At 39.9% G+C, this 144,179-nt stretch overlaps 1 protein-coding gene across 1 annotated transcript; it reads left to right on the forward strand.

Annotated features, from left to right (window-relative positions):
- The first annotated feature begins 8,232 nt into the window (after positions 1–8,232).
- CHD1L (chromodomain helicase DNA binding protein 1 like) lies at positions 8,233–66,848 on the forward strand. The gene is made up of 23 exons (XM_043576019.1): positions 8,233–8,454; positions 19,738–19,850; positions 23,976–24,082; positions 24,628–24,742; positions 25,348–25,379; positions 28,290–28,371; positions 31,608–31,770; positions 33,419–33,574; positions 34,276–34,368; positions 35,705–35,801; positions 37,793–37,866; positions 39,484–39,594; positions 42,299–42,413; positions 43,041–43,194; positions 45,131–45,296; positions 49,097–49,245; positions 50,212–50,375; positions 50,911–51,119; positions 52,171–52,269; positions 62,772–62,842; positions 64,441–64,555; positions 65,297–65,405; positions 66,499–66,848. Exons 1-23 carry the CDS (start codon positions 8,322–8,324, stop codon positions 66,572–66,574), a joined length of 2,703 nt encoding a protein of 900 aa, XP_043431954.1. The 5' UTR covers positions 8,233–8,321; the 3' UTR covers positions 66,575–66,848.
- The last annotated feature ends 77,331 nt before the right edge of the window (positions 66,849–144,179 follow it).

A 144,179-nucleotide genomic window follows, 5' to 3' on the forward strand; every position in this document is an offset into this window, starting at 1 on the left:
CGGTTAAGTGCCTGACTTCAGCTCAGGTCATGATCTCTCAGTTTGGGAGTTTGAACCCTGTGTCAGGCCCTTTCTGTCAGCACAGAGCCTGCTTCAGATCCTCTGTCTCCCTGTCTCTGTCTCTCAAGAATAAATGTTTTAAAAAAAAGAAAAAGACAGGGGCGCCTGGGTGGCTCAGTCGGTTGAGCGTCTGACTTTGGCTCAGGTCATGATCTCACAGCTCGTGAGTTCGAGCCCAGAGTTAGGCTCTGGGCTTCTGCTTCTGTGTCTCCCTCTCTCCCTGCCCCTAACTCACTCGCATCCTGTCTCTGTCTGTCTCAAAAATAAATAAACATTAAAAAAAAATGAAAGGAAAAAGACAATATAATAGAAAAATAAACAAAGGATATAAATAGGCCATTCAAGAAAGAAGAGATTAAAAATGGCCCATTAGTTTATGAAATAATCTTCCATCAGATGTGTAACCAGAAATTTAGGCAATGATATAGCTGTTTTCCTCATCAGGTTGGAAAACAAAACAAAAAGACTGGTCATATTAGCTGGCATTAATAGTGAAAAATTTGAAATAACTTCTTATGTATAAAATATTATATGTTGATATATTAGAACAATCTGAGCCAGCACATTTAAAGCTTTGGCTCATGTACTAGATTACCTCATATCCACTTGCATTGCACTGGTCAAAGCAAATTAAACAGACTCAGCCTATTGGAAGGCACTAACGTCAAATGGATAAGGACATAGATGTCTAATCATTTTATAGGATGTCGATAGTCACATATAGGGAGAAAGGAAACAGTTGGGAACAGTAGGAGAGTCTACCAAAGCTGGCTGTCCACGTCCCCACCATTGAGTAGAGAGGCCACACTGTGTGTATGTGTGTGTTCTGTTTACTTTCAGAACCTGTATCTGTGGGCCACACTAATGAGAAAAACACAATGGAACATTTTTTGGTGGATTCCTCAAGCAAATGAGGTTATGATGGGACCTCAACAATGAGGGACAATTCCCAATTTCTTTGAGTCTCCATTGGTGAGATGCAGATACTTCAGCGATCACCAGGCTAATTCCTAACTTAAGTTTTTTGGTCCTTCACAATACCCTGGAGATTCAAATTTGTGTTTAGTTCCTTGTAAAAATTATTTCGTTTACTTTTCACAACATCATGGGGTAGTTGTTATTATCCTCATTATAAATTATTCTGTATCATAGACCTTGCAGAAGCACTCTCCGATTGTTAAAACTGTGATTATGAAGGTTTTTTTACATGCCAATTTTGAGCAGTTTTGGGGGATAGAAGTGGGAGAACTCCCTTGCATCAAAGTTCTAACAGTGCTTCAGGAATACAGATATGTGTGCTCATTTTTTAAACCTGAGACCCAGGCTTTATGTAGTCAGGGTGAGAAGAAAAGCTAGTAAAAACAAGATAAAAGGGTCCAGCCAGATGCCAGAGGCTGGATACTCCCCTGCCTACTTTTGGCTTCTGTAATCTTGTTTGCCTCCTGTCCACCAACTGCCCGGATAGCACCACTGATAAGGGCCCCTCCCCTTTTTCTTTTGTCTCTCAACCCCCTATAGTCCCAGCCATAAAAGGAGGCTGAGGCCAAGGTTCCAGGCTCAGCCTTTGGAGATGATTCCGCTGGGCCGACGCCAGTACGCACAATAAACAGTCTTTTCTGGTTCCCCGAGTGCATGTGGCTTGTCTCTTCCTGGGCACCAAGTATTTGCTGTAACAAGGGCATAGGATAGCTTTGGGCTCTGGTCAACCAGAGCAGGAGAGAATTCTTAGGATTGTAGCCTCTGGTAGCAAGATTACACCATTGAAAGATATTTAAAAAAAAATTTTTTTTTTCAACGTTTATTTATTTTTGGGACAGAGAGAGACAGAGCATGAATGGGGGAGGGGCAGAGAGAGAGGGAGACACAGAATTGGAAACAGGCTCCAGGCTCTGAGCCATCAGCCCAGAGCCTGACGCGGGGCTCGAACTCACGGACCGTGAGATCGTGACCCGGCTGAAGTGGGACGCTTAACCGACTGCACCACCCAGGCGCCCCGAAAGATATTTTAATTGTAGGCCGAGTCATGAGTAACATTTTGGCTTCACAGTTATTATGGAGACTTCTTTTCCTTCTGTGGAAATATGTCAACCAGTTAAATTCCAGAGTTGGGAAACTCAAAAGCTTTCTGTGATTAGCTGTGTGGATTGTAGAATTATACTGATGGGTGAGGAACACTGTGTGAAACTCCATGTGATTAATTTAAAAAAATGTTGTTACATTTTTATTTATTTTTTTATTTTAGAGAGAGAGAGAGAGAGAGAAAGAAAGAGAGAGAGCATATATGAGTGGGGGAGGGGGCAGAGGGAGAGAGAGATCCCATGACCCTGGGTTCAGGAGAGACACTCAATCTACTGAGTCACACAAGTGCCCTGCATGTAATTAATTTGATGGCGAGGCTTGGCAGTCAAAAGGCATTCAAATAAAAAGGGGAAAAAGAACCCCACAGCACTGTAAACCAAAATACCCGTGGACAAATTTTGACCTGGGGCCAGTTTACAACCTCTGTACTTTGTCCTCAGAGATTTACCTGATAATATTCCAGTGCTTTGCTAATACTGTATTCTTAATATGCTAACCAGGTTTGTTTCCTTTGTAACCTTTGAGATTAAAGAGCAGTCAATTTTCTAAAGTGGCTGGGCAAGAGTCCTGCAAACCAGATTTACCTAGTTGATATACTTAAATGTGTACTCTTTCTAGTACCTTTCCTCTGATTTTCTGGGTTTTAAATTTATTATATGTTATTTGATGCAAAAGATGTATAATAATATCAGGAATCTCCTTTCTTGGGAAAAAGAAAACTCTTCTCTTTCATCCCAGTAGAATGATTTTTCCACTTGAGGGCCATCACCTAAGCCTAACGTGAACCCAAAGATCTAAGTCCGTATACTTAAGAAGAGGTCTGTATGAATTTTCCTCCACGTGACAGCTTTTATTCAGACTCCATGACTGATTCACTGGATGCTGCCAGTGGGTATCCTGCTGTTACTCAACAGGGACATAGGGACAACAAACAACTTGTTTGCTAACCTGTGCTTGATCCTGCTTGTTTTTGTAGAGAGAGCAGATACTAAGGCCTATCACAGGCATGATCTGGTTACCATTAATCTCCCTGAGTTGCTATTGCAAGAGGATTTATCATCTCTGTGGAATAATAAAACAAAGAATTAATATGAAACCATGATTATGTAACCTGAGCAAAAAAGGAGTTGAGTTAGATTTTATTACGGCAGTTAGCATTGTCTTACTAAAAGATATTGGACCAAGTTGCCTAAACTTTCTGTGGCTTAGTTTGCCCATCTGGGAAATGTCTTCTCTGTGCCTCGTGTTTATAACAGTCATGGGTCCTGAACTTTAGAACTGTTCTATAGGCAACCCATTTAAACATTCAGCAATACTTGCTGAGTGCATACATGTGCCAGGCACTGTTCTAGGTACAAATTCAACATATCCTTTCTTTTTAGGGAGAGAGACAGAGAGTGCATGTGGGTGAGCAAGGGAGGGGCAGAGAGAGAAGGAAAGAGAATCTTAAGCAGGATCCATGTCCAACATGGAACCCGACACGGGGCTCCATCTCACAACTGCGAAATCACAACCTGAGCTGAAATCAAGAGTCAGACACTTAACAGACTGAGCCACCCAAGCACCCCCAAATTCAACATATCCTAAAAGCGAAATCCTTATCATCCCTTCCTCAAATTAGCTGCTATTTCCTGTGTTCTCTGTCTCAGTGCTGGCATCAACATCCTCCCCAGTTTTCCAAGGCAGAAGCCCCCAGAGTCAATGTCAACATTTCTTTCTTCCTCAGTGCTATATCCAATCAAGGACCGAGTCCCCTCAAGTGTACCCTCATCAATCTAAAGAATCTTTAGATTCTTTGCTAATCCTGCCTCCGTGCCTTTTCCCTGTGGTTTCTGTCATGAACACTCTTCTTCCTGACTCAGACAGCTGGCTTCTCATCATTCAGATCTTAGCTCAAATGCCATCCGCTTGGTGACCTGCTCTTTAATCCACCCTATTCACAGCTGCTTCTCAGCCCTTTTCTTAATCTCATTACCCTGGTTTGCTATCTTGTTAGCACCAATACTACCTGATAACTTACTTATACCCTCCCCCCTTTTTGTCTTTCTCCATCATTAGAATTTAGGCTCCATGTGTACAGAGACTTTTTTTCCACCTTGTTCACGCCTATTACAGACACTGCAGATATGGCCAGTATAATCATTCTCTATTCTTATTTAGCAAAAATCCAACCTTGGTAAAATCCAGTTCTCTATTCCCCACATGCACTCAACACACACTGGTTGACCACACCATGCTGGCTGGTCTCAGGACCATCAGCCTTGCTGCTGCTTGGCAACGCTACCATATTTCTCCAGTCAATTCACTATCCCACTTCCCAGACAACTATTTCACACATTTTCCTCTTGAAACCTCCCAAATCTCCTTCCCCTTCTTTAAGCTTGTCTGATGACCTTGTTTCTTATTGCACTTAAATAACAGAAAACAATCACAAGAGACCTTGCACATACTTTTCCCCACCAGACCTGTGTACTGTGCCTTTGTGTGTTCCGGCACACGAACGGTCTATGCTCATCCAGGTCGGCGCCTCCACTGTGCACTGGTTCCCACCTCCTCTCCCTCAAGGACATCACTCCTGCAAGATCAGTTTTTCTGTCTACTGGATCATTCCCATCAGCATTCAACATGTTCTAATATCACCCATCTGAAAACAAAACAACCCTCCCCTGGGCCCCATATCTCCTTTCAGTTACTACTCCCGTTTTTCTGGGAAAACCCTCTTACAGCAAAACTACTTGAAAGAGATGTGTGACATTCTGTCTCCGTTTTCTTTCCTCCTATTCTCTTTTCACTCCAATCAGGCTTTGGCTTCATAATATATAGAAATCATTCCTGGCAGTGCATCTGGGTGGCTTAGTCAGTTGGGTGTCCTCCTTTGGCTCAGGTCATGATCTGACGGTTCATGAGTTTGGGCCCCGGGTCGGGCTCTGCACTGACAGTGAGGAGCCCGCCTGGGATTCTCTCTCTCTCCCTCTGTCTGCCCCTTCTGTACTCTCTCTCAAAATAAAAAAAATACAAAAGCTTAAAAAAAAATCATTCTTGGCAAGGTCATTGATGACCACCATCTTGCCCAATCCAGTGTTTCTTTCTCTATCCTATCTTTATCCCACCTCTCAGTTGCATTTGACACAGATAATCACTTCCTTTTTCTTGAAATTCCTCTTTATTTGACTTCAGGGATACCATGCTTTTAGTTCTCCCATTATCTCATGGGCTGCTGCTTTTAGGCTCCTCTGCTGGTTCCTGCTCCTCTTCTCAACTTCTCAATATTAGTTATCCAAGGCTAAGTTTCTTTTATAATTCCAGTCATCCTCTAAGAGGTCCCAACTATACCAAGGTTTAAGATCCATCTGAAGGGGTGCCTGGGTGGCTCAGTCGGTTGAGCGTCCGGCTTCGGCTCAGGTCATGATCTCATGGTCTGTGAGTTCAAGCTCCGCATCGGGCTCTGTGCTGACAGCTCAGAGCCTGGAGCCTGTTTCAGATTCTGTGTCTTCCTCTCTCTCTGCTCCTCCCCTGTTCGTGCTCGGTCTCTGTCTCTCAGAAATAAATAAATAAACATTAAAAAAAAAAGATCCATCTGAAAATGATGACTTCTGTTTTAACACATTCAGTTCTATCCTCTCCTGTGAACTCCAGACTAATCTACCTGATTATTCAAAATCTCTACTTGGATATATCTCAGAGAAGTTCCATGCTACTGTGTCCAAAAATGAATTATTTTTTTTTAAATTGAAGTATAGTTGACATTAAAAAATGAATTCTTCTTGTTGCTCAAACCTCCTCACTCTGTCTTACCCCCTCCATAAGTGGAAACTCCATTCTACCATTTGCTCAGGCCAAATTCCTGAAATCATCCTTTATTCCTGGACTTTTCTCAGATGCTCAATCTGTGTACTTATGGACTCTACGTTTTCAATATATCTAGTATCTGACCATTACTCACCACTCCATTGCCACCACACTGGTCCAACAGTTATTATCTCTTGTCTCGAAATGGTCTCCTAACTGGTCTCCCTACTTCCGCTCTGCCCCCTTCTCTAGACCCCCTTTCATAGACTGTCTAGAGTAAAACTTTTATAGGTGTCATCTTACTAGCTGACATGGAGTTTCTCAGCTACCTTTCTTAGCTGTATTTTAGATGTCAGACTCAATCTACCAACAGAAATTTTAGCTGATAGCTAGGACCCTATTGCTGGTACTATGCTAAAACAAATGTATTTTAAGTTAAGAATAATAAATCTCTTTTGTTTGAGTGGCAGGTGGTTGATATTGCTGCTTTAGTGGATAAGTCTCCCCACAGAACCTGGAGCAGAGGAAAAAAGTCAAACATAGAGATTAGAATGTGAAAATCACTCATAAGCAACCACAAGGGGGCAGAAGCCCCTCCAGAGAAGCCAGGAAAGGATACAAATCTAAGTATCGTTTTGAGAAAACATCAAGTAGGAAATCAGTGTAGCCCCATTATGTGACTCTCTTTCATCTTAACATTGATAACTACCTGATTTTTATTTGCTTATTGTCTGTCTCTTCCTTTTAAAATATACACTTAATTTAAAATATAAGTTTAAAATGTTTTACTTAAATGTTCTGCAGGTGAGATTAGTGGCCTCTATCTCCAGTGCCAAGAGTGCTTGACACATGGTAGGTGCTCAATCAGTATTAGAGAATGACTCCACACAAAAGTTGCTACACGTAACAGTGGTTTGGGTTTTTATGAATAAATCAACCCGAAGTCATCTGTTTTGTGGCTCAGAACTAATTTCTCCCTTTTATTTTAAGGGTGGGTGATATGGGGGAGGGAGCGCAACTTTGATCTGAGTTTACAGAAGATAGAAGCACCAAGGTTAACCTAAATGGGACTAATTTGGGACTAATGGTAGCCTAATGACATTACCCAGAGAATAATGTGGTTCCTATTTAAGATTTCCTCATCTAAAGTGGGAACAATTCTAGTGCCTATTTATAGGGTTACTGAAATGGGTTAAATGAGAAACTAAATACTTGTAAAACCTTGAGGGCAGCACCTCTAACTGCATCATTAACTGCAGTTATTTGGTTATTATACTTTTGTATCGAGGGTACACTTTTTTTAAAAACACAGATGAAGACTTAGTTTTATTTTTTTTAATGTTTATTTATTTTTGAGAGAGACAGAGACAGAATGCTAGTGGGTTAGGGACAGAGAGAGAGGGAGACACAGAATACGAAGGAGGCTCCAGGCTCCGAGCTGTCAGCACAGAGCCCGAGGAGGGGTTCGAACTCATGAACTGTGAGATCATGACCTGAGCCGAAGTCGCAAGCTCAATCGACTGAGCCACCCAGGCGCCCGTAGGGGGTACACTTTTAATTATAAATTACTACATCACAAATCCACTCAAAGCTGATGTTGTCATGGTGACCCCTAATCTAACACGTTGCTTCAATTTGCTTCCCATAATTCACTTGAGAAATGGTAATGGTAATGACAATTTTCATGATTTTAATTTCCTACAGAGTTTCCTAACTTTGATCGACAGCCAACATGGAAGATTAAAAGGATTTCAGGGCTCAAACTAATTTATCCCTGGTGCAAACTGAAATGAGCACATTATCCTTTACATTCTTGCTGTGAGTCGCTGGAGGGCGAGGACCATGTAGTATTGAATTCTGTAATCCCAGAGCCCAGCAGTTATGCATGTACCTGGCGCAGAGTCAATGTTGGTAATAAAAGAATGGTGAGGGGCGCCTGGGTGGCTCAGTCGGTTAAGTGTCCGACTTCAGCTCAGGTCACGATCTCGCGGTCCGTGAGTTCGAGCCCCGCGTGGGGCTCTGGGCTGATGGCTCGGAGCCTGGAGCCTGCTTCTGATTCTGTGTCTCCCTCTCTCTCTGCCCCTCCCCCGTTCATGCTCTGTCTCTCTCTGTCTCAAAAAAAAAAAAAAAAAAAGAATGGTGAGCACTGTCTGAGCTTCCCAAGAGCATGCAGAGCACAACCGGAACAGGCAGAACTGAGCCTGAAGGTTAACTCCGAGCACTGCTCTGGCCACAACTCAGCGCAGGACGCGCCCTCTGGCGGCCGCTGCCCGCCGGGGTGGGGTGGTGAGCGTCGGGAAGGATGCGCGCGCGCCGTAGGGCGGAGCCTCTCTGGGCTGGATTGAGCGTGCGGGCGCGGGGCGCGGGGCGCGTGGCGGACCCTCCTGGGCGGGATGGAGCGTGCAGCAGCGGGGACGTGCAGTGGCCATATGCCCGGGTTCCTACTGGCCCTTCAGACCCGGAGCCGAGCTGAGGCGGCGCGGGCTCGGGTGCAGGAGCAGGACCTAAAGCAGTGGGGCCTGACAGGTCAGTGGCGCCGGGCCGACTTCCTCCGGGGCTTGCCAGCTCGTTGGGACTCGCCTCTGCCGGGCCGGGGACTCCGCGCCCGAGTGGACCTGCGGCTCCGCGGTTGGGCGGTCCTGTGGGTTCTTTCCCTGCTTCCCTTCCCGCCTGAAGTGGGCTGGGCACAGAGGAACCCGGCCTGGGGCCAGGCGGCCATTGCCCCCGCCTGCGCAGCCGAGGGTCGGCGGGCGGGCTCGCGATGAATGGGATTCCGTGCGGGGAAGTGAGGCCTGCCTGCCGCCCTGAGGCACTGGCCCCGGGGAGGAGGAACTCGGTGAGACCCCTGCCCCGAAGGTAAGACCTTTCTTTCTGAAGAAGCCGAGGCCGTCCTGGCGCACCAAGCATGTGGGTTTAAAGTTTCTGTTCTGGTGGGTTTGGAGGCCTGTCCTGATGAATTTCATTAGTTGCTCCTGTAAAACTACCAGAATTGGTTTCCTTGCTACAGCTTTCTTTTTCGTTTACAGTGTCCCTGCAGTTCTTTGATAATTCTCCGTTGGCCAGTTCTCCCCCAATGCTCTGTTTTAAAATAGAACATTGAGCAGCTCAACAAAGTTTAGCTCTTTACCTCAATAATTGTATTTTATTGATACTAATCCTTCCCTAGAATCTTTGAAGCTCGAAACTTGTCTACAGACAGCGAGTGTGGCGCCATCTCCTGTGGATGGAAAGACCCAGTCCCTAATTTTCCAGCCTGGCTACGCTTGACTCAACACCTAACCTCTCCAGTCCTCATTTTTAAAAATTATAAAATGGGGAACACAGTGTCTGCTTTTTAACTGTATTATAGAAACTTGGATTAATAATAACAGTGGTGTAGTCGTTCAATCATTTATTGAGTGCTACTGAGAGCCACATACTGTGAAGTGTTAGGTACAGAGATGAGCAGAACAAATACAAGGGCCCTCCCCTTCTAGAGTTTCTACACTGGGGACTGTGAGTGCTTCCAAAAGTACAAAAGAGTATTTATTGAACTCTTATTATGTACTAAATGCCAAGGAAGTGTGAGGTTTTGTTCGTTCTCCGAGTGAAACAGAACATGGCAGTTCAATGTGCAGCTTAGAAGAGAGGTGGGTAGAAGATGAATGGGTAGGATATAGACAGGAAAGAGAAAAGACCCCTCCTTTCCTGAGTCTCTAAGAATGTGTATCTCTGTGTCTATAAGGAGTATGTATCTAACCTAAGTAGGAATTTATGGACTGGTGTTAACATGGGTATTCTGACTGAAATTTACATGTTTGTGTATGTCTATTTCCATGTTTTTTTAAGGTAGGATGCTTTGATAACACTTGTGGGAGAAAGCTAGATTAAGTATGCACATTGATACTGAAGAAATGTCTACATGGATGTGTACTATTTTAGTAAAAACGAGAAGATAAGTGGTTGCACCTTTGCTTAGATGAGTTGGTGAATGAGGAAGGAAATAGGTGGAAACTTAGTGGTGGCAATGGATAAATTGGTAGTGGAGGGGAAGAAAATGATAGAAAACAGGTATAGTCACAAGAATAATCATTAAATATTTTAACTTGAAATTCCCATTTTCTTTTTTTTAAAAGTGTGTATGTGTGTGTGTTTAAAGTTGATTTATTTTGAGAGAAAGCACAGACATGAACGAGGGCTGGGCAGAGAATCCCAAGCAGGCTGTGCCGCTGTCACCACAGGGGCTTGATCCCACCATCCGTGAGATCCCGTGAGATACCGTGAGATCGTCACCTGAGCCGAGATCAAGAGTTGGACACCTAACCCGCTGAGCCATCCAGGCGCCCCTTAAAACTCCTATTTCTATTTACTAGAATTTTTATTCTATGAAATGTTTTTTGTGAGTTGGTTAAAAATCCTTAGTGATTTTTTCTTCTGATTACAGAAGTAGTACATATTCTCTATAAAACATTTAGAGTAATATTCTTTGCATAAAGAAAAAAAATTAATTGCCATAGTCTCATTACTGTTGATATGTTACCGATTTTCCTCCCAGTCCCTTGATCTGTGTGTGTACGTATTTTTTCTCCTTTTCTGAGGCAGGGTGTGGAGCAAGGGAGAGGAGCAAAAATGGGGTTTTGTGTGCATGTTTTTTGGAAACAACTTTTTTATTATCATTTAGTGTTTTTAGTCATTTGTCTTCTTCAATATCATATTTAGTGGGTACAGATCTTCCAACGAATGGATGGATGTGCCATAGTTTAGCCAGATAATACGTAGGTATTTAGGTTCTTACTTTTTTTGCTGTTATAAATACTAATAAATGTCTTTGTAACCAAGTATTTATTATGCTCCAATATTTTTAATTCTTCTGAGGCAGCATTTCTAGGCCAAAGAGTATGCAAAATTATTGCTCATTTTCCCACATTCTTACCAACACTGATATTTTCTGATTTGAGGAGTTAAAAATGGTGTTTTGTTATTTAATGTTTGTTTCCTAATATTGATGGATACTTGGATATTTGTCTTCTTTTTGTTCCTTGTCTGTTTATGCTCCTTGCCCATTTTTTAACTGTTTGTCTTTTGCTTTGTTGGATCTTTCTTGTATTAATATTAAATATTTGCCATATGTATTGGAAATATGTTTTCTAGCTTATTATTTGTCTTTTGATTTTGAAGTGTGTGTGTGTGTATATGTGTGTGTGTTTCATTGGTGAAGTTTAAAAATTCTTTGTAGTCAAATCTTTCAGCCTTTTTCTAAATGATTTTTGTCTTTAGTGTTCTGCTTAGACGGGGCTTTACTACTATGAATTTATCGTTGTTGGCTTAATATTTTTATTCTAGTACAGTTGTGATTTCTTTATATTTAAATTTTTATTTCCCCAGAAATTTATTAGGAAGGAACTTGACTATCTTTTTTTTTCCTTAAAATACAGAATTAATCACCCACTTTTTGAAAACTGATGAAACAAATATTTTGTTCAGCAGCATTCTTCCCAGTGAGACATTTTTAATTTATCTTCTTCCCCTGAATAGTGTGACAGATGTATCCCATACATTTCAGTGAATTTTGGAAACCCGAAATACATTGGATCATGAATGTTAGGACAACTTTGTTTTTGGAATATGCAGACCTATTCTTGCTTTTTTTTCCCCTGCTTTTCCACTACAGACACACCTGAGAGATATTGCAGGTTCATTTGGTTCCAGACCACTGCAATAAAGTGAATATTGCAATAAACCAGTCAAGTGAATTTTTTTGTTTCCTAGTGCATATACATGTTATGTTTATACTACACTGTAGTCTATTAAGTGTGTAATGACATGTAAAAAAAAAAATCCCCAAATGTACATACCTTAATTAAAAAATACTTTATTGCTGAAAAATGCTAACCATCATCTGAGCTTTCAAGTAAGTTGTAATCACTGATCACCTCACCATAACCAATACAATAATAACGAGAAAGTTTGAAATATTGTCAAATTACCAAAATGTGACACAGAGACACAAAGTGAGCAAATCCTGTTGGAACAATGGTGCTTATAGACTTGCTTGACTCAGGGTTGCCACAGACCTTTAATTTATAAAAAATAAACCAACTATAGCATCTGTGAAGGGCAGTAAAGTGAAGCACAATAAAACAAGGTATGCCTCCTGAGAGTTGGGAAGAGAATTCAAACAACTCTGTGATGGATATAGCTGATGGGCATTTCTTAATCCGAAGCCTGCCTTACCATGGCCTGGAGGCTATAAAGCAAAAGACTACATTTCTCAGACTTTGTAGTTCTATTGTGCATGATGACTGTGGAGAGATTTGGAAAGGGGATAGGAGAGAAGCCACGGCCTGGGAGGGATTTGGGTTTTCAACATTTCTCTTGGAGCCTCGTCCTAACTTTAGGATAGATTGTGGCCGAGGTGGGTAGGGTCCTGGAGCTGACAGTTGGAGTAATGGTCTTGTGAGATAATGGAAAATACATTTTTGTCTCTGCCTCCTGATTCCCAGAAGAGGGCTCCTGAAACTCTTGGGTGATAGGATTATCTTTTTTTCTAATGAAGTGACTCTGTATAGGTTTCTGGATGGCTCTTGGGTGGGGACTGGTCACAAGAAAGGCCAAGCCATAATTAGAAGCTTGGAATTGCCAGCTCCATCCCCCATTCTCTTGGGAAGGGAAAATGGCTGAAAATGAAGTTAATGATTGATGATGCATGCATGATGAAGCTTCCATTAAAAATCGCAAAAGTACAGGCTGGGAGCGGATAAAATAGAATTGTTTTTTTAATTTCTCCGATAGTTTGTTGTAAGTGTATAGAAATGCAACAGATTTCTGTGTGTTGATTTTTTTATCCTGCAACTGTACTGAATTAATTTATTTTAATAGTTCTTTGGTGGCATCTTTAGGGTTTTCTGTCTATAATATCATGTTATCTGCAAATAGTGACAGTTCTACTTCTTCCTTTCTGATTTGGATGCCTTTTTTTTCTTGCCTAATTACTGTGGCTAGGGCTTCCAATACTGTGTTGAATAAAAGTGACAAGAGTCACTTTGTCTTTGTCTTGTTCCTGATCTTAGAGGAAAAGCTTTTAGCTTTTCACCATTGAATATGTTTGCTGTGGGCTTGTCATATATGGCCTTTCTTATGTTGAGGTATATTCCCTCTATACCCACTTTGTGTTTCTGGGGAATCAGCTGTAATGTCTCCTCTTTTCATTTCTGATTGTATTTATTTGAATCCCTTTTTTTCCTTGGTGGGTCTAGCTTAAGGGTTGCCAATATTGTTTATCTCTTCAGAGAACCAGCTCTTAGTTTCATTGATATGTTTCTATTGTCTTTTTAGTCTGTATTTCATTTATTTCTGCTCTGATCTTTGTTACTTCCTTCCTTCTACTAACTTGAGCTTCATTTGTTCCTGTTTTTCTTGTTCCTTGAGGTGAGACGTTAGGTTATGTGAGATTTTTCTTGTTTCTTGAATTAGACATTTATCTCTATGAACTTCCCTCTTAGAACCACTCTTGCTGAATCTCATAAGTTTTTATATGTTGTTTTTTTACATTTTCATCTGTCTAAAGGTGTTGTTTCACTTTGCTTTGGATTTTTTTTCATTGACTCGTTATTCAGTAGCATGTTGTTTAATCACATTTGTGAATTTTCCAATTTTCTTCTTGTAATTGATTTCTAGTTTCATACCATTGTCATCAGAAAAGATGATATGGGGCACCTGGGTGGCTCAGTTGGTTAAGCGTCCGACTTCAGCTCAGGTCATGATCTCACAGTCCGTGAGTTCGAGCCCCGCGTCCGGCTCTGTGCTGACAGTTCAGAGCCTGGAGCCTGTTTCGGATTCTGTGTCTCCCTCTCTCTCTGACCTTCCCCCATTCATGCTCTGTCTCTCTCTGTCTCAAAAATAAACGTTAAAAAAAAAAAATCCACTTTAAAAAAAAGAAAAGATGATATTCAATCTTAATTTGAGACTTGTATTGTGGCCTAACATATGATTTATAATGGAGAATGTTCCATGTGCACTTGAGAAGACTGTGCATTCTGTTGCTTTTGGATGGAATGTTCTATATACATCTGTTAAGTCCATCTGATATAATGTGTCATTTAAAGCTTACTAATTTTTTGTCTGGATGACCTAACCATTAATGTAAATAGGGTTATTAGAATCTCTTACTGATACTGTATTACTGTCTTTTACTGTTATTGTATTTCTAACTACTATTACATTCTCCTTTTAGGCCTGTTAACATTTACTTTATATATGTAGGTATTCCTATTATGGGTACATAAATATTTACAAATGGCCTATCCTCTTGTTGGATTGACCCCTTTATCATTAGGTAATACCCTTCTCTGTCTATTATTACAGATTTTGTTTCAAAGTCTATTTTGTCTGATATAAGTATAGCTGCCCTCAATTTCTTTTGATTTCCATTTGCATGGAATATCTTTTTCCATCCCTTTACTTTCAGTTTGTTTATATCCTTCGGTCTGATGTGAGTCTCTTGTAGGCAGAATATAGATTGGTCTTGTTTTTTAAATCCATTTAGCCACTCTGTCTTTTGAGTGGAGAATTTAGTCTTTTAACATCTAAAGTGATTATTGGGGCGCCAGGGTGGCTCAGTTGGTTAAGTGTCCTGACTTTGGCTCAGGTCGTGATCTCACGGTTTGTGGGTCTGAGCCCCACATCAGGCTCTGTGCTGACAATGGGGAGCCTGCTCTGGCTCCTCTGTCTCCCTGTCTCTCTGCCTCTCCTCTACGTGTGCACATGTGCACTCTCTCTCAAAAATAAACGTTAAAAAACGTTTATTAATTATTGATAGGTATGTGCTTATCTCAATTTTGTTAATTGTCTTCTGGTGGTTTTGTATTTCCTTTGTTCCCTCCTCTCTCTTGTTCTTCCTTTGTGGTTTGATGACTTTCTGTAGCAGTATGCTTGGGTTCCTTTTTTGTTATCTGTTGTGTATCTATTACAGGTTTTTGTTTTGTGGTTACCATGAGGCTTACATATAACAATATATATTTATAACTGTGTTTTAAGCTGATAACAACTTAATTTTGAACTCATTGTAAAACTCTACATATTTACTCTTCCTGCACCAGTGTGTTTTATGCTTTTCATGTCACACTTTACAACTTTTTATCTTTTGGGTAACTTAATTGTAGTTACATTTATTTTTACTATTTTTGTCTTTTAACCTTCCTACTATTGTTATAAGTGATTAATCCTCTCCCTTTAGCATATATTTACCTTTACCAGTGATTTATACTTTTATATGTTTTTTTGTTACTAATTAGTGCCTTTCTTTTCAACCCAAAGAAGGCCTTTTAACATTTCTTGTAAGGCTGGTTTAGAGGTGATGAACTCCTTTGGCTTTGGTTGCCTGGAAAATTCTGTTTTTCTTCAATTCTGAGTGATAACCTTGCTGGGTAGAGTACTCTTGTTTGGAAATTTTTTTTCTTTCAGCACTTTGAATATATTGTGCTACTCCCTTCTGGCCTGCAAAGTTTCTACTGATAAATCTGCTGATTGTCTTATGAGAGTTCCTGCATACATGTCAAATTTTTTTCTCTTGCTGTCTTTAATATTTTCTTTTTGTCTTTAGCTCTTGACATTTTAATTATAATGTATTTGTTGTGGGTCTCTTTGGATTCATCTTATTTGGAACAATTTGGACTTCCATATTGGAAGTTTGTTTTGGATGTTTGTTTGTTTTTTTCCTTCCCTAGGTTAGGGAAGTTTCCAGCCATTATCCCTTCAAATGAGTTTTCTCCCTCCTTTTCTCCTTCGGGGACTTCTATCATGTGAATGTTAGTGTGCTTCATGTTGTCCCAGAGGTCCCTTTAAGCTATCTTCATTTTTAAAAAAATTTTTGTGCTATTCTGTTTGGGTCAGTTCCTCTATTCTGTCTTTAGGTTCACAGATCTTTTCTTTGCTTCATCTAGTCTGCCGTTGAACTCTGTTATTGGGTTTATTTTCTTTTCTGTGTTTTTTTTCTTTCTTTCAGTTATTGTGTTCTTCAGCTCTCTGAGTTCTGTTTGGAACTCATATTTTCTGTTTCTTTGTTGAAGTTCTCATGTAGTTCATCCATTCTTCTCCTGAATTTGATGAGTGCCTTTATGATGGTTACTTTGAAGTCTTTGTCAGGTAAATTACTTAACTCGATTTCCTTGAAATTTTTCCCCAAGGTTTATCTGTTTTTTGTTTGGAACATATTCATCCTCATTGTGCTTTTGACTCTCACTCTGTATTGGTTTCTTTTTTTGTTGTTTATTTACTTTTTAGAGAGAGAGAGCGCGAGAGCACGCAAGTGTACCCACACAAGCGGGAGAGGGGCTTAGAGAGGGAGACACAGAATCCAAAGCAGGCCCCAGGCTCAGAGCTGTCAGCACAGAGCCTGATGTGGTGCTCGAATTCACGAACCATGAGATCATGACCTGAGCCGATCGGATGCTTAACCCACTGAGCCACCCAGGAACCCAGGTTTCTATGTGTATGATGAAACAAACACCTCTCCCAGTCTTGAAGGGTTGGTTTTGTGTAGGTGATAAAGTAGGTGATAAAACTGACTTTCAACCCTGTTAAGCTCTTGGTTATCTCTTAGATCTTTGTGATTACCCAAGCAGCCTATTTTGTTTTTAATAGTTCCCATTAGTGGAAGGTGTGCCGAGACCAGTCAGTTTCCCAAAGGTGAGGATCTTAAGCATTTAGATTCAGGCTGATGGGAAGCCAGGCCCTTACAGCTTTTAAAGGATGTAAATAAATATATATAGTCGCATTGGACTGCAAGCAAAAGCCCCACTGCCTCTAAAGCCAGGCAATTGTAAGGTGACCCCTTAAAAAGTTGGTCAGTAGTGACAAAATTGGGGTTCCAGACAAGTGTATAAGCACCTTTCTGGGAGACACGGGCAAGCTGTGGCAAGAAGGCAGAGTGAGAGTGCAAAGCTGGCACCCTCTGGCCTACGTTCCCTGAGAACACCTCCGTAGCCTCTAGATCGTGAGAAAGCTGAAGCCTGCCTTAAGGCTGACGTTCCCGGACAGGTGTTTCAGTCTGGAGTCTGTTTGGTTCTCTGGGGGTGGCAGCATGCCGAGAACCATGTCTCTGGTTATTACAGACCTGTGGGACCCAGGAATGCAGGCCCCCCTAGCCACCAGAGCCAGGCAGTCACAGGTATCAATCACAAAAACCAGGGCACCAGATGTAACAAGTGGGCACCAGACATGGAAGAGCTCCCCTGCAGAGATTCTGGCACTCTGGAGTGTGGCAGAGGGACAGTGTGAAGATGGTGCCCTCCCTCCAAGGGCTCAGGAAAGGCTTATAATTAGCTCTTAGATGTGTGTTTAATTAGAAGCTAATAAGCCTCATTTATAGAAAGATTGAGCTCTTGGGTCTCTTGGCTCTTGCTGTGCCCTGGGGGTGGTAGCTGTTTAAGAACTCTTTCTTCATTTGTTAACGTCCTGTAAAGCCATGACTATAAGCCCTGCTGGTCACCAGAGCTAGGCAGTGTAGAGGTGTGCCCTGGCAGCAGCTGCAAAACTCAGGGCTCACCAGGGAAGGGTGTAATCTCCTTTCTGGAAGATACTGGTGAATTGGAATGAGGCTGAGGGAAAGTGCAAAGATGGCGTCCACCATCTTCCATTCCCGGAGAGTACCTCCGTAGGCCCCTGTAGGTGTACCAAACCAGAAGTTTGCCATTCAGTCCAAAGCTCATGGACAAGCAAATAGGCCTCTTTCTCAGAAAGACTGGGGGTGTGTTTTGTCTGCTCTCTGTTCAGTGCCCTGGGTGTGGTAGTCTGCCAAGAACAGAATTTCCCAATTGCTACTGTCCCATGGGACCCAGCAACACAAGCCCTCCTCACCTCCAGAGGCAGCAATCAAGGAGCAGCCCCTGGGTAGCATTTATAGAAACCAGGGCACCAGAGGTTAAAAACTAGGGCATCAAGTGTTTGTAGAAGCTCCCATCTGGGAGATACCGGTGTTCTGGAGCACACAGAGGGATAGTGTGAAGATGGCACCCACTGAAGAAAGAAAAAAAGGGGGGGTGGGAGAAGAAAAGGAAAAAGGGAAATGAAAAGAGAAAAAGAGATGGCATAGCAAGGCAGAGAGAGCGCAAGAAGATGGCGCCACCGGCTTCCACCCCTGGAGAGTGCCCAGCAGGCCCCAGCCCCCACACCAGTGCTTTACAGTTTGGAAGGGAGTCTTTTTCACATAAAGTCCGTGCTTTTCAGAGGGTTGCTTCTGTGTAGGTGAGTCTGTGTGTGGGTCCTTTTAGAGTTGTTCCTCAGTTTACTACAACCCTATGGATTTTTGTGGATGCCAGCCGCATTGGTTTTCAAAGCTACATGTTTTGGGTGCTTGTCTCTCAGGTGCTGGTATTGAGAGTTGGGTGCCCACTGTGGGCACCCCTTGGCCCTCTCCCGATTGTGGGTCCTGTCTTGGGGTGGGGTTTATGGTGAGATTGTGTTTCAGTTTTTCCTGCCCTCTGCAGTGTGGTTTCCCTCTCTTGCCCAAGGTGGAGAGGTCACTGCCAGTTTTTAAGTTTTTTTCAGAGGAAATGGTTCCATATATGGCTGTAGATTTGGTGTATCCATGGGAGGAAGTGAGTTCAGGATCTTCCTACGTTGCTGTATTTTTAAAACTTTTATTTTATTTTATTTTATTTTATTTTATCTTATTTTATTTTATCTTGTCTCTAATTTTGTTTATTTTTAATTTGAGTATAGTTGACATGCAATGTTACGTTAGTTTCAGGTGTACGACATAGCAATTCAGCATCTATATGTTATGCTATGCTCACCACAAATGTAGCCACTGTCTGTTACCACTTAATGCTATTAAAATATCATTGACTGTATTCCTATATTGTCTACAGCTGGAAGCCTGTATCTCCCACTCCCCTTCACCCATTTTGCCCATCCCTTCACCACCACCCCCACATTGCCATCTTGAACTGGAACCTCAGTTATCTGAATTTGCTAGCCTACAAATGGGGATAATACCTAGTGCATGACATTGTGGTAGATATTAAATGAGACAGTTTATGTAAAGTGTTCACTGCTCTTCCTGGTATTTAGGAAGTGCTTAATAAAAATAGCTTGTTCATTTTTTTTTTAATGTTCTACAATTATTATATACCATCTACTTTATTTTTAAAGGTTATTAGTTCAAACCAGAAAGTTATGTTCTTGTTAATAGTATGTTTGGGGTCTTCCCTTTCCCCTAGATATGGTTATTGTCTGAAATTGGATTTTTTTTTTCTTAAAGGAGAGAGAAATGTGGCTCCATGTGCATTTCAGATATCTTCTGCTGTCCTTGTGCACTGTTAAACATTCTGTATGCAACATCATTTCAGTTCTTAAGTGCTCCTCCTCTGTTGAAACAAAATTTAATCCTGTCCTGTCTTGAGTTTTCCCTTTAGCACAGATAGCAAATTTAAATGGTTGCAATTAAGCAGACAGACACATGTACCCTCCATGTGTTGTTGTTTGTAGTTATGTTGCATTAGTAATGCCTCTTTCCTAGAATGGACACTGGCATGAGAGCTAGGCACCATACAGGCCAGCTCCCAGGTTGACTTCCTCATCTGTCAAGTGCATCCCGTGACAGTGACAGGCTGTTTAGGCCTTCAAATGTAACAGTGACTGAGTCTGCTCAAAAAGCCATTTGGGGGGAAAAAAAAGTCATTTGGAAGTCAGCAAATGTTTACATTTCTATGACTTCCGAGCAAAGAATATAGCTATGGTGTTGTTTAGTTGAAGTCTTTAGGAGATAGCTTAGCTTGTGTGTGTGCTGAAATGTCTGCTCTTCAGACTTGCTGTATTTTTTATTTCTAGGAATTCATCTACGTTCTTATCAACTGGAGGGGGTCAACTGGCTAGCCCAGTGCTTCCATTGTCAGAATGGCTGCATCCTGGGAGATGAGATGGGCCTGGGTAAGACCTGCCAGGTATGTTACTGTGAGTGACCAGTGTTCATCTCCACTAAGATACCTCCTCACATCTCATTATTTTTAGCTGCTAGCTACTAGTAAGTGTTTTTATATTAGGAGGTGAAATGCCTGAACCTTTGTTAAGAGATCATGTCCTTGGTATTGACTTTTCTAGTTACGAGGATGGTTTTGAACTGTCACTATGCTTATCTAACCTTGACATTGGATTGCAATTAATGGGCAAGGTTTTTCTCTATGTAAATCAAATATACCTGTCCCAGGAATCAAATTGACTCTGCCCTCCTTTGTAGTAAATGCTTCTGTCTAGTTAACGGGATTACTTCTAACATTTCTCTCTTTTCCTTAACGGGTGGTAGAGCTACTTCTCATTTCTGTGCCATGCTAGGGAAGTTCAGAGGAAGTATCCTGTCTTCCAGAATGCCTGGGCCATGTAGTGGTAGGACCTAGTTTAGAGACCTGGAGAACGAGATGTGGCCTCCTTGCGCATTGATAAGCAGACGGTGTGTTGAGATCAATTATTGTGGTAGGGTGATCACCAGCACAGCCCTGTGTTGACAGATGTCAGTGGTAGGGTTGGATTGATTGAAAGTTCAGATACGGACATCCCTTTGGTTAGTCACACAAGGTTTACTCATCTATAGAATACCAAAGAAAGTCAGTGCAGTCAGGATATACAGCAGAGGCCACTTGATCAGAAACTATGGAAGTGTAAGTTTCCCCATACCAAAAAGGTTTTTGCCAGTAAACACACAGAATGAGTGAAGGTCTCATTGTCCTTTTAGAAGCTCAACTGGCCCCTGCAAGCCTGACCCTCCATACATAAACAGTCCAGTTGGAGCAGTTCAGCATATAGCCCTGCACATTGTGTGTGACTGTGTGGGAGACTACTTTATCTAAGCCAGGTGTAGCTCATTGATCTTGGCGCTCTTCAGAATACAAAATGACCTGTGAGTATGGTACCCTCAAGGACGTCATTTGTCACTCTCAGTTTTCTCAGGCAAATAAATTGGGTTCTAGTGCATTCCTGAACTGAGAGCTGTAGAACTAGAACAAAGGTAAGTTTTCTGGATGTCTCTGGGAGGCAGTCTTCTGAAGAGACACTTGGGTCGTGGGGCGTCTGGGTGGAATAGTCAGGTGGCAGACTTCGGCTCAGGTCATGATCTCATGGTCTGTGGGTTCAAGCCCCGCGTTGGTCTCTGTGCTGGCATCTCAGCCTGGAGCCTGCTTCTGATTCTGTGTCTCCCTCTCTCTCTGCCCCTTCCCTGCTTGCTCTCTGTCTCTCTCTCTCTCTCTCTCTCTCTCTCTCTCTCTCAAATAATAAACATTAAAAAAAAATTTAAAAAAAAAGAGAGACACTTGGGTCATGTACAGAGCCCCCCACCTGCAGTCTCCTTTGCTTCCTGCACTGAACCCCCTGACTTCATTCAGAGCCAGCAAATTCCACTTGTCCTTTGCCTTTCTCCAGAGTGTTCATATAGCTCTACTTGAAGTGCCCTAAAAACATTCTATCATCTTGCTAAAATTTTGTTTAGAATTTTCACATTTGTGTTCATGAAGGATATTTGTCTCTAGTTTCCTTTTCTTATAACGTCTTTGGTTTTAGCGTTGTGGTAAAAAAGATGGGCTCATAGAATGAACTGAGAAATATTCTGTCCTCTTGAGTTTTCTAAAAGAATTTGTGTAGAATTGGTATTGTTTCTTCTTTAAATGTTTGGTAGAATTCACTAATGAATCCAAATTTTGTAGATATATCTGGTTTATGGTAACAAAAGATAAGTTTTCTTTCAATAGTAACCTCCGTGAAAGCGGAACAGAATGATTTTCTTCTAGTAAGTACTTAATTTGGTGATTGCTCTGGCACAGTCTGGGCTGCGAAGCAATGGATAGTTAAAAAAGGAAATGATTTCCATTGTAAAATTAATGTTATCTCAGTTAAAAAGTAACTGCCACCCTCTAACCACAACACTCTAACCATAACTGTGGGCAGCAAGGTATCTGAAATGGCTGACATTATAGTGAGCATATCATTTGTTTGCTTGTTTGTTTTAAGTAGGCTCCACGCTGGTCATGGAGCCCAGTGCAGGGCCTGAAGTCATGACCCTGAGATCAAGACCTGAGCTGAGATCAAGAGTCTGACGCTTAACTGACTGAGCCACCCAGCAGCCCCAATAGTTTGTATTTTATTAATCTAACATTGTCATTGTAGTTACCCATTTGATTATATTCTTCACAGTCATTTTCTGCTGGCTACATAATACTTCATCAAGAGAATTCATAATTTACTTAAATATTCTGCAGATGAGGAATGACCAGTTCCCCTCCTTTTATGCTACTTAAATTAACCTTACTGTGAACATCCTTGGGCATATAACCTTTTCAGGATTTTGGATTATATCTTTAGGATAGATTTTCACAGAAATGGTTCAGCATTTGGGAATGGGCTCCTTAAACATTTTGCTTTATAAAAGCAAAAATGTATTTTCTCTGTATATCACAGCAGACATTTATTTATTTATTTATTTATTTATTTATTTATTTTTTAATAAACTTTTTTTTAAATTTTATTTTTTATTTTTTAAAATTTACATCCAAATTAGTTAGCATATAGTGCAACAATGATTTCAGGAGTGGATTCCTTAGTGCCCCTTACCCATTCAACCCATCCCCTCTCCCACAAACCCTCCAGTAACCCTCAGTTTGTTCTCCATATTCATGAGTCTCTTATGTTTTGTCCCCCTCCCTGTTTTTATACTATTTTTGCTTCCCTTCCCTTATGTTCATTTGTTTTGTATCTTAAAGTCCTCATATGAGTGAAGTCATATGATTTTTGTCTTTCTCTGACTAATTTCACTTAGCATAATACCCTCCACATAGTTGCAAATGGCAAGATTTCATTCTTTATGATTGCCGAGTAATACTCAATTGTATATGTATACCACATCTTCTTTATCCATTCATCCATCGATGGACATTTGGGCTCTTTCCATACTTTGGCTATTGTTAGTGCTGCTGTGTCCCTTCGAAACAGCACACCTGTATCCCATGGATTAATGCCTAGTAGTGCAATTGCTGGGTTGTAGGGTAGTTCTATTTTTAGTTTTTTGAGGAACCTCCATACTGTTTTCCAGAGTGGCTGCACCAGCTTGCATTCCCATAAAAGTTTTTTAAAAAATATTTATTTATTTTTGAGAGAGAGTGAGAGAGACACAGTGCAAGTTGGGGAGGGCCAGAGAGAGAGAGAGAGACACAGAATTTGAAGCAGGCTCCAGGCTTTGAGCTGTCAGCACAGAGCCCAACCCGGGGCTCAAACCCATGAACCTTGAGATCATGACCTGAGCCGAAGTTGGATGCTTAACCGACTAAGCCACCCAGGTGCCCCTATAGTAACCTTTTAAGAAACTTTTAAAGGCTGCGTGTACAGCCTTATCCTAAAATGTGCCTATTTGGCTTTACAAAGATTTTTGTTTTTTAGGCCTACTTAAGCTTATGAATTATTTATTGTTTGTTTTCCTCAGTAGAACATATGTTCCAAGAGAGCTAGGAGTTTTGTCTGTTTGGTTCAGTGTTATATTCCAGAACTTAAAACAGTGCTAGCAAATAGAAGGTGCTCTATAAATGCACATGGAAGGACGGCAAACATTAGGGAAAGGAGGGAGGGAGTTAGGAAGGAAGGCATCCTCCCTCAGGAGAGTGTGGCAAGCAGCGGAGGCCACCTCGTGGTAGGTCATCTTTAGTCACATCTTGGAAGTCCTTGCCTTAGGTTTTTGGAGTGTTCTTGATCTTGTGCATTATTTGTATTTTTTCATTTATTTCTGTTTGTCTTTCCTGATTTTTTCCCTTTGCATTGCAGGGTTAATTACATAAATACTGAGCTTCATTGCTTGTTAACTATTGATATAATTGAGTACCATGAATTTCTTTGGCAATTATATTTACGCTTAAAGGATTTCACTCTAGGATTGGATGACTCTCCCATTGTGTGGAAGATTGTACATTATTGTTTTGTACACCAAGTCTTCTGTAAGAGTTTGTGTTCCCTACAAGGTTGTGGGAACTTTGTGGTTGTTTCTCACGGAAAAGTAATAAATGTTATAAAAATTGCCTTCTTTTTGTGTATTCCAGACTATTGCTCTCTTCATTTACTTGGCAGGAAGATTAAATGATGAAGGACCATTTCTGATTCTTTGCCCCTTGTCTGTTTTGAGCAACTGGACAGAAGAGATGGAGAGGTACAGAGTAGATGTAGCTGAAATTTTGTTTTTTACATTGAGTATGATTTTTTTTTCTGGTGATAGTGAAATGTGATAAAGCAACATATTGTCCTAAGCAGTGATTTTATTTCTTCCAGAATACTCTGACCTGAGCAATAAAGGTAGAGACAGAATCTGATGGGGGGAGGATTAAGTGGGTGTTATTGTTACTCAGTAACAACACAGAACGGTGCTCAGTAAATTTTGCTGAACTAAAGGAGAAACTGTCTTTTTCACAGTGACATAGGAAGTAACCAACATGGAAAAAAATAGTTTTTTCTTTAGAATTAGCACAAGGCCCTTGTAGATGTTCATCTGATCCTTCCGTCTGTTCACACAGAAACTTACCTATAGGTTTACCTGTTACCATAGATAAGATTTCAGAGTTCAGGACTCTTTCTGGTTGCAGGACATCTTGAAGTCTGCATGTCAGTAATCCTTCCATGAAATGTAATTTTCTAGATATGCACACCCTTCCCTTTGGCTGTACATTGGTGTTCATCTGCCTGTTTTCTTGGATCCAGATTTGCTCCAGGGCTTTCCTGTGTAACATATGCAGGTGACAAGGAGGAGAGAGCCCACCTACAGCAAGACCTGAAACAAGAGTCACGTTTTCATGTGCTGCTAACTACCTATGAGGTTTGAATTTATTTCTATCAAGAACTCTTAACCTTGGGACCGTAGAGGTTGGAGAATCTACTGGAATTAGGTTTAATTTTTTTAGAGAGCATGCATTTTTCTGGGAGAGAAGTCTACTTTCATTAGATTGTCAGAGAGGGATTGTGACCAAAGGAAGTGAAGGACTACTGGGTTCCAAATTTGCTGAATGTCTCTTCTTTCCTGGTGCGGCAAGAGCAAAGGTGCCCCGGTGAAGGGGGTGGCATTTGAGCTGCCTGTTGGCCAGTGAATAGGAGGAAGGAGGAGGCAGGCAGGGGAGAGGGTTTTGTGGGCTGAGGGGTTGCCTGTTACTGCAGGATGAGAGTAGAGGGTACTCAGTTCCAGTCTCATTTGAAGTTTTTAGTCTTAAAGTGAAGGCAAGACCTTCCACTTACTCCTGCCTAGGTTTTGTTTTTCTTCAAGATAGTGCTACTTAGAAGTTATGCTCACAACTTTTTTTTACTTAGTGAATGATTAAGACTTAACTCTCCTAAAGTATAAAGATTTAGCTAACAAGAAACTAGTTTATTAATATCAGTTGTATTAATACTAGCCTTTATAATGTGTCTTTTTCCTTAATTTTTCAGATTTGCTTGAAAGATTCATCATTTCTAAAATCGTGAGTATGTTGCGGTACTTCAGAAACTGTTGAGTATATCATGAGAGTCACGTCTTTCCTTTACGTTTTAGTACTTTATGTTTCATGTCATGTCTGGCACATCTTCCTGGTATGTCTTCCATGAGTCTTACTTACAGATTGGTGTGGCGTAGAGTAGTCCTGCAGTCTAGCCCTTACTCATTAGCTGTGTGTCCCTGGGTTACTTAACCTTAGTGAACCTCAGCTTCTTTGTTGGTAAAAGGAGGATAATCTCTACTTTGGATGGCTGTTGTGAGGATTAAATAAGGTGTCTGTGACAGGTGGTTAATAAATACTAGATTCTTTGCAGATTGCGCAGATACCTTTTAGGACTGCTATTTAGAGATTTTACTGCAATATAGGAGGTGAATTATTTGAGCCTTTTCCTGGAAGTATCTTAAAGTAGCAGTCAGTGCTATGAAATTAACTTTTTAGGAAGGGAGTTTTAAATATACTTTTAATTAGTTAGCTTTCAGGCTTTCACATCAGCTCATGATGCATAGGAAGCTTAGATTTAATTCTTCCATACCACCTAATACCATGGGTGATATGTTGCAGTATAGGGTTGAGACTACAGTTACAAGGTAAATTCAACACTAGCTAGACTTTAGGTACATAAGAAAAGGTACATTGACATGGTTTCATTCCCCAAAGCATGCGTAGTTTTGATGTGGTTAGGTGGGGAGAAACTTCTGTTTTCAAAGTGCTTCAATATTTTAAATGTTCTCATCTAGCTTCTTCTGAGTTGGATTTCTGTTTTCATCTTATTTTGAGATACTGAAGGCCCAGTCATAGATTTCATGACTTCCAACCCATAAGTTTCCTTTAAGTAAGCATGTTATCTTACTCTTCTTAAGAAGAAAATAGGCTTGGGGTGCCTGAGTGGCTTAGTCGGTTGAGCGTCCAACTCTTGATTTCAGCTCAGGTCATGATCTCAAAGTTCGTGATTTCGAGCTCTGCATCGGACTCTATGCTGACGGTGCGGAGTCTGCTTGGGATTCTCTCTCTCTCCCCTCCTCTCTCTCTCCTTCCCCTGCACGCTCTGTCTCTAAATAAATAAATAAACTTTTTTTTTTTTTAAAGAAGAAAATAGGCTTCCCTCTCTTTTTCTTTTTTCTATAATTAGTATCTAACGTAATATTTGTTGAAGATCTCTTCTCTGGAAAGACACTGTTTGGGAGTTACCAGCAGTGCCAGGAAAGTAAACTGTAGAGCTCCCTAAGAGGACATAGACTCCAGTAGAGGGAGAGGCACTATACAGATATTCATAGTACAAGGCAGGATGTGGGAAGTCTCAAAAGGTGAGAAAATTGGGACATAAATGGTTTTGTTTTTTTTTTTAAGTTCATTCATTTTTGAGAGAGAGACAGAGTGTGAGCAGGGGAGGGGCAGAGAGAGAAGGGAGACACAGAATCTGAAGCAGGCTCCAGGCTCTAAGCTGTCAGCACAGAGCCCGACGCGGGGTTTGAACTCATGAACTGAGATCATGACCTGAGCTGAAGTCAGACACTTAATCAACTGAACTGAACCACCCAGGCACCCTGTTACATATATGTTTTTGATTACTTAAAGTATCCTAGGTGACCTTCATGAAAAGCCTAGTAGGCAAGTATAGATCTTCTGAATGAAGAAGCAAGAGATTAGGTAACTCAGCTGAGGCCACATTGCTAATAATGGCAAAGAGACATCCAAATGTACCACTTGGTGTTGTGGAGACTTTTTCTTTTAATTTTTTTTTTTTTAATGTTTATTTTTGAGAGAGAGCGTGAGTGGAGAAGGGGTAGAGAGAAAGAGGGAGACACAGAATCCGAAGCAGGCTCCAGCCTTTGAGCTGTGAGCACAGAGCCCAATGCAGGACTCAAACCCACGATCCATGATACCATGATCTGAGCCGAAGTCCGATGCTTAACTGACTGAGCCACCCAGGCGCCCCTCTTTAAAAAATTTTATTTATTTTGAGACAGAGCGAGTGGGGGAGGGATAGAGAGAGAGAATCAGAAGTAGGCTCTGTGTGCTGTCAGCATGGAGCCTAATATTGAGTTCAGTTTCATGAACCACGAGATCATGACCTGAGCTGAAATCAGGAGTGCAACACTAAACCGACTGGGCCAGTTAGGTGCCCCATGTGGAGACTTTTGAAGAGCATCTCAAAAAAAATAAACATCTTGAGGCGCCTGGGTGGCTCAGTCAGTTAATCCTCTGACTCTTGATTTTGGCTCAGGTCTTGAGAAACTGTTGTTGTAATTTACTATGCTACAAAATGTGCTTTGGAAGTAGCCACCAAAGACCTCCATACTAGTATATCCAACAGATGTATCTTCCTGGACGTCTGTAACATTTGATCTTATTCACTGCTTCCCCATTTTTTTAAATTACGCTTTTTAAGCTACTGTGACACCAGTTTCTCATAATTTTTCTTCTGGGTTTAAATCTCAGCTCCACTGCATTCTAGCTTTATGACCTTGACCTAGTTACCTAATCTTTCTGAGCTTTAGTCTCCTTGTTGGTAAAATGAGCACAGTAATGTCTACTCACCATATTCCTTTGGATTAAATAACAGACATAAAGCTCCAAGCACAGTGTCTGGCACATAGTTGGTGGTCATAAATGTTTCCTTTTGCTTTCTGTCTCCAGCTCCTTCTTTTCTGCCTTTATGCACAGGTCTTTCCTGTCTTGGGAAAAAAATTCCCTTAAATTTACTGCCTTATCCAGATGTTGTCTCATGTACATGGCAGGCTTTCAGATAAGAAAGAAACTTGAGTGTGTTTCTAATAGAATGGGCTTAATATTAGTCTTGCCAACAATAGTTATTTTTATGGTAAGACTTTTTGGCTATAAGATATATGTTGGAGTTTTTACACAAAACTGAAAGCTTGGATTTTTCTCTCACAGCTTCCCTTGGAGTGTTCTTGTTGTGGATGAAGCTCACAGGTTGAAAAACCAAAGCTCCTTGCTGCATAAGACACTTTCAGAGGTAAACTCACAGGATAGTCTTAGTTTTTGTATAATCTCCTTTTGAAAAATACTATTTTAGGCCTGTGTAGAGTTAGTTAAGTTGAAACATTTTTTTTTTTTCAGTCCCGATTTCTCTAGGGCTAAATAAACATTTCGTGAGTGACAGAGGTAGTACTTATATGGCCTCACTGCTCCTTCCTCTCATCTTTTACACAGGAAATAACGTGTACTGAAATCTGGTTATCAGGTAATAAGATGCTATCCCAGTAAAATACATTATAGTTTTAGAAATGTTTCAGCTCTCTTTTGATCTTCTTCAAAGGGGTAGTTCTTTAAAATTAATCTTATTATAACTCTTCTGTCTGCAATAGCAGTTATATCTGACATATTGTACCCTTCCCCCCATTTACCATCTTAAAAAATTTGACAGTTCACATGGAGTCATAAAGAGACCATTGCATGCCATTGACTATTAGCTGCAGTCTCTCTTGTCTTTGTCATACTTTTGAGTGTGACACCCTTGATCTCCTTCCCTTCTCTTGATCTTTGCCATCATTCTGGCACAGTGAGAAATGAGAAATGTCAGTGTAGCCCTAGCCTTGCCCTCTTTTCTGAGGAGCCAGTGGAACAGCTTGTAAGAAGTGCCTTTCTGTTTGCTGACCTCATAAAGGCTTATTCATGAGACCACATGTGTGAATTCCTGTGACCATCACTGAAGTTTGGTCCCTGTCCTATAACCAATCAGATAATAAGATTAGAGGTGACTTAGAGGAAAGTCTTAGGTCTGAATTCTGTATTTAATGGCTAAAAGTTGGAGTTTTTGATATTTTGATGAAGATATGGTCACTGTTATTGGTCCAGTCTCAGAGATTGCTATCCCCTGGTGGGGCTGACTCTGCTCTGTGTTTGCCTTCATTTTGGGACTCTTAACAGTATCTTTTTCCCAAAGGATTGTCATATTCTGGCACCTTACTCCATAAGACACTGCGTCATAAACTACCATGCCAGTTTACTAAAATATAATGGGAGAGGAGAAGCGGGTGTAGTAAAGGAACCCCAGGTTTGGAATGGGGAAACTAAGTTCTATTGCTGGCCCCAGAGCCTTTCCTTGTTCATAAGGAAACTAAGGCTCAGGGATTATGTGAGGAAATTTTGTGTGTCATCTAAGCATTCCTTTTTTTTTTTTTTTTTTTTTTTTTTTAAATTTTTTTTTTTTTCAACGTTTATTTATTTTTGGGACAGAGAGAGACAGAGCATGAACGGGGGAGGGGCAGAGAGAGAGGGAGACACAGAATCGGAAACAGGCTCCAGGCTCCGAGCCATCAGCCCAGAGCCCGACGCGGGGCTGGAACCCATGGAGTGCGAGATCGTGACCTGGCTGAAGTCGGCCCCTTAACCGACTGCGCCACCCAGGCGCCCCTAAGCATTCCTTTTTAGGTGAGGTTTGAATCGCAGACGACTTGTTGGTTGGAGAGAAATGCATTTATTGATAGGGCTGAGAGGTGGGCTAATACTGTTTTCAGCTTGTTTGTGAAAGTTGGAAGCAGTTTGTATTGAAACATAGGGAGTTGGTTCTACAATTTATGCTACGCCTCGTTTACATTTACGAAGTACATTCACAAAGTAAGTACGGTACCTCGACAGAGTAAGGCTGCTGTGGAAGATTATGTAGAAAAGTTTATAAAATACTGTATACAACGAGATCAGCTCCAGATTTTTTTCACCCAGTGATAAAATGGACACTACTTTGAATAAGTACGTGAGCTCATGTGACAGTCTAAGTTGACTGTAGTGACCGGCAGCCCTCATCTTTTTCGGTCACCCCAGCTCTTTGCTTGGTGAACACATATTATAAAAATTTGAGTTGGTTATTGGAAGCATTTATTTCTGACCAGTTCCCATACTTGAAGTACTATGAAAACATTGTCCTACAAGCAGAGCAGGCACGAGTGGATGGACATTGATTAGACAATTTAAAAAGAAAAAAAATAAAAGAGATTGCAAAAAAAAAAATAGTAATGACATTCTCAAATCAGTTTTAATTGCATTTCATTTGTTACCTTACTACAAAGCTGTATCATCTTATGACCCTTTCCCAAACCTAAATACAGAAACACAAGAATAAAAATAAAAGCCATTAGGGGCGCCTGGGTGGCTCAGTCAGTTGGGTGTGCTTATAGCTCAGAGCCTGGAGCCTGCTTCAGATTCTGTGTCTCCCTCTCTCTCTGCCCCTCCCCTGCTCATGCTCTGTCTCTATCTCAAAAATAAATAAAAAAACATTAAAAAATAAATAAAAGTCATTAATAGTTTACTCCCCTGCATACATTAACATTTGACATATCTGCTTCCATATCCTTTGCTGTGCATATGAACACCTAAACATATAAGTATGCATATTGTTATTCTAGAAATCAAAATATACTGTATTTTTGTATTTAATAAGTATGTCTATATACATAAGGGTATATATGTACATATACACACACTGTATTTCATTTTTTTAAATGAAATATATAAGATATGGCTTTCCAGTTTTGCTTCATTATTTAACTCAAATGGTATAAGTTCTTATAAATGTCAGTTTAGAGCTTGTCTTTTGCTTAACCTAGTATCTGTTACTGTTTTTCCTAACCTTTTATTTCATTATTCTCTTACTCTTGGTGTTCTCATCACCTGCTCAAAATTTAAAGACTTTCTTTCATTTATGCTGTATGAGGCTCAGAAACATCCAGAAGTCTTGATGTTTTGGATGTGATACACTTACGTTTTATAAAAGGACATTCTTTTAGTCTAGATCTTTTTGCTTCCTGCTTGTAGTGGTGGGCCTGATGCTATAGCTTTTTCAAACTCTTGAGTATATACCATGAGCTTCTGAAGTCTCAATAGACTCACCATGTGGGTAGTAACATACTGCTTGAATTCTCACAAAGATTGAACAATAATAATCATATTGAATATTCATGTAGTACTTCAGAGTTCACATAGTGATTTTACTCACCTCCTTGTAACAGTTTCTCCTTCCCAGGATTATTATCCCCTTCTTACAGTTGAAACTGAAGAGGTATTATTCCTACCATCAAACAGCTGGCATACAACTTGAACCTGAGTCCTCTGATTTCATGTCTTCATTGTCACCCCATTAAATCATGCCTCTCTCTGTAAAGGTTTTCATGGGTAACTCATGTAAAGGTTTTTATGGGTAACCTCTTGCTTTCCGAGGTTATGGATTTTTAATTTTTATTTTATGTATTTGAGTTCTCAGTAGTCTTCAGTCTCCTGTTGACCGGAACTCCCATCCAGAATAGCCTCCAAGAGCTCTACTCCCTCCTCAGTTTTGTGGAGCCTGATGTCTTTCCCAAGGAGCAGGTGGGAGATTTTGTTCAGCGTTACCAGGATATCGAGAAAGAGTCCGAGTCAGGCAAGTTCCCTTCCTACAAATCATGCCAAGAGGTCTGGGCCCAGAAACTGGCCTGGTGCATAATAGACACTGGTTATAGATAGAAAAGAAAGAGAATTGATAACCAGACGACACCTTCTAGGGAGAAAGAGCCACCCAAAACTAAGGTGGTGCTAGATCCCCTCATGTCATTCCCAGTTGTCTGCTATTCATGATTCTTATTTGTTTGTTACATGATTCTACAGTGGGGCTTCATGGGTCATTTTTGGAAGAAATGGAAAGTGTCTGCTGGTTTGCAGACTTTTTTTTTCCCCTCACCTGTCATTTCTATAATTTTGTAATCTGTTAACTTTCTATGCTATTACCTGAGGCAGAAAAGTATATGGGGTGCCAGAGTCCCGAACTGCTCTTCAGCATTCCACAGCACTGGTGTTTCTGTTCGCTGTGCACCAAAATCAGAAGTCTGGGATGGATGCATGGTGGGAGTGAAGCAGGAAGCATCCTTGTTTGTACAGCTGCCAGTTGCGGTCTGCCTCTTGCACCCTTGCCCCTCTGCCTCGTAGAATTCTCTGTCCCTGTAGTATTATCCCGGGACGAGTGTTCAACACCAATGCTAGGCAGGCCTGCCAGTGGGTGTGCATGTCCTGGGTGAGTAGGAGTTGGAAGGGCTTCTCACACCTTGCCCATCCTGCAAGCCTGCTCTCGTTGCCCCCATGTTTAGGGTCCAGATAAAACACACGACAGCCCGTCAAATATTACGTGGGACATACTCCTATTAAAAAAGTGTCTGTTGTTTATGTGGAGTTTATATTTCACTGCATTCTTGTATCTTGTTTGCTGTACCTGGCAACCCGACATGGAGTAGAATGCCAGCTCAGGCTAGTTTTTGAAGTTCATGACCCCTGGGGAAGGAGCAGGGGCGTTGAAGTGAAAAGAACTAAGTTTGAATGCAACATTAACATCCAGCTGTGTGACTTTGGATAAGTGTGCTTAATTTCGCAGAGCCTTGCTTAACGTAGCTATAAAAATGGGGACAATAGTCCTTGTCCTACACTTACTTCTAAACCCTTATGCTAGTCAATCAAATTAAGTGCAGAAGTATCCTGGAAACAGTACAACTCCATGCAAATGAGATTATTAATAAAAATCCAGTTCTTTGAGTGTTCCTAGTTCTTGAGTTGAGAGCCAGGAATAGTTTTAGAAGGAAATGGGAAAAAGAACCCGGTGAAGAAAGAAACACAGTTGATCCTTCAGTACAGGGGTAGGGTGCTGACTGCCCTCCCATGGTTGAAAATCTGCTATAACTTTTTGACTTCCCAAATTTAACTGCCAATAGCCTGCCGTTGACTGGATGCCTTACCGATAATGTAAATAGTTAAGACATATTTTGTGCATTACATGTGTTGTATGTTGTATTCGTACAATCAAGTGAGCCAGAGGAAAGAAATGTTAAGAAAATCCTAAGGAAGAGAAAATACATTTACAGTACCATAGTGTATTTGTTGGGGGGAAAAAAAAATCTACACTTAAGTCAACCTGCGTAGTTCAAACCCACGTTGTTCAAGGCTCACCTGTATTATGAAAAATGACAAGACTGGTCTAGCATGTGGAATTAGTATGAAAATTTTGTCCTACACTTCTTGTGTTGTTGGTTTCTTTCCTTACACAGCAAATGAACTACACAAGCTCTTGCAGCCATTTCTGCTGAGGCGAGTGAAAGCCGAAGTAGCTACAGAGCTTCCCAAGAAGACAGAGGTGGTGATATACCATGGCCTGTCAGCATTGCAAAAAAAATACTACAAGGCCATTCTGATGAAAGACCTAGGTAATCAGAGGGCACTTGATTGCTTAGAAACTCAGGATGTGATTTTCATGGAGGGGAATATTTTATTATCATGCATGCTTCGTATAGCAATATGGGATGGGATTTTGTATTCTGAATATCGTTCAGTCAGCTGCAGTGAAACTGTGCGGGGTATCTTTACTATAACGCAGACTTTACTGGTTGTTGCACTGGTGAAATTTCCTTTTCTTCCCCCACCCAATTGTCCATACTGTGTAGCAGTTAGTTAAGCAAACATTCTAGGTATGCCAGTCACACCTTTCATCTTTCCACCCTGTCACATATTTAACATATTGCACACCTTTTTTGTTGAATAAGATTCACTGGGAGGAGTTGGGAGTGGAAACGGAGTCTGCCGCTTTGCATTTTTTTTAGAGAGAGCATGCACGCATTGGGGAGAGGGACAGAGGGGGAGGGAGAGAAAATCTTAAGCATGCCCCATGGTCAGTGTAGAGCCCAATGTAGGCTTGATCCCATGACCCTGGGATCATGACACGAGCTGAAATCAAGAGTTGGATATTCAACTGACTGAGCCACTCAGGTGCCCCAATATGCTGCTAATTCTTAATGCAATTCAGTGAAATTTAGGAGGTTATAAATAAGGTTATTTATGGAAATGTAGAGTTTTTGAGTTTTTTTGTTTTTGTTCAAAAGTCCATTTCTCCCTGTGTATCTGTTTACAGCTGCATTTGAAAATGAGACAGCAAAGAAAGTTAAACTTCAGAATGTCTTGTCCCAGCTTCGGAAGTGTGTGGATCACCCGTATTTGTTTGATGGTGAGACAGTGCCCTTTTTTCTCACATTGCTTTTCATGAATATTTCTGTGGCCAACATCATAGCAAAATTCTTGAAAGAATTGCCCATATTTACTGTCTAGTGTTCTCCCCATTTTCTTTCTAATTTTTCTATGTTGGTGTAATTTAGTATACTGTTCATATTCAACTTTCTTCATTTGTCCCCTTAATGTCTTCCCCATGGCTTTGATTTTTCTTTTCAAATTCAAATCCAGCCACAGATCCTGAATTATATTTGGCTGTCTCCTTTGCTTTTTTTTTTTTTTTTTTTTTTTTTGCCTTTTTTGGTCTTTCATGAAATTTCAGTTTTGAAGAATCAAGGCCAGTTGTTTTATGGGTTGTCTCATCTGGATTTAAGGATCATGTCTTCGTGTTTAGATGTCCCGTTGTCTTAAACCCACTCCATGGCCAGCCTTTCATCATCACCATTGAACTTTGCAAGTTTACCAGTGATATCTTCAATGGTTGTCCCTTCGCATTTTAATTAACCTCTTAAAACCTTTGACACAGTTGATCACTTCTTTCTTGAAACACTTTCTTCCTTTGGCTTTTGGAATGCTTTCTATTACTTCTCCATTTGCCTGTATCCACTCCTTCTCAGCCTCCTTTGCTGCTTTCCCTGTACCTTAGAGATGTCTGCAAATTTCCCTCTAAATGCTGTTTTAGCTACACACCGCACATCTCAATATGTAGTATTTTCATTTTCATTCAGACTAGGGCTTTTTTGAGTCATTCTGACAGGTAGCCTTTGGGACGCTTCCAGGACTTTTGCGGCCGTGGGAGCACTAGAATGGGTAGGACCAATGTGGAGGGTTTGCTGCAGTTCTTTTAAGGGAGTGTTTGCCAGGTAGTACTATGAATTGCAGAGTCTTAATCAGGTGCATTTCAGAATCTTTTTTTAAGGCAGGGGGGCATTGGGAACTTGTAGATTTTGAAAGAAACCCTCTAAGTTATTCTGACTGCCATCCCCCAGCTTGAGAATTACTAGTTTATACATCTAAGCTGTATTTCTTGATTTGTTTTCTCAAGCGAGAGTCTCAAATTTTCAATTCTCTGGACTTTAGCATGTCCCTGTGCCTCTTTTTCCTAAAGAGTGGGCTTGTTCCTTGAATGGACATTTTTTGTCATATTGGGGGTATTGGCTCTGTGACTGATGTTAAGCAGCACTGAGATTATCATGCAAACACGTAATTATAAAATACCTCAAAGAGAGATGAGACTTGGGCCCATTATCAGAAGGAACTTGGCCTCTTGCTGTAGCCTTGCCTTTGGCTTCTCTACTCAAGGAGTCTGCCCTGACTGGGGACACATTTTTCAGGTGTGGAACCAGAGCCTTTTGAAATTGGAGACCACCTGATCGAGGCCAGTGGGAAACTTCATCTACTGGATAAGCTCCTGGCATTCCTGTATTCCAGGTAGGTGGTTGGTTCACATTTTTCTGCTCTGAGCTGGTGATTTTTAAAACCAGAATAATGAACAACTCATTGATTTCTTGAGACTAATTCCAGTTTTCCTTTTTTTTAAGACCCCGATTCTGGTTCCATCTTCTCGCCAGCTACACCCACAGCCATCCCCATCCCACCCCATGCCCTCCATAATCATCCTTCCTTTTCCTGAATTCCTATAGCACCTAGGATCCAAATCTAGCACTTGGCAATGCACTGCCTTAATCTGTTGTCTGGTTAATTGGTATTAATCTTATCACTCCAGCTATATTGTTTAGTTCCACAAAGAGATAACATCAAGCATTTCTTTTTTAATTACTTGCTGGTACCTTGCATTAATTGGCACCTAATGAAGGCTTAGTAAATCTTCACTTTGGTTAACCTGTGGCATTTGGTTCAGGGCAAACTTGGGGGATTCTTTCCCAGAGACATGAATTGGGTAGCAGAAGACTAAGTCACTTCTGGAGCCTCAAAATGTTCAGCTAAGTGTTCAGTAGGCTGGTGGCCAGCCTCTACCTAATCCTTCTGGTCTCCAGTAGGACAGAGGAGTCTAGAAAAAGCCCAACTTCCCAAGGGTTTCTAACTTGTCCCTATGGGACAACTGCCCCAAGTGGGCCTGAACTAACCTCAAAATCTCAGATTTGGCGAAATCACCCAACATTAGGAATGTGCAAATCAAATAATTGCATGTCTTATCGTATTTTATTGGCTGTGATATATCTACTATAAGTGTGTTTGAGGTAGAGGAGGACCCATAAACATCTTCTGTCCAACCTTTTCTTTTTTTTTTTTTTTTTTTTTTTTCAAATTTTTTTTTTTTCCAATGTTTATTTATTTTTGGGACAGAGAGAGACAGAGCATGAACAGGGGAGGGGCAGAGAGAGAGGGAGACACAGAATCGGAAACAGGCTCCAGGCTCTGAGCCAGCAGCCCAGAGCCCGACGCGGGGCTCGAACTCACGGACCGCGAGATCGTGACCTGGCTGAAGTCGGACGCTTAACCGACTGCGCCACCCAGGCGCCCCGTGTCCAACCTTTTCATTTCACAGGTGATAAAACAGGCCCAGAGTGGTCATGACTTGTCTAAAGTCACACAGCCAGCAAATGACAGAGATGGGATTAGAATTGAGGCCCTTGGCTTCAAGTTCAATGTCCTTTCCAAGTATTTGGGGCTAGAGTCTTGAAAGGGTTCTTCATAATTGTTCCTTTATGTGCATCGCAAGCTCAGATTAAATTAGTTTTCCTAATGAGACTCTTGTTTTGATAGTGCCGTATTTCTTTATGAAAACTTAAATAATACCTGATAACATAGGACTGTAGGCTCATCTTCATTCTTGACTTAATTCATTTTTCCTTTTCCTTTCCTCTCTTCTCCCTGCATGTAAATAAGTTTTTTTAATGTATTGTAGGGGATATGAGATGCCACCTGCCCCTTGCTTCTCTAAAGTGATACTTTGACGACTTTTCAACTAATATAGCTGGAGATGAGAGGCTAGTGATTTTATACTCCCCAAGTAGAGAATGGCTATGGATGGCTGACCCCAAGTTCTTTGGGGTTTCTGACTTGGGCTTTTGTGCATTTGAATTTTGCATTTTATTCTTCCTATATCTTTCTTTATTTTTCTGTTAAAAAGAAAGTGTATTTTTCTCTCCATTAGTAAATTGACATTCTAGAAAGAGGTTTCTTGGTTGTACTAGGACTTTCTATAGCCTCTAGTGCATTGACATTTGCTCCTGGGAATGTCCCCACTCCAGTTTGAGAACTTGTGCTCTGCAGGATATGAATGACTACATGTGGAGCTATTTATGTGGAACATTTAGCATGTCTGAGGAAGTCTCTGTAAATGATTATGATATTTATATTTCCCCTTTGGTAATTGTATTCTTTGGTAGGTTTCACCTGAGGGAAACTCACCTTAAATACCTAGAGTTGGCAGCCTTTCCTTTTCTCTTTATTGCCAGGGGCCATCGAGTTTTACTTTTCTCCCAAATGACCCAGATGTTGGATATTCTCCAAGACTACATGGACTACAGAGGTGACATCCCTTGGCCATTACGTTGCTTAAGCCTTTTTAGCAGTCCATCAGGTCCATGAAGAGTAATCTGGGGTGTGGGGATATTACAGAGGAAAGTAGTGAAAGAACATTAGCCTGAACCAAAGGAAGATTGAAAGTAAGGAGAGAGGTGTGTCACACAAGGATTGACAGCTGGGTAGAGACACATGAGCAGAAATAAACACACACATTCCCACTGGCGATGTGATTTAAAATTATGGGTACTGGAAGAAATGTGAGTTGCAGAAATGTTGAGTGATTTGAAAATGCTTGCTAAAAAAGAACTTTCAGTGTCTTGTAACATTCAACCCAACATTTGAGCATTTGTTCAGGAGCAGTAGAGAAGATGAAATTATAGAGATCCCACATATCAGCCAAGCGAAAGGAATTTTTTTTCTGTATAAACAATAGGGAATGTAAGTTATTACCTGGGTATCCTGTTTAATATATAATAAAATTATTGTGGAGGGCTTCTGGATGACTTAGTTAAGTGTCTGGCTCTTGATCTTGACTTAGATCATTATCTCACAGTTTGTGCATTCAAGCCCTGTGTCGGACTCTGCACTGATAGAGCCTGCTTGGGATTCTCTCTCTTCCTCTCTCTCTGCCCCTCCCCCACTTGCATGCTCGTGCTCACTCCAGCAGGATAAATAAACTTTGAAAGAAATGTATGTGGGATGATGGGAAAAGGCTGTAACATTGATTGTTCATGAGATCAGTGGTGAAGGAGTATCAGCTTCAGACCGTACAAATTTAAAACATGAATTCAGAGTAGGTCTCTCAGAGCCACTTGATGCCCTCCAAGTACTGTAGTATACCTGGTCCATTGGACACTTGTCAGGAAATGCCATAGGCATGTTGAGGAATCTCTAGATTCACAAACAGCGCTTGAGAGTAGGATTCCCCTTCTTGACAGGGTTCTGTGGTGATGGGTGGAGAATCTGTAGCTTCATTGAAGGGAAGCTGCTGGGCCATTGGGCAGGCTCACTGACCAACTCCCAAGTGCTTGTCTTACTGCTTGCATAAGTTAAGAACTCTGTCGAGGCACAATTGGAAACTGCCATGCAGCATGGTTCACAGTGTGCTTCAGGGTTGGTTGGGATAGTCAGAATTGACTGTTAACTCCACGACTGTCAGATACGTCAACCGCATGTATTTCAAAAATCCAGAGAGCTATGTTATGTTGAGTTCTTTTGTTTTTAAATGTTTTATTATTTATTTTTGAGAGAGAGACAGAGCATGAGCAGGAGAGGGGCAGAGAAAGAGCGAGACACAGAATCCAAAGCAGGCTCCAGCCTCTGAGCTGGCAGCACAGAGCCCACCGCGGGGCTCGAACTCACCGACTGTGAGATCATGACCTGAGCCAAAGTCAGATGCTTAACCGACTGAGCCATCCAGGCACCCCTATGTTGAATTCTTTTGTAAAACAATGAAATGTCCCCTAAATTTAGATTTTTCCCATGGGATTTGCTTGAAGTAGAGGTATACCTGTATACAGAAAGGGATAAAATTAGCATTTGCTTCTGAGCTGACAATGTTTTATTCCCCAAAGAGTATGTGAAAAGGGTTTATATTTCTGTTTTCTTTTTCTCTGTGAAGGGTACAGCTATGAGCGCGTGGATGGTTCTGTGAGAGGAGAAGAGAGACACCTGGCCATTAAGAACTTTGGACAGCAGCCTATTTTTATTTTTCTCCTGAGTACCAGGGCAGGTAGGCCACATAACCATTGACAAAAGCAGACAAATGAGGGGAGATATAGTACTTTTACATCCTGGCCATTAGCATGTTTTTCCTTAATTCTCTGAGAGGTGAGGTCATTAAGGAGGAGCGTAAAACAGGGGAATTGAGGGATTTGTTGTAAGTGTATCAGAGTACTGGGCTCCTAGCATGGAGTTCTTTTCCTGTCCAAGTTTTCTAAGCTGCCAAGTAAGGCTGAAACCAGGGGTTGTTGGAAAGTAACTTTAACCTGCTTTGACCACTGAGCTGGGTTGTCCTGTAAGATGTCTGTAATTCACATTCAGTAGAGACCGCTCTCCTTCCCAGGTATGAATTTGGGAAGTGAGATAACAACCTGTCTGCTAGTTATCCCTCCTCCTTACGTAGTCTGGAATAGTGCTGTCAAAGCTTAATCAAGTCTAGCTTTTTAAAAAGTTGTGATCCTAATGAAATTGCCACTTCTTTGGAATTCTTTTTAATGTGACTTAAGTCATAAATATTTTTATATGACATTTGTAGTGCTTTTATACACTCTTCAGTTGTTTGAAATCTGTTCATGGAGATGAAATTATTATTATGTCATGGAGCAAGCAGACCTTAGTGTTGAACTTCTAGAATCTTAGTTTCATTATCTTAGTTTTTGTAGACCTGAATCTTAATGGAATGGATGCAAGAACATTAGGGGGATGTGTGTCCTCTATTAAAGAGAGATCAACATCTTTCTAAAGAGACAGTTCTATCTTGAAAAGTATTTAAGTGTCTAGTACGGTGAGGGTGCATACAAGACGTGTTAAATAGAATCCCTGACCATAAGGAGATTTTCTCACCTGTGTGTATCTCATCTCTGTACTACAAAGACATAATCTGATTTGTTTGGCTTCACTTGCTTCCAGTGTCATAGACTGCACCCTGCATCAGCCATTTATTCATGTCCTCAGTTGTCTCTGGGGTGGTCTTAGGAGAAACTGGAAGGATCAGGGCAAATGCATCTTCAGTGTTGGGAAAACAGCTCTCCTTCTGCTTTAATGATTTTGTCATCTTCATATTGCGAGAGTGGCATCACGTTTGAAGGTCTAAAATTAGGAAGAAAGAGTAAGCTCCTTGGAGTACTAGAATCAGTCAAAACAGAGTAATCTTTTAAGAATGGAAGCAATCCTGGACATGAGCCTTTTCCAAACAATGATGATCACATTTGCTATCACTTTTTAGCTGTAAATTAGCAGGGTTATTTATTTAACAGGTTTCCCTCCAACTTTCAAATAGTTCTGTGATTGAATCATGTTGCCACCGGGTGGCAGTGGTAGCTCGTGAGATGTTCCAAACAAGAATGCAGAGTAGCTTATTGGTAAAACATCACCCCTTAATTTAATGAGGAAGCGCTGAACTCAGATGTTAACCCAAGAAGAAGAAAACTTGTATGGCTCACGCTGTGATGAAATAAGTGCCAGGGAGATTCTCTGGCGTAGTGGGTGAAAGCGAAGGCTCTGGAGCCAGACTGTGTGGGACTGACTCCTGCCTCTCTCACTTCCTGGCTGTGTGATCTCTGCTGAGTCCCTGGACTTCTCTGCTCTTCTGTCTATAAAATGAGGGTAATAATAGTAAACTACTCATAGGGGTGTTGTGAGGATTGAAGGAGTCAGTATACATAAAGCGCTTAGACCATTGCTTGGCACGTAGTAAGCACAGCACAAACGTAGCTGGCATTATTATAAGGTCTAATTTAGCATCTCTCAGTAATCAGTCTTTATTATGTCTTTATTCCAGCTTTAATTTTATATGAAGGCTTTAATTAGAATGTTCCTGCCTGACTTGTCTTGAGAGCCAGCATACAGTCGGTAGCCCATCTCAAAAGTTAGTCCTTAATTCAAGCTGTTGGAACGAGCCCTTTCAGGCTTGCTTGTCTCCGCAATGAGCTGTAACGACCCTGGCAAGAGGGAGTCCCTCTTGTACTTGTTTCCACATTAATCAAAGACAAAGCTGTAATTTGCTTTCATGGTTCTCTTAATTAATTCTCATCATCCAAGAAGCCTCCTCATCCCTTTTCCTACAATGCTGAAGAAAGATCAGAAAGTTGTCCCATGGAGTGTTCTTATCCTGTGACTGGTTTTGTTACCCACTCTTTGATTAATGTGGAAACAAATACAGAAAAGACTTTCTAAAGTTTTCTCCAGTCAGAGAGAGGTAGTTTCCTGCTCTGCTGAGGAGTGTAATGAATAAATGTCATCCCCTGCTCTCATTAGCTTGCATCAGGGATCTTGCTACCTTAGCTATAACCTGCAGTGGATATTAACTCCTCTCTTAGCAGTGTCCACAGCAGAAGACCCCTTGCATATTTAAAACTGTTTTCTTTTGAAAGAGTGTGTGTCCTCTTTCACAGACTATTCTAAACAGACCAAGATTTTTAAACGGAAGAGATGTAAATTGGCTTCCTGGGACTAACTTCAGTATGCACTTTTACTGTTTGTCCCTGCTCCCCTCATTCTGTTACTTTCAATAGTTAAGTTTTCCCAAGTCAGGCAATAGGCAGCAGTGTTAACCACTGCAAGGTCCTGGAGTTAGGGATGGGTGTTAGTTTGAAAGGTGAGGCCAATTGTTTTGTCTGATCTTAATTTACCATTCGTCCCCGTAGCCTTGCACCTTTATGGTCTAGCCCGTAGCCAGCTTGCTGCTGATCACATTCCTTTTGCATTGTTTTCAGGTGGAGTGGGCATGAACTTAACAGCTGCAGATACTGTTATTTTTGTTGACAGTGATTTCAATCCGCAGAACGACTTACAGGCAGCTGCCAGAGCTCACCGGATCGGCCAGAACAAGTGAGAGATTTCAGCATCATTGTTTTTCCACATCCCTGGCGCCTCAGCGGTTCTCGGTTGGGGAGGGAGGTGAACGACCTGGTGGGCCCAGTGACATCCCAGACTGGAGGGTGAGAGAGCACTGGGTTTTAGCCCAGCTTTGCTGCTGACTCGTTGAAGACTGCTGGCCAGCACACATTCTTCTTGCACACGTGATTTGTTAAAAACCACAGTCAAGCCATGAAATAGAAACCATGAACTTCTAAAGACGAGAAGGAACCTTTAGAAGTTATTTAACTCTTTTTTACCTGAGTTAAGGTCTGATTCAGTTTAAAAATGAAGTTCTGGCGTTGTAGAGTTAGGCTACAAAGATCATGGAGATCTGCCTGAGGTTTTCCTTCACTGTTCCCATCAGGAACCTCAGTTATGGCCCCTCCTCATCCCTTGACTCTCTTGGAAATCTTCAGTGAGTACCTCTGGGAGGCCAGATCTCTCTAACAGATGCTCATGTCCACAGTACAGTCTCCCTTTAGCTGTACCCTGAGCATGGCATTTGGGGTTTGTTTCCCTTTAGGTGTATTGACCTTGCATGCTGTGTTCATCTGTGCGGACCCTCACGGCACATTTGTCTCCTTTGACCCCGTACAGGTCTGTTAAAGTTATTCGGCTGATCAGCCGAGACACTGTGGAGGAAATAGTCTGTAGGAAAGCGGCCTCCAAACTCCAGCTCACCAGCACAGTCATAGAGGGAGGCCATTTTACTTTGGGGGCCCGGAAACCTGCAGCCGATGCTGACCTCCAGGTATAAGATCTTATTCTTCCTTTAAGAATGTGTCCTGTTGTCAGTATTTTCTTGTGGGTGAGAAAGCAGATGCAAAGAACTAGCTTTAAAACCCATTGTCCCCAGCTACACATTTGTTCCCAGGTCTGTTCCACACGTACCTGCCATACTGTCTACTGCATGCAAGCAAGGAGCTAAAAATGATTGTGATGAATAAAGGTAGCAGAATATGGAGTGACAGGGATGGGTTTTAGATCCCCTGACTTGGATTCACATCCAAGCCTTGACACTTACTGGCTGTGTGGCTTTGAGCAGATAGCTTGACCTCTCAGATCTACTTCAATTTGCATTTTCAAAAAATGAGAATATTGCAAGTTACCTCAGAGGAGTGTTAAAAATTAGGTAAAATAGAGAACTTGGCATAATAAATGATGGTTAATCTCATACCTTGTCTTAACCCCAGAGCTTTTGATCAGTGAGTGATCTTCATAGTCAGAGGATGGTAAATGAGATCAGGAATTCAGAATTGTTCCATAGGAGAAAATGGATGAAAGATGAGAGTTAATTGCTTGAGGAAGGGAATATTGGATAGGAAACAAATGCTGACTTACAGATTTTTCTCTTTTGGAATGGGGCTTCGAGTTACTCTACCGCAGCCCCTGGGTTAAAATTAGAACTCATGATATATCCTAGATTCTTCCATTTTGCCCAAAGGGATCATATTCACTGAAACAGTTGGAGAGACGCACTTCCGATAGTACTTAGCACAAAGTAAGCATTCAGTAAATGTTCACTGCATCTGTCTCACTGTAGAATAATGAAACTGCTTTCCCTCTTTCAGGACTTCAGAACTCTATACATTTTAGATTTAATAAACCACAACCGCATCTTTTATTACTGGGTTCTTTGTATTTTAAAACAAACAACGAAGAAAGTGCTTTCATCTGAGACCAGGTCACTGGGTTGTTACCTTCGTTTTTGGCAATCAAAGAGATAACTAGTAGAGTCCGAATGAGGAAGAGAGAAATCAGACATTAGAACCAGAATGTAACCTTCTGGTTTCCTGGAGCTGAGCAAGAATCCCAACAGAGCCCTGTCAAACAGCCAGTGTTGGGAACAGTTTACATTCCTACCAGTATTTGGCCTAGTATTTACTAGGCCATCTAGAGATAACTGACCCATTCTAAAAGGATAAGATACGAACTAGAAGTCAAGATGTGAATCTACGTTGATTTGGAATCTCAGAGTTAGTGCTTAAGGAGGTGCAAAGTTGGAAGTAGGAATTTAAAGCCAGGGAAGTGATCTGAACTGTTTGGATGGTTCTTGTGACCCTAGGGAATGGGTAGGCTCAATAGGTACCTTTGAGATAAGGGAAGAGAGGCAGGGTAATGCAGTTGTCAGAGGAGTATTGAGGAAGATTAGAATTGAGAAATGGCCTTCAGGTCTAGCCATCAGTTGTTACTGGTCTTCGTGAAGGTGAGTCGCATGGAGCGCTGTGGTAGGAAACCAGATTGCCAGAGGAGAGAAGTCAGTTGATGGTGGAGGGAAGGTACCCAGCGTAGCCTTCTTCCAAGTTTGTCAGTGGGAGAGAAGCTCACTGGGCCTCTGACTTCTCGCGTGGCTGCTGGAAGTGCCTGTGGCCTGTGAGAAAGACTCCTGAGAAGTGCCATAGATAACGCAGGATATTACTGTTCTTGAGAAAAAAAGAGGCTAATTTTTTTTTTGTCCTCAAGAGTTGTCAGAGTCATCGTCACTGATCAGTATTTATCACCTCTCTGCTTGGCCATCATCCAACCACTAAACGGCCCTGTTGGTGTCATTGTCGTGGGGAGAGTAGAACAGCTGGCCAGCAGGGAAGCAGCCTGCCCTGTGTCAGCAAGCCATTTAGCAAAACACTGACGTCCCAATGCCTGTTTTCATGAGAACCAACTGGACCTTTTCATTTTCTCCATTCAAGTTGAGTGAGATACTCAAATTTGGTTTGGATAAACTGCTGTCATCTGAGGGGAGTACCGTGGATGAGATAGACCTGGAGACGATCCTGGGAGAAACAAAAAACGGCCAGTGGATCTCTGACACCTTGCCTATGGCAGAAGAAGGAATCCAGGAGCAGGAGGAAGGCAGTAAGTGGGGGGTGAAAGTAGAGCAAATGGCACAGCTGCCTGATTTAGACGTGAGTGAGATAGGTCCTGATAGGAAGTCCTGGAGAGTGCTCCCTGGGGCATCTTTTCCTACCCAGCCCTATTCTCATTGTGGGCACACTGTTGAAGTCTTCCTTGGTCTAAGAACTCTTCCTAGACTGACTAGCAATTGCCTGTTCCCTTGTAGCCGAACTTTGAGCCCACTCAATGATATTAATGCTCGTGGTAGTATCTCAAGGATTTTAATTTGTACTTTTTCCTGCCTTCGTTGCAAGCATCTTCTCTTTTATTAGTAAATCTCACTGTCCTTATTATGGTTGCCCTCTCATAGTGAGTCCTCTTCTGAATAGTAGAATGATTTGGTTTTTACATGCTCGTTAATACTGGTTGAGCATTTATTCTGTGCTCAATCAGAAGTGTGTACCGTGTCCTGTGCTTAATACCTGTTTTTTCGTTTAATCTTCACCATACTTTAAGGTGTAGGTACTGCTATTTTTTTACTGAAACAGTACATGTAAATCATGAGATAATTTTTGTCTTTCCTGAATTTGGTCAACATTTGTCTTTTTTGTCCATTTCGGTTCTGAGTATTTGAAATTCTGACTTGAAGCGTTTTTTCACATAGGAGCTTTGTAAAGATATTCCCCGCTGTCTTACAGTCATTTTATTGTCTTGTACCAGTGGCAGCAAGAATTCAGTGTGGACGGGGGTGAGGTTTGAGGGTCTTACTCTAGACTTAATTCAAGAATACCTTAATTCAAGAGAGCTGTAGTTTCTTTACTAGATGATGCCTCCCTTTTTGGTAGGGAGCGAGATTGGCAGGGACTTCTGGTTTTGTGATTCTCTTGTTTCTGTAGGATCCCCACTTTTCATCACTTGCTTCCTTTCTTTGCCATAGAACTGCCAGGGGACGTCTCTCTCTCTCCCCTAGAAGCAGTGCCTTCCCAGATTGCTGACTGCATGCACTTTCTAGTCCCTTCCTTTTAGTTTCTTGGTAGCCAGTGCTCTGACCTGAGTCTGAAACGTGTTCTTACTGTTTTTCTATTTAGGTTGTGGCACTGTGTTCAGGGGGCTGTGTCTGACACTGCCTCTCTTCTGCGTCACTCTCAAGTCTGGTGTGGGCTCGGGAACTGGCTCCATTGGCGTTTGAATGTTCATTTCTCTACTTATCTGCAGATTGAAGTTTGTAATATTGTCAGACTCCCTAGTTTTATAAGCCATGGATTAGTGGTGGTTTTATAGGGTATACAGAGAGATTGGGATTTAGGCAACTAGCTTCATTCTATGGAATACAGCTCTTTGACTTTTCTCATTTTGTCTTTTAAGTTTCTTAATATTAGTATCCCATTTTTATTCTTCAGATACTCTTTCTTGTTTTCTGTTTTAACCTGTATCTTGTTCTCATTTCACAGATGTAATGTCCTCTCTTGAGATATTTATCATAGCTTTCGAAAAGTATTCTTTTTCTTTCTTTCCTCTCATTGCTGCCATTGCTGTTTTCAGAATTTGTTTTGGAACCTCTTGTTTTTGTCTTGAGTTTTCCTGAAATAGCTGGTGTCCTCTGGCTGTCTGAAAAACATGTACCGGTGAAGGGCCGAAGCTGACAGGCAGCCCCAAGCCGAGCAGGTGTATCTCGATCCTTATTCCAGCATTACTGGTTGGTGACCTGGCTTCTGTATTTGAAGTCTTTTCATTGGGCAACTTAGTTTTTCCAGATGAATCCTTTAGTATCTTTCTTGGGTTGGAATAAACCTGTTTGCTCAAATTGAAGAGACCACGGGAGTCAAAGGTTAACGGTGCTCCTGTTACTTGGTACACAGAACTTTCTCAAATCCCGTACTGTCCAGCACTCTGTCCTTATACATCCTAACCTTCGGAGGATTGACAGGGTCTCTAGTCTCATAATCACCCCTTGACTAGGCACCTGTGTTTGGCTTTCACGGTTGTTTTCTTAATCCTATCTGATTGCTTCAGCCACTTTCCGTTTTCCAAGAATTATTGAACTTTTCATTCACTGTTGTCTCCTGGCTTTTCAAAATCCCTTCAGTGCTATTTAGTGGTTTTAGGTGGGAGGCAAAATGGATGCATGTGACCTGATTTTGAAGTTCTGTTTGGATTACATTAGTGAAGCTTGCACCCATTTCTGTGCTCATTCTAGATTAATTTGAGATTACTTTCCTCATGTTACTAGGACAAAATAAAATTTTGTTGTTTTCCAGGAAGAATTCTATTCTTTAGTCAGTCCAGCTGCCAGAAAAGATTTTCCACTTGTATTAAAATTTGGAATCTTCTCTTTGATCAGTGAGTACAGTTTCTGTGGTAGATGTGCCACTGACAGGACACAGATGAGGGCCTAGGCCTGTGGTCTCCAACCCCCTCTTGGCTGAAGAGTGAAGACAGGGAGCACGATTAAAAATAATGTAAATGAATATGAAAGACCAGTAGTTAAAGCAGCTCCATCAAAAATAAATAAAAAATAGGGTTGCTTTATCTGGAATGCTAGGGTTTTTTTAAAAAACATATTTATAGGTTGAGAATTGCATGCAATATGAAGCTACATATGTTGATCATATTTGACACTTCTCAGCTCTTTATTTTTTTCCCACTTGTTGATAGAGCACCTCATTGAAAGCACCCTGCTGATTTAATTAGCAAATGCCAATTAGAATTACAGCTGGTTGGATTTGGGTACAAGTGTGAAGCAGTTGATCTCTTGAGAATGAAAATGTTTTGCTTTCATACTCTCTAGAGAAAACATACTTCTAGCTGATTTCATAATGCTGTGAAAATACATTCTTTGGTAATGTGTGCTATTAAATACGTTTCACTTTAGAATCATTATCTCATCTCTCTGTGGTTTGCTGGTCTTGGCTGGTCATGACCTCTCTTTATCACTGATTCATGATCTTGGCATATCACCCAACCTCTTTCAGCCTTTGTGTCCTCATCTGTAAAATGGTGCTGTTAGTGTCTGCTTTACTCTTTTAAATAGTTGAAGAATCAAATGTGATAATAGATGTGAAAGTGCTCTGACAGTACAAAATGCTATTCAAGATTACACTGTTGTCATTATTGTTATTACTGTAACCAGTATTTGCTGACTTGTTCACTCCATCCTTCCGCAGACACAGTAATGCACAGAAAAGAGCATGTTGGCTCTTGAGTCAAAATCCTGCCTTCATTTATTAACAGTGAGAACTGGAGTCCCATGATCCCTGTCTGAGCCTCATTTTTCCCTTTCTTCAGCAGGGTTAGTTATACCAAGATCGTGGGGAGGCTTCATAAAGATACTTTATGCGATATGAAAAGAATATTGTAAATCTAAGGGATTATTTTTGCGATTCTCCATTTTCTCATAATTTGCCACTTTTCTCCTCTTTTTCTGTAATATTAAAGGAACAAGTTGAGTATTAAATAGGTGTCCAATAAAAAAAGCATGTTTTCAGTTACCTTTTATTAAGTGATCTTAGTGACATCTATGCTGAAGAATAGTGTGGAATGAGTGACAGGGGATCCAAGACTCAACAGGGTGGAGGTATCCAGCAGAGACTTGCAGACCAGCCAGAGATGAACCAGAAGGGCAACAGCCATATCCTCTCCTTTAAAGAGTAAATGTATGAGATCCCCACCCATCAGTGTCCGTGGGATCCAAAATCACAAGCTAGTTTTAGCCCATTTAGAACACAGGTTGTTCTCTTGTTTGCCTTACTTATTGCTTTGAATGGAATTAATCCATTTTTCTTTAGTCTCTAACATTTCTGTTTTGTGTTTTATGTTCTTAGAAAACCATATGTACTTATTTGAAGGTAAAGATTATTCCAAGGAACCTAGTAAAGAAGACAGAAAATCTTTTGAGCAACTGGTGAACCTTCAGAAAACCCTTTTGGAGAAAACTACTCAAGAGGGCCGATTACTCCGAAATAAAGGCAGTGTAAGAACTGTTAATTTATGTAAAAGAATAAATTCTTCCAATTTCTAAGAGAACCAAAAATGATGCTGGGAGTGGTTTATTGAGAAATAAGTATATAAATATTTGTTGAAATGTAAGTATAATTAGGGGCCCCTAAGTGTCTGATTTCAGCTCAGGTCATGATCTTCGTGGTTCATGAGGTCGAGCCCCACATCGGGTTCTCTGCTGGCAGCACAGAGCCTGTTTTAGATCCTATATCCCCCCGCTCTTGCTGCTGCTTCCCCCCCTCAAAAATAAACATTAAAAAAAAAAGTTGGCATAAATAACATCAACAGGAACAGTGTGTTTTACCATTTAATGCAGGCAAAAGCAGCCCTGTGCATCTAAGCCACCCCAGAAGGGATACACTGTATCACACCAAAATACCGCACTCTACTCCTGATAATTTGACTCTGTGACTAAGAGAGGGTGGCAGTCAAGAATGATACATGTTATGTCCATGGTATTTGACACTTTGTACGTGCTCATTAAATGCTACCCACCATTAAGATAATCATAATGTTGAAAGACTCTGTTTAAGAAAGAATTCTATAATACATATGTAGGAGGATTTCCTTTAACAGTGGTTAAACCTAAAATGGCCTCCTGCAGGATATGCTTTGTATAAAAAAAAGTAACTTTTCTGAAGCACCTTATTCCTGTTGAAATTAATCAAAATGATGTACTGTTGTACTAGCTATGCCAGTGCTTTGGTTGAGTTTAGATCACAATATCCTGGTCACCAGGCCAAGTGAGATGTGTAATATGAACAGTAAATTGAAGTGTCTTGCCACGACCTCCCACTACACAAGGGGCACAGAGACGCAGCTTTATGAAATATTAGTAAGCGTGTTGCTTTCACACAGAATGAGTGTTAGGGATGAATGAAACTCAAGAAGGAATAGGCAGCCCCCAACCTTCCGGTTATGGATCTTGTTTGTCCTACAGGTTCTCCTCCCAGGCCTTACAGAGGGGTCTGCCAAAAGGAAGCGGATTCTGAGCCCAGAGGAAGTGGAGGACAGAAGGAAGAAGAGACAAGAGGCAGCAGCCAAGAGAAAGAGACTAGTGGAAGAGAAGAAGAGGAAAAAGGAAGAAGCAGAACATGAAAAAAAGTACATGTATATTATTTGACTGTATTCTAATAAAGCTGAGGGTCACATTTGATAAAGGAATCACTGTTGTATAGAGTCCACAGTTGAATACTTTAAGCTTGCAGAAAACTTCTATAGAACTGGTAGTTTCTATGGGTAATAGAATATTTTTTTTAAACATCAAATGTTAACCCTAACAGTTAGTGTGCTTTTGTGAAAAGTCCTGAGTGCCGAAGGCAGAGAAGATTCATTTAGTTGAAGCAAGAAAAGATTTTATTGTAGCTGCCTGACAAAGAGTAGTTCCCTTGAACGGTACCTTATTCTTAAAAACAGGGACATGCGGTGGCTGCTTGTTACTGAAGCATAGTCAGGAGGCAGCGAGGTAATCAGTAAGACTTCTTGTTGACTTACAAATAGGCAGAAAACTGCCATCACGGTGAGTGTCTAATTGCATTTCCACTGGGCACTTACTGTTTGTGAATAGCAGGATGAATTGCGCTCTAAGGGAAATTGTGAGAGGCCAGGTTAATTTCCTTTTCTCTCTGGCCTGTTGAAGGATGGCCTGGTGGGAGTCCAGCAATTACCAGTCCTTCTGCCTGCCTTCTGAGGACAGTGAACCGGAGGACCTAGAGGGCAGGGAAGATGAGGAGAGCTCTGCCCAGCTGGATTATGAGGATCCAGAGTCAACGGCCATCAAGTATGTTAGCGGTGATGTCACCCACCCGCAGGCTGGGGCGGAGGACGCGGTCATCGTTCACTGCGTCGGTAGGTAAATGTAGTACGGGCCCAGGATGGGTGCTTTAGTCTTTGTGGTGCTAAGAACTGGGGAGGAGGAGGCAGAAGCCTGACCTAGGAGTGATTGATGGGCATGGTGCAGTCGTGTGGTTAAGAAAGGTCAGATTTTCAAATCCAGAGACTTAAATTTGACTCTTGGTGGTGCTCTTATTTACCTGGTTGCATAGCCTAATCTCCCTGGGCCTCAGGTTCCTTATCTGTGTAATTGGATAATATCTTTCCTGTTCTTTGCACAAGGTTTTTAAGAGGGTAGAAGGAGGCAACATATACAGGACAACTCTAAGCGTGTCCCCTGCCCCCACCCCCATGACCTTGGCACATTTTACTCCTCTGCCTGGAAGGAACCCTCTTTCCACAGGTAGCCACAGCAAGCATTGGTCAAACGTCTGCATCTCAGAGGTCTCCTGAATGCCTCATATAAAACAGATCCCACTTCCAGGTCTCTATTGTTCTCTACTCCTTTTTCCTACCTTATTTTACTTTATTACATGTATCACCACCACATATTACGTATTTGTTTATATGATTATCTCATTGCACTAGAAAATAAAATTCATGGGAGCAGTGATTTTTTTTTTTTTTTTTTTTTTTTTTTTTTGGTCTTGTCCACTGCTGTAACCCTAGTGCCTGGAACAGTGTCTAACATGTAATACGTGCTAACAATGATTGAATGACTGTAAATGGAAAATAGTAACCAGCTATGGTAGCCGTAACTCAAAGAAGTCATTTAACCTTTCTCCTTCCTTACCTGTAAAATGGGAGTTGTATGCTGTTGTGTCCCCAGTGCTTCAGCTGTTTGTTATGTTACGTCTCCTCTCCATCTTTCCTATTAGGATGGCCAGGGATCTTCCATAAAACCTAATATATTTGAGAAGTCCCACCTCTGATATTCCTGGGAGACTAGGTAGTTGTCTCTTCCCTTTGAAAAATCATTCTTTTACAAATCTAGTGGGTGTACCTTTGTTTTTAAATTGTGGATTAGACTCTGCCTTCTATAAATGAAAATTTTTTCTTCTGATAGATGACTCTGGCCGCTGGGGCAGAGGTGGTTTATTCACGGCTTTGGAAACCCGATCCGCCGAGCCAAGAAAAATATATGAGCTGGCTGGGAAAATGAAAGGTAAGAAGCAAAACAGAGAGAAGGGGAAGGGATGGAATGAGAGTGGAGAGGACACTTAGGACAGGTATCACATGGGTTATGAAGCACTGGTTAAGGAGTTGGAAGAGCTGGTTGGAGTCTCATTAGCTAGTTTTTTTTTTTTATCATGCAAGCAGTTATGGGACTTTGAGGCGGTCCCTACTCTCCCTGTGCCTGTTTTCTCATTTATAATTTTGAATACTACTTATTCCATCAGCCTCATGGAAATGCAATGAGAATAGTGGGTGTGGAAGTATTCTGATACATCAGTCCCTGTGTGCATGTTATAGTATTGGCACGAAGAACATTTCATTGCTTACCTCCACTGTGGCCAACTCACCCCATGTTCATTAGGGAACATGCCCCAAAATGTCAGAGATCTGTGGGAGAGAAATCAGACACACCATTAAAATGCTAACAGGAGCTCGGGTTGGCTGTTGAAGAGGAGGAGGCTGTATTAGGAAGTTAGCATAGGCTGAGATCCAACATTCCCTAGAGACAGAAGGAAAGCTGCTGGTGGCCAGAGGAACTTGGGAGTGTCAGTATTCTCCCTTGGCATGGAGAAGGAGAAAGGGCATCTTCTTTTATGTGCAGAAATCACAAAGTAGTATGAGGAGTAAATTTATTATTGTAATTATTTCCTGGGGACTTGAGTGGCCAAGCGACCTTACCTTACCTTCAGATTCCTCAGAGATTGGCTTTTCCTAATTCTTCTGCCTGGTTCTCTAGGATGGAAAGGGATATAAGGACTTAGAGGGAACACTCTTTCTACTCAAACAGATCACTGGCAGAGGGTTTGATAGGTTAAAATAACTGAGCTCTAGATAGTGATTGGGCAGTTGGAAAAGCAGAGAATTCAGGAGAGGGCAGAGATAGAAATGAAGATTGAGGACTGCCTGTTTGGATTCTTGTTTGAAACTGTGAGGAAGGCAGGACGGGAAGATGAGAGGACAGGGAACAGAACGTGGAAAACACCTCCACTTAGGAACTGTAGCAACAAGGGGAGACAGAAGGAAGTGTCAACTAAGAGAACCTTGAGAATGGAATATTTTGAAGTATAAGGGAGGAGAGGGTGTCAAGAAGTGGTCTGCATGGTCAGGCGCTGAAGTGAGGGTGAAAACTGGGGAAAGGCCATCGGATTTGCCCCAAGCGTAGTCGCAGACCTTGGCCTACTTTGAGGAGAGTCTGAAGGCTGAACCTTGGTTACACAGAGTTAAAGTGTAAGTGGTCAGTAAGGAAACAGGGTTGAGAGTGTGCATTCTTTTCTGAAGACGGACTAAAACAGGGTAGAGCAGGGTAAAGGAAAGTGTGAGCTAGAATTATCGGGCAGGGCTGTGTAGAGGTAGTGAAAGTTCTCTTGGGCCTGGAAAAATGGGTTGAATTTTAGTGGGTGGAGGGAAATGGAAAAGGATCCCTGTGTCTCATGCTGTGTGGTATTTCCACAATTCCTGTCATTCCCAGTACGGGGTGTTGAATGACCCAGACAGTTACACAGTGAATGTTTTTAGGGCATGGTGTGTAGGCCAGGCAGGCAAGAGTAGCGGGTTGAGGCTGAGGAATAGAGGAGAGTTTGATTTTAAAGAGAGCGATCTGGACCACAGCAGGGAGACTGGACGTGGCTTGTCCAGGAAGATGCCATTCTAAGCCGGACCTTATCCAGTGGGTAATGGTTAGTCATTTGGGAGTTTTGTAGAGAAGAATGGCATAACACAGCCAGTATTTTAGAACAACTTAAAAGATTCGGGTGTGCGTGAAGTGTATAAAGCCATAGAATTATTTTAGCGCATTTTTTTAGAGCATTAGTTTGCTTTGATTTGGATGAGGTAGGAAAATGTACAGATAGATATAGTAGAGTGCAGTGTTGGAATGGTTTAAAACAAACATAAGCCTTCTGAAGGAATTTCAAGTACATAATGCTCTCCCCTTTCCATCCCCAAATGCCTCTGGGTTTGTATTCAGTTTCCGATGCCTGCAGGAGTACTTTGTAGGTAATACGTAAGGGACATTGACTTGGGAGATCATTTAGAAGTGAAGGGGATGACGTCAGCAACATTGACGGTATAAAACATTCCTCCTTTTTATCCCCCCCCCCCGCCCCCGGCCTTTTAATCAGTGAATTAGACATCCATACACAAACAAAAGCATGTGTTGGGTCTTTTGGGACCTAGCACCTTCCTTCGAAGGACCCGAGTGGAATCTTGCCCACCACCACCAACAGTAAGAGACAGACAAACCTCCATACAGGCTGTGGAGCCAGCACAACTGCCTAGATGCCTTTTGCCACTGTCAGGCAAAAATCAGATGAGTGCTGACCCGGGCAGGTACTCACGCATGAGACAGAACTTGCAGGAATCCAGCCTTCCTGCAGGAAGACTCCAGCACACCATTGGAGAAGGGAAGAAAAGAGAAAAAAACATGCGTTGATCACAGTGGAGGTGGTAAGAGAAATACTTCTGCTGCTGCTTCTCCCTCAAGGAAACCCTGAGTGGGCTGATTTATCTGGTGAAGGTGACCTGTCCTGTGGGGGGAACGGAGAGCAGGGAGAATGCTCCTGGCTGTCCCAGCCAAATGGAACACCGCTGGAGAAACCCATTTCTCTCCACCAGCACCCAGAGTACTAAGGTGGGAGCTCTGTGACTGGGAGGAAGCAGATCAGAACTTCAAACAGTGTCAGAGGGATTGGCTCAGGAGGAAGTTCACCCACAAATCTTGGAGTACCACACCCAAGGTTCTCCCTGCTGGGTCTGCAGCTTCCCCAAGACACTGAGTGCTAAACTCCACTTCCTCTCATTCTGCTGCTAGCTTTTTGTGCAAGCTCCCGAGTGTGTCTGTTAGAGTGAGCTCTGGTAGATCGGGAGCGCACTCAGAGCAGGCTCTGGTCGTTGGGCAAGGAAAAACCATAAACTCTAGCTATTGCTTTTCTAGAATGCTGTTTCCAATAGCCAGCCTGGTGAACTGTAACAACCAAAGGTAACACAAGGGCTTAAAAATTTGGCCCCAAGAGAGAGCAAGAAGAGTGGCAGGTATACCTCACAAACACAAGGAATATCTCAGATAGTAACAATACCACAGAACATAAAACTATCTGCTGAAAGCAGCGAACACAGAATTAAGGATGTATCTGCTACTTCAAATGCAAAAGCAGCAATGCATAACTCTGGGGAATGTAAAAAGTCTGGGAAATACGGCATCACAGCAAGAAAATGACAGTTCTCCAGCAAGTGAGCTCAAAGGCACAGAATATTGCAATCTAACTGACAGAATTTAGAATAGCAGTTATGAATAAACTCAGTTACAAGAAAACTCAAAGGCAATTCATTAAAGTCAGGAGCAAAACATACGAACAAAATGAATTCTGTTACAAAGAGATTGAGAATGTAAAAGAGAACCAGACAAATTCTGGAGCTGAAGAATTTGATGAATGAGGTATAGAATAACAATAGAGAGCAGCTGTGGAGGGCTGACCAGATAGAAGAAAGAATAAGTGACTTAGAGGATAGCAATTTAGAAATAACACAGAAGAGGTTAAAAAAAAAAAAAAGTGAAAAAAGTACATGAGCTATGGGATTGGATCAAAAAGACAACTATCAGAGGAAGGCAAATATCAGGGTAAGTGGGCTTCCAGAAAGAGAAGACAGGGAGAAGGGGGCAGAGAGTTTGTTTGTTTGTTTATTTATTTATTATTTTTTTTTTTTTTCAATATATGAAGTTTATTGTCAAATTGGTTTCCATAGAGAGTTTATTTTTTAAAAATGATACCTCAGGCAGCTGGGTGGCTCCACTGGTTGAGTGTCCGACTCTTGATTTTGGCTCAGGTCATGATCCTGGGGTTGTGGGATTGAGCCCTGCATCGGGCTCTGTGCTGGGCATGGAGCCTGCTTAAGATTTTCTCGCTCCTTCTGCCCCTCTCCCCCACTTGCTCTCTCTCTCAAATAAAATCAGTCAGTCAAACCTGAGAACTTTCCAAACCTGGGGAAAGACTTGGACATAGAAGTCCACTAAGCTAATAGATCACCCCATTATCTCAATGCAGAAAGACCTTCCCCAAGACACATTATAATGAAACTGAAAAATCCATGATAAAGGATCTAAAAGAAGCTGGGGGAGAAAGAAGGTATATAGCCTACAAAGGACCCTCATTAGGCTGTCAGCAGATTTCTCAGCAGAAACTACAGGCCAGGAGAGAGTGGACTGACATGTTCAGTGTGGAAAGATAAAGACTGCCAACCAAGGAAATTGTATTTGGCCACATTATCTTGCAGATAAGATAGCCCAGACAAAAGCTAAGGGGAGTTTACCACCACCAGCCTTGCCTTGCAAGATGCTGAAAGGAGTTCTTCAAGCAGAAATGAAAAGATAGTGATCTGTAACATGAAAACATATGGAAGTGCACAATATACTAGAAGAGGTGAAAAATAGAGTTAGATCACTAATCTATATTAGGATGGTGCTTTAACCACTCAATTCTAGTATAAAGGTTAAAGGAAAAGAGTAGTAAAAATAAGTATAGCTGCTATAAATTGTTAACAGATATACCACATAAAAAGAGGTAAATTGCGACATCAGTAATAGAACAAGAAGGAGTAGAAGGGAGAACCTCAATAGGTGATTGAGCACAAGTTACTGTCAGCTTAAGATGGATTGTTTTATCTGTAAGATGTTTTATGGTAACAACATTGCAAAAGCATAGAACGGATCCACAAGAGACAAAGAAAGGGGAAGTAGCATACCACCACAGAAAATAACCAGTTTACAAAGGTAGGCAGAAACAGGGGAAAAGAAACAATGGAAATACCTAGCAACTAGAAAGCAGTTAGTAACATGGCATTAGTAAGTACTTAACATAAGTTAGTTACTCTAAATGTAAGTGGATTGAATTCACCAAGCAAAAGGCACAGAGTGGCTGGATGGAAGAGACAAAAAACAGGGTACAGGTGTTTTTTGCCTACAAAAGACCAACTTGAACCTTAAAAACACACATAGACTCAAAGTGAAGGGATGGAAAGATACTCCATGCAAGTGGGAACCAAAGACAATGTGGGTAGTTGTTACTTACATCAGACGAAGTAGACTTTAAACCAAAATGGTAATAAGAGATAAGCAAGGACATTGTATAATGATAAAGGGCTCAATCCATCAAGAAGATATAACAGTATATGCACCCAACATCAGAGCACCTAAATATATTAAGCAAATATTAATAGATATGAAAGAAGAAATCGACAACAATGCAATAATAGTAGGGGATTTTAATATATCACTTTCAGCAATGCACAGGTTATCCAGACAGAAAAGCAACAAGGAAATGATAGACTTGGACCAAATATTACATCAAATTGGCCTAATAGACATCTATAGAAAATTTCATCGAACAGCAGCACAATACACATTTTTCTCAAGTACACATGGAACTTTTTTTTAAAAATTTTTTTTTCAACGTTTATTTATTTTTGGGACAGAGAGAGACAGAGCACGAACGGGGGAGGGGCAGAGAGAGAGGGAGACACAGAATCGGAAGCAGGCTCCAGGCTCTGAGCCATCAGCCCAGAGCCTGACGCGGGGCTCGAACTCCCGGACCGCGAGATCGTGACCTGGCTGAAGTCGGACGCTTAACCAACTGCGCCACCCAGGCGCCCCCACATGGAACATTTTTAAAAATAGATCATATGATAGAACACAAAACGAGTCATAGCAAAAGAAGACTGAATTTATACCAAGTGTCTTTCCAACCACAATGGTACGAAACTAGAACTCTTTCATTGAGGCAAGCTAGAAAATCTCCAGAGATGTGGAAACTGAATAGCACATAGCATACTCTTGAACAACCAATGGGTCAAAGAAGAAATCAAAAGGCAGACCAAAGAATATCTCAAAATAAATGGAAACAACATACCAAAAATGGATGCTGCAAAAGCAGTTCTGAGAGAAGTCTGTGGCAATAAATGCATATATTAAAAAATGAGATTTCAAATACCTCAAGAGACTAGAAAAAGAGCAAATTAAGCCTAAAGTTAGCAGAAAGAAGGAAATAATATATCTGAAATAAAATTAGAGACTAGAAAATCTATAGAAAAGATTAGTAACCCTTAAGAGCTGATTTTTTGAAAAATAAAATTGATAAACCTTTAGCAAGACTAAGAAAAGAGAGAAGACTGAAAGTCAGAAATGAGAAAATAACAACTGACACTGCAAAAAAAACGTTAAGATCATAAGTGACTACTATGAATGATTTTACACCAACAAATTAGATAATCCAGAAGAAGTGGATAAATTCATAGTCCCTACAACCTACTAAAACTGAACCAGGAAGAGATACAAAGACTGAACAGACTAATAATGAGTGAGGAGATTGACTCAGGTTTTAAAAACCTCCCAGGCTCAGATGACTTCATGGACAAATTCTGTCAAATATTTTAAGGAGAATTAATGCCAATCCTCAAACTCTTCCAGAAAAATTGAAGAGGATGGAACACTTCAAACACCTTCTGTGGGCCCAGTATTACCTTGACACCAAAGCCAGATAAGGACACTAGAAGAAAACTGTAGGCCAATATCCCTTATGAATATTGATGCAAAAATTCTCAAAAAAATATTAGCAAACCAAACTTAAGAACTCATTAAAAGGATTACACACCATGACCAAGTGGGATTTCTTCCTGGGATGCAGGGACGGTTCATCATAGGCAAATCAACAAATATGACACACCACATTAATAGAATGAAAGACAAAAATCATTGAACCTCTCAATAGATGAAGTAAAAGCATTTGGCAAAATACAACATCCTTTCATGATAAAAACCCTCAATAGAATAAGTACAGGACATAATAAAAGCCATATAATGCTACCTACAGTTAACTGTATTCAACTGAGAAAAATTAGAAGCTTTTCTTTTAAAATCAGGAGCAAGACAGGTGTGCGTGTTTCTCCTCCCTCTGATCCAACATAATACTGGCAGTTCTAGCTAGAGCGAATCAGGCAAGGCAAATTAATAGACATCCAAATCAGAAAGGAAGAAGTAAAATTGTCATTTGCAGATGGTGTGGTCTTATATATTGAAAACCACAAATTCTCAATATAATAGATTTAATCAGTTGGAAAAAAGAACTGTTGGATGTAATCCATGAATTCAGTAAAGTTGCAGGGTCTAAAAGCACACAGAAATCAGTTACTTCTTTATGTATTAGCAATGAAACATGAAAAAGAAATTAAAAAATTGTCCCATTCACCGTAACATCAAACATAGTAAAAGACCTAGGAATAAATTTAACCAAGGAAGTAAAAGATCTAGCCAATGAAAAATACAAGACTTTGTTTAAAGAAATTGAAGAAGACACAAACAATTGGAAAGCTATTCCACATTCACTGATCAGAAGAGTTAATATCATTAAAATGTCATGCTACCCAAAACCATCTCTAGATTTAATACAGTCCCTACCAAAATTCCAATGGCATTTTATACAGAAATAGAAATAGAAATAAATCCTGAAATTTGAGTGAAACCACAAAAGAGCTTGAATAGCCAAAGCAATCATCAGAAGAACAAAGCAGCAGGCATTATACCTCCTGATTTCAAACTGTACTACAAAGTGATACTAATTAAAACAGTATGGTAGAGGGGCGCCTGGGTGGCGCAGTCGGTTAAGCATCCGACTTCAGCCAGGTCACGATCTCGCGGTCTGTGAGTTCGAGCCCCGCGTCGGGCTCTGGGCTGATGGCTCAGAACCTGGAGCCTGTTTCTGATTCTGTGTCTCCCTCTCTCTCTGCCCTTCCCCCGTTCATGCTCTGTCTCTCTCTGTCCCAAAAATAAATAAACGTTGAAAAAAATAAAATAAAACAGTATGGTAGCAACATAAAAATAGATACCTAGACCAATGGAACAGAATACAGAGCCCAGAAATAAACCTCTACATATATGGCCAACTAATATTTAATAAGGGAGTCAAGAATATCCATTAAGGAAAATGTAGTCTCTTCAGCAAATGATGTTGGGAGAACTAGACAACCAGATGCAGGAAAGTAAAATTGGACCCTACCTTACTCAAAAAAATTACCTTAAAATGGCTCAAAGACAAGCATAAAACCTGATACCATAAAACTCCCGGAAGAAAACCTAGGAAAGAAGCTCCTTGAGATTGGAGAGGACACCAAAAGAACAAACAACAAAGGAAAAACCAACAGGTGAGATTACATCAAACTTAAAAGCTTCTGCACTTTCGAAGAGCCAACAGAATGGAAGGGCAACTTACAGAATGGGAGAGAATATTTGAAAATCATATATTGGATAAGGGGTTACTATTCAACATTTATAAAGAACTCAGACAACTCAACAGAAAAAATGATCAATCTGATTAAAAAGTGAACAGAGGAACTAAATAGATATTTTTCCAAAGAAGATGTACACATGGCCAACTGGGAATGGAAAAGATGCTCAACATGAGTAATCATCAGGGAAATGCAGATCAAAACTACAATGAGATATCACCTCACACCTGTTAGAATGACTGTCATTGAGAGACAGATAATGAGTATTGAGGATGTAGACAAAAGGGAACCCTCATGCACAATTGGTGGGAATGCAAACTGGTGCAGCCACTATGGAAAACAGTATAGAGGTTCCTCAAAAAATTACAATTAGAGCTATCATATGATCCAGCAATACCACTTTTGGGTATATAGTCAAAGGAAATGAAAACATATAACCCCATGTTTAATTTCAGCATTATTCAAAATAACCAAGATACAGAAACAGCTTAAGTGTCTATTTCCCTTATAGGTGGAATCTAAAACAAACTTATAAAAAAAAAAAAAAACTAGAGTGAAATGGTGGTTTACCAGGGGTTGGTGGAAACGGGAGAGATAATGTTTAAGGATATATACTTGCATTTAGTAGATAAATAAGTCCTGGAGATCTAATACACAGTACAGGGACTACAGACAGACAACAAAAAAACTCTATTACAAACTTTAAGATTGCTAAGAGAGTAGGTCTTAATTGTTCCCACCACTAGATGGAATGACGATTATGTGATGTGATTGAGGTGTTAACTAATGCAGCAGTGGCAATCGTATTGCAGTATAAATGTGTAAAATCAGTATGTTGTACACCTTAAGCTTACATGATGTTCTGCCAGTTACATCTCCATAGAAAAAGTAGCAAGTAAGTGTTGGTGAGGATGTGGAGAAGTTAGAACACTTGTGCGCTGTTAGTGGGAATGTAAAATGATGCAGCCATTATGGAAAACAGTATGGTGTTTCTTGAAAAAATTAAGAATAAAATTACCATCGGGCACCTGGGTGGCTCAATCGGTTAAGCATCCAACTTCGGCTCAGGTCATGATCTCATGGGTCGTGAGTTCGAGCCCCGCGTCAGGCTCTTTGCTGACAGTTCAAAGCCTAGAGCTTGCTTCAGATTCTGTGTGTCTCTCTCTTTCTCTCTCTGCCCCTTCCTGCTCGCAGTCTCTGTCTCTCTTAAAAATAAATAAACATTAAAAAAATTTTTTTAAAAGAATAAAATTACCATAAAATCTAGCAACGCCTCTTATAAAGAACTCAGGCAATAACTCAAACAGGTATCTGTATGCCCATGTTTATATCAGCATTATTCACTGTGACCTAGAGGTAGAAGTAACCCAAGTGTCTGATGGATGAATGGGTAAACAGTGTGGTATATACATACAGTGGGGTATTATTTAGCCTTGGAAACCAGGAAATTCTGACACATGCTTTACAGCATGGATGAATCCTGGGGACGTTATGCTAAATGAAGTAAGCCAGTCACAAAAGAAGGAGTATAGGGGTACCTGGCTGGCTCAAGTTGGTTGAGTGTTTGACTTTGGCTCATGATCTCCTGGTTCGTGAGTTTGAGCCCCGCATCTGGCTCTGTGCTGACAGCTCAGAGCCTGGAGCCTTCTTTGGATTCTGTGTCTCCCTCTCTCTCTGCCTCTTCCTCACTCGTGCTCTCTCAGTCTCCCAAAAATAAACATTAAAAAAACAAAAACCCAAAAGAATGAGTATTGGGTGGTTCTGCTTACATGCTGTAACTATAGTAGTCAGATTGACAAAGTAAGAGTGATGATTGTAGGGGAAAGGGAGAAATGAGGTTTCATGAGTATAGTGTCAGTTTTGCAAGGTGAAGAGAGCTGTGGAGATTGACGGCATAGCACTACTGAGCTGCTTGCTTAAAAATGGTTAAGATGGTAAATTTTACATGAGGTATATTTTACCATAATTAAACATTAAAAAAATAAAAGTTTTTGAGCAAAAAGGAAAAAATTCAGGAGTGCATCATGTGAGTACCTGGCTGAGGCAGTCACTGAGTGCCACTCTGAGTCACACTCTCAGGAGTGTGAGAAAAGGTGAGATTGAAGCCTGATTGGCTGTGGGAAAGGAAGGAACCAGGGGCATTCACAAGAGCCTCTCTTCAGAGGTCTCAGTCTGGAGTGAACCTCATATTCTGTCTGTTGCTCTTTTATTTTACCTCAGACTTGAATTTGGGAAGTGTCCTTTTATTTCCTATTGATGATAAAGAGTCAAGAAACAAAGGGCAAGATTTGGTAAGTAAAAAAACCACTTCTTTTATGAGAACTAAATTTTGGCTCACATCACCTCCTCTTGAAACCTCTCCTGTCCGCTGGCCTGTCCGTGTATTAGTTTGTGAGGGCTGCCATGACAAAATCCCACCAATAGGTGGCTTAGAAAACATAAATTAATTTCTTTACAATTCTGGAGGCTACCAGCAGGGCTGATTTCCTCTGAGGCCTTCTCCTTGGCTTAGGGACGGCTGCCTCTCTCTGTGTCCTCACATGGTCTTTCTTCTCTGCACGTGCATCCCTGGTGTCTCAGCATGTGTCCAGATTTCCTGTGAGCACAGCAGTGAGGCTGCATTAGGTACCACCCTAAAGGCCTCACTTTAACTTACTTGCTTCTTTAGAGGCCCTGTCTCCATATACAATCACATTCTAAAGTACTGAGGGTTGGGGCTTCAACAAAGGAATTCGAGAGGGCACAGTTTAGCCCATAACAAGCAGGTTGGGCCTCTGGCTCCACCGCACCCACTCCGTCCCCCCTTGCTTCTGTCCATCACAGCCCCTGGAACACTGTTCTCTAACTTGCTTGTTTCCTGCACCGACCTCAGGTGGGCTCCTTCCAAGGGTGTCGACCCAGTTTCTTTTTATCCTCAATACACGCAGTACCAACTCATAGGAAGTGCTCAGGAAACTCTTACTGAATAAGAAAACCTGACAGAACTCTGAGCATTTCATTGTTTATTGTGTGAAAAGTTGTGTAAAACACCGTGTTTAGTAGCCAGCTATGAGCAGAGGAGAGGAGCTGAGGCAGATTTCCTCTGCCTGTGTTAAAATTCTCCTTTTGCATCTTAAGTATCTCTCCTACTTGCCAGTCCTTTAGAATTCCTGTAAGAGATTTCATTTCCTGCACTTAACCTAGCTTTCTCAAGGGCCTGAATTCATATTCAAATTTAGAGCCAAATCTTACTGACTTAGAAAAGAAATTTAGAAACTGAGCTGAAAGAGAGGTGTATTTGCTTGAGGTTGGTTGCCCCTGTGGCTGACAACAGTCATTCGTTCAGTCATTTCTAAAATGCTAAAGAATGTGAACAACACCGTGGTTGTGCATAAATGCTCAGAATCCAGTGACTCAAGAAAACTGTTTACAACTGGTTATGATGTGACTATAGTGATGTCAGTCCCAGATATGCTCCCTTGGCCCTGTCTCCAGTCCTGTCCCGTCCTCCCCGCCCCCCCCCCCCCCCCCTTAGGTTAGGACACGGTGGGAGTTACTTGAACAGAGATGGAAGACACAGGAACCTGTAAAGTCCTTTCTGCTCCTGAGACTCTGAAAAATTCTCTTTGCCACTGAGAAAACTTAGGAAAGACAGCATGTTTTGGACCCTGGTTTTAACATACCTTTTAAAAGAAGAGGTGCTTGTGTATTAAGTTACCACAAAATAAAACAATTATGATGGAAGAGTAAGTCATGAATTTGGTAGGACAGGGTTGTTCAGCAGAGCATCCAGAACAGATGGAGACAAAGCCTGTCAGGGGAATGCTTGTGCCCCCTCCACAGCAGGGCACTTAGTTGACAGTGCAGCCGTCTCGTGTCATGTCAACCATGTGATGGCTGTTCCTCCTAGTTGGCCTTGATTGTGGCTCAGCACCGTGATCGCTCCAATGTCCTGTCTGGCATTAAGATGGCAGCCCTGGAAGAGGGCCTGAAGAAGATCTATTTAGCAGCAAAAAAAAAGAAAGGTAAGCTTTTCATCTGTGTTCAGGAGTAGGTGAATTTCTGTTTCCAGGCATGTGATAGGATTTTTTAAAAGGAGGTGAGAAATGTCAAGACCTCATTCACTATACATGGTAAAGGTGAAGCCCCCCCATAGGAGACCATGCAAGTAACCACCACATCATCTTGTATTTGAATAGCCCCCCTTCCTTTCCCAGATCATGTTTGTATCCGTTAGCTTTGTGGACCATCTGCCTCCGCTGGGTATTTGTATCACGATTTTGCTGATGAGGAAGCTGAGGACCAAAGATGTAGTGATCTGGTCAGATAGGATGTTGTTTATCCTAGCTTTTGGAGAGCTACACACAGTCCACATTAGCAGACCATTCTCTTCCAAAAGTCTGAGTCAAGTTTTGTTTCCAAACCCAGTCTGTCTCAGAGTTTGTTGAAATGATTGACTCTTAAAGAATCTGTTTATCTCCAACATGGGATCATGATTCTATTTCCATCGTACCTACTTATTTTCAGGGCCTGTAGGTCTTTGTGTTCGATAGAATTATTTAATTTTTCCCATTACAGTCCCTCCCCAGAATATCTTTGACATTGTACTTGTAGGCTTTGTGTGGGATACCCCCTGATTACACATGTTTTGTCCATTGGAAACCACCAAGTGACTCTGCGAGTAGTTTTCTCTTAATGTGTATTTTATACTGATTCAAATTTTGACGAATGAAGACATCATAATCTATGTTCTTTCTTTTTAACAGCAAGTGTTCATCTTCCACGCATTGGACATGCCACAAAAGATTTTAACTGGTATGGTACCGAGCGACTTATTCGGAAACACTTGGCTGCAAAAGGCATCCCAACTTACATGTATCCTTTTGCCATCTTAGTAGTGTGTTTCCTCAGCTGAGAGGAAAAAGTCTCGCATTTTCTGTTATGGCTATTTAATCTAAGGCCAAGCCTTCTGCTGCTACATTATTACTCTGCGCCTCACCAATGAGACAAGAATAAAGTACTTTGTAACTTGGGTATGGACGCTTGTATTCAAGCGTTTCTGGGTGCTGGCCACTAGATTGAAAGGTTTATGAAGGGGGGAATTTATTGAATAATTGCCATTTGATAACAGTGAATCTTTTCACATCAATTCTCTAGTTCATCAATTCTTTAGGCCTATAGACCAAGGCCTAATTTTAAGAAGTTAACTCTGATCACTAAAACGAACAATTAACCAAGCAAACAAATGAGTGAACTATTTTAGTTTTGAACCTATTCATTGTATTCTTAGGGCACAGTGTGGAATTCTTTTTGACCATTAGACTAGTATTTTCTTCTCATGATCTCCCTGCTGTATCAGTTAGCATTGTTTGAGTCCAAAAATCACTAGAAGCTGGATTGACCCCTAAGTGCTATCATCATACAGAAACTCCATCTTTTTACTTACTTACTGGAATTAATTCACTTCAGTGAATTTTTCAAGACACTTATTAAATCACTATAAAAACTTAGCAGAAAAGATCTGTTTTATATGCTTGTGTAACTCAAGCAGTATCAAGAGTTTTAATAACCAGATCACAATAGCAGTAGTAAGAACTAACAGTTTTGCAGGAATTTATGATATGGTGAGAGGAAATTAAGGAATGCTACTTCTGGAGTGATTATTTCAATAATTATTAAACTAGAGGGGCACCTGGGTGGCTCAGTCAGTTGAGTGTCCAACTTTGGCTCAGGTCATGATCTTGCGGTCAGTGAGTTCGAGCCCCGCGTTGGGCTCTGTGCTGACAGCTCAGAGCCTGGAGCCTGCTTTTGGATTCTGTGTCTCCCTCTCTCTCTGACCCTCCCCCGTTTATGCTCTTTCTCTGTCTCAAAAATAAATAAGCTTAAAAAAAAAAATTAGAGAATTCGTAGTTTTAGTAAAATTGATTTTAAAGTGATAAAATACATCTTCCTTGACTATCCTTATCAGATATTACTTTCCTAGAAGCAAAGCTGCAGTTTTTCATTCACAGTCCTTTTCTTCCTCAGGACAGCCAGTGCCTTAACAGTTGGCCAGCGTCAGGTCCAGCTATTTAGCAAGCAGTTGAGATTTTTGCCCAGAGCTACTGATTTAGAGCATTTCAAAAAAGGAGTCCAGACCTGGTGGGTCTCTGAGATACTGTGTGTTCTGATACCTTGTTTTGTTCTCCAGGATGTTACTCTGATTTGGTACCTGTAATACAGGGAGGCACAACTTAATCTGGAAAGTTCCCTGGCAGTTTGCCAGGGCTCCAGTGTGCATAGCTGTTTGCATAATAATAAATTTTCTATCTCTAATTATTCATTGCTCTCATTGTTTCATTGCTTTCTTTCTCCTCAGTCTAGTTTTCTTCCCTCCGACAGACTGATTTCTTTACAGAGGGCTAGGCTATGTGGATGAAGGAGAAATGACAAGCAATAGAACAGATTGGTCTGGGAGAAGGAAGTACCTTCAGCCAGTTCATGTTTTCGGAAGACAGGACTCAAGGGGCAGACATTTGAGAAGTGAGATTCCCGGTGCAGATGAGTGGAGTCCCCCTGCCCTTCTTTTCCACAGCTCAGTATCAAGATCGGGAGACAAAACATTGGCCTTGGAGGCCTGTCACTTGTGACTTGAGAGAAACCAGAGGATCACCGTTCCCTTTCCCACCAAATTGAGCTCAGCGAAATCAGGGAATTGTGGAAATGCACAAAGCTAGCACAGAATGAGTAGTGGTAATGGGGAGGGCAGGGCGCTGAGAACCACAAGAGAGGGAGTCTTGCGGGGAGACACTATATAAACTGTGGCTTTTTATGCTTTTGTATGTGAAATCTTGGTCTTGGCTGACTATCTTCAACAAGCCTGACTTCTGTTTTTAGGACCTCAATATCCTGAGGCCTGCAGAGACCTCTCCTGAAGCTTTAGCCCTAGGCCACTGATTCGGGGAACCCTGGCTAGTGGGGCATTCAGAGTCAGGACCATGACCTTCTAAGGAAGGTGGCGTCTTTAGCACCTGGGTTGTGCGGTTCTGTTGGACTGCCTCCCTGGCACCTTCACCCTTCAACAATTCAACATCTGTGTTGAAGACCTATTAGACCCTAAATTCATGAGTCCTTCATTTTTTTTCTCCTAAAACTTTCATTTTTACTGCCTCCTAACTCCCACTCTTCCTGCTAGGCCTTGACACATAGGTTATTATAACTTGAACCTCTTGACTGGGATCTTAAGTCTCTCCTATAATAGACATAGAGTTGGAACTCTTTAAAAAGGGAAAATAGTGAAACCTAAGCTAATGCACAGGTAAGTTGTCATGCCTTCAGAAGCAGCCTAGGTGCAAATCGGTGGGTATTAGCGAATGCAAAGAAAACTTGATTTGCGGAAGCTGTATGCTGTCCTGGTCATTTCTCATGGCAGAGCGCACCGGGCCAGGTGTGAATGTTTCTGAACGTCTGAGAGAAGCATTAGAGCAGGGAACTCCCCGTCAAAGAGAACACAGCTGACCTTTCAGGGACACAGTTGTTCTGGGGGGAGAGGTGCTTCATTTGCACCCTGCACTCTGTCCCCCAAGCTCCAGTCATATGAGCTTTTTCCTCTGGTTGCAGGCCCTGGACTGTGAACCTCTGTCTGATGAGAAGTTAGGCAAAACAACACTTAAGATTAGAAAACCCACATACTACATTCTCCTGTAAATAGGGGGTCACCTGTTCGTGGTCACCCCCTGCTTTGTCCACCTCAGCAATTCAGACTCCTCACCGCTGCCCTATATCTCCATACGGCCTTCCTTTTCTGTCATTCGGGCAGAGAAAAGCTACCTACTCTGTTCATCCCAAGGATTTTGTTCTCTTTCTTCCATAGCTTATGTGGTGTCTCTCCCGAGCAGGTGGGAGTCCCCAAATGTGGGGTGACCATCTGGCAGAACCTGATGGCACGGGCAGTGAATTCACCAGAGGCAGAACAAAGGGGATGGAAATTCATTGAATACACCACAAGGGGGTGGCAGGCAGGAGAACAAAGGAGAGGCTGTCTCCAGGAAGGCAGTGGGTGGGCTGTTTTTAAAGAGGGAAGGTGAGGAGGTATGGGGATGTATGGAATTTTTTGGTAACTGTACCTGGTTCCAGGTAAGTAGCTCATTGAGGTGGGTTGCCCAGTGGGCCTGTTTGTATTCAGCCAAGTGGTCGATGTGGGCCCTTTCTACATTCCATTGTTCAAGCCTGTTTGCCTAAAAGCAGCCTCTACACTTAACTTTGATGCCGTCTAGCCTGCCTGTTTGAGGATGCTAAGACAGAGCTATGAGGACAATACAAGATTTTATTCACTGATGAGCTTTTGTCAAAAAGTTTGTACCCTCAACATAAGTATAAAAACCCTGCTTATTGAGATAGCAAGGATCTTAAGTCTACTGAAATTTCCCATATGTACAACCTGATATTTTCTTATTTTTAATTTTTAAAAATTTACATCCAAATTAGCATATAGTGAAACAATGATTTCAGGGGTAGATTCCTTAGTGCCCCTTCCCCATTTAGCCCATCCCCCCTCCCACAGCTCCTCCAGCAACCCTCAGTTTGTTCTCCATATTTATGAGTCTCTTCTGTTTTGTCCCCCTCCCTGTTTTTATTTTTGTCTCCCTTCTCTTATGTTCATCTGTTTTGTCTCTTAAAGTCCTCATATGAGTGAAGTCATATGATTTTTGTCTTTCTCTAATTTCACTTAGCATAATACCCTCCAGTTCCATCCACGTAGTTGCAAATGGCAAGATTTCATTCTTTTTGATTGCCGAGTAATACTCCATTGTGTGTGTATATATATATATACATGTATATATATATATATACACACACACATACCACATTTTCTTTATCCACTCATCCATCGATGCACATTTGGGCTCTTTCCATACTTTGGCTATTGTTGATAGTGCTGCTATAAACATGGGGTGCATGTGTTCCTTCAAAACAGCACATCTGTATCCCATGGATAAATGCCTAGTAGTGCAATTGCTGGGTCATAGGGTAGTTCTATTTTTAGTTTTTTGAGGAACCTCCATACTGTTTTCCAATATTTTCTTGATTTTTAATAAATTGTCCTTTACTTTTTTAAACAAGCCTATGACTTGTTTAATTTTTTGGCCATCAATCTAAAGTATATATGAAGTTAATTAACCTTCATCAAGTATAACTTGAAACAGCCATTTTATAGCCCCAAACCATCTCTAGGCCAGTGGGGTTTTCTTTGCTGTCTACTAACTGCAGTATGAATTTTAGCACTTCTAACCTTCCACCATAATGTAACTTACTTCCCAAAGACATGGTGCAGTTTCCTACTTGGGGTTTTGCTCATCATTCTGGTTCCTCTCCCTGAACTGCCTTAAATCCCTTCCCCTATCCAACTCTCCACTGTCCCTTATCAGATCTGGTTTTAAGAATCCAGAAAAAGGCATTCCCTATAATTGTACAAAAAGGTAATCTCTGTGTTTGCTAATAATTGTGTTTACAGCACTTTGTTGTACCTCATACTGTATTCATTGGTCTATTAGCCCTTGCTGAAATACTAAGGTCTTTGAGAAAGAGGATTTCGCATATCGCACAAAGCAATTAGTAGGCACTTAAATACGTTTGACTTGAAATGGTATTGGGATAACTGACTAGCAATTTGGGAAAAGTATCAGACTTCCCCCATATATTATAAACTCCAGATGGCTTAAGTATTTAAATATAAAACTTGAGAAGACAGAAACTTGTCATTTTTTTGGGTATCTGACTAGCAGCTGCCCTTTGAAGCTTCTCAGAACTTCTCACTAAAATATCAATGGCATTAAGGTGAAGACTCACAACCACACTTTAAATAGACCACCAACCAAATGCCAGAATATGAGAGGAAATGACACTAGTTATAAGGCGAAGTTGAACAGAACAGAGATTTCATTTTAGGAAGCAAAGATGGCTTAAAAACCAGAGGCCTTCATCAACCAGAAAATAGTCATTCCTCTGTCCCCCGAGTTCTACTCTGAAGGTGTCTCATTTCTGCTTCCAGCCTTTGTTAACAAAAGTTCAGCCATCCCCTATCTCAGCTATAAACTGTCCCCTCCACTCTTCTCAATGTTATTCTGCCAATTACTCTTTTGCTTTTATATTTAACTACTTTTAAATGGGAAACTTACATTAACAAAAAACAAGGTCATATTTCTCCCATTTCAAAAGAACTCCATTCCTCATTCCCTCCCCTATCGCAAACCTCAAGAGCTGTCCATAGTCACTTGTCATTTCTTCACTCCCGCCCTCCCCCACTTTAACCCATACCATTCTGCCCTCCTACACTGTGTTAGAATACCAACAAACTCCAACTTACTAAATCCAGAGAACAATTAGTTCTCACCTTGACCTGTCAGCCAACCTTAACACTTTTGACTTCTTCCCACTTGTTGAAAAACTTTGGCCTTTGCTTCTGTGTGAAAATAACCTCCAGGAGTTATATTTTGTCATCTTCGCACAATTTTTCTGCCACACTTTTTTTAACCTAGTATATTATTTTGCTAGGGCTGCCATAACAAAACCACAGTCCTGAGCGGCTGTTCAACAACAGAAGTTAATTTTCTCTTAGTTTTGGAGGCTTGACGTACAAAATCCAGGTGTCAGCAGATTTAGTTCCTCCTGAGGCCTCTCTCCTTGGTTTGCAGATGGCTGCCTGTTATGTCCTCACGTGGTCTTTCTTCTGTGTACACATCCTCCTGGTGTTTCTCTAAATTTCTTAAAAGGACATCAGCCAGATTAGATGAGGCCCTACTCTAAAGGCCTTATTTTAATTTAATCACCTCTTCAAAAGGCACACTATCTGCAAATACAGTCACAATCCAAGGTACTGGGGCTGAGCGCTTCAAATACAAATTTTGGAGAACAGTGCTACCAGTAACAGCCATTAACTGTTGGAGTTCCTGAAGGCTCATTTCCAGGTCCCCTTCTCTTCTGAACTCTCAAGGTTATTTCATCCATTTATAAATGTGTGAGTCATCATAGCTATCTCAACTGTCTCCTCTGAGCTCTCAGCTATTTGACACGTCTTCTGAATATTTCAAGGGGATCATAAATTTATACACCCCAAATTGAGTTAACTGAATCCCTTCCTGTTCTCCCAAATTAAGTATATCCATTTAGTTATGCAAGCCCACTGTGTAAGAGTTACCTTTCATACATCTCTCACCTCCCTGAAATTCAATCGGTAATTAAAATCTAGCAATTTAACTTACTAAGTATCTCTTGAATTCATCCCCTCCCCTCCATCTCCATCACACCTTACTGTCAGCCATCATTACAATCTCACCAGGACAACTGCACGCCCTTCTAACTCTGTCCTCATATTGACTCTCACTCCCTTCCAATCTGATTGCCAAATTGCAGCCAAAGTAGCCTTCTCAAAATAAAGTCAGATCCTGTCATCACTCAGCTTGAAACCTTCAGTGGCTTCTCATTTTTCTTAAAGTAAAAAACCAAAATCCTTAGTATGACTAATTTTCTGCATCCATCGACTGCATATATTCTAAACAACTTGGAGAGAGAACATTCTGGTTCCTGCCAAAATGTCAAATTAACATGGGCTCTTTCCTCCAAGATCAATCCTGGAGGAACTAAAAATGGAAGCATGGGATCTAAGAAATAACACAAATCTAAAAAATCCCAGGGTGGATGGAAAGTGTTTTTAACTGGTATATAGGGCTAGTTGGTGGCTGGTGTGGCTCTGGGAGGCTGTTCAAGAAGAACTGTTCTAATCATACCACCATGACACCCCCCACCCCCCGACTTTCCCTTGGATCCATTGTCTGCCACCTCCCTACAGAAATTCAAGACAAGAGCCCAGATACCCACAAGGGTAAAATCAGGGCAGGACAAACCCCCCTGGGGCCAATAGATTGAGAATGAACAGCCTCAAACATCTACTCCTCTACCCTTGACCTTCAAATCCCCAGAACTGGTAGGTAACAGTCTATGGAGTGCCTCTCCGCCCAGTATTGTTTCTTTCCATTTGAGAGTTAAAAGGTGAAACTCTGATCTAAGGAACTGCTAGGTAAGAGTAATGAGCCCTAGGGCTCATTCCCCTCCACTGTTCTGAAGCTCACAGCTGAAGATCTGAATGTCTAGACTGGATTTGGACATCTGTGCTTCTCCAATGTACATTAACAGAGTAGTCAAATATTCCTAGGGTAATATAGCTTATAACAAGACCTTAGGATTAAAACTGCCTCAATAGAAAAAGTTAACATAAAATATTAGGACAGGAAAACTAAGAATTTAGAATATATAAAATATATTTCATTTCATGAAAAATGAAAAAAATAACCTCAAAAGATGGGATAAACAGTGGACTAGATCTTTCAGAAGAATGAAATTAGAGTTAAAAATTAGAGGTGCCTGGGTGGCTCAGTCGGTTAAGCAACTGTTTATTTCAACTCACAATTCGCGAGGCTGAGCCCCTGGCTTGGGATTCTCTCTCCCTCTGCCCTCCCACTTCCATGTGTGTGCTCTCTCTCTCTCAAACTTAAAAAAGAATTAAAATTTAAACAAATTCAGGACTTTCCAAAAGGAAATGGAAAATAAAGAAATAGAAAAGATAAAGCTACACTATATATACACATATGTATGTATGTATGACAAATTTCTCATAATTAAATTGAACTACTTGGGATTGATAGTGTTCATAGGATACTAATAAGAGAAAAAGAAGAATGTACACCTTCAAAGAGATAACTCCCACAGCTAGATACATTATAATATCTCAAAAGCCTCAAAGTTTACCACAAGAATTTTTTTTTTTTTTTTTTTTTTTAAGAGAGAGAGTGCTGTGGAGAGGGGCAGAGGGAGAGAGAATCTTAAGCAGGCTGCACACTCAGTATGGACCCCAGTGCAGGGCTCAATCCCACAACCCTGATATGACCTGAGGTTGAGGTCAAGAGTCAGATGCTCAACCAACTGAGCCACCCAGGTGCCCCTAAAAATTATTTTAAAAACACTTGGTGACTGAGTAGCTCAGTTAAGCATCCGACTCTTGATTCCACCTCAGGTCATGATCTCATGGTTTGTGAGATCAAGCCCTGCATCAGGCTCACTGCTGACAGGGCAGAGGCTTTTGGGATTCTCCCTCTCCTCTGCTCTGCCCCTGCTGTGCTCTTGCACACTCTCTCTCAAAATAAATAAATTTAAAAATGTTTTTGGTAGAATTATTCAAATAAGAGGAATAAAATTAGGAGAGGCTGTTTTGGACAATGTACCACCTTGTTAACATGTTTCCTTCATCCCACTTGAAGAACTTAATATGTCCAAGGATCTTTTTATTATTCATACACATTTGAAGGACTTGGGCTAGACATGAAATCTTTCGAAGTTCTTTCTTTTCATACTTTAAAAATAGTACCTCATTGTATTTTTGCATATGCTGTTGCAGATGAGAACTGGACAGTATGGTGGGGATAAAACCAAAAAGTGGTCTCTATTTAGAGGGAAGATACAAGTACCAATTAAACAACTTAACCCCCCCCAAAAAAACAAAACAACAAAACAAAAACCTGACACAGATTGACATAAAAAAGTAAACTAGTACAAGCAAATCAGTATATAGTTAATCAGTAAATGCAAATTGAGTAAAATTGCCAATTAAGAAATCAAGCTTCTCTGTAACAACCTCTTTCTAGATATGTCTCCTAAAGCAAGAAAAACAAAAGCAAAAACATTGGGGTTTCATCAAAATAAAAATCTGCACAGCAAAGGAAACAATCAACAAAACTAAAAGGTAATCTGTTGAATGGGAGAAAATATTTGCAAATGACATGTCCCATAAAGGGTTAATATCTAAACTATATTAAAAAATGTATACAACTCAACACCAAAAAACCAAGCAATACAATTTAAAAGAAGGGCAGAAGACATGAACAGACATTTCTCCAAAGAAGACCTACAGAAAAAACTGTTAGAATAAATAAATTCAGTAGAGTTGCAGAATATAAAGTCAATAAACAAAAATCATCTGTTTCTATACACTTAGAAGGAACGATCAGAAAGAAGAAAACCATTCCATTTTAAATTGCATTAAAAAAATACCTAGAAGTTAAAAAAAATATATTAGAAGTGAATTTAACCAAAGACAGCTGTACACTGAAAACTATAGGATAGTGATTAAAAAAACAAAATACCTGGAGATGACACAAATAAATGGAAATTTTCTGTGTTCATGGATTGGAATAATGAATAATATATAATGTCCATAATAACCAAACTAATCTACAGATTGGATTCAATCACTATCAAAATTCCAACGGCATTTTTCACAGAAACAGAGCAAACCATTTTTGGTTACTTTTGGTTATAGTAACCAAAACAGTATTGGCATAAAAACAGACATTGGCATAAAAACAGACATGTAGATCAAAGGGACTGAGGAGAAAGCCCAGAAATAAACCCATACCTATATAGCCAATTGATTTACAACAAAGGAACCAAGAATATGCAATGATCACAAGACAGTCTCTCCAGTAAATGGTTTTGGGAAAACTGGACAGTCATACAAAAGAATGAAATTGGACCCCTAAGGAAATGTAGTTACCATACACTAAAACCAACTTAACTGGATTAAAGACTGAATGTGAGACCTGAAAGCATAAAACTCCCAGAAGAAAACATATTGGGCAAACTTATTGACATTAATCTGAGCCATGATGATATTTTGGATTTGACACCAAAAGTAAAGGCCACAAAAGCAAAAATAAGCAAGTGGGATTACAGGAAATTAAAAAGCTTCTCCACATTATGGAAACTATCAACAAAATGAAAGAAAATCTATGGATTGGGAGGGAGATTTTTGCAAATCACCTGATAAGGGGTTACTATCTAAAAAGCATTAAAAACTCATACAATTCAATAGCACAAAATCTGAACAATTTGATTTAAAAATGCAGATTATCTGAATAGACATTTATTCCAAAGATGACATACCAATAGGCAACTGGCACATAAAAAGGTGCTCAACATCAGTAACCCTCAGTGATCTTCAGAGAATTCCAAATCAAAGCCATGATGAGATATTGCATCACATCTGTTGGAATGACTATCATTAAAAAAAGAGCTAAGTATTGGTGAGGGTGGAGAACAGGGGACTATTGTGCACTGTTAGTGGGAATGTGCATTGGTTACAGCCATTATGTTAAACAATATACAATGTATCTCAAAAAATTAAAAACAGGGGCGCCTGGGTGGCTCAGTCAGTTGAGCGGCCGACTTTGGCTCAGGTCCTGATCTCACAGCTCATGGGTTCGGGCCCCGCGTTGGGCTCTGCTGACGGCTTGGAGCCTGGAGCCTGCTTCGGATTCTGTGTCTCCCTCTCTCTCTGCCCCTAACCCACTCGCATTCTGTCTCTGTCTCTCTCAAAAATAAATAAACATTAAAAAAAATTAAAAAAGAATTAAAAATAAAACTAACATAAAAATCCAGCAATCCCATTTCTGGGTATATATCCAAAGGAAATGAAAACATGATATCAAAAAGATATATGCAGGAGTGCCTGGGTAACCCAGTTGGTTGTGTCCGACTTTTGGTTTTGGCTCAGGTCATGCATGATGTCAAGGTTCATGAGATCAGGCCCCACAGCAGGCTGCATGCTGACAGCACGGAGCTTGCTTGGGATTCTCTCTCTCTCCTCTCTCTGTCCCTCCCCTGCTTGCATGCTCTCTCTCAAAATAAATAAACTTTAAGAAAACTACCAAAAAAAGATGCATCCCCATGTTCATTTCAGTATTATGCACAATAGGCAAGATTGGAAACAATCTAAGTGTATATCAATGGATGAATGGATATAGCAGACATGACATATATAGAATGGAATATTACTTGGCCATGAGAAAAAAGGAAATTCCACCATTTGTCAACAACATGGTTGGACCTCGAGGACATTATGCTAAGTGAAATAAGCCAAAGAGAGGAAGATTAACACTGCATGGTATCACTTACATGTGCAATCCTAAAAGAAAAAAGTCAAACTCACAGAAATAGAAAAGTATTCCCCAGGTGGGAGAAATAAGAATTTGGGTTACTTTCAACTTTCAACTTTCAACTTTCAACTATAAAATGAATAAGTTCTGAGGGAGACCTGGGTGGCTCAGTCGGTTAAGCATCCAACTCTTGACTTCGGCTCAGGTCATGATCTTGTGGTTCAAGGGTCGGGCTCTGTGCTGACAGTGCAGATCCTGCTTGGGATTCTGTCTCCCCCTCTTTCTAGCCCTCCCCCACTGGCTCTCTTGCTCTCAAAATAAATTTAAAAACTTAAAATGAATAAGGTCTGAGCATCTAATGTGCAACCAGGTGACTATAGTTAATAACACCATTGTATAATTGAATTTTGTTAAGAGAGAACTTAAATGTGAGGTATTGAATGTGTCAATTAACTAGATGTGGGAAATCCTTTAATGATGTATACATATTACAAATCACCACAATGTACACTTTAAATATCTTATGATTTTATAAGTCAGCTGTATCTCCATAAGGCCAGTGTTTTTTTTTTTAAAGAGGATAAACTTAAATCACCTGGAATAGGATTAAATAGATCAGCTATCTCAGATGGGAGTGGAGAGTTAAACAGAATATAAAAAAAGTTTTTTAATATTTATTTATTATTGAGAGACAGAGAGACATAGAGCGTGAGCAGGGGAGGGGCAGAGAGAGAGGGAGACACAGAATCCGAAGCAGTCTCCAGGCTCTAAGCTGTCAGCACAGAGCCCGACGCAGGCTTGAACTCACAAACTGCAAGATCATGACCCGAGCCGAAGTCGGTTGCCTAACCAACTGAGCCATCCAGGTGCCCTGAGAGTTAAACAGAATATAAAATCTCCATATAGCACAACAAAAATAAATATGTGGATTTAACAAAGAAAAAAATCCTTGACAGAAAAACAAAACTATAGGTACAAGGTCATTGTAGTGGTTAAATTGTCATCAACGTTTGAGGATACCTGGGTGGCTCAGTTGGTTGAGCGTCAGACTCTTGATTTTGGCTCAGGTCATGATCCCAGGGTCGTGGAATCAAGTCCTGTACTGGGCTCCATGATGAACATGGACCCTGCTTGAGATTCTCTCTCTTTCTGCTCCTCTCCCCTACTCTCTCTCACTCTCTAAAATAAATTAAAATAATTCTCTTCAACCTTTATCTTTCCCTGCATCCACGTCTTGTCTCTGGCCTCATCATGGGGAGAGTATACATCAACACTCCTAGCCATGCTTGGATCGATGTAGTGTGCATAAAAGTGATAGTCTGCAGTTGTAACCTTCAGTCTTAAGGCCTCAATTGTTTATATTTGCTCTCTTTCCCTGTGCTGTCACGATGTGATGTTCCATTGAGTAGCTGCTGTCCGATTAGCCTATATCTTTGAGCAACACATCTGAAGCACAGCTCTCCCCAGCTGACCTGCAGAACTGTAGTGAGAGGTAGGTCTCCCTCATCCTAAAGCAGAGAGCTTCTAGAAGAAATAAATGCTTGTTGCTATATCCCACTTAGAGTTTGTGGTTGTTTGTTATGCAGTAAAACTTACTAATACAGACCACAAGAAAGTGGCCATTTCACCCTCATTTAGATACTGGGTACAATAAAAATGGAATTTCTGACCCTCCCATTAATTTGATCCCAGAAGCATAATATAGTTTGCACACGCTTGGAAGGACGTCAATATTTGGGTTGCTACCAAAGAATTGCACAATGTATTAGATGTGATATTACTTCCCTTATTATAATAAAATAATGTAAGGAAAATATGTGCCAAGGAAATACTAACAGCAAGAAATTAAGATTGGCAAATGTTAATTTCAGTCAAAATATAATTCAAAACAACATGTATAAAATGTATAAGAGAAGTATATCATTAATATATAATATATATTATATATTAATTAAATATCATTAATAAATAATATAACTATCATTACACTATGTCTTGTGTGTGTGTGTGTGTGTGTGTGTGAGAGAGAGAGAGAGAGAGAGAGAGAGAGAAATTGAGGCAACTTTCTCTAACATAAGGGAGAAATCATAAGATTACCATCACAGATGCTGAAAAAATCTTTAACTCCAATAATCATTGTGATTTAGAAAAATATTCAAGTAGGAGTTGATGGACACAGACTAAGCATGATAAGATATGACAGCAGAGGGAGATGGTAGAACAGGAGGATCCTGGGTTCATCTCCCACAGACACGACAAAGCAATAACTGTATGTAACACACCTCATTCTAAAAACAACCTGTATAATGGAAGAATAGATCTTTCAATGCTAAAGAGATAAAGAGAAGGCCACACTGAGAAGGATAGGAAGGACAGAGACATGGTTAGGAACCAAATCCCTAGAGCAACAACCCACAAGCAGGAGGGATATCACAAGAATGGAGGAGGGAAGGGATCAAGCCCCACACTGGGCACCCTCAGCCCTGGGGACCTTCATGGGGAAGACAAGCCACTATAATATCTGGATTTGAAAACTGGGGAGATTTAGCTCTGGGAGAGCCACAGGACTGTAGGAAACTGAGTCTCCACTCTAAAAGGTCCAGTGCATTGTATCACTCAGCATGAGACATAGCACATAAGCAGCATTTTAAAGAGTGCCTGGGTATACATGAAGATTTACTGACTAACTTTAGGATGTGTGCCTGAGAGGCAGGGACCTGCAGGAGCTTTCTCCAGGAACAGAAGTGCTGGTGGGTACCATTTTTCTTGCCCTCCTTCAGCCTAGTGGTCTGGAGGCATGTGAGAGCCAGTTCTGACACTCCATCTACCTTGCTACACTGCCTGCCCTGCCTGGTGTTCCCCCGCAGACCCTTGCCACCTAACCCACCTGCAAAAGGAAGCAACTGTCCAGAGAAGCTCCCACCCCACCACATCCAACAGGCAGCCTCAGTCAGGAACAGCATTCCCCTCAAAAGAACTGCTGCTTTGGGAGTGGAGCGAGTAACTTCACCCACTAGTATGCTGGTAGTAGCTACAGCTGACTCAGGTGGGTCAGGAACTACCCCAACTGTCAGTATGCTGGCAGTGCTCATGGCCCAGCCACAACAGAAGATAGCATAAGCCTACACCACAGGATGTCCCTGGAGCACCTGGTTTTGATAACCAGGGCATATTGTGCTACTGAGCATCATGCGATGTCTTCTACATAAGGCCACCACTTTCAAGACTAGGAGACATAGCTTACCTACCGAAAATACAGTGACAAACATAGAAAGCTAGACAAAAGGAGACATAGAAATATGTCCAAATGAAATAACAAGCCAAAACTCCAGAAAAAAGAGCTAAACAAAACAGGACAAGGAATCTACACCCGATGAAGAGTTCAAAGTAATGGTCATAAAGATACTTACCAGACTTAAAAGAAGAATCAGTGAACTCTGTGAAAACCTCAACAAAGAGAAAGTATAAAAAAGAATAAGTTAGAACTGAAGAATACAATAATGTAAATGGAAAATACACTATATGGAATCAGCAGATCGGAGGATGCAAAAGAAGAGACAGGGTAGTGGAAAGCAACCAAGCTGAACAACAACAACAAACAAACAATTTTAAATAAGAATAGGTTAAGCAACCTTTGATAGCATCAAGTACGCTAACATTCTCATTACAAACATCCCAGAAGAAGATAGAGAGAAATGGGGCAGATATTTACTTGAAGAAGTAATAGCTAAACATTTCCTTAACCTAGAGAGGGAAACAAACATCCAGGTCCAGGAAGCACAGAAAGCCCCAAATAAGATGAACCCAAGGATGTCCACACCAAGAAACATAATAAATAAAATGGCAAAAATTAAAAATAAAGATAGAATCTTAAAAGGAGCAAGAGGAAAGCAAACTGTTATGTACAAAGTAAACCCCATTATGCTATCAGGTGATTTTTCAGCAGAAGCTTCGCAGGCCAGAAGGCAGTGGTATACATTCCAAATGCTCAAAGGAAAAAAATCTACAAGTAAGAATACTTTAACCAGCAAGATTATCATTCAGAATTAGAGAAATAAAGAGTTTTAAAGACAATACCAAATTAAAGGAGTTCATCACTAAACTGGCTTTACAAGAAATGTGAAAGGGACTTCTTCAAGTGAAAAAGAAAGGCCACAACTAGAAGTAAGAAAATTATGAAAGGAAAAAATTTCACTGGTAAAAGCAAACATACAGGAAAAATAGTAGCTCAATCACTTATAAAGCCAGTATGGAGATTAAAACACAAAAGTTGTAAAATCAATTATATCAACAAAACCAGTCAAGGGATACACAAAATAAAATAATGTAAAATGTGATATCTTATAAAACATGGAGGAAAGGAGAAAAATGCAGTGTTTTTAGAATGTGTTTGAACCTAAGTGACCATGAACTTAATATAGACTGCTATATATATATATATATATATATATATATATATATATATATAGGATGTTTTAGCCGAACCTCTTGGTAACCAGAAATCAAAGACCTATAAGAGATACACAAAAAATAAAGGGAAAGGAATCCAAGCAGAACACTAAAGAAAGTCATAAAATTCAAATGGAAGAAAGCAAGTGAAGAAAGGAACAGAAGAACTATAATAACAACCAGAAAACAATGAATAAAATGGCAATAAGTGCATACCTATCAATAATTACTGTAAATGTAAATAAACAAAAACAAGACCCATAGATATCTGTCTATAAGAGACTCCCTTCAGACCAAAATACTCAAAGATTAGAAGGGATGAAAAACTCCATATATATATACACACACACACACATACATATATATATACATACATACATATGAAATACATATATATGGAATATATATATATTATACTCCATATAAATGGAAGTTAAAAAACTGGAGTAGCAATACTTACATCAGACAAAAGACACTTTAAACGAGGACTGTAACAAGAGACAAAGAAGGGCATTGCATAATGATAAAGGGGTCAATCCAACAAGAGGACATAAAAATTGTCAATATCTATTCACCCAATTCAGGAGTACCTAAATATACGAGCAAATATTTACAGACATAAAGGGAGGAACTGACAGTAAGACAATAATAGTAGGAACTTTAACACCTCAGGGCACCTGGGTGGTTCAGTTTACATCAATGGATAAATCATCTAGACAGAAAATCAATCAGGAAACTGTGGCTTTGAATGACACATTAGACCAGATGGACTTAATAGATATCTACAGAACCATCCATTCAACAACCACAGAATATACATTCTTTTTAGGTGCACGTGAAAAAGATTGTCCAGGATAGGTCACATGTTTGGCCACAAAACTAGCCTCAATAAATTTTGAAATACTGAAGTCATATCATGTTTTCTGATGACAATAGTATGAAACTAGAAATCAATTACAAGAAAAAAAATGGAAAAAACACAAACCCAAAAGCTAAAAACCAACCAATGGGGTAACAAAAAATGAAAGAAAAATCAAAGATACCTAGAGGGAAATGAAAATGAAAATACAATGATTCAAAATCTTTGAGACATAGCAAAAACAGTTGCTATGAGGGAAGTTGCTAAGAGGGAAGTTTATAGTGATAACAGGCTTACCTCAAGAAAAAGAAAAATCTCAAACAAGCTAACTTTACAACTAAAGGAATTTTAAAAAGAATAGAACCAAAAGGAGGAAGAGGAGAAGAACAAAACCCAAAGTTAATAGAACAAAGGAAATAAAGATCATAGTGAAAATAAATGAAATAGAGACTAAAAATAAAAACTAAGAGCTGGTTCTTTGAAAAGATAAACAAAATTTATAAACCTTTAGCCAATGCATCAAGAGAATAGAATTCAAATAAAATAAGAGAAGTTACAACTGACACAACAGAAATAAAAAGAATTATGAAATGACAATGAAAAAACTATAACTCAACAAATTGGACAACCTAGACCAAAATTAATAAATTCCTAGAAACACAGTCTTCCAAGACTGAATCAGTGATAAAGAGAAAATCTGAACAGACTTGATTACTAGTGATAAAATTGAATCAGTAATAACAAAAAAAAAAAAATCACAACAAACAGTTCAAGACCATGTGATCTCACAGGTGAGTTTAAGCAAACATTGAAAGAAGAGTTAATACCACTTCTCTAAAACTATTCTTTAAAAATGGAAGATAAAGCAATGCTTCCAAGTTCATCCTATGAGGCCAGTATTATGCTGATATCAAAACCAGACAAAGACACCACAAAAAATAAGTTACAGACCAATATCCCTGATGAACATGGATGCAAAACTTCCCCCAAATATTAGTAAATCAAATTCTACAACACATTAAATGGGTCATTCACCGTGATCAACTGGGATTTATTCCAGGGATGTAAGAATGGTTCAACATCCACAGATCAATCTAAGTGATAGACCACATTAACAAAGGATAAAAACCATGATCATCTCAATAAATGGAAAAAAGCATTTGATAAAATTTACCATTTGTGATAAAAACTCAACAAAGTGGGTTTAGAGGGAACAAAATTCAACATAATAAAGGCCATACATGACAAATTCACAGCTAACATCATACTCAATGATGAAAAACTGAGATCTTTTCCTTTAAGGTTAGGAATAAGGAAAGAATGTCCACTCTCGCCACTTATTCATCATAGTACTGCAAGTCCTTGCCATAGCAATCAGACAAGAAAAAGAAATGGGGCATTGATATTGGTAAGGAAGAAGTTAAACTGTTACTATTTGCAGATGACATGATACTAGAAAACCCTTAAGACTCCACCAAAAACTTATCAGACTAATAAATAAATTCAGTAAAGTTTCATAGAATACAAAATACCCAGAAATTTGTATAGCATTTCTATACACTGATAACAAAGTGACAGAAAGAAAAATCAAGAAAACAATTTCCTTTATGATTGCACCAAAAAGAACATCTAGGAATAAACTTAACCAATGAGGTGAAAGGTCTGTACTCTGAAAACTATAAAATATCAATGAAAGAAATTGAAGGTGACAAGCAAATGGAAAGATATCCCATGCTTATGGATTGGAAGAATTAATATTATTAAAATTTCTACAGTACCCAAAGCAATCTGCAGATTCAATGAAATCCCCATCAAAATACCAATAGCATTCTTTCACAGCACAATTACAAATAATACTAAAGTTGTATGGAACCATAAAAGACCCCAAATAGCAAAAGCAATATTGAGAAAGAAGAACAAGCTGGAAGTCTCATAAATACAGACTTCAAGATATACTACAAAGTTGTAATAATGAAAAAAGGTATGGTACTGGCACAAAAACAGACACGTAGATTAATGGAATAGAATAAAAAGCCCAGAAATAAGTTCACATTTATATGAACAATTAATCTATGACAAAGGAGCCAAGAATATATGGTGGAGAAAAAACAGTCTCTTCAATAAATAGTTCTGGGAAAACTAGACCATTACATCAAAAGAATGAAATTTGAGCACTTTATTACACCATACACAAAAATAAACTCCAAATGGATTAAAGACCTAAACTGAGACCTGAAACCATGAAATTCCTAGGAGAGAACTTAGGCAGTAACTTCTTTGATACTGGATGTAGCAATATTTTTTCTAGATATGTCTCCTAAGTCAAGTGAAACAAAAGCAAAAATAAACTACTGTGACTACATCAAAATAAAGAGGTTTTTTGGGGCGCCTGGGTGGCTCAGTCGGTTGAGCATCCGACTTCGGCTCAAGTCAGGATCTCACAGTTCGTGAGTTCAAGCCCTGTGTTGGGCTCTGTGTTGACAGCTCAGAGCCTGGAGCCTATTTCAGATTCTGTGTCTCCCTCTCTTTGCCCCTTCCCTGCTCATGCTCTGTTTCTCTCTGTCTCTCAAAAATGAATAAACGTTAAAAAAAAAAATTAAAAAAAATTGTCACAACAAAGGAAAAAATCAACAAAACAAAGAGGTAGCCTACTGAATGTGAGAAGATATTTGTGAATGATATATCTGATAAGGGGTTAATATCCAAAATATATAAAGAACTTACACAACTCAACACCAAAATAACCCCCAAAGAATTGGATTAAAAAATGGGCAGAGGACCTGAGTCGACATTTTTTCAAAGAAGACATACTGATGGCCAACAGACACTTGAGAAGATGCTCAACATCTCTAACCATCAGGGAAATGAAAATCAAAATCACAGTGAGATATCACACCTATCAGAATGGCTAGAATTGAAAAAACAAGAAAAAAGTGTTGGCAAGAATATAGAGAAAAAGCAACCTTTGTGCACTATTGGTGGGAATGTAAATTGGTACATCCATTGAGGAGAACAGTATGGAGATTCCTTAAAAAGTTAAAGATAGAATTGCCATATTATTCAATAATTGAGGGAAGCATTTTGTAATGTATATAATTGTCAAATTACTATGTTGTACACCTAAAGCTAATGTTATATATCAACTACATTTCAATTACATATGTGTGTGTGAGTGTGCATATACACCCCTCATTCCTACAGCCAATGTTTTCACTAAATGAGAAAACACTAAAGCCAAGCCATTTCTACTAAGGTCAAGAACAAAATAAACATACCTATTACCATCTCTACTATTTAATATTGTCCTGGAAGTTTTAGCCAGTGCAAGTGGAAAGAGAAAACAATTAGAGACAAAGACTGGGAAAGATGATGTAAAAGTATCTATGTTAGTGGGTAATATGACAGCATACCTAGAAAACCCTAGACAGTTGATGATAAAACAAACTCAAGCAATAAAAAAACTCTCAGAGTATCAGGATATAAAATTAAACATACAAAAATCAAATATTCATATATACAAACTATAACTGATTAGAATATATCAAAGAATACATTTAAAATAACAAAGAAGATAAAATACTCAATAAAATCAACATGGGGGGGGGAGCTAAGAGGGCAGCATAGTAGGAGGACCAACTTGACTCATCTCTTGAACACAGCTAGATAAATGTCAAATCATTCTGAATACTCAAGAAATCAACCTGAGAACTGATAGAACAAACTGCACAACTAGAGAGAGAGAAGAGGCCACGTTGAGGAAGGTAGGAAGTGTGGAGACATGGTTTGGGGGAGAAACGGATGATGGGTGCTGTGGAGGGGAGGGAGCCCTGGTCACGGAAGAAAGTAACAGAGAGTGGAAAGCACAGGGATACACACAAGGCGAACACTTCCCCAAAGCCATTGCCTGGGAAAATGAGAGGGGCTGAATTTCATGAATTTTTGCAACAGGTAGGGCTCAAAGACTGGAGTTTTAGAAGTCTCCAGGATTGGTTGGGATAGAGACCTAAGGATGCTGCCTTGCTCCTGGAGAGGATGCAGGGAAACAAACCCAAGACAGACTGTGCAATCTGAGGATCACCTATGGGGGCCAGGGAGAGACTATTCGTACTTTTTGGATCCCATCTGTGAGAGATGGCATTGCCTCTCTGGGGACAAAAGAACCACCATTTCCCTCCCCCACCCCTCAGCATAGGTGCAGAGACACCTGTTGAGGGCAGCTAACTGGGACACTGGCTATTGAGCCTGCTTGCTCTAAATCCCACGCCTTTGCACTCTGGCATGACTGCCCTTCTAGGTCAAACTTTCATCAGTCCCAGTGCAGTGAGATCCTTTTCCAAAGGATGAATGCAGGTCCCTGCCACACCAGATCCCTGAAATTTGGAATTTTAAAAATTGGCAGGCCTGGCTAGGGTAGAGCCAAAGGTGTGCTGTGCTGCTCCAGGAAGGCAAGCAACCCAGAGACACTGTAAAATCAGTGATCTGAAAAATGCCTGTGATGCATGAGGGGAAATCATTCACTCCTCTGAAAATACTTCCATGAGAGCAGCAAGCACAGACTCCCCTCACCAAGTACAAAGGAGTGGGCTGGAGACATTTTCCTACCCCACCCCTCAGCATGAACCAACTTCAGTGAATAACACTGGCCACCTAACCTGCTTATACCAAGTCTTGCCTCCTGTGCTCTGCTGGTACTGCTTTGCCCAGACAAGTATGTGAAGGACCAGTGTAGTAGGCCCCTCCCCCAAAAGACCAGCACAAACCCCTGCACACACCATGTCTACTGACCATAGGGTTCTGTAAAGCTTCACTTCTAGTAGAAATAGCATGAGGTCTCTTTTAGCAAGCAGACCAGGTCACACCTAGTTAAAACTTGCTACACTCTGACCAAGGTCCAAACACTCCCCAGGGCAAGCAAAGAGAAACCTTGCAGAGGACTGGCCTGAGGGATAGAGCAGCCAAAACAGCAGCAGTGTGCACATAGCACATGCCAGAGACACTTCCTGAAGTGCTAGACCCTGGACATCATAGAAGTCCTTCTTCATAAATCCATTACTCTCAGGAGCAGGAAACATAATGGGCTTTCCTAACACACAGAAGAAGATGGAGACCCAGGAAAATGCCAAGGTGGAGGAATGCATCCCAAAAGAAAGAATAAGAAAAGCTCATGGGGGTGCCTGGGTGGCTCACTCAGTTAAGCTTCCGACTTCAGCTCAGGTCATTCATGATCTCACACTCCGTAAGTTCGAGCCCCGCGTCAGGCTCTGTGCTGACAGCTCAGAGCCTGGAGCCTGCTTTGGATTCTGTATCTCCCTCTCTCCCTGCCCCTCCCCTGATCATGCTGTGTCTCTCTCTGTCTCAAAAATAAATAAAAACATTTAAAAAATTAAAAAAAAAAAGAAAAGGTTATGACCAGGTATCTAATCGAAACAGATAAAATCAATATGCCTGATTCAAAACTTAAAGCAACAATCATAAAGATTATAGATGGTCTTGAGAAAAGCATAGAAGACATCAGGAAGACTCTCACCACAGAGATAAATAGAGCTAAAAAAAACCCAATCAGATCAAAATGAAAAGTGCAATAACCAAGATTCAAAATTGACTGAATGTAATGACCACAAGGATGGAAAAAGCAGAGGAACATATAAGTAAGAAAGAAGATAGAATAATGAAAATAATAAAGCTGAGCAAAAAAGAGAAAGAAAAATTTTAGATCATGAAAGCACTCAGTAAACTCAGTGACTCCATAAAGCATAATAATACTCATATCATAGAAGTCCTAGAAGAAGAGAGAGAAAAGGGGGCAGAAGGTTTATTTGAGGAAATTATAGGTGAGAACTTCCTTAATCTGGGGAAGGAAACAGACATCTAAATCACTAGGCATAGAGAACTCCCATCAAAATCAACAAAAGCAGGCCAACAATCAAGACATGCTGTATTTAAATTCACAAAATAAAGTGATAAAGAAAAAAATACTAAAAGCAGCAAGACAAAGGAAGTGTCTAACTTAAAGGGAAGACTCATAAGGTTAGCAGCAGATCTCTCCACAGAAACTTGGCAAGCCAGAAGGGAGTGGCATGATATATTCAACTTGCTGAATGGGAAAAATCTGCAACCAAGAATACTCTAACCAGTAAGACTATCGTTCAGAATAGGAGAAAGAATTTCCCAGATAAAACAAACACAAACACAAACAAAAACAAAAACTAAAGGAGTTTGTGATCACTAAACCAGCCCTGCAAGAAATATTAGAGGGGACTCTAGGTGGGAAGGAGAGACCAAAAGAGACAAAGACTAGAAAGTAACAGAGGAAATCTCCAGAAACAATGACAAAATAAGTAATAAAATGGTACTAAATACGTACCTATCAATAATTACTTTACATGTAATTGGGCTAAATGCTCCATTCAAAAGACACAGGGTGGCAGAATGGATAAAAAAAAATAAGATCAATCTATATGCTGCCTACAAGAGACTCGTTTTAGACCTAAAGTCACCCTCAGATTGAAAGTCAGGAGATGGAGAATGATCCATCATGGTAATGGACATCAAATGAAAGTTGGAGTAACCATACTTATAGCAGACAAATTAGATTTTAAACCAATGACTATAATAAGAGATGAAGAAGGGACTGTGTCATAATTAAGGGGCTCTATCCAACAAGAAGATCTAACAATTATAAATATTTATGTTGCCAATTTGGAAGTACCCAAATATATAAATCTATTACTAATAAACATAAATGAACTCATTGATAATAATACAATAATAGAAGGGAATTTTGACACCCCACTTAAATCAATGGACAGATCATCTAAGCAGAAAATCAACAAGGGAACAATGTCTTTGAATGACACATCAGACCAGATAGACCACAGATATATTCAGAACATTTCATCCTAAAGCAGAATACATATTCTTTTTGAGTGCACATGGAAATTCTCCAGAATAGATCATATACTGGGTCACAAATCAGGTCTCAATAAGTACAAAAGGATATTGATCGTACTATGCATATTTTTTTAAGTTTATTTTAGAGAGAGAGAGATGGGGGTGAGGGGCACAGAGGGAGAGAGAGAATCCTTAGCAGGCTCTGAGCCATCAGCACAGAACCTGATATGAGGCTCAAACCCACAAACCATGAGATCATGACCTGCTGAGATCAACAGTTGGATGCTTAAATGACTGAGTCCCCCAGGTGTCCCTACCATGCATATTTTCTGACCACAATGCTATGAAACTTGAAGTCAACCCCAATAAAAATTTTGGAAAGACCACAAATACATAGAGGTTAAAGAACATTCTACTAAAGAATGAATGGGTCAACCAGGAAATTAAAGAAGATATAAAAAGAATACATGATAACAAGTGAAAATGAAAACATGATTGTCCAAAACCTTTGGGATGCAGCAAAAGTGGTCATAAGAGGGAAGGATATAGCATAAAAAACCTAACTTTACACCTGAAGAAAAAGACCAACAAAGCCTAAAGCCAGCAGAAGGGATATAATAAAGATTAGAGCAGAAATAAATGACAAAGAAAGAAAGAAACAAAAAACCAGTAGAACAATGAAACCAGGAGGTGGTTCTTTGAAAAAATTAATAAAATTGATAAATCCCTAGCTAGACTTATCAAAAAGAGAAAGAACCCAAATAAATAAGATCATAAATGAGAGAGGAGAAATAACCAATACCACAGAAATACAAACAACTACAAGAGAATATTATGAAAAATTATATGCCATGAAATCAATCTGGAAGAAACTGATAAATTCCAAGAAATATATAAACTATCAAAACTGAAACAGGAAGAAATAGAAAACTTGAACAGACCAATAACTAGCAAAGAAATTGAATGAGTAATCAAAAATCTACCAAACATTTAAAGAAGAGTTAGGATCTATTCCAAAAAAATTCAAAAAAATAAAAATAAAAAGGGAGGAAACCTTCCAAACTCATTCTACAAGGCCAATGTAACCCTGATTACAAAACCAGACAAATGTTCCACTAGAAAAGAAAACTACAGGCCAATATCCCTGATGAGAATGGATGCAAAAAACTCTCAACAAAATACTAGCAAATCAAATCCATCAGTACATTAAAAGAATCATTCACCTCTATCAAGTGGGATTTATTCCTAGGCTGCAAGTGTGGTTTAATATTCACAAATCAATCAATGTGATACAGTGTATTCATAAAAGAAAGGATAAGAACCCTATGATTCTCTCAATAGATGCAGAAAAAGCATTTGACAAAGTACAACATCCATTCGTGATAAAAACCCTCAACAAAGTAGGGATGGAGGGACCATAACTCAACATAATTAAGGCCATATACAAAAAACACACAACTAATATCATCCTCAATGGGCAAAAACAGAGCTTTTCCTCTATGGTCAGGAACAAGACAGAAATAACCACTCTCACCTCGTTATTTAACATGTACTGGAGTCCTAGCCTCAGCAATCATGCAACAAAAAGAATAAAAGGCATCTAAATCAGCAAGGAGGAAGTCAAACTTTCACTCTTTGCAGATGACATAATACTCTATGTAGAAAATATGAAAGACTCCATCAAAAAATTGCTAAAATTGACACACAAATTCAGTAAAGTCGCAGGATACAAAATCATTGTACAGAAATCTGTTGCATTTCTATACACTAATAGTGAAACAGGAGAAAGAGAAATCAAGGAATTGGCCCCATCTACCATTGCACCAAAAGTGATATGGTGCACTTCCTAGGTAGGAAGAAACCTAACCAAAGAGGTAAAAGATCGGTACTCTGAAAACTATAAAACACTTATGAAAGAAAATGGAGATGACACAAATATCACTTCACACTTGTCAGAATGGCTAAAATTGACAATACAGGAAACAACAGGTGTTAGTGAGGATGCCTAGAAAGGGGAACCCTCTTATGCTGTTGGTAGGAATGCAAAGTGGTGTAGCCGCGCTGGATAACAGTATGGAGTTTCCTCAAAAAGTTAAAAATAGAACTACCCTATGACCCAGCAATTGCACTACTAGGTATTTATCCAGCGGATACAGGTGTGCTGTTTCAAAGGGACACATGCACCCTGATGTTTATAGCAGCCAAAATATGGAAAGAGCCCAAATGTCCACCGATGGATGGATGGATGAAGAAGAGGTGGTATCTATGTACAATGGGATATTGCTCAGCCATAAAAAAGAATAAAATCTTGCCATTTACAAGAATGTGGATAAAGCTAGAGAGTATTATGCCAAGTGAAGTATGTCAGCTAGAGAAAGACAAATACCATATGTTTTCACTCCTATGTGGAATTTAAGAAACAAAGCAGATGAATATAGGGGGGAAAAAGAGAGGTAACAGCAAACAGATCCTTAACTATAGAAAACTGGAGGGTTTTCTGGAGGTTACTGGAGGGGAGGTATGGGTAAAGTTGTTTATAAGGTACAAACTTCCTGTTGTAAAATAAGTAAGTTCTAGGGATGTAATGTACAGTATGGTGACTATAGTTAACAATATTTAACAGTATAAATTTTATATATTTGAAGGTTGATAAGGGGTTAAATATTAAAATTTCTCATTATAGGGCAGAGGGTGGTCCAAATGGCAGCATAGAAAGACTCTGAACTCACCTCCTCCCATGGACACATGAAATGTACACCTACATATAAATCAATTCTTCCGAAGCAGAACTGAGGGCTAAACAGATTCTACACAACAAATGGTAGAGGGGCCACACAGAGAAGGGTGGGAGAGACAGAGACAGAGTAACAATGGGAGCTCCACCCCTGATGCAGTGACCTGCTGTAAGGAGGGATATCGTTAAGGGCCCACACACAGACGTATGCAGCCTGAGGTACAGTGAAAAAATAGTGGCTTAAAGACAAGTAGCCTATAAATGAATAAAGTCTATTTATCAACCCTAGAGTGTTGGTCAAACAAGCAGAGATCTGCTGAAACTCTGAGACTGAAGGCACTTGCAAGCACCATTTATTATGTTTCTTCTCTACCTTGATAGCACAGGTAGGAATAGGGTTTAGTAGCTCTAGCAAGCCTGCTAGGGTTTCCCAAGCATGCCCCTGGTCCTTGGCCCATACCAGCTAAAGCCAACCCCCAAGGTGACCCTGGCATGGTATGCACAGGACTCCTTCCCCTATGCCTGCTCCATCTCTAGCCATCTTGCCAAGGAAACCTTGGAATGGCCACTCTGCCCCCACCACCCTGGTGACCTAGCTGCTTGCCAGGGTGGCCCTGGCATGGCACACCCTGATACCCCTTCCTGACCGGTGCCTTTTCCAGTTCCAGTTGGCCTCTCAAAGCTTCCATACAATGTAGTCTACATAGGGGCTGCTCCTACAAGGCTATTCCTTCAGGGGGAAGAGGTAACTGTTCCACCTAATTCATAGAAACAAACACAGAAAGTCAAACAAAAAGAGGAGAAATAGGAATGCATTCCAAATTAAAGAAAAAAAAAAGCCAGAAAATAAAAACCTCTGGTGGAATGGAGATAAGTAATTTACCTGAGAAAGAATTCAAAGTAATGGTCATAAAGATGTTCACCAAACACAGTAAAAGAATGGACAAACACAGTGAAAAATTCAAGAAACAGAAAATATAAGAAAGAACTAATAAGGGTTGAAAAATACAATAACATAAATGAAAAATATACTAGTGGGAATCAACAGCAGATTAGATGATAAAGAAAAAAAGATCATTAATCAGGAAGGTAGAATAGTGGAAATCACCCAATCGGAACAGCAAAAAGAAAAGAAAAAATAATTTTAAAGAGTGAGGATAGTATAAGGGACTACTGGGACAATATCAAGTGTACTGACATTTACTTTAGAGGGGTCTCAGAAGGAGAGAGAAAAGGGAAAAAACTTATCCGAAGAAATAATGACTTAAAACTTCTCCAACCTGGGGAAGGAAACAGACATCCCTGTCCAGGAAGCTCATCGAGCCCCAAACAATATGAACCCATTTGGACCTTAGCAGCCAACAGCTTGAAATAGACTATGTATATAAGTCAATGTATATGAACCCCATGGTAGCCATATCAAAAACCTACAATAGATACACAAAACAAAGATGCAGGAGCTCCAACAAAACATGAAAGAAAACCATAAAACCACAAGGGAATAGACTATGAGAAGAACAGAACAGAGAAGAACCATAAGAACAAGAAAACAGTTAACAAAGTGGCAATAAATACCTATCTATCAATAATTACTTTAAATGTAAATGGACTAAATGCACCAATCAAAAGACATAAGATAGCTAAATGGATTTAAAATAAACCCTAAGACCCATCATATGCTACCTACAAAAGATTCACTTCAGACAAAGTCACACAGTCAGACACATAAAGAATGAAAGTGAAGGAATGGAAAATTATATTCCATGCAAATGGAAACCCAAAGAAAGCTGTAATAGCAGTATTCATATCAGACAAAATATACTTTCAAACAAAGACTGCAACAAAAAGCAAAGAAGGGTATTACATAATGATAAAGGGGTCAATCTAAGAAGAGGATATAACATTTTTAAATGTTCATGCATCCATCATAGGAGTACAAAAATATATAAAGCAAATATTAGCAGACTTTTAAAGGGAGAGATTGAGAGCAATGCCATAAGAGCAGGGACTTTAACACCCCACTTACATCAATATAAGATCATTCAGAAAGAAAAATCAAAGAAACATTGGCCTTAAATGGCACCTTAGACCAGATGGAATTAGTAGATATATATAGTACATTTCATTCAGAAACTGCAGAATACACTTTCGTTTCAAGTACAAATGGATCATTCTTGAGTATAGATCAAATATTAGGCCACAAAAGAAGTCTCAATAAATTAAAAAAAACTGAAATCATGTCAAGCATGTTTTCTTTATTTTTTCTTTTATTTTCCCTTTTTCTATTCTCAAGTTAGTTAACATACAGTGTGGTCTTGGCTTCAGGAGTAGAATCCAGGGGTTCACCACTTACATATAATACTTGCTCATCCCAACCAGTGCCCTCCTTAATGCCCATCATTCACTTTCCCAACCCTCCCACTCCCACCAATCCTGTTTGTTCTCTGTATTTAAGAGTCTCTTACGGTTTGCCCCCCTCTCTGTTTTTATCTTATTTTTCCTTCCCTTCCCCTTCTCAAATTACACATATGAGTGAAATCATGTGACATTTGCTTTTCTCTGACTTACTTCACTTAGGGTAATAATACAATCCAGTTTCATCCACGTTGTTGCAAATGACAAGATTTCATTCTTTTTCACTGCTGAGTAGTATTCCATCTCTCTCTCTCTCTCTCTCTCTCTCTCTCTCTCTCTCTCTCTCTCACACACACACACACACACACACACACACACACACACCCCACATCTTAATCCATTCATCAGTTGACGGACATTTGGGTTCTTTCCGTAATTTGGATATTGATAGTGTTGCTATAAACATTGGGGTACATGTGCCCCTTTGAATAAGCATTTTTGTATCCTTTGAATAAATTCCTAGTAGTGCAATTGCTGGATTGTAGGGTAGTTCTATTTTTAATCTTTAAAAAAAAATGTTTATTTTTGAGAGAGAGCATGGGAGAGGCAGAGAGAGAGAGGGAGACAGAGGATCCAAAGCAGGCTCTGTGTTGACAGCAGAGAGCCTGACGGAGGGTTCGAGCTCACAAATTATGAGATCATGACCTGAGCTGAAATTGGATGCTTAACTGAGTGAGCCACCCAGGCTCCCCCTAGTTTAATTTTTTGAGGAAACTCTATGTTGTTTTCCAGAGTGGCTGCACCAGTTTGCATTCCCACCAACAGTGTACGAGGGTTCTCCTTTCTTCATATCCTTGCCAACATCTGTTCTTTCCTGAGTTGTTAATTTTAGCCACTCTGACGGGTGTAAGGTGGTATCTCATTATGGCTTTGATTTGTATTTCCCTGATGATGAGTAATGTTGAGCATCTTTTCATGTGTCTGTTGGCCATCTGGATATCTTCTTTGGAGAAGTGTCTATTCGTGTCTTCTACCCATTTCTTCTCTGGATTATTTGGGGTTTTTTTTGGGTGTTGAGTTTGGTGAATTCTTTATAGAATTTGGATACTAACCCTTTACCCAATATGTCATTTGCAAATATCTTCTCCCATTCCGTAAATTGCCTTTTATTTTTGTTGATTATTTCCTTCACTGTGCAAAAGGTTTTGTTTTTCTTTTTCTTTTTCTTTTTTTTTTTTTATCTTGATGAGTTCCCAATAGTTCACTTTTGATTTTATTTCCCTTACCTTTGGAGACATGTTAAGTAAGAAGTTGCTCTGGCCAAGATCAAAGAGGTTTCTGCTTGTTTTCTCCTGTAGGATTTAATAGTTTCCTGTCTCACATTTAGGTCTTTCATCCATTTTGAATTTATTTTGTGGTAGAAGAAAGTGGTCCAATTTTATTCTTATTCATGTTGCTGTCCAGTTGTCTCAGCACCATGTGCTAAAAAGACTGTATTTGTTTCCATTGGATACTTTTTCCTGCTTTGTTGAAGATTAGTTGGCCATACATTTGTGGGTCCAATTCTGGGTTCTCTCTTCTATTTCATTGGCCTATGTGTCTGTTTTTGTGCCAATACCATAGTGTCTTGATGTTTACAGCTTTGTAGTTGAGGCTAAAGTCTGGGATTGTAATGCCTCCCGCTTTGGTTTTCTTTTTAACATTACTTTGGATATTCAGGGTCTTTTGTGGTTCCATACAAATTTTAGGATTGTTTGTTCTAGCTCTGAGAAGAATGCCAGTGTGATTTTGATTGGGATTGCATTGAATGTGTAGATTGCTTTGGGTAATATTGAAATTTTAATGATATTTGTTCTTCCAATCCATGAGCATGGAATGTTTTCCCATTTCTTTGTGTGTTCTTCAATTTCTTTTGTAAGTTTTCTATAGTTTCAGCATACAGATCTTTTACACCTTTGGTATTTTATGGCTCTTGGTGCAACCGTAAATGGAATTGGTTTCTTGATTTCTCTTTCTGTTGTTTCATTATTGGTGTATAGAAATGGAACTGATTTCTGTACATTGATTTTATATCCTGATTTTATATCCCGAATTCAGCTTTGCTGAATTCATGGATCAGTTCTAGAAGCTGTTTGGTGGAGTCTTTCAGGTTCTCCATGTACATGTACATCTCCACGTACATCATGTCATCTGTGAAAAGTGAAAGTTTGACTTCTTTGACAATTTGGATGCCTTTTGTTTCATTTTGTTGTTTGATTGCTGAGGCTAGGACTTCCAACACTCTGTTAAACAACAGTGGTGAGAGTGGACACCCCTGTCATGTTCCTGATCTCAGGGGGGAAGCTCTCAGTTTTTCCCCATTAAGGATATTAGCTGTGGGCTTTTCATATATGGTTTTCATAACGTTAAGGTGTATTCCTTCTATCTCAACTTTCTTGAGGGTTTTTATTAGAAAGGATGCTTTATTTTGTCAAATGCTTTTTCTGTATCTATTGACAGGATCATATGGTTCTTATCCTTTTTTATATCGATGTGATGTATCACATGGATTGATTTGTGGTTATTGAACCAGGCCTGCAGCCCAGGAATGAACCCCACTTGATCATGTTGAATATTTCTTTTAATGTAATGTTGAATTCTATTTGCTACTTGTTGAGAACTTTTGCATACAGCTTCATCAGGGATATTGGCCTGTAATTCTCCTTTTTTTTTAGTGGGGTCTTTGTCTGGTTTTGGAATCAAGGTAATGCAGGCTTCATTGAATGAATCTGGAAGCTTTCCTTCTGTTTCTATTTTTTGGAACAGTTTATGGAGAATAGGTATTAACTATGCTTTAAATGTCTGGTAGAATTTCCCTGGGAAGCCATCTGGCCCAGGACTCTTATTTGTTGGGAGATTTTTAATAACTGATTGAATTTCTTCTCTGGTTATGATTCTGTTCAAAATTCCTATTTCTTCCTCTTTGAGTTTTGGTGGTATGTGAGTAATTAGAAATTTGTCCATTTCTTACAGATTGCTCAGTTTATTGGCATATAATTTTTCATAGTATTCTTTAATAATTGTATTTCTGTGGTGGTGTGATCTCTCCTCTTTCATTTGTGATTTTATCTATTTGGGTCCTCTCTCTTTTCTTTTGAGAAGTCTGGCTAGGGGTTTATCAATTTTGTTTGTTTGTTTTTTTTTAAATCAGCTCTTAGATTCATTGATCTGTTCTATTGTTTTTTTTAAATTCTATATCATTTATTTCTGCCCTAATCTTTATTATTTTTCTTCTTCTGTTGGCTTTGGGCTTTATTTGCTGCTGCTTTTCTAGTTCCTTTAGGTGTAAGGTTAGGCTGTGTATTTGGGACTTATCTTGCTTCTTGAGATAGGTCTGAATTGCAATGTATTTTCCTCTTAGGGCTGCCTTTGCTATATCCCAAAGTATTTGGACTTCCATGTTTTTGTTTTCATTTGCTTCCATAGATTTTTAAATTTCTTATTTAATTTCCTGGTTGACCCATTCATTCTTTAGTAGGATGTTTTTTAATCTCTATGTATTTGAAGCCTTTCAATTTTTTTCATGTGGTTGATTTCAAGTTTCATAGCATTGTGATCTGAAAATATGCATTGTATGATCTCAATCTTTTTATACTTGTTGAGGGTTGTTTTGTGACCCAGTATGTGATCTATTTTGGATAATGTTCCATGTGCCCTTGAGAAGAATGTGAATTCTACTGAAATGTTCTGAATATATCTGTTAAGTCCATCTGGTACAACGTGTCATTCAGAGCTGTTGTTTCCTTATTGATTTCCTGCCATCTGTCCACTGTTGTAAGTGGAGTATTAACATCATCTGCAATTATGGTATTATTAGTACATTTGTTCATGTTTGTGATTAATTTGGGTGCTCTCATGGTGGAGGCATAAACATTTACAATTGTTAGCTCTTGATGAATGGACTCCTTAATTATCATATAATGTCCTTCTTCATCCTTTGTTATAGTCTTGTTTTAAAATGTAGTTTGTCTGATATAAGTATGGCCACTCCAGCTTTCTTTGGACTTCCAGTGGCATGATAAATTGCTCTCCATCCCCTCACTTTCAACCTGTAGGTATCCTCAGCTCTAAAATGAGTCTCTTGTAGGCAGCATATATCTGGATCCTGTTTTTTATCCATTCTGATAACCTATGTCTTTTGATTGGGCATTTAGTCCATTTACATTCAGAGTATGATTGAAAGATTTGACTTTAGTGCCATTGTGTTATCTGTAGATTTTATGTTTGTGGTGATGTCTCTGGTTCTTTGTAGCCTTTGCTGCTTGCCACTCACAGAGTCCCACTTAGGATCTCCTGCAGGGTTGGTTTAGTGGTCATGAACTCCTTTAGTTTTTGTTTGTCTGGGAAAGCCTTTATCTCTCTTTCTATTCTGAATGAAAGCCTTGATGGATAAAGGATTCTTGGCATATTTTTCCTATTGAGCACATTGAATATTTCCTGCCACTCCCTTCTGGCCTGTCAAATTTCAAGACCCTTATATGTCTACCCTTGTAGGGTAAGGACCATTTGTCCCTAGCTGTTTACAGACTTCTGTCTTTGTATTTTGCCAGTTTCACTATGATATGTTGTGATGTTGACCTGTTTTTGTTGATTTTGAAGGGAGTTCTCTGTGCCTTTTCAACTTGGATGCCTGTTTCATTCCCCAGATTAGGGAAGTACTCAGCTATAATTTGTTCAAGTAAACCATCTGCCCCTTTCTCTCCTCTTCTTCTTCTGGAACTCTTATGATACAGATATTGTTTCATTTTATGGAATCACTTAGCTCTCAAATTCTCCCCTCATTATCAGGGAATGTCCTTTCCCTCTTTTTTTCAGCTTCATCATTTCCTATAATTTTATCTTTTACTTTACCTATTCTCTCCTCTGCTTCTTCCATCCTTACTGTCACTGTATCTAGTTGACTTTGCATCTCATTTATAGCATTTCTTAATTCATCATGACTAGTTCTTAGGTCTGATATCTGCAGCAATAGATTCTCTGCTGTCTTCTATGCTATTTTCAAGCCCAACTATTAGTCTTATGACTGTTATAAACAATATATATCTGAAGAATTTAGATTATCTATTTTGAGCCATTCTCTGGCTGTCATTTCTTCTTGAATTTTCTTTTGGGGAGAACTCTTCTGTTTTGTCATTTTGTCTAAGTTTCTGTGTTTGTGTGTTTTAATAGCTTGTTATGTGTTCTGCACCTGTGAGTACTAATAAATTAAAAAGGGGTCATACACTGTCCAGGGCCTGACACTTGAGTTTTGACTGCTCTTACTGGTCAGTCGTCTACAGAGCTCCTCCTTGCTTGTAGTGGTGGAGTGTTTGGACCTTCAACCAGGTGTGCTTTGATTTCATTGAAATAACCAAGGAAAAAAAAGGGAAGTGGGGGGGAAGCTTGATCTTATACAAAGAGAAAAGTGAAAGGAGAAAAAGAAGACCAAGGAGAAAAAAAAAAAAACTACACAGTAAATCCAGAGAAAGAGAAAGGAAAATAAAGAAGATATAGAAAAGGTTTAAAAGGAATAGAGTAAAAATGCCTGATTAAATAAACAAAACAAAACACAACAAGAAAAACAAAAAAATATGTATATTACATATATGTATGTGTATATATATATATATATATATATGTATGTATTGACCAAACACACACACACACACACACACACACACGCATTAACCAAAAACAAATCAGAAACTATGAGCCTGATTCCAAAAGTAAAAAGAAGATGGTAGAAAGAAAAAGAATAGAGAAGAGAAGAACAAACAGACAGACAAAATTAAAAAAAAAAAAACACAACAGTTTTCTGTTGGTGCCTGGGATCAGTGGCTGTGCTGGTCTGGAGGAGAGGCCCTCTGGTTCAACCAGTGTCAGTCCTACTCCAGTAGATAAGCAGTTGCCAGGTACGGAGGTGGGGGGGGGGTGTTTGGTGTAAGCAGTCCTACCTCTGAAGTCCCACCACGTTGGTGTTAGGGAAAAAAATGGTGACACCCCAGTATCTCCTCCCCAGAGCTGGTGTCTCAAATCACACTGTTCAGGCAGCGCTCACAGAATAGCACAGTCCATCAGCGCTCCACAGTGGAGCTCCACAGTGGAGAATCTGGCTCCACAGTTCTCTAGTGCCTTCTAGGTGCTCTGCTGGGATTCAAAATCCATGTCTGAAAGGACCCTGTGGACTCTGTTCTGGTGTACAGCCACTCTGCTCTGTTGATAAAAGGCCCTTGGCTGGCATCTGCAGGGTCTTTGTTCTTGGGGAGGCAATAAACCCTCTTCTCACAGTACTTGAGGAAGGGAACTGTTCTTTCCCAGTGTGCTCCTGGGATTGTTACAACACCCTGGGTGGCTCCTTCCCCACCCTAGGCACGTACACACAGCTGCAGCTTCAGTCCAGAGAAAGTCATGCACTTTTAAAACTAGTTTTGTTGCAGAGAAAGTCATGAACTTTTGAAACCTCCAAGTTTCAGCTTCTAAGGCTGTTTGCAACATAGACATTGGCACTCTCTGTATTTCTTGTTCCCCACTCCGTGGTCCAGAGAGGTTTTCCTCTTGTGCTAACTAGATACCAAACCCTTATCTCTTTCTCTCCCTTTTGGCCTCCCCTCCATGCCTATGCCATTTTATCTCCCTCAATTCACATATACACCTTGATCTTGCCAAGCTGTTTCTTTCCATCTGTGAAGATCCTTCTGCCACTCCATTGTGGGTGTTCCAAGTGATCTGACTTCAATACACCTGTGTTTGTGGGACAAGGAAAATTCTGGTCCCCCTACTTCTCCACCATCTTAATTCCTTCCTCAAGCATGTTTTCTGACCACAATGCTATGAAACTAAATATGAGTTTTAAGAAAAAAAATGAAAAAAAACAAAAGAAAACAAAATCACAGACACATGGAGGGTAAACAACATGCTACTAAACAGCCAATGAGTCAATGAAGAAATAAAAGAAGCAAAAAAAAATACCTGAAGAGAAATGAAAATAGAAACACAACAATTCAAAATTTGGGGGACCCAGCAAAGACAGTTCTACAAAGGAAGTTTACAATAATAAACTTTTGGCTTACCTCAAGAAATAAGAAAAAATCTCAATCTAACTTTACACCTAAAGGAACTAGAAAAAGAAGAAACAAAGCCCAAGTTAGTAGAAGAAAAGACATACTAAAGATCAGAGTGAAATAGAAACCAAGTGAAATAGAGACCAAGAAAAAAAATAGAAAAGATCAATAAAACAAAATTTATTTAATTAAAAATTTTTTTAATTTTAGAGAGAGAAAGAGTAGGGGAGAAGGCAGGAGGGGGAGAGAGGGGGAGAGAGGGGGAGAGAGGGGGAGAGAGGGGGAGAGAGGGGGAGAGAGGGGGAGAATCCCAAGCAGGCTCCATGCTGAGTGCATAGTCCAATGCAGGGCTCAATCCCAAGACCCTGGGATCATGACACAAGCCAAAATCAAGAGTCGGACACTCAACCAACTGTACCACCTAGGTGCTCCTGGTTCTTTGATTTTTAAAAAAGTTTTTATTTAAATTCTAGTTAGTTAACATACAGTATAATACTAGTTTCAGGTGTATAATATGGTGATTCACACTTCCATAAAACACCTGATGCTTATCACAACAAGTGCACTCTTTAAAAAATAAAAAATAAAATAACAGCTGGTTCTTTTGTTTTGTGGGGATTTTTTGAGAGAGAGAGAGAGAGAGAGAGAGAGAGAGAGAGAGAGAATGAGTACAAGTATGGGAGGGACAGAGGGAGAGGGAGAGAGATAATCTTAAGCAGGCCCCATGTCCAGTGTGGAGACCAACACAGGGCTCAATCTCACAACCATGAGATCATGATCTGAGCTAAAATCAAGAGTTGGATGCTTAACCAACTGAGCCACCCAGCTACCCCAAAAGCTGGTTCCTTGAAAAAAAGGAACCCCAAAAGCTGGTGTCTTTAAAATTGATAAACGTCCAGCCAGACTCACCAAGAAAAAATAAGAGGGCCCAAATAAATGAAATCAGAAATGAAAGAGAAGTTAGAACTAACACAGCAGAATACAAACAATCATAGGACACTGCTACAATTATATGCCAACAAATTGGAAAACCTAGAAGAACTGGATAACTTCCTTAAAATGCACAGACTTCCAAAACTGAACAATGAATAGAATATCTGAATAGCTAGATTAGAAATAATTAGTTGAATCAGTAATTTTTAAACTCCCCAAAAGTCCAGGGCCAAAAGCCTTCACAGGTGAATTCTACCAAACATTTAAAGAAGAGGTGATACCTAGTCTTCTCAAATTATTAAAAAGAAATTGAAGAGGAAGAACATCTTCAAAGAGGCCAGCATTACCCCAAACCAGATAGGGACACACACACATACATGTTACATCCATGATGAACATAGATGCAAAAATCCTCAAGAAAATATTAGCAAACCAAATTCAAAAGCACATTAAAAAGCCTTTTATCCCATTGTCAGATGGAACTTATTTCAAGGATGCAAGGATGGTTCAACATCCATAAATCAACTAATGTGATATACCACACACACACACAAAAGATAAAAATTATATGCTCATCTAAATAGATGCAGAAATAGCATTTGACAAAATTCAAATTCAAAATCCACTTATATACCCATTTTATTAAGAGTTTTTGCTATAAGTCATGTACCCCAACATAATAAAAGTCATATATGACAAACCCACAGCTAATATACTCAATGGAGAAAAGCCAAAAGCTTTTTCTCTAAGATCAGGAATAAGACAAGGAAGTCCTCTCCTCACTTTTATTCAACACAGTACTGGAAGTCTTAGCCACAGCAATTAGGCAAGAAAAAGATAAAAAACAAAAAACAAAAAACAAAAAATGAAAACAACTATCCTAACTGGAATTGGGAAAGTAAAACAGTCACTATTTGCACAGTAAATGAGACTATATAGAGAAAACCCTAAAGACTACACTAAAAAACCTATTAGAGCCTAATAAATGAACTCAACAAAATTGCAGGATATGAAATTAACATGCAGAAATTGATTGCATTTCTAAACACTAATAATGAGTTATCAGAAAAAAAAATTAAGAAAAAAGTCCATTTGTATGGAATTGTATGAAAAAGAATAAAATATGTGGGAATAAATTTAACAAAGGGGGTTAAGGACTTTTACTTGGAAAATATGACATTGATGAAAGAAACTGGGGGCGCCTGGGTGGCTCAGTCGGTTAAGTGTCCGTCTTCAGCTCAGGTCACAATCTCGCAGTCCGTGAGTTTGAGCCCCGCATCAGGCTCTGGGCTGATGGCTCAGAGCCTGGAACCTGCTTCCGATTCTGTGTCTCCCTCTCTCTCTGCCCCTCCCCCGTTCATGCTCTGTCTCTGTCTCAAAAATAAATAAACGTTAAAAAAAAAAAATTAAAAAAAAAAAAAGAAAGAAACTGAAGTTGACACAAATAAATGGAAAGATATATCATGACCGCAGATTGGAAGAATATTATTAAAATGTCCAATTTACCCAGTGCAATTAAAGACTTAATCCAATCCTTGTCAGGATACCAATATCATTTTTCACAGACATTGAACAAAGAATCCTAAAATTTGTATGGAAAAACAAAAAGATCCCAAATAGCCAAAGCAATCTTAAAAGAGAAGAATGAAGCTGGACGTCTCACACTCCCTGATTTTAAACTATACTACAAACCTATCATAATGAAAACAGGATAGTACTGACACAGAAATAGACATATAGATCAATGAAATAGAAAAGAGATCCCAGAAATAAATCCATGCATTTTAGTATCTATAACAAAGGAGGCAAAGATATATGATAGGGAGAAGACAGTCTCTTTAATAAATGGTGTTTGGAAAACCGGACAGCTGCATGTAAAAGAATGAAACTGGACGACTATCTTACACTATATACAAAAATAAATTCAAAATGGATTAAAAACTTGAATTTAAGACATAAAACCATTCAACTCCTAGAGGAAAGCACAGGCAGTAAACTTTTTGACATCAGTCTTAGCAATATTTTTTGAACCAGTCTTCTCAGGCAAGGACAAAAACGCTAAAACAAGCAGGATTACATTGAACTAAAAAGCTTTTGTATAGTGAAGGAAACCATCATCAAAACAAAAAGCAATTTACTAAATGGGAGAATATATTCGCAATTCATACATTTAATAAGGAGTTAATATAAAGAATTTATACAACTTAATATCAAAAAACTAAGTAATTAAAAATTGGGCAGAGGATTTGAATAAACAATTTCCCAAGAAGACACACAGATGGTCAACCAACACATGAAAAGGTGCTCAACATCACTAATCATCAGGGAAATGCAAATCAGTTATCACCTCACACCTGTCAGATTGGCTATTATCAAAAAGACAAAAAAAACCCCAAGTGTTGGCAAGGATACGGAGAAAGGAACCCTTGCACACTGTTGGTGGGAATGCAAATCGATAGTGTCACTATGGAAAACAGTTTGGAGGTTCCTCCAAATATTACAAAGAGAGCTACTATATGATCCAGCAATTCCACTTCTGGGCATTTATCTGAAGAATAAAAAAACACCAATTCAAGAGATATATGCACCTCCTATATTCATTGAGGCACTATTTTACAATAGCCAAGATGTGGGAGCAACCTAAGTGTTCATCAATAGATGAGTGGATAAAGAAGATGTGAAATGTGTGTGTGTGTGTGTGTGTGTGTGTGTGCGCGCGCGCGCGCCCACGCTGGAATATTACTCGGCTATAAAAAAGAATGAAACGTTGCAGCACCGTGGATGAATCTAGTGGGTATTATATTAAGTGAAATAAGTAAGACAGAAAAAGACAAATACCATATGCTTTCACTTCTATGTGAAATCTAAAACAAAAACAAAAACCAAAAAAAACCAAAAAACAAAAAGCAAAGAACAGAAATGCCTGCCTGGCTTGGTCAGTAGAGCATGCAACTCCTGATCTTGGGGTTGTTAAGTCTGAGCCTCATGTTGGGTGTAGAGATTACTTAAAAATAGAATATATATATATTTTAAAAACAAAGAACAAAATGGAAAAAGACACATATATACAGGAAACAGACTATTGGTTACCAAACTGTTTAGGGCAAGTGAAATAGGTGAGGGGGATTAAGAAGTACAAACTTCCTGTTATAGAATAAATATATCATGAAGATATAATGTACAGCATAGGGAATAGAGTCAATAATGTTGTAATCACTTTTGTACAGTGATAGATGTAATAACTTTTGTATGGTAACGAGATTAGTCATGGGGATCATTTTGTAATGTATAAAAATATCAAATCACTATGATATACACATGAAACTGATATATATATATATATATGAAAACATTATGCTGTACATCTAAAAGGAATGCAATATTATGTCACTATATCTCAATTTACAAAATAAAGAGCATACAAATAAATATGGTAATCAATTAAAACTTGTTAAATAAAATAAGAAATCTAAAGTTCATACTAGTGATAATAAACTAAGAAACAAACTTCCAGTAAAATGTAAAAGGAATAATAGAGATAAAAAATAACCATTTGTAAAAATCATAGAAATAATTGAATCAAACAAAAATCATCAATGGATGCTAGAACTAGTTGTTGAAAGTTTGAAAAGGATAGTCACTAAGTATCTACCCACAAATTACTAATTACAAATCAGGAAAATGGTAACTTTACAGTTGTGGAATCTGGCAGACATGACCAGTATCAGTCAGGGTTCAACCAGAAGAGCAGAGAAAGAGCTGAGTTTCTGAACCAAAGGGCTGAGTTCTCTCCACACCAAAACTGGGAAAGTTTAAAGGAAGAAAGAAAAGAGACTATTCCTCATAGGACCTTGACTGGAGCCAGACAACAAGCTGCTTTACTGATCCACAGGGGCAGAGACTCATGCCTTCTACTGCTTTTGAGCCTTCCACCTTAAGGCAGATAAATATAAGCCAAATTTACAGAGACAAGAGACAGAACTGCACACCTATGAGGGACCAGCATTCAGAGAGAAGAAAGAATAAGCAAACATTCAGAATAAATCCTTTACTAATTACAACAGCTAGAAAAGACAGACAACAGCTTGAGCCCAAGAATAATTAGGACATCCCCCAAAATATCTCCTGGGACTAACAATATGGTTTGTTGAGCTAAAAATTTACAATAAATGTACTTGAGGGTAGTGTAAGACTATAGGATGGGATGGCCTAGAAAATCAAGTCAAAGAGGTATCCCCAAACTTAGACATATTATATTAAAAGATGGCATACATTCCAGTAAAATTCTTGAACTCCAGGAACAAGATAAATCTTATAAACTCCCAAAGAGAAAGATCAAGTTATTCTCAAAGGGTAAATAATGAGACTGTGTCAGACTTCTCACCCATAACACTGGAAGCTAGAGGGAAGGGTTAATAGCATTAGTAGCATTGACAGTCAACTACAAGGACTAGGGCCTAAGAACCTTAAACTCAGACAAGATAATGATTTGCTTGTCAGAGTGAAAGAATGATATTTTCAAATACGCAGGATTTCAAAGATCACACTGCACACATAATAGATTTAAGGATAATATTTGAGGAAATGTTCTAAACTAAACAACAAATGAATCAGAGATTTCATGGTAGAATATGATGAAGATAAAGCAGAAAGAAAAGAATGTACAATAAATTTTGATCTCTTTCCTTCTCTTTCTCCTTAACAATCCTCATCATATATGTATACATAATGATGTATATAATCATAATCTAAATAGATTATAATCATCTCTGGGAATATACTACTGGCAGTGACATAGAGACAGGATACTCTTGTATACTTTTTATGGCAGTATGCAGTATTGCAGCCTTTTCTGAATGCCATCTGACTAATTTGTTAAAATTTAAAGAACACATACCCTTCTACTGCAGGTTTCCAAGCCTTAGAATCTAGTACATAGATATAAAAGCACAAATATGTAAGGCTAGGTTTACATACATGTATGCACAACTGATTGTCATCACTGAACACTGTAATGACCATACTATTTGTGTAGAGCTGGCATCTGTTCTATTTGAGCTAGTGAAACTTCTGGCTAGTTGGGTTCCATGTCATACTGATTTCTACTATTTCTAATATCACTCCAGGATATATACACACATACTGCCAGAAATTAAAGTGATTATTAGCAGCATGCCAGCAGTAGACATTATTACTCAGATTTCTGGAAGTATATAGAATGAGAACAGGGGAGGGGCAGAGAGAGAGGGAGACACAGAATCTGAAGCAGGCTCCAGGCTCTGAGCTGTCAACACAGAGCCCAACGCAGGGCTCGAACTCATGAGCCTTCGAGCTGTGAGATCATGACCCGAGCCGAAGTCAGCCACCCAACCAACTGAGCCACCCAGGTGCCCCTCCATTGATCTATTCTTACTTTAGCTTTCTATTTCTTTCTTTTTAGGTCAAATTTTTGGTAATTAATACTTTCATGAAATTTGTCTATTTATGTTGTTACTACAAGTCTGGACCTTAATAACATGAATATATGAGGGGATATATGTATATATAGAGTTGTAGTCACACACACACACACACACACACAAAAAAAACCCTGCAGGTAATTTGAGTGTCCATTAACAGAGGATGAATGGTCAAATAAATGATACATCCATGTTATAAAATATTTTGTAGCCATTTAAAAGTTTTATACTATTTATAAAAAACAAGGTAAGTAGTTGTAGCAGAAACTGCTAGTAGCCAACTCATTATATTCATTCTTCCCTTCCTCCACTTCCTCTATATAATAGAATTATATTATTATACTAGCATGTGTTTGAGAGTGGGTGTGAGGTGTGTGAGTGTCTGAGAGGGGGCAAGCGTCTGAGAGGGCCTATGTGAGTGCAAAATGGATCCAGTTAAACAATTATACATTTTAGATGCCTTGAGTGAGAAGTGGTCATGTCACTAGGTTCTACTTAATGATAATGTAGGAAGAAGTTGTTGGATAGACTTTATGAGAAATACCTCCAAAAATTGTGAGGCATCCTCTGCTTCTGCCAATTAATGAAATCTAGAATTATGCTCCCACCATAGACAATTAGAACACTGGAGAAAATCTTTTTTAGAAAAGTTTTTCAGACATTGGAAGCTCAAAACTGTAATCCCTGAGAGAAAAGAAATCATTGAAGTCATGGAACACCTGGGTGACTCAGTCAGTTAAGCATCCGACACTTGATTTTGGCTTAGGCCATGATCTCACAGTTCATGGGTCTGAACCCCACATCAGGCTCTCTGCTGACAGTGTGGAGCCTGCTTGGGATTCTCTCTCCCTGTCTCTCTGCCCCTACCCACTCACATGCTTTCTCTCTCTCTCAAAAATAAACATTAAAAAACTTTTTTTTAAAGAGGCAGATTATATATATATAATATATATATATTATATATATATATAGCATATATATATAGCTCAGTAGAGACCTCAAAAAAAAAGCCATGCCTTAGAAGAGGGGTCAAGTTAATCCTAGAGCAAAACTACTGCAGACTTGCCCTGAAAGAACATTAAAACAAGTCCTAAAAGAACCAAATTGAACATGAATAATTTAACTACTGGTGAGAACCAAGTTCAATAATCTTTAAAAACAAAATAAAAAAACCCAACAACCAACAATGTGTAATTTACAATGGTCAGCTCCTAATAAAAAGTATTATACATAGGAGAAGAAAATATTACCCATAACCAGGAGAAAAGTCAGACAAGAGTAACAAATTCAGAAATGAAAGAGATGATAGAACTAGCAGGCAAAGATGTTAAAAGAGATTATAAATATACGTTCAAAGAATGTGAAAGAAACAGGCATAATAAGGAGAGAAGCTGGAGATTTAAGTATGAATGGAACTCCTAGGGATGACAAAATGACAGAAATGGAAATTTTATTGGATATGGTCACTAGTAGGTCAGAGACTGCAGAAGAAAATATCATTAAAGTTGAAGACATAAAAATTGAGTTTATCCAGAATGAATCAAAGAGAAAAAAAGACACCCTCTCCCAAAAAACTCTCAGTAATTTGTGGAACAATGTTGAAGTTACAGTGTCTCAAAAAGAGATAAGAGAGAGATCTTATCTGCCTCAGTCAGAAAGATATTTGAAGGCAGAAAAATATTTGAAGAAATAATGGCTTAACAGTTTCTTTTGGGAAAGCTATAAATACATAGAATGAAGAATATCAATGAACTCTAAGACATAGACATAGACACACACACACACACACACACACACCAAACAACCCCAAGGCATACCACAATCAATTACCACAAATTAACCAACTAGAAAAAGACACTACACATTTATAGGGACAATTAGAAAAAGACCTTGTTTATATAGGAAAAGATAAGAATTTTTACAGACTTTTCATCAGAAATGCTCTAAGTTAAAAAAAACAATGGAACAGCAACTTCAAGTGCTAAAAGAATAAAACTCCTTTTCTACATAGAATTTTCTGTCCAGTGAAGTTATCCTTCAAAAATAAGACTAGGGGAAGAGGGGCTATGATGGCAGAACAGCATGAAAGTTATTTTTATGTTTCTTGTCCCTGAAATGCAGCCAGATCAACACTAAACCATCTTACACACCTAGAAAACTGATTTGAGGATTAACACAACAATCTACACAACCTGAACCACAGAACTCGGCAGATACATGGCATGGAGAGGTGAACTGGGGGAGAGAGAGAAGCCACGGAGGGCAGGGAGCTGTTTTTTCTTGCAGAGAGAGGACAGAAACCAGGGGGAAAGTATGGAAAAAGCGCTCTCCCCACCCCCCACCCCCCACCCCCCCACCCCCCGAAAAGCAGCTGGAGAGAAAGTGGAAAAGTGGAAACAGCTACAGGGACTGAACAAAAAAGGGAGAAAGGAGAAAGGAGAGGGTTTAAATTCCATTAAAATTCTATAAACACAGGGAGCAAAGAGTCTGAAACTCCACAGCTCAATACCTGACGGTACTCTAGTGGGAAGGGCGATCCCCAGGAGCAGAGAGCGAGGTCCAGGGGTCCTCAGGCCACATGGGGAGAGGTAGTTCCCCTGCTGAGAGGACATTCAGTAGAGGCGGTGTGGCCTCCCCACAGGCAAAGGCCCCAGTGGACCCTGGAGAACAACTGTATTTGCTAGTGCTGGAACAAGGACGTTAAGGGGGAAGCCTGGTGTCAGACATGTGTTATGATTTTCCATAAACCCTGAAACACTGCTGCTAGATGATCACGAGAACTTTTTCTGGGGTGGGCTGGCACCCAGCTACAGTCTCTGGGCATCGGCAATAGCATGCCCCATGAACGTGCCTGGGGGCTGGCTGGCACCCCACCATTGGTCAGCAAGACCCTCCCCCAGAGGGTCAGAATGGGTCAAAGCCACAGTCCCTCAGAAGTGAGGGGTCAGGAAACATAGCCTCATTTGAGATAATACTCAGGAGGGAGGTGCTCCCTGGCCAACTGATGGTTTGGTCACAGACAGTGTAGAAGTGGGGAGTGGACAGAAGCCAGAGACAAAGGACGGGTGCTTGATTGCTGGTAGGCAAGAGCACAGAGTTCTGATACCTGAGACTGGGTAGCTGGGTGATACCATTTTCACCCCTCCTGTACACGCACATAAATGCCTACATGCGCCAAAGCAATCCACCCTAGCCAGCTGAGCAGCGCCATCTAGTGGAGAAAGGAACCATTACACTAAACCTTGCCCAACTGGGCCAACAGAGCTCCTGACAAACACAAATCTCTCCACCTGCTTTGTTTACAGACTGTAAAGTGCTACATAGCTTGACTTCTATGGGAAACCAGATGTAATTTCAATCATACTTCACTCTGTTCACCAGTCCTTTTATTCAATTTTTTTTCTTTTTCCTTATTCTTGACTACAGAAAGAGAAAAAACCTATTTTCCATTTTTGTTAACAATATTTTTCTTTAATTTTTTTCTACTATATTTTTACTTTTTTAAATAAATTTTTAAACTCTATTTTACTTTCATCATTTCATTTTACTGTATTCATTTTTTCAAAAATTTCAAACTTTCCCTTCCCCCCTTTTTCTTTTTCTTTTTGTTTCTTGTCTTTCCCTTTTTTCTCTAATTTATCAAGCTTCTTTTAACAACCAGACCAAAACATACCTAGGATCTAGCATCATTTATTTGATATCTTTGTGTTGATTTTTTAATTTTAATTTTTTTTACCTTATTAATTCCTTTTCTTCCTCCATAATGACAAAACAAATGAATTCACACCAAAAGAAAGAATAGGAAGAAATGACAGCCAGGGACCTAATCAACACAGATACAAGCAAGATGTCTGAACCAGAATTTAGAATCACAATGATAAGAATACTAGCTGGGATTGAAAATAGATTAGAATCCCTTTCTGAAGAGTTAAAAGAAGTAAAAGCTAGTCAGGATGAAATAAAAAATGCTATAACTGAGCTAAAATCTTAAATGGATGCCACGGTGACAAGGATGGATAGGGCAGAGCAGTGAATCAGCGGTATAGAGGACAAACTTATGGAGAATAATGAAGCAGAAAAAAAGAGGGAGACTAAGGCAAAAGAGCACAAAATAAAAATTAGAGAACTCAGTGACTCATTGAAAAGGAATAACATCAGAATCATAGGGGTCCCAGAAGATGGAGAGAAAAAAGGGTAGAAGGGTTATGTGAGCAAATCATAGTGGAAAACTTTCCTAACCTGGGGAAAGACACAGACATCAATGTCCAGGAAGCACAGAGGACTCCCATTAGATTCAACAAAAATTAACCATCAACAAGGCATATCATAGCCAAATTCACAAAATACTCAGGCAAGGAAAGAATCATGAAAGCAGCAAGGGAAAAAAAGTCCTTAACCTACAAGGGAAGACAGATCAGGTTTTCAGCAGACCTATCCACAGACACTTGGCAGGCCAGAAAGGAGTGGCAGGATATATTCAATGTGCTGAATCAGAAAAATATGCAGCCAAGAATTCTTTATCCAGCAAGGCTGTCATTCAAAATAGAAGGAGAGATTAAAAAGTTTCCCAAACAGGGGCGCCTGGGTGGCTCAGTCAATTAAGTGTCTGACTTTGGCTCAGATTATGATCTCACGGTCTGTGAGTTCGAGCCCTGCGTCAGGCTCTGTGCTGACAGCTCAGAGCCTGGAGCCCGTTTCAGATTCTGTGTCTTCCTCTCTCTCTGACCCTCCCCCATTCATTCTGTTTCTCTGTGTCTCAAAAATAAATAAAAATGTTAAAAAAATTAAAAATTTCCCAAACAAAAATTAAAAGGAGTTCATGACCACTAAATCCGCCCTGTAAGAAATTTTAAGGGGACTCTCTGAGGGGAGAAAATACGGGAAAAAAGCCAAAAACCAAAAGACCAAAAGCAACAAAGACTAGAAAGGACCAGAGAACACTATCAGAAACTCCGACTCTACAGGCGACATAATGGCAAAAAATTCATATCTTTCAATACTCACTCTAAATGTCAATGGTCTAAACACTCCAATTAAAAGACATAGGCTAACAGAATGGATATGAAAACAAGATCCATCTATATGCTGTTTACAAGAGACCCGCTTTAGACCTAAAGACACCTTCAGATTGAAAATAAGGGGATGGAGAACCATCTATCATGCTAATCGTCGCCAAAAGAAAGCCAGAGTAGCCATACTTCTATCAGACAATCTAGATTTTAAGATAAAGACTGTAACAAGAGATGAAGAAGGGCATTATATCATAATTAAGGGGTCTATCACCAAGAAGACCTAACAATTGTAAACATTTATGCTTCAAATGTGGAAGCACCCAAATATATAAATCAATTAATCAGAAACAAAGAAATTCATTGATAATAATACCATAATAGTAGGGGACTTCAACACCCCAATTACAATAATGGATGATCATCTAAACAGAAAATTAACAAGGAAACAATGGTTTTGAATGACACACTGGACCAGATGGACTTAACAGATAGATTCAGAACATTTCATCCTAATGCAGCAGAATACACATTCTTCTCCAGTGCACATGGAATGTTCTCAGAGAACAGATCACATACTGGGAACACAAATCAGCCCTCAACAAGTACAAAAAGATCGAGATCATACCGTGCATATTTTCAGACCACAATGCTATGAAACTTGAAATCAACTACAAGAAAAAATTAGGAAAGACAACAAATACTTGGAGACTAAAGAACATCCTACTAAAGAATGAATGGGCTAACCAAGAAATTAAAGAGGAAATTAAAAAATACATGGAAGCAATGAAAATGGTAACACCACAGCCCAAAACCTCTGAGACACAGCAAAGGCAGTCATAAGAGGGAAATATATAGCAATCCAGGCCTTCCTAAAGAAGGTAGAAAGGTCTCAGATAAAGAGCTGGAAAAAGAACAGGAAATAAAACCCCAATAAAACCTGTCTATTTCCAGAAGACAGGAAATAATAAAGATTAGAGCAGAAATCAACGCTATCAAAACGAACAAAACAAAAACAAAATACCAGTAGAACAGATCAATGAAACCAGGAACTGGTACTTTGAAAGAATTAACAAAATTGATAAAACACTAGCCAGACTGATCAAAAAGAAAAAGGAAAGTACCCAGATAAGTAAAATCACAAATGAAAGAGGAGAGATCACAACCAATACAGCAGAAACACAGACAATGATAGGAGAACATTACAAGCAATTATACACCAATAAAATGGGCAATCGGGAAGAAATGGACAAATTCCTAGAAACATATAAACTGCCAAAACTGAAACAGGAAGGAATAGAAAAATTGAACAGACCCATAACCAGTAAAGAAATCGAATTAGTAACCGAAAATCTCCCCAAAACCAAGATTCCAGAGTCAGATGGTTTTCCAGGGGAATTCATCAAACATTTACAGAAGAGTTAACACCTATTCTTTTGAAGCTGTTCCAAAAAATAGAAATGGAAGGAAAACTTCCAAACTCTTTCTATGAAGCCAGCATTACCTTGATTCCAAAACCAGACAAAGACCCAACTAAAAAGGAGAACTATAGACCAATTTCCCTGATGAACATGGATGCAAAAATCCTCAAAAAGATACTGGCCAAACAGATCCAACAATACATTAAAAAAATTATTCACCACACCCAAGTGGGATTTATACCTGGGATGCAGGACTGGTTCAATATCCACAAAAACAACTAACATGATTCATCACATCAATAAAAGAAAGGACAAGAACCATGTGATCCTCTCAATAGATACAGAGAAAGCATTTGACAAAATGCAGCATGCTTTCTTGATAAAAAAAAAAAAAAACCTCAAGAAAGTAGGGATAGAAGGATCATACCTCGAGATCATAAAAGCCATATATGAAAGACCCAAAGCTAATATCATCCTTAATGGGGAAAAACTGAGAGCTTTCCCCCCTAAGGTCTGGAAGAAGATATGGCTGTTCATTCTCACCACTGTTAGTCAACATATTTTGGAAGTCTTAGCTTCAGCAATCAGACAACACAAAGAAATAAAAGGCATCCAAATTGGCCAGGAGGAGGTCAAACTTTCACTCTTTGCAGATGACATGATACTCTATATGGAAAACCCAAGATTCCACCAAAAAGCTGCTAGAACTGACCCACGAATTCAGCAAAGTCACAGAATATAAAACCAATGCACAGAAATTAGTTGCATTCCTATACACCAATAATGAAGCAACAGAAAGATAAATCAAGGAATTGATCCCATTTACAGTTGCACCAAAAACCATAAAATACCTAGGAATAAACATAAACAAGGAGGTGAAAAATCTATACACTGAAAACTATAGAAAGCTGATGAAAGAAATTGAAGAAGACACACACAAAAAAAGGAAAACTATTCCATGCTCCTGGATTGGAAAAACAAATGTTGTTAAAATGTCAATATTACCCAAAGCAATCTACATATTCAATGCAATCCCTATCAAAATAACACCAGCATTCTTCACAGAGCTACAACAAACAATCCTAAAATTTGTATGGAACGAGAAAAGACCCCAAATAGCCAAAGCAATCCTGAAAAAGAAAACCAAAGCTGAGGCATCACAATCCCAGACTTCAAGATGTATTACAAAGCTGTAATCATCAAGACAGTATGGTACTAGCACAAAACACACTCAGATCAATGGGACAGAATAGAGAATCCAGAAGTGGACCCACAAATGTATGGGTCCATCTTTGACAAAGCAGAAAAGAATATCTAATGGAATAAAGACAGTGTCTTCAGCAAATGGTGCTGGAAAAACTGGGCAGCAGCAGAAAAATTAACCCAGACCACTTTCTTACACCATATACAAAAATAAACTCAAAATGGATGAAAATACCTAAATGTAAGACAGGAAGCCATCAAAACCCTTGAGGAGAAAGCAGGCAAAAACCTTTCACTTTGGCTGCAGCAACTTCTTTCTGAACACATCTCCGGAGGCAAGAGAAACAAAAGCAAAAATGAACTATTGGGACCTCATCAAAATTAAAATCTTCTGCACATTGAAGAAAACAATCATCAAAACTAAAAGGCAACTGATGGAATGGGAGAATATATGTGCAAACGACATATTAGATAAAGGGTTAGTATCAAAATCTATAAAGAATTTACCAAAGTCACATTTAGCCACATTAGAGATGTAAAAAACAAATACAATTAGCTTTAATGATTTATTTAATTTAAACCAATGCATTAAAAATATTATCATATTGTTAGGTAGAAGCTAGAAATGAGTAGTGGAAGAAATGCCCTGAGAAAACTTCATCCTTTGACCTTCAGGGTTTCAGAGTCCTATTTGAAGACTGGGGGCACAGCATCCTGGACCTCGTGGCTTTCAAAACCCTGGGACTAACAGACCAGGAGCCACAGGTGTGGAGCATGCACTCAGTCTTGCACCTCTGACCTCTAGTAACCTCTCGACTCATGATGTATTTGCATTGTGGGTACAGCTCACCTGATGGGGAAAGGCTGCCATGACTGTTCTGGTGTAAACCAAAAACTCCCCTTCCCAACCTGTGGAAGGAGTCCCCAAAATGATTGGAAGCATCCTCCAGCAGAGACAACCCTGTCCATGATGCAAGACCCCACTCACAGAAAAGGAAAGGACCCATGTAGCCTCAGGGAAGATGCCATCTTTGGGCCTGCCTGCTCTCCCACCTTTAGAATGTACTGTTGTTTTAATAAAATTGCTATCTGCTTTCACTTTGGGCACCAATCTCTAATTCTTTATTGCCTCGGTGCTAACAGCCAAGACACAACGCTTTTTGTACTGACAATTTCAATATGCAATCGATACAAAGGATTATTAATGGGATAGTGTACATTCTTCTTTCATACTAAGACTTTGAAATCTGGGTTGATGGAGGGTGGGAGGGAGGGGAGGGTGGGTGATGGGTATTGAGGAAGGCCCCTTTCGGGATGAGCACTGGGTGCTGTAAGGAAACCAATTTGACAATAAATTTCATATATTGAAAAAAAAAAGACTTTGAAATCTGGTTATGTATTCCGCTTTCAACACATCTCAATTCAAATGGTGAATCTCCATTGGAAACACACGATCTGTATTTGGATTTAATAAAATGTACAGTTGAAAAATAGATTCCCATAGCTACATTATTCGAAACATACTTAAAGTTTTCCAATAACTGAATCACTTTTTAAAACTTCATTAAAATGAAATACATTGGACTTGCAGTTTCAGCCCCCAAAAAGAAAGAAAAGTCGGAGCTTGGAAATGGTCACTCTCATTCTTGCAATAAAATAAAAGCTAAACAAATCAGTGAAAGTCAGTGACTTCTCTCGGACCCATTAGAGTTGGAGTGGCAGTGCAAAGTGCCACGCCAAGATGTGGAGAGAGGCAAATACAGACAATCACAGTTAAGCTCTACTTACCTGGAGCACAAGTCTCTGCAGCCAAAAAATTACGAGTCAAAGCTCTATTCATTCCCTTTGGTGGGAATAGCTCCACTTCTTTGGGAATCAGCAGCCAGTCTTTCCCACTATGGGACGGCCCCCTTCTACTCCTTCAGACTCACCCTTGGGCTGTGTTCTTAAAAGCTGGAACAAACTTGACTCCCAGGCCTGAGGAAAAACATCTCATCTTGTTTCCTGGCCTCAGTGCAAACTCCCAGATCAAGAGGTGTGGCCCTTCAACAGAACTCTTTTGTTATAATACTATTTTCCAGCTTGACCTCCTTTGCCAGAACTCCTCCAAATCATTGGAAGTCCTACGTGTACAAGCCTTCATGGCATTGTCCCCAAACCCTGACCTCCACAAAAACCGTAGCTTGTGTCTTGCTCAGTTTAGTGGTCCTAAATCAGGACCCTGACCTAAGGGCCTCTTGCAGAATGTGTTTGGCCACTAACCAAGCTAATAGCCCCCCTCCCAACATATTAGATGACTCTCACTTTCCTCATCCTAATAGACCCAGGATACTCTTGTTGTATGTGGGGGCCACTCCCTCATTTATTTCCCAGGTTAATTGGGACCAACTGTTTCTGATTAGTCTACCTCAGGATGGGGACTTTAAGGAATATTCCAAGCAGCTGCCAAAGCTTCTTTTGTTTTGGGGAAGTTCCCGGTCTTCTCTGGCCTGACCTGGATTGCCTATTTTTACTTGTTGGTGAAAAAACACGGTTTCTGCTCATCTGTCTAAGCCAACCAACTTTAGAACCAGGAATCCTCTTTCTCTTCCTTCTGGGTTTTTATTGGCCTTCAGCCTTGCTGGTAGCACCTCGCCTCTTCTTCCCCCCGCCCCCCTCTCTTCCTGTTTCTGCACCACCTTGGGTGCGGCCGGCATAACTGATTCCTATACCATCCTGGGTGCCCCCGGTGCCATTTGCTCCTTCTTCTACCCTTGCTGTCAAGGAGTAAAGAGCACCCCCTAGACTTATACTACTTCAGATATCCCCACTGGTGCCCTAGGTAAAAATTGACAATGAGGAACAAATTGACCTTTAAGTGGACACAGGTGGAACATAATTCGGTATTTAAACTAATTTAAGTTTGTTGGTCTAAGTAAGATAGGCATGTCTCTAAAATTATCAGCATTATGGGGCTCCTGGGTCAGTTAAACATCTGATTTCAGATCAGGTCATGATCTCAAAATTCGTCAGATTGAGCCGCAATGGGCTCTGTACTGACAGCACAGAGCCTGCTTGGGATACTCTCTCTGCCCCTCCCCCACTTGCAGTCTCTCTCTCTCTCTCTCTCTCTCTCTCTCTCTCTCTCTCCCTCTCTCTCTCAAAATAAATAAACATTAAAAAAAATAAAATTGTTAAAATGATTAGTATTAAGTATGAAATGTTTATTCTACCTAGGTTTACTGAAGGTCAAATAAGCTTGTGTTATCTCTGTTGCAATTTGTTAGCAAAACAATGACTAAAACGATGACTAATTTGGGGGCACCAGGGTGACTCAGTCAGTAAAGTGTCTGAGTCTTGATTTTGGCTCAGGTCATGATCTCACAGTTCATAAGTTCGAGCCTTGCATCAGGCTCTGTGCTGACAGCATGGATCCTGCTTGGGATTCTCTCTCTCTCCCTTTCTCTGCCCCTTTCCCACTTGTTTTCTCTCTCTCTCTTTCTCTCTCTCTCAAAAATAAATAGATAAACATAAAAAATGATGAATAATTTTGTCTGGTTTTTTTTTTTTTTTTTTTTTTTTTTTTGAGAAAGAGAGAGCGTAAGCAGGGGAGGAGCAGAGAGAGAGGGAGACACAGAATCTGAAGCAGGCTCCAGGCTCTGAGCTGTCAGCACAGAGCCCAACACAGGGCTCGAACTCACAGACCCAGACTGTCAGTTCATGACCTGAGCCGAAGTTGGATGTTTAACTGACTGAACCACCCAGGCACCCCTCAAAGTCTTTGTTAACCTGAAACTTGAAAGTGTTTTTGGATGATAAATTGGATTTAATTCATTGGATATTTAAGTCTTTTCCAAATAAGATAAAATACTGAAGGATTGATCACTAAACATAAGGTTTATCTGCTTTTGACTTCCTATAGCAGAAAAACTAAAGGTATTTAGGGTCTGTTGTGTTTAATTGATTCACAAATTTGCCCTCTGAAGAATTCTTATGTAACAGGTCACAACTGGTTACTACTTAGTTTCCACTGGAGACTAAGGTTTCTAAGAGCTAAAATTCTGCTAAATGAAACTAAGAGTGATGGAAATAAGGGAAGCAACTCTGTATGTAGGAAAGCAGAAGATGTGTAAAAAAGATCTAAGGAACGGGAATACGTTTTTGTTAAAGGGAAAAGAAAATAAGTTTGTCCTAAAATGAGACTAGTTGTTTGGAGAAAAAATGGCTTGGGACAAAATCTGCATGCAAAAGAAAGTTGTGGAAGGTTTGTGAAGGGAAATATTTGGAAAGGAATTTTTTGTGTGTGGTGAAGATGGGCTAAGATTGAAAGGAATGGATTTTAAAAATACACTGGTATAAGATTGAAATTCTGCTTTTTCTCTGATGAAGACCAAGTTTTCTTGGATTGTTGGTTTGCTCTTGATAAGAAAATGTAAACAAAGTTTTCTTTCCTTTTATCTGCCTAGAAAACCAAAGTTTCTATGTTTTGTCTTTATCAGCTCTTTGATGATCTGTAATCCTATTTAGCCATGTGCTTTTAGACTTTCTAGGGTTTTAGGGGTACCTGGGTGGCTCAGTTAATGGTCTGACTCTTGGTTTCAGCTCAGGTCATGATCTCACGGTTCATGGTTCATGGGACCGAGCCCTGTGTTGGGCTGTGTGCTGACAGTGCAGAGCCTGCTTGGGATTCTCTCTTTCCCTCTCTCTCTACCCCTCCCCCATGCCCTCTCTCTTTCTCTCAAAAGAAATAAATAAACTTAAAAAAAAACTTTCTAGGGTTTTAACAAATTTGCCCAATATTTGAATTGTAAATGAAGTCTCTTGGACTAATTAGGCTTGTTTATTTGGTATGTTATGTTCTGGTATAAAGTCTTCACTTCTCTGATTATTGAAGTGTTGTGTGCAAAGAATTAACTGAATTTCCTTGTCAATTGCATCACAATGAACTCTTATATCAGATCTATAACAATGTCCATTTCTGAGGGTTTTTTGTTTTGCCTTTTATAATTGTTTTGATGCTCTTGAGAAACGTGTTTAATCTTCGAGGAGATTCATAAGAAGGACTTTTGTTTGTGACAAATATGATATTTGATATCTTTAAGATCATGAAACTGAGATGGGTAAGAATTTTCAGAAATAAAAAGCTACATTCAAACTAAATAAGAGTTAGTAAAATGGGACTAAATGAGTTGAGGAAGATGATTATAGTTTTGTGACTCTTGTTTGAAACATTGCTGCTTCTCTAGTGTTTGCTCTTTCAGATTAAGGAAACTTTCTCTTAAGATATCTAGGATTTCAAGAAATGTGATAAACTATTCATTTGTAACAAATTGAAGTATTGAACTTTTCTCTCTCACCTGAACTCTCTGAAATTCAAAAAATCTCAGTAAGTATTTTTTTCTTCCATGGTAAGTATAATCATTTGTGTAAGTTCAATAAGAATCTATTCTCCTTCAAACAATCCTAAAATTTGTATGGAACCACAAAAGACCCCGAATACACAAAGTGATGTTGAAAAAGAAAACCAAAGTGGGAGGCATCACAATCACAGACTTTAGCTTCTACTACAAAGCTGTAATCATCAAGACAGTATGGTATTGGCACAAAAACAGACACATAGACCAATGGAATAGAATAGAGAACCCAGAAATGGACCCACAAATGTGTGGCCAACTAATCTTTGACAAAGCAGGAAAGAATATCCAATGGAAAAAAGACAGTCTCTAACAAATGGTGCTGGGAGAACTGGACAGCAACAGACAGAATAATGAAATTACACCATACACAAAAATAAACTCAAAATGGATGAAAGACCTAAATGTGAGCCAGGAAGCCATCAAAATCCTCAAGGATAAAGCAGGCAACAACCTCTTTGACCTCCGCTGCAGCAATTTCTTGCTTGTCACATCTCCAAAGGCAAGGGAATTAAAAGTAAAAATGAACTATTGGGACCTCATCAAGATAAAAAGCTTCTGCACTGCAAAGGAAGCAATCAAGAACACTAAAAGGCAACTGACAAATGGGAGAAGATATTTGCAAATGACATATTGGATAAAGGGTCAATATCCAAAATCTGTAAGGAACTCACCAAACTCAATACCTGAAAAACAAATAATCCAGTGAAGAAATGGGCAGAAGACATGTCTTTCCAAGAAGACATCCAGATGGTCAACCGACACATGAAAAAATGCTCAACACCACTCATCATCAGGGAAATACAAATCCAAACCACACTGAAATACCACCTCACACCTGTCAGAGTGGCTAGAATTAATAATTCAGGAAACAACTGATGCTGGCGAGGATGTGGAGAAACAGGAACCCTCTTGCACTGTTGGTGGGAATTTAAACTGGTGCAACCACTCTGGAAAACAGTGTGTGGGGGGGTCCTCAAAAAATTAAAAATAGAACTACCCTACAATCCAGCAATCGCACTACTAGGTATTTATCCAAAGGATACAGGAGTGCTGTTTCGACAGGATACATGCACCCCAATTTTTCTTGCAGTGCTACTGACAATAGCCAAAGTATGGAAAGAGACCAAATGTCCATCAACTGGAATGGATAAAGAAGATGTGGTTTATATATACAATGGAATATTACTTGGTGATCAAAAAGAATGAAATCTTGCCATTTGCAACAATGTGGATGGAACTAGAGTGTATTATGCTAAATGAAATGTCAGAGAAAGACAAATATCATGACTTCACTCATGTGTGGAATTTAAGATACAAAACAGATGAACATAAGGGAATGGAAGCAAAAGTAATATAAAAACAGAAAGGGAGATAAACCATAAGAGACTCTTAAATATAGAGAACAAACTGAGGGCTCCTGGAGGGGCACTGGTTGGGGGGATGGGCTAAATGGGCAAAGGGCATTAAGGAGGACTCTTGTTGGCATGAGCACTGGGTGTTATATGTAAGTGATGAATCACTAAATTCTATTCCTGAAATCATTATTACACTATAGAAACAAAAAAGGAATTAAGGTTGACTTTATGAAACATGAAGTCAATAAAGCTCTTTGGAAATGTTGGCCTGACATATTGCTTACAGAATTCCCAGCAGCCTCACCAGGTGAGTAAAGAAGGTCACTTCCTGGCAGGTATAGGAACCTCAGGATATTTGGGGGCCTCGAGAAGAGGAATTTGCCCAATCTACAGATATAACAGGCATATCTGATGGCAAGTATTTGTTTGGATTCTGGCCTAGAAAGGCTACTAAAAGTTCAATCAAGGGGCACCTGGGTGGCTCAGTCAGTTAAGCATCTGATTCTTGATTTCAGCTCAGGTCATGATCTCAAGGTTCATGGGACTGAGCCCTGCATTGGGCTCTGTGTTGACAGGGAGGAGCCTGCTTTGGATTTTCTCTCTCTCTCTGCCCCTCCCTCACATGTGCTCATTCTCTCTCTCTCTTTCTCTCCCCAAATAAATAAATAAACATTAAAAAATAAAAGTTCCATCAATATTTCTTATAAAAGTTCCAGCAAAGCAGATTTTAAAAGGTCTATATGATCAATCACTATTCTTGCTAGCTTATGTAAATAATTAGGCCAAGTTTGTTAAATATTGAACTTGTTTTTCATAAGAATTTGTCTTGATTTGGCTATCTCTGGAAATAAAGGTGATTTTAGAGAGAAAAATTATGTTTCAATAACACACCTTTGTGGATGTTAAAGTCTAGTTCTGATTGTCTTTGAATGTTTATTGTGTGCCTATGCTACACAACTTGTGGTAAACTTCAGAAAAATTGCCACAATAGCTCATGTATAGACAGTTTTCATGTTTGTTATTCTGTGGAGATGGATAACATGACCTCTTGGGTATATGATTATTTGAACAGCTGGGAAATGAGATGGACTCCCCAACAATTGTATAATTCAACTAGCACTTGACCAATTCTGTGTGGCTGGAATGACACAATTGCTCCTTAAAAGCCAAAGTGTACCCCCCTCCATGGAGTTAACTATGTACTTATGAAGATAATGGATGGCCCCACTTTCCTTATGATTGGATTGGATGATGCACTTGGTGATACCCACATTCCCAGACAAGTCGTCTTCTGTTTGCCAGTGATTCCTCATAATTAGGATATTGTTAAGGCTAAACATCAAAAGGGGATTCTTTTGTTCCCCCAAATTTTATTTAAATTCTAGTTAGTTAACATATAGTCTAATATTGGTTTCAGGAGTAGAATTTAGTGATTCACCACTTACCTATAATACCCAGTGTTCATCATAACCAGTGCCCTCCTTAATACCCATCATCAATTTAGCCAACCCCCACCCACCTCCCTCCATTAAAACTCAGTTTGTTCTATATAGGTAAGAGTCTCTTATGGTTTGCTTCCCTTTTTTTTTTTCCCTCACTTCCCATATGTTCATCTATTTTGTTTCCTAAATTCCACACATGAATGAAATTACATGGTTTTTGTCATTCTCTGACTGACTTGTTATGCTTAGTATAATGTACTCTAGCTTCATCCATGTTGTAGCAAATGGCAAGATTTCATTCTTTTTGATGGCTGAGTAATATTCCATTGTGTATATATACCACATCTTCTTTATCTATTCATTAGTCAATGGACACTTGGGCTCAAAGAGGGCTTTTTGATGGTTTTATCCCTTAGCCATTACTTGTCCTAGAAGCCACCTCTATTGATGTAAAATTACAAATAGAATCTTTAGCAAGCATACAGGAATCACCTTTAATCAAACCCAACTTGTAGTCACCCACAAATTTAAAAGGTAACCCTCTAAAATCAAATGGCCCTTGACTGCAGCTCAAGGAATAAACTATGCTTTATTAAAACAGAATGTTATGTATATACTCCAGATTACCACAAAAATGTGACAGGGTTACTAAAAGACTTAAATACTCAAATTGGTGCTTTAAAGGATTCCTCCCTTTCCTTTAGTGATTGGTTAAACTCCGGGACTGGAGGAGGATTTTTGTCAACTATCAAGGGACTCTTATTTGGGCTTCTTTTTCTTTTCGTTATTCTGATTATGTTTTCCTGTTTTCTCCCACGTATCTCCACCTGGTGGCGAGATTCCTTCACTGCCATATCTTCAAGCCGACGGATGATCCTTTCTACCCGGAAAATTCATACGTGTGGTCTACCTTGGATTCAGCTGCCTCTGCCTTTTCTAATTCCTCCATATAAGTTCCCCCACTGACCAATTTTGACCCATAGGGAGGGACATCCTACACCACTATTCAGCAAGAAGTTACAGAAGGACAGACCTTCCACTCTCAGCAACCTTCAAGACTTAAGGGTCAAAATTGTTCAGGCTTCTTGTAGGCAACAGGCTTGAACACTGGAAACTTGAGCAAGGGGAAAGGGCCCACAGCAACCACTTGGCTGAATACAGACAGGCCCGTCAGGTGACTCACCTCAAAACATCCACAGGCCCTAACTGACCAATGGGTTACTTACAGCCAGGCACAGCTACCAAAAAGGGGAGAATTCCATACATCCCCATACTTCCTCACCTTCCCCTTCAAATACCTACTGCCTCATTGTAGACAGTCTCTCCTCTGCTATCCTGCCTGTGGCTCCTTTCCGGTGTATTCAGTAAGCTTCTATCACCTTTGTTTTGTCTCAGGTGAATCCTTTCACTGCACCACATTTGGGGGGGTCCCCATCTGACCTAAGGGACACACACTAAATGGTTATTTTGATGAATTGGTGGAGGCTGGGTGTGATTTAGTAGGAGAAGCAGAAACTCCTGGGGCCGCAGTCTTAAAGGTGCCTGTCCACTTTTCCGTGGGTCACAATCCTCCAAAACTCCACCAGGTTTTCATAATGAAGAGCCTGAGAAAAAATGTCCTCAACGCTCTGGCAGGGGGAAGGGAGAAGTAGCCATTGGAATGTGCCCTGAGCATTTACTATAATAAAGGTCTAGGGGCACCTGGGTGGCTCAGTCAGCTGGGCGCCAGAACTTCGGCTCAGGTCATGATCTTGTGGTTTGTGAGTTCGAGTCCTGCGTCTGGCTCTGTACTGACTGCTCGGAGCCTGGAGCCTGCTTCGGATTCTGTGTCTCCCTCTTTCTCTGCTCCTCCCCTGCTCATGCTCGGCCTCTCTCTGTCTCTCAAAAATAAATAAGTGTTAAAAAAAAAAAAAGGTCTACTCTCCCAGGACATTTTATCAAAGGACAATTACCCAACTCCAGCCATCTTTAGCCTTCCTCCACCACCTATACAGAAGCTAAAAAGCAGTTGTTGGCATTACAGTCTAGAAACACTGGTCCACTAAAAGGCTGAGATTTAGTCACAAGTTTATAGAATGTTTCTCCTCCTCTGCACTTTGCCATCACATTAATAGAGCTTCAGAATAATAACAGTAGATTATAGTTGAAAGAGCTACAAGGTAGAGTCAATATTTAAGGAGGAGACAAAAACAAGGACAGTGGAATCTGAACCTTCTGGCACCTGTAACTACAGCAAACATGAAGCAGCCCAAATCCTAGCTGGAATAACATAAAACGTCACACTAAAGGCCTTTTACTTCAGTTCCTATACCCATCCATAGGTCTGGTTTTCAACAAAAATTAGAAAGCACACTAAAACACACGCATGCACACACATACACACACAATTAAAAACAGTCTGAAAAGACAAAGCATGTCTCGTAACTAGACTCAGGTATGACACAGATTTTGGAATTGTCCAACAGGGAATTTATCTGTTTTAGGGAGAGATCAAGAGCGAGCAGGGGAGGGGCAGAGAGAGGGAGAGACAGAATCCCGAGCAGGACCCACATGGTCAGCGCAGAGCCCGATGGGAGGCTTGAACTCACGAACTGTGAGATCAAGACCTGAGCGGAAATTAAGAGTCAGACGTTTAACCGACTGAGCCACCCAGGCACCCCTCCAATACTTCTAACTGTTTAACTACTCTCAGTTAACTATTCTTATCATCTTTGGGAAGCGGGGATTATTACTTGTATTTTACGTTTTGAGAAAACTGTTAAGATAAGGGCCTCCAGTACACCGTAGACGAGAAATCCAGCTCTCTCCCACATGGCCTGTACTTAGTCTATGAATCTCCACCACTCAGTCCCCATGCATTTGTTAGTACCCACTTCCTTGTCCTCTGCCAATCCCATGGTGGTTTTGTAGGAAAATGGAGCATCATTTCCTGAGGCTGTGAACTGTGCATCTTTCTTTGGCTTTAAAATATCAGGAAAAAAAACCCCCAAAACACCAGGCATGTAACAATAGCGATTGCACCTACAGATTGCAGATTGCACCTACAGAAATCTCGGGCGACTCTGTCTCTTCCTTCTTCTTTCTTGGTCCTGCTCAGAGTTGTCTCGTTGGCAGGCAGCCGCCTGTGAAATGTGCACATTTCAAAGCAAATGGCTCCAGGAGCTCATAATTGCTGCCAAACGTGTGTGGATTTTAATAGCCCATTTTCATTAGCCTTGTGTGAAATCACCTGTCTCTGTGTTGTTACCCAACTTAATTGTCAATTATGGTGATTAAGCTTGGCTTTCACTACCATCGCTGGTAATCATTAGTATTATCTCTGAGGCTGAATGGAGGGGGAAAAAAATCATGCCAGAAAAAGTAATTTTGTAGGTGAAGGCGAGTATTTTGGTGTCAGTGAAAGAGGTAGCGTTTTTCTTCATTCAGGCCGAACCAAACCTGAACCTAGCTGTCATTTCCAATCTGCCTTTAGATGTCTTGGGACAAATCACCTCTCATCTGTCACTTGGTTTCCTGTCATCAAGGAGGGGTTCCTGATACCCACCTCCTTCCAGTTCTCCAGAGGTGTGCCCCATGGCTAATTAGGAAACTAGCTAAGATAATACCTTTAAGATGCTTTCAGCAATGTTGATGATTCTAAGTAGAACAGGTGGAGAACTGAAACATTTTGGGTGTGGCCCAGAAAGTGGGGCCAGTGAGAAGCATGAGATTTTGATTGCTGATTTTTTCTACTTTCCTCAGCCCTGTTAAGTTTCGAACACCTTGCCTTGGCTTCCTATATTAGAATCACCTAATTGTCTTAACTAATCATTTGCTTTTTCCTGGAGTTTGGAATGAACAATAACGAAAATCAAGTAAATCGTCATTTTTTTTCTCCTCCTCCCTTACACATTTCAATTTAGTAAAATACCCAAGCCCATTTCTGTTATGCTTTTATGGGATTTCAGGACATGCTAAAATAATGAAAGACATTAACAAAATGATATCAGCTGTCATCTCTAGTATTTGAATGCCATGTGTGTCCCCAAGCTTTCTAAGACTCTTAAGAGTTGATGGCTTCCTTGATCTTTCCAACACACTTTGAGAAAATGAAGAGATTTTTTATTCTAATTTAATGGGAAGAAAGAAATTAAGTCATGCAAGCTTAAGGGATATAGAGAGTGAATTAGTAACTGCTGCCTTGTGGGATAGAGAGGGAACAATCCCACGCCGTCCTTAATAAAAACACCCAAGTCCATAACATAGCAAAGACCCTCTGGCAAGTCAAAACTGAGGCTGTGAAGAATTATAATGAAACCAGTTTTCTGAATAGTTTGCCTTCTCTTCCAATTTTCCCATTTACTGTTGTTTTGAGTTTTTTTTTTAAGCTCTGATTACAACAAATACTTATGATTATCACTTTTTAAACCCTCTGGACTCAAAATTACTGGCAGAGTGTCTTCTTAAGCTTCATGGCCACCTTCCCATACACAGTAGAGGACTGGAATCTGAACTGTTATGGGATTTTCTAATTTCTATGAATATGTGTTTCTCTTGGGATATGAAGTGATATATATATGTATATGTTTTTAAATTGATATATTGGGATATATCAATTATATCAATATATAAATTGATATATTGGGATATGAAGTGATATATATATGTATATGTTTTTAAATCTTGGGATATGAAGTGATATATATATATGTATATGTTTTTAAATTTTATTTTATTTTTGAGAGAAAGAGAGACAGCATGAGCGGGAGAGGGGCAGAGAGAGAGGGAGACACAGAATCTGAAACAGGCTCCAGGCTCTGGGCTGTCAGCACAGAGCCTGACGCAGGGCTCGAGCTCACAAACCACGAGGTCATGACCTGAGCTGAAGCCGGACACTTAACCGACTAACCACCCAGGCGCCCCTGAAGTGATATTTTTATTTTCCCAAAAAGGAGACTATAATGTAAAATATCTAGGAGGGGCACCTGGGTGGCTCAGTCAGTTGAGTGTCTGACTTCGTCTCGGGTCATGATCTTGCAGTTCGTTGGTTCGAGCCCCGTGTCGGGCTCTGTGATGACAGCTCAGAGCCTGGACCCTGCTGTGGATTCAGTGTCTCCCTCTCTCTTTCTGCCCCTCCCCTGTTCACGCACACACACTCTCTCACAAATAAATAAATTAAAAGAAAAAGGAAAACCATACCACCTAGGAATAAAGGAGGAGGACAAAGTACAGCTCAAATATTTTCTCTTCTATGAAGCTTTGCCAGCCTTTCCTCTCCCAAGTATCCAGGACAAAATACATCACCCCCTTTCCTATGTTCCCATGTTTCCTATGTTTCCTACTTTGTCCAAATGGGTTAAAGTATGACCACATCTTATTACAATTTTTTGTTGTTTGACCCAAACTTGATGTCTTCAAGTTTTGGTCAAGAGAGAGCTTCTTTTTCAGCTATTCTGTAAGTAAGGGTAAGGGTGATGAAGGAGAGAGAAAATTAAAACACCCAAGAACTGTGAAGGATCCGTCCCTGATAGGGAACTTACAGGGTGCCTCACAGTGAACTGATTCAAAAGAGAATAAACTGCTTTGATAACCTGGTTGTGCTGTGAAGGCTGAGTGGTTTCTTTATTGGGCAGCATTCCCCACATTCATGGAGATCCCTTGTAGGCTTGTGAATGCTTGTGCTTTGTGATAGAAATGCCTCTGGAGGAGAGTAAGTCTAATTCAATACTTTCTTGTTTTCCCTTACAGTGTAGTATCTCCTGTTAGGATAAATTATGTATTGAACTCATTCTTCCCCATCACCTAGCACAGTGACTGGCCCAAAGAAGACAGTAACAAATGTTTGCTAAATAGGCTCAAAGTATTGTATTCCATCCCTATAACTCTATAAGTCAATTGTGAAATTATAAGTAAGGGAGAAACAATGTAAGATACTAATTTTCTTCCTTCAAAGCTTGCAACCTTACTGGATATTCAAGGCAATGAATGAAACAAGGCATAATGATACTTGATATTAGGATCTCAAATTCCAGCTGACCTCTCTCTACCTCTATTTTTTTCATAGAACCTATAACTTCTCTCAAGAGGCTGGCAGGACAAGAGATCGCTGTTTCTAGACCTCCTTTAGCTTCTCTTTTGTGCCATGGAATCTGTTTCTTTCTGGCTATTTAAATTTAGAGCTGCCTTTAAGATTTCAGCCCCCAGTACCAAGTGCTCCCAGTGTATCCCTGCAGAAGTTCCCTGATTCAGCCATCTCTGCCAGTTGGGGTTTCTGAGGAAATGAACCAAAGCCGGCAGTGGTTGCCATGGTGATCAAGTCTCTGTGGCATGAAGTCAGGGGAGCATCCATTTGAAGGAATGGGGGAGCCATATTCTAGTAGAATGGCCACCCGCTAAGAATGAAGTGGTCCTGAAAAAGGAGTGGGGTTGAGGTTGGGGTTGGGGGTCTCTTAAGGAATGTGGAGAAAATTGGAATGGGTACAAGGAGGGGTGTATCAGGGAGTCAAAAAGCAGTGAGTAAAGTAATTGTCTGAAAAGCAGTGAGAGTCCAACCCATATGAGATTGGATGTATCAGAGTGGACCCTGGGATTATGGCTTTGTGGTTACTCACAGAAACTTTGAGCAGCCTGGGCATGGCAGACATAAGGAATAAACAGACATAAGGAATAACCCAGAGTTGGGTATTGGCAAAAAAGATACTCAAAATATGTGTCGATCAAACACACCTGTGAAACATAAACACACTTCAGATTACTAAGAGGTACACTGTCAGAAGTTTTTGCTTGAATAGTTTGCCACAGAATGAAAAGACTTGAGTGTGATAGAAAGCAAAACCTTTTATTATTGTAGTAATAATCCCTAAACCACAGGGTTATTATGAAATAAACTTTAAAATTTATTAGTAGGTGCTAACAGATCACCTATTATATCCCTTATGTTCTGTAAATTCTTGTCTAGATATTTAAAAAGTTATTCTCTCATTCCAGTTTATGTCCAATCTTAAGCCATACACTGGCAACATTTCTTCAAAGAGATCATAGCCCTTAAAAAGATGTGATGAACTCACCAAATAGTCCCACAAGGTAACTGAGAAACAGGCCTTATTAACCTCGTGATATAAAATAGCAATGTTGACCTCTGGGAGACAAAGCCCCTCTTGGCTTCTCTGTGATTTGGGATCCAGGAAAACTCTCCCCCCTAACAAGGAGTCGAGATTTGGATTGGCCAGTTGCCAGCAGGTGAAGCTCTTGAAGAGAGCAGACTCAGCATACACACATGTGGTATTTCCTCTTCTCTCCTTTCGCTTCCTTCCTGGGTAGTGCCCGCCATCTTTCTTTCTCTTCTCCCACACGAATGCCGGATCTAGTGCTCAGGATTGAGAACCCAAGGCAGGCAGCATCAGAGGCCAAGTCCGTGAGTCTATGTGGAAACTACAGCAGAGACTTGTCTTTTCCTTGTTGTCCATTATGGGTGCCAGATCTGGGATTGAGGATTGGGTTTGTGGAAGGTCCAAAGAACAGGCCCCACAGATTACTTTCTTTCCAGGCCATTCAAGTCAACTTAACATAGAGAAAGGAATTCTCTCAGCCCAGGCCACTGGAATTTGGGAATGAATCTATAGATATTGCACAGTGTTTCTTTACCTTTACTTGGCTTACTTTGTCCTTTGTCTATAAATATTAGAATCTTTTCAATGGAGGGGTCATGGGGGCAGGGGCAGGGTTTGATCATCCCTGAAACTCCTGAATAAAATACCATTTTAATACAATATCAGTGTCACTCTTTAAGAGGATCTCCATTCTATCATGTGCCAACACCCGGTCCATTATTCATCCTATGTCTTGAATCTCAATTCTTTCATCAATAAATGAAGCGGCAAAGATGTAAATTGACTTTAATCTCAGCTATGGAAGGGAGTACTTATCTTCTTGTCTGTCTTTTTGTCTCCAGGTTGGTAAGTAATTTGAAGGCAAGAATCACATTCTGTTTATTTTTTATGCTTCAAAGCTCTGGTTTAGTGCCTTTTGCACAGTAGCTTTCTAATACCTAGTTTGTTGTACCTGAGTAAGAACTTCTCTAAGTTGGAAGGTATCTGAGAGGTCACAAGACTCAATCCCACAGCCAGGGATGAATCTCCTCTCAAACCTCCAGGGCAAGAGGTATTCAGCCTCTCCATGGATGCTGCCAGGGATGGGGAGCCTGCGGTCTCACTCATCGGCCCATCCTGTTGTTGGACAGCTCTCACTGCTGGAAAGTGCTTCCTTCTCTTGTGTTGAAATTTATCTCGCTGTGAGGTTCACCCATTGCGCCTTTTGCTCGACTCAGAAGCACGCATAGTCTGTTCCCAGATTCATCTCATAGCTCTTCAAGTATTCAAAGCAGCTTCCAGGTCATCTGGGTTTGAATATCCTCCATTCTTTTATATGTTCTTCAGAGGAAAGGTCTTTCGAGATCCTGTATTTCTCCTTTGGGCCTGGTTGGCCAAAATTTCTCATAAATTGTAGAGCCTGGAATGAACCCCACATAACAGTGAGGTAAAAGCAGCAGAGAATCCAGTGGACAAGTCTTCCACTCATGTAGGTATGAACACTTAGCTTTGCTGGCAGTGGTTCCCTGGGCTCCTGTTTAACTTACAGCCAATGAAAACACATGCTTCATCTCATACAAACTGCTGTGGAGTCCAGTCTTACCTATTCTAAAAGTGTGTAGCTGGGCTTGGAGTCTGGGTAAATGGCTTTATATTAATCCCTATCAATTGACTGTCCCTATGGATCAAGGCTATTGAGATGTTTTTAAACCCTGGTTCCATTAGGACTATTGTTCCCTTCCTCAAGTGTTGATGTGAAGATTATCTGAAATAATGCATGCAAAGCACTTAGAATACCCTGCACATAGTAGGTCATACTACGAACTACTTCATGTAATATGAAGTAGGTCATATTATGAACTACTTAATAGTAGTTCATATTATTGAAACCAACTTACTGATAGGTTGAACTGGATAAATTCTAAGTTTTCCACCAGTTGTGGCCATTCTGGGATTTTATTTATTTATTTTTTTAGGATAAACATGCAATTTGGAACTCAGTTTAATACTCAGTGTAACATTTTTATTTGTTTCATGTTTTTGTACCCTGCCTCTAACCTAAAAAGAGGAGAAGTAACAGTTCAAAGGCAAACCATTCCTTTTCCCACCTCCACAAGTGGCTGAGCCAAATGAAGTAAACAGTAAGGTCATCAGATGAATAAGTGTCACCAGCAGTGAATTCTTTACTAAGGGAAAAGACGAAAATACACAGAAGCATTCATCAAGAATGATTAAGAAGCAGCAAGTTCAGTGCTGGGAGTGAAATTGGACAATATAAATAAAACATGATGCCAAAAGAGACATATTTGTATTTAATGCAAATTTGAGTCAAAAACGAAATAAGTGGATATATGTAAGTATATAAAATGAGTTAAGTATAGCTTTCGTGAGTGAAACTCAACTTTGAGCTGGTTGCATTATTAGGGCCCTGAAAGTTGCCCTCCGGTCAGTAGTGCCAAATTTCTCAGAATGTGACTCTAGGCCTTTGTATATATAAGAGAATCACCTGAGGTGCTTGTTTAAAATGAAGATTTCTAGATATTGTCCCAAACCACTGAACTGAAATTGCTAGAGACTGGCCTGGGAATTTGAATTGTAACAGATTTTCCAGTTGATTATGGTATGCACAAAAGACTGAAAACCTCTGCAGTATAGCAAGTGCCCAGAGGCCAAAGACTACCCCTGCCAGGAGGATAGAGAGGGAACTTGACCACACCTACCTTCACACACATCTACTATAGGCCTTAACTCACCCCCTTGGAGGATATATACTTTGAGAGTCCCATTCATTCTGGACCATATAGGACACCATACAGAGAAACTGGGGTCTTTACAATCATCAGACCTCTGAAATGCCTCAGCAAGATAACCTACCCAGGAGTCAGCTAATTCCTGGGAGGCCAGGAAGTCCCCCACCATTGCTGACCCTGTATATCCAAAAAAAAAAAAAAAAACACTTGTAAGAATTAATTATCTTGAGTGCATTGGAATTAATTTCCTGGATCACAATTTGGGACTGTGCTCCTGACCCACTGGAGTTCAGAGTTAGTTGTCATGTTTGTCCCACGTGACTCTGCTGTTCTGGCTAGTAGGAACAGGGATGGACACCTACCCAGGCTGTGACAATCAGATCTTTTCTGGGATTTTGGAGTTGGGTCTGCAGTTGGTTACAATTTGCTAACTCATTTGGTTAGAAGCAACATGTAAATTTAAGATCTGTGTCCGCTCTGTGTCCAAAGGCACAGAGAAAACTAATTGTAGAGAATATAGAGATATGATGTAGAGATGAGATGTGTATATAGATAGAGATAAGAAGAAAGCAAATGGGCAGGGAGAAACAAAGACAGTAGTTCTTGCTTCCAGCATCTTCCTCAGGTCCCACTGCTTTTCTTACCTTTGGTTTCAGGAGAGACCTCTGAATCCTTCTACCAAATCGTCCAGCACTCCTTTTTTTTTTTTATAACGTATGGATTCAAGGAACTTTCTATTACTTTCAACTAAAAAGATCCTAACTAGCTAAGCCCATTTTGCCACAAATCCGTTTATCCTTTCTCAGCACCCAATATGAAACCTTGTCCTGTTATCTGTCCCTCCGCTTACATCTCTGTGTTCTGTGTTTTTGACTTAATTTCCCACTGTTGCTCTCCCACCCAGAGTTTCTGTGGCATCTGTCATATGATAAACTCTCCTCCATCTTTAACTGATTATTCTGCTTCCTTTAGGCTTTCAGTGAAGTTCAGTTCTCTCCAGAGTCTAACAATTCTCTGTGGTCTTCTGGAGAGGAGGCTACTCTTTTCATATGCCTGTCAAGAGAAGAATAAGATCACTAAGAATGGTTTCGGCCAATCATGATTTATCCTGTAGGCTGGGGTGGAGGCCTATTTCCCTGTGATTAAGGAATGTCCTCTGGAAGTTTATCTGGGAAGCAGTAGGAGATTGGCCCCAGGGTAAGCAATGGTGTTTGTTTGAGATGTCCCCCACTGTCCCCTACCTCATGTGCACACACACACACACACACACACACACACACACTCCATTCTCTAGCCACACTAGCATTCTTTTACCTTTGGGCTTTTCCACATGTTGTTCCTACTGCTTGATAATCTCTTTACCTTCTTCTTCACCAGATTAACTCCTACTCATGCTTTAGGTCTCACAAAAATGTCCCTCACCCTGGGAGGTTTTCCCTGACAACTTCAAAAGGCACTTTTCCAGTGCCTTTCCCTGTACACACACTTTCCCACCTTAAAACACTGCTGGTTTAGTTGTCAGTCTTTGCTAAAGATTCTAAGTTCCACAAAAGCAGGGGCTTTGTAATTCTTTCTTTGTAATTCTTTCCCAGGACACATGATAGAGAGAGGGAAGGGTGACTTACTTTGTATTCTCTGTAGCTAGAACAGTATTAGGGCCATCATGGCAAGAATTCCATAAACAGGGGCACCTGGGTGGCTCAGTCAGTCAAGCACCTGACTCTTGATTTCGGTTCAGGTCATGATCTTATGGTTGTGAGATTGAGCCCCGCATTGGGCTCTGTGCTCGGCATGGAGCCTGCTTCAGATTCTCTCTCTCCCTCTCCCTCTGCTTGTACGCTCACAAAAATAAATAAATAAACATTAAAAAAAGAATATATTGACCCCCAAGTTTCCATAAAATGAGGACACATCCGAAATCCTGAGAGATAAAGAGGTCTCAGATAGATGCAAAAAGAGACATGAAGGAGTTCTGCAGCTACAAAAGAACAATGCATTGTTTTGCAACGAGCTGATTGCAGAACTGAGGGAATTTTCTGGATGAGAGTCTGCCTCCTGACCTGAAGATTCAGGACAGATTCAGCAAATGTCTGGGCCGTATGACAGGAGCTAACATGCCTGTGCTTATCTGTGTTGCTAGATGGATGAGTCCCCCTCTTTGCCTTCCCCTTCTCTGGATATTCATATCTGGAGCAGCGAGTGGAGAGAGTATGGCTCTGGTCTTTTAAATTTATCTTCTAGTCTTAAAATCCTTCTTCCCTCCCTTCTCGTTTCTCACCACTCCCCCCAGGACAAACAATGGTGTCTTTTCTTTCTTCTAGGTATATTAGACAAGAAATTGAATTTAGTTGAGGCAGGAAGCTTTTGGCTAGGTTTCTACCTGGAAATGCTATACAATGGGGAATAAGATAATAAGGAGCAATTAAAAAATAAGATAATAATGGGAGGATAAGATAATAGAGGGCAAATGAGAGGCAAGTAAGATATTAAGGGGAAACATCTAAAACTATGTAGAGTGTTATCAGTCAGGATTGGCCCTTTTTTGGAGAGAAAGCAAGTAGCCAATCATTTTCTGAAATTTTCCTTCACACCTGTGTTTCATAATTATCTATATCATGGTCCTGTGTACAGGTGACACAAAGGGAATCATTGGCAAGATTTCTATTATATTGTTCTTCATTTTTTTAAAAACAAAAGCAAAATTTCTTATTTAAATAGCCAACATTTTAAGTAGATGGAAAGTACAAGATTCAAATAAGTCAAACATTTAAGTGAAACCAGGAATCTTTCTCACGTTATCTACCACTGATCAACCTAACCTTGATTTGTGTTCTCAGGCTTCAGCAAAAATTTCCTTCTAACTTATTTGAGTTCTTATGTTGCTTTCACCCCTGGAATATTTTATTGGGATAAATCAGGGGTTTTAGGAGACCATGATTTCAAAATCTACCTGTCTGCCACTGCTTCCCTCAGTCCAAACCACAAACGACTTTTCTTTTTAATGTTTATTTATTTTTGAGAGAGAGAGAGAGAAAGAGAGCACACGAGTGAGCGGGGATGGGGCAGAGAAAGAGGGAGACACAGAATTTGAAGCAGGTTCCAGCTGTCAGCACAGAGCCTGGTGCAGGGCTCAAACTCATGAACCGTGAGATCATGACCTGAACTAAAGGCAGACGCTTAACTGACCGAGCCACCCAGGCGCCCCCACAAAGGACTTCTTTACTCTTCTTGCCTACTTGACTCTTAGGACTAAATGTAGAACTACTCTGCCTTCCTCTCTGGTTCTTCTGCTCCTCTTTCCTTTGCTTCTTCTCTTACAAACAGCGTAAGTGGAAAGAGAACGATTAGTCATGTTAATTGTTTGTATCAGTAGTGTGAACCTCTGTGACTATCTTTTTCATGATGAGGGAATAATATTTTATCCTCCTCTAAAAAGAATAGGAGCTATGTCTCTTCAGAAACAGCCTTTTCTCACTAGGGAGCCCTTACTTTTGCACAAAATTATTTTTCATAGCAATTACTTTATGAAGTTGTTGCAGAAGCAAAGTGCTTGAGTTAGAAGAACCATGTGCCTTTTTGTACAAGACAAGCTTTAAGAAAAAAAACCCATGCAAATTGAAAATTTGGCAATGCTTTATAGCAAATATGCTCAGTAATTCCATTTTACCACAAGCCTCCATGAAGAAAGTCAGATGAACACTCCTGTGCCATGATCACATCACAGCTTTTTGTCTTTTCTTTTCTTTCTTTCTTTTTTTTTAGCTTCTAAATTCATTTTTTCTCCTCAACTCCAAAAAAGTGCAGAAATGTCAAAGGCTGCCAGCAACATGTCTAGTTGAGCCACTGAGTCACTCCACCCTTGGGGAAAATACGATTAGCCTTCTCCACATCCAGAGTCATTTACAGGAGCGAGTGGCCATGTGAGATGCCTCCTTTTCACTCATTCTCCTACATTCAGTTTTCTTTCCTTGAAGTCTCTACCTCCTATGGGTATCATAAGATGAGTCCATGGAGGACGTGACCCGCAGGTTTTCCACAGTCACCTGTACCTGCCTTTTGTGTTATTAAACTGAGCCAAATAGTTGCAGGGGAGGTGAATGAATGTCAGAAAGAAAACATTTTCTTTACATTAATTCAGTAGAGGTCTATGTTTTCAGAATACCATCAAAAGTTGCTAGTAGAGACCCATTCTTTTTCTAGTAACTTATATTTATCACTTGATGTTCTGAACGAGTGACTTACTCTCTTTTTCCTTACATTTATGTAGGGAGGATACTTAAGTAAGAAGAGATAGAAATCTTAGCAACAATAACTAGTATTTACCGAGTACTCTATGTCCCAGACTCCGTGCATTATTCACTTAATCCCCCAATACTTCTGTAGATTAAATACTATTATTATCTCTATGGTAGGGATGAGGAAGCCGAGGCTTAAGTAGTAACCTGCCCAAGGTGAAATAATTATCATAATTGAGATATAGACCTGGGATAAGACCTTTATTTTATCCCCACTCAGCTCCTTCACAGCCCCTGGCTGGCATAAGATAAGGCTAGAGGTATGGCAGGAACTCTGGGTCTGCCCCAGAGTATTTAGGCTCTTCTGAATGGGGGCACTAGGAGAAGCTGAGAGTTCTGCACTATTATCTAAGGGTTAGTAAGGCAAACAAAGGAAACCAGGAAGATAGAAGGGGCTCCTTACTTACTTACCCAAGGCTGGTAGTTCCAGTCATACCTCTTCACTTCACTTACTCCGGGGGGGGGGGCAGGGGTGGAGTGGAGGGTCTTTGAAGGTTATTGTTAAATTTTGCTTTTTTATTTTGGCAGAGTCCTTATGCATAACCTGTTCTTGAATCCCCCTTTTCTTTTTTTTTTTTTTTAATTTTTTTCAACGTTTTTTATTTATTTTTGGGACAGAGAGAGACAGAGCATGAACGGGGGAGGGGCAGAGAGAGAGGGAGACACAGAATCTGAAACAGGCTCCAGGCTCCGAGCCATCAGCCCAGAGCCTGACGCGGGGCTCGAACTCACGGACCGCGAGATCGTGACCTGGCTGAAGTCGGACGCTTAACCGACTGCGCCACCCAGGCGCCTGAATCCCCCTTTTCAACTGAAGGGTTCAATGAAGTATGACGATTGTTTTAGGTTTATAAAATATATCGGTGACAGACAGGTGCAGTATGAAAATTACCCAGTCCTAAATCCTTATGGGAATAATCTTTTCCTTCACGTTGTAGGTTGGAATTAGCTAGTATAACATGGAGGGCAAGGTAGGAAAGTGTGTTTCAACCACACATTGCTTCAGAAAAGCAAATAATGCCCTGCCAACATTGCTGATTCACTGCCAAGTTGCTCAGTTCTGAAAGGAATCAATTGAGTTATCCTGGGTGCAATCTTTAACCAGCCCTCTCCCTTTTCATACATACATATTCATCACTTTTATCAGAAGATAATCCATTCTGGAAAGGCAGCTGCTTTCTAAATAAATTGCTGTTTCTTAGCAGCTGAATCCAACAGGCTGTTTTTCTCACTTCAGTGAATTTGTGCATGCCAGTTATTTGCTCTTTTTCTTTCATGATTTGGTTTTATTATTAATCTATTCATTATGTTTATTGGCTCTGTCCATTATTTGAGAGCCTCAATGCATATTTACAAGTGCAATAAAAAGAGACAGCCTCAGCCATTCTAGCTTATAGTCTAATAGGCAATCCAGGCAGAAAATGATCCTTCTGTCTTCTACCTCTGACTAAAGCTATGTGGGCAGTTGACTATTTGGCCAGATTAGCGAATACAGTATGATCTAGTCAGATGACGAGATAACGTAACAAAGAAAGTAGTTTGCCTGAGTTTTTCCTCCACCTAATTCAAATTCAAATTGTTCTATTTAACAATTCACATACCCGAAAATTCTCGCTTGGTAAAGTGTACAATTCAGTGGTTTTTAGTATTTCATCACCACTATTTAGTTCCAAAATATTTTTATCACATCAAAAAGAAACTCTTACCCAGAGCAGCCCCTCTCCTTTATGTCTGTCCCTCCCCATGTTACCATCTGTCGTGGTAACGACAAATTTGCTCTCTGTGTCCATGAATTTGCTTATTTGGGACATTTTCTATAATGGAGTAATATAATATGTGACCTCTTGTGTTTGACTTCTTTCAATAAGCATAACGTTTTCAAGGTTCATCTGTGTTGAAACATGTATCAGTATCTCAATATTTTAAAAAATTATTGTTAAAGACTTTATTTTTTAGAGCAGTTTTAGGTTCATAGGAAAATTGAGAGGAAGGTACAGAAGTTTCCCATATACTCCCTGCACCTACCCTCACATGCATAGCCTCCTTCATTATAAACATCTCCCACCAGAGTGGTGCATTTGTTGCAATTGACCAGCCTGCATTAACACGTCATAATTAACCCAAATTCCTCATTTTCCATGAGTTCACCCTTGGTGTTGTACATTCTTTGGGTTTGGACAAATGTATAATGACAGGCATCCATCTTTATAGTATCACACATAGTGTTTTCACTGTCCCTCAACTCTTGGCAACCACTGATCTTTTCACCATCTCCATAGTTTGCCTTTTCCAGAATGTCATATAGTTGGAATCATACAATCTGCAGCCTTTTCAGATTGGCTTCTTTCACTTAGTAATATGCATGTAAGTTTTCTCCATGTATTTTCATATCTTGATAGCTCATTTCTTGTAAGCTCTGAATAATATTTCGTTGTCTAGATGCATCACCATTTATGTATCCGTTCACCTACGGAAGGACATCTTGGTTGCTTCTAAGCTTTGGCAATTATGAATAAAGCTGCTATATATATCGGTGTGCAGGTTTTTGTATGGACATAAGTTTTCAACTCCTTTGGGTAAATACCAAGAAGCATGAGTTCTGGATCATATGGTAAGAGTATATTTAGCTTCGCAAGAAACTGCCAAACTGTCTTCCAAAGTAGCTATATCATTTTACATTCCCACTAGCCGGCGTATAAGAGTTCCTACTGCTCCACATCTTCACCAGCATTTATTGTTATCAGTGTTCAGGATTTTGGCCATTTTGATAAATGTGTAGTGGTATCTCATTGTTTTAATTGGCATTTCCCTGATGACTATGAGATGGAGCATCTCTTAATATGCTTATTTGCCATCTGTATATCTTTTTTTTTTTTTTTTTTGGTGAGATATCTGTTAAGGCCTTTGACGCATTTTTAAATCAGGTTGTTTGTCTTCTTTTTGGTGAGTTTTAAGAGTCAGGGGATTCCCACTGAAAGAGATTTTAAAGAATTGGTACAATTACTTCCTTTAATGTTTGGTAGAACTCACCTGTGAACCCATCTGGGCCAGGTGCTTTGTGTCTTAGAAGGTTATTAATTATTGATTCAAAATCTTTAATATTTGTACACCTATTCAGATTGTCTATTTTTGTGTAGGTTTTGGCAGCTTGTGTCTTTTAAGGAATTGGTCTATTCCATCTAGGTTATCAAATATGTGGGCATAGAGTTGTTTAGAGTAATCCTTTGTTATCCTTTTAGTTTCTGTTAGGGGCTGTGGTGACGTCCCCTATTTCATTTTTGATATTAAAAATTTGTGTCCTCTCTTTTCTTAGTTTAGCTACAGCCTTATCAATTTTATTGATTCTTTCAAAGAAACAGCTTTTGGTTCTGTTGATTTTCTCTATTGATTTCCTGTTTTCAGTGTCAATAATTTCTGCCCTAATTCGTATTATTTCTTTTCTTCTGCTTCATTTGGATTTAATTTTCTCTTCTCTTTCTAGTTTCCTAAGGTGGAAACTTGGGTTATTGATTTTAGATCTTTCTCCTTTTCTAACATATGCATTGAATACTGTAAGTTTCCTTCAAAACACTATTTTCACAGCATTTCAAAAATTTGGATAAGTTGGCTTTCATTTTTGATTAATTTAAAATATTTTTAATTTCTTTGAGATTCCTTCTTTGGATCCATGCATTATTTAAAAGCATATTATTTAATCTCCACGTATTCTGGGATTTTTAAAAGTTATATTCTGTTATTGATTTCTAGTTAATTCCAGTGTAGTCTGAGGGCAGACATCATATGATTTCTATTTTTTAATATTTGTTAAGATGTGTTTTATGGTCCAGAACATAGTCTATCTTGGTGAATATTTCATGTGAGCTTGAGAAGAATGTGTATTCTGCTGTTGTTGGATGATACAATCTCTGTCTCCTGGACAACTGTAACAGTGTCTTCTGTAGTTTTCTAGAAATCTTTTAGGCACTTAAAAGCACCCCTCTGTCCACATCTTGCATTATCAGTGTTGAAGAATTTGCTTTATCTTCTCTATCAGTGCTCAAGCTCTTGAAGTCAGGATTTACAAGTGATCCCAAACTGTATCCTTCTTGGTACTTATCCCAGGACTTTGTGCCTAGTAGGAACTCAGTACATATCTGTAAAGGGAATGAATGACCTCTTCCTACTTCCACTCAGACTGAAGTCCTTGCCAAGTTTGTATAGGATTTAGCATTTGTATCAGAGACTCGTTCCAACAGAGTTGACATTCTGGAGCAAACGACCATTACCAGTGGTCAAGTAGACATTTTGCTTCCCATTAAAGAATGGCTAAAAGATGGCATATTCCCCTAGTTTCTTCTGCACTCTTTCTTTGCAAACCAGCATCCAAAGAAATTCAGACATAATTTCTTTGAAAAAAGAAAAAAGAAAACTTATCTGTTCAATGCAAGCCACGTAGATATCTGGCCACATTTTTGGTACGAGGCTCATCTTAACCTATATGTGTTTAATAACCTATATGTGTTTAATGTCACTGAGAACCCCCAGGTAGAAGGGCTAAAGAGTAATAAGTCTCATTATGTTAGTTTTACCATAAAACTGTTGTTGAGGAGTAGATGGAAATAACAGGATACTTTATGAGAGCTCTGGGCTTCTTGAGCTCTCTCATGACTCCTAATGAGAGCACAATCACAAAATTATTATGGGGAATTTTTTTCTTCAACCAATAAAAATGACACGTTTTTCTGAGTCTGAACTAGAAAACAACTTTTGCATGTCCCTGCTGTCATTTACCTGCACATGGTGCAAGCACTTATTTTTGGTTCTTAATGAAGGCACGGAGCTTCTAATTATTTAGGGATGTTGTTAAATGAGTTTCCCAGTGACTTGGTGTCGCAGGAGAAATCTTTTAATTTGCACACTCCTACCACTGATGTATCTTGCAAACAGTGACTATTTAACAATCCCCATTGCCACTCATTTGCCACTGCTACTCCAACTCATTGACTTTGAAAGTTTTAATAGTGCCCAATGAAACTTTTAATTGCCACTGATTAGGTTTAGGCTTCCTGAGGCAGACTGTTAGGGCTTACAGCAAGACTCTGCAAAGAATTGACTGCAGAGGTCTTGGAAGAAGAACATATAATAAACAAAATCACCCCTGCCTTCCCCTACTCCCTTTTTGCATAAAGGGCTCAATATCTACTTTTGAAGATCTGCTGAATTATTTTTTGTTTTTCTTTATTCTTCTCTCAGATGCCTGTTGGAAATCCATAGCCAGAACAGAAAAGCGAAGAGTGTAATAACTTCAACCTAAATTCTGAACACTATATATTTATAGTTGAAAATCCTTAACCTCTACTTCTTTGAACCTGAGTCTCATCAGCCCTGATTTACCTTTCCTATATTTTAGAACCACCAATGGCAAAGCTAATATCAGAAAATGAAAGTCACTGCATTCCACCATGTCAAAATCTTGTTATGTAATCTATATTTGATTTGGAATAATTGTGGGCAATTAGAAACTAATAAGAGGAATGAATTTTAGGAAAGTTGTAAGCAATGTTAATGGAGCAGGAAATAAATGGGGAGAAAGGATAGGGTTTGTGTTTTCCTGAACAAACCACTGTGAAGCTCTAGATTCATTGAATTTCTTAGCATCAAGGAAAGAAGATTGGAGGAACTAGAAAGATAAGCATGTCAAAGTAAACTTAGGTAGGCTCTGTGGATACAGGGAAGTGGAAGAGAGTTAAGTTCTTGCTGATTTACACAGAACTTGACTGAGTTTATTTTTTAAAAAAAATTTTTTTTTTTCAACGTTTATTTATTTTTGGGACAGAGCATGAACGGGGGAGGGGCAGAGAGAGAGGGAGACACAGAATCGGAAACAGGCTCCAGGCTCTGAGCCATCAGCCCAGCGGGGCTAGAACTCACGGAGTGCGAGATCGTGACCTGGCTGAAGTCGGACGCTTAACCCACTGCGCCACCCAGGCGCCCCTAACTTGACTGAGTTTAGATGTGCTCATTGCACTGATCATTTTTGTAGTTCTTTCAACTTTTTACTGTGATGTAGCTTCTATCATGTTTTTCTGAAAAATTCATTCATTTGGTTGTGCATTCATTCTCATTTGTTCTTTAAGAGACCTGGAAATAATTTAAAACAATTTATTTATTTATTTATTTTAATTTTTTTTTCCAACGTTTTTTATTTATTTTTGGGACAGAGAGAGACAGAGCATGAACGGGGGAGGGGCAGAGAGAGAGGGAGACACAGAATCGGAAACAGGCTCCAGGCTCTGAGCCATCAGCCCAGAGCCTGACGCGGCCGGAACTCACGGAGCACGAGATCGTGACCTGGCTGAAGTCAGATGCCCAACCGACTGCGCCACCCAGGCGCCCCTAAAACAATTTTTTTAAAACATTTATTTATTTTTGAAAGACAGAGAGACAGAGCATGAACAGGGGAGGAGCAGAGAGAGGGGGAGACAGAGAATCCGAAGCAGACTACAAGCTCTGAGCTGTCAGCACAGAGCCCGACGTGGGGCCTGAACTCACGAATCATGAGATCATGGGTTGTGCTGAAGTCAGACGCTTAACCGACTGAGCCACCCAGGTGCCCCAAGACCTGGAAATAATTTAATTAAAACATTTTTGGGAAGTCCAGTATGTTTATCTGAAACTGTGAATCAAAAATTCATCTACCATATTTTCCTTTGTCTTTTAGTTGTTCCATTAGTTAATTTCAATGACTGTTTAGGGATCACTGGTTATGCATTTGCTGAAAATGAAAACCATCTGGTCAATGACAACATTCTTTGAGTACTATTTGAAACAAATATTTCAGTATTTGAGGCCTTGGACTATCACCTTGTTACAATAATAATAGTGCCCTTGGAGGGCCTGGGTGGCTTGGTCCGTTAAGCGGCCGACTTCGGCTCAGGTCATGATCTCACCGTCCGTGAGTTCGAGCCCCGCGTCGGGCTCTGTGCTGACAGCTCAGAGCCTGGAGCC

This window comes from Prionailurus bengalensis, chromosome C1 (genome assembly GCF_016509475.1).
Source record: "Prionailurus bengalensis isolate Pbe53 chromosome C1, Fcat_Pben_1.1_paternal_pri, whole genome shotgun sequence".
Lineage (NCBI taxonomy): Eukaryota > Metazoa > Chordata > Mammalia > Carnivora > Felidae > Prionailurus > Prionailurus bengalensis.

Coding starts and splice junctions, on each gene's coding strand:
- CHD1L (XM_043576019.1), top strand. CDS start 8,322: ATGGAGCGTGCAGCAGCGGGGACGTGCAGTGGCCATATGCCCGGGTTC. Junction 24,743..25,347: donor TGCTGCTAACTACCTATGAG/GTTTGAATTTAT, acceptor TTAATTTTTCAG/ATTTGCTTGAAAGATTCATC. Junction 43,195..45,130: donor CAGCCGATGCTGACCTCCAG/GTATAAGATCTT, acceptor TCTCCATTCAAG/TTGAGTGAGATACTCAAATT.